The sequence below is a fragment of the Salvelinus fontinalis genome, chromosome 17, assembly GCF_029448725.1.
Source record: "Salvelinus fontinalis isolate EN_2023a chromosome 17, ASM2944872v1, whole genome shotgun sequence".
Classification (NCBI taxonomy): Eukaryota; Metazoa; Chordata; class Actinopteri; order Salmoniformes; family Salmonidae; genus Salvelinus; species Salvelinus fontinalis.
This window is the reverse complement of record NC_074681.1, coordinates 22495756-22618210: the sequence shown is the minus strand read 5'-3', so window position 1 is coordinate 22618210 and position 122455 is coordinate 22495756. Positions and strand designations below refer to the sequence as shown.

Below are 122455 nucleotides of genomic sequence, written 5' to 3'. Positions count from 1 at the left end.
TCCTGCAGGATAACCCCCACCACACACACACACTACCCTTTCCTAGGCAGGCATGTTTGGTTCAGCTCCAGCTGATTGAACTATGTGCTTTCCTCTCTGTGAGCTTTGGCACGTCTTGCAGATTCTTGGGCTCCTTGCACTGTCTCTGCAGTAATGCCATACAGCACGCAGCAGATCCCCCACACTCGCTCCAAGCCTGCCCATATCGTATCTTCAGACAATCAGACTCAGGCAGCATTCAGACTCATTGTTTGAATCAAGATTTGATTATGAAAATTGTACGCCAGAGAATGGCGTTGTTGGTGATTAATGATGATGATGGTACTGACTGATAGCAGTAGTCCTCAGTCAGCCTATAGCTGTCTCGAATACAGCAGTCGGCCTACATTCCTACTAAGAGTTACAGCTGCTAGTGGTCTCCTCTACAGTAGGAAATAAATAGAGGCAATTCTGCTGTAAAAATCACGGACTGAATCGTCCAAATCGTTTTAAAACGGTGGAAAATTCCCTTGGATTAGAATTTGAGCGGCTGTTGTTGTTGGCCGAGATTGCTTCTGACAACGGGGTATGTTAAACACGTGTACAGTAATATCCTGTGTGTGAAAAATCGCATTCTTCACACTCCGTCTTTATTGAGTGGCTGTGCTGCGGGACTACATTCCACCCCAAGCCGCCAATGCGTTCTCCATGTGCCCAGTGAACGCTCTCCTTCTGCGCTATGCGGACTATGCGCAGGTGCTTGATAGTCGGCGGATCCTTCAACAACAAAAAAAAACTGACCGGGGAAAGGAGAGGAAAATCAACACTCTTTCTTCAGCATATGAAACAAATATTTGGCATTCCACTGCGTGGTGCTCTGCTGTAGACTCAGACCTGACTGTAAACTGCCGGCGGGAGGCCACGTCTTGTTCCCAATTCATTTGACAGTTGAAACATTTTTAACGCAAAGCAATAGTCCACCTTTCTCTTTTCTGTTTGTTATTCTTTTGGAGACATTTTGGAAATTTAACCTACTGGTGAAATTCTTATCTGTTACCAACTAGAACATCGGGCCTAAATTATATAGAGATGTATGCCTAATTATGCAAGAATCTATCTCCCGCATCTATGCCAGAAACGTGCCCTTATTTTAACGTATATGTTACTTTCTAGGTCAAGGGCGAAATTGTGGGGTAGATATGTGGGGGGCAGAACAGTAGAGGGTGGTCCGTGGGTGTTCACACGTTTTTGGGGGGACATTTTAAAACGTATTTCCTGCAATACTACACAGTTTGACATTACTTAGTATGCCTCTCTTGAGGGATAGGGTATTAGGGGGTAACTAGTCCACACTAAGAACAATGTCTAATTGCTGACACAAAAAAGCAACGTTACCGGTGGAAGATTATGGGATAGGGTTTCACATATTTGTGTTAAAATCCATTTAATCAGTTTTATTTAGAAAATCATTAGTAAATAATATTTAAAAGCTAAGTCTAGGTGTCTTATTTTAATTATTTAAATACAATATGGGGGGGATGGTGTTGCACATGTCAGAATTAATATCCACACTATGAGGAGATTTGATTTAAAGTCCCTCTTTTTAACTCACCTGCACATTCATTTTATTTGTTCTTTCTGTGTTGTTCCTTTTACATAAAATACATTATGTACAATTACACTAAATAGGATTTGAATAATGCAAGATTTTAAATCCCAGGAGTATTTAAAATGACGTTCAAGAGTAAAAGGTTTTCATTAGTTGTTTTTAATTCATAAAAAAATGTATTTATTGGAATATAATTTTGTAATTGAATATAGGTAATAACTTGACTAATTAATTCAGTGTAACATTGATGTGGCAACTCTCTTATGCTCTGCTACTGCACAATTTGTACATAGGTCACAAATAAAGTTATCCCCAGTCAAATTGGAGCACAACTCATGAGCCCACCTCCTGCACTGCTCACACCTAATCCAGTCCCCAGCTGTGACTGAAAACAGGGGAAGAGATGCCAAATGAAAAGCTCGCTCTTAAAAACGTAGCTAGCTATCTATATCTATTCTGAAAGCTATCTATATCTATTCTAAAAGTATTTAGACCCCTTGACTTTTTCCACATTTTGTTACGTTACAGCCTTATTCTAAAATGTATCAAATAGTTTTCCCCCTTCATCAATCTACACACAATACCGAAAAATGACAAAACAAAAACAGGGTTTTAGACATTTTTGCAACTTTATGCCAAATAAAAAACTGAAATAAAACTTTGAAGTTTGTGGAAATGTGAAATTCATGTAGGAGAATATAACACATTAGAGAATGCAAGAGAAAGGCCAAAACGTAATATTCCAGGTTAGGCACAATTTAGATATTGGCCACTAGATGGCAGTAATGTATGTGCAAAGTTTTGGACTGATTCACTGAACCATTGCATTTCTGTTTAAATGTTTAATCAAGCCCAAATGTGCCTAATTGGTTTATTAATACATTTGCAAAAGTCTCTAAAAAACTGTTTTTGTTTTGTGATTTTGGGGTATTGTGTAAAGAATGCTTAAGGGGAAAAACGATTTAATCAATTTTATAATGAGGCTGTAATGTAGCAAAATGTCAAAAAAGTCAAGTGGTCTGAATACTTTCTGAATGCACTGTATATGACATCAAATTTATGTCAGATGATCTAGTAGTAAGGTTGCTAGCTAGCACTCCTAGCATCTTATGCTAACTATCTAGCTGGCTAGCATTTACTGCAAGGCGAAGTTGTTAGCTAGCAAGTTAGCATAAACTAGCGCTAACTGGGCTAGTCATTCTCTAAATAACTGGTAGAAACACATTCATAACCATAAAGGGGTAACTAGCCCCCAGGGGCCAGTTACCCCCTAGTAAGGGGGGGTAAGTTGCCCCCAACAAACTCATCCAACATATTACTATTCATCCAACATATTGATATTACATATCAACATTTTTCTCTCTTAACAAATGGATTATTTATCTTAAGGCTTTCTTTCTTGTATATTTAAAAAACAATTATAGATCTATTGTCATTGGAATATTTTTTACAACTTTTTCAGAATGTCCCCAAAATTTGATCAACTTACCACAAAATTGTTTCGTTGAAATATATCCAAAATTTGTGATGACACAGAGGACATTTTTTTGTTGAGCAAGAGCAGTGGCAGCCAGGGAATGTGTTGACAAAATAATTTGGTGACATCTTGTGGTCTTAATGTAAATTACAGGGGAGGGCCAGTTACCCCAGGGGGCTAGTTACCCCCTAGTACCCTATATGGAGGGGTGTTTTAAAAACACAAAGTGGAAGGATAAGTCACCATCATCAATTAATGTATTTCAAGGGACATATTAAGAAGACACAAAAGATACAGACTGAGTACTATTCTAATGATGCACATTAATATTTACATAGGATATCATCTACTAAGTTGATCATACATTGACTATCAGGTTTTGTAATTTTCATAGTTAACAGGTGGAAGACTTGGGGGGCTGAGCTAAAAGATATCTTCCAGTATATTTAGAGTCCTGATACTCAGTCTAACAAACAACTATCATTAAGACAATACTTAAAAGGTGACTTTTAGATATTGGCCACTAGCACAACTTGGGGTTCAGGGTGGTCTGAGTTAAACTAAGAACTGGCTGAATGACTGTTGGAGAGAGAGAGAGAGAGAGAGAGAGAGAGAGAGCGAGAGAGAGAGAGAGAGCGAGAGAGAGAGAGAGAGAGAGAGAGAGAGAGAGAGAGAGAGAGAGAGAGAGAGAGAGAGAGAGAGAGAGAGAGAGAGAGAGAGAGAGAGAAGAGTCTCCATTAGCCCAGTAAATTGCTCCAGGAGTAATATTTAACTTACTGGTACTGAAGCTTGAGGGTTGATGTAATTGGTTCCGGGCTGGGCTCCAAAGTTGGCTGACAACACGCTTAACTGCTGGGCAAGTGCTGGCTTTGCTCAGGCTGAGCAGGGCACTGAAATCATGGGCGATTCTATGATTTTTTTTTTCTAGTTTGCAAAGCCAAAGAAAGAAGTGTAGAAAGATTGAGTGGCATTGGATAGTGAAAGTGTCTGTAAACAAAACAATCTGCCAAGTCCTGGCTTTGTGAATATTTAAGCCATGAATAGTATTTGTACCATGTGGCATTAAAAGCGCTCTTCCTGTGACCTTGTCCTTGCTGTGTTCTGGGGAACATCTTCATCTTAGGCTGTACTGGACCCACCTCTCTGGATTGTGAAGTATCAAAAAGTATAAATACAATATGAAGATCAGTCCCTCTTATTTGAATATCAAAGTTATATATGGTGAAATGGTTTGAAACAAACCCACTGACTGTAGGTGCTATGAAAAACTACCATGTAGGCCTACTGACTTGTTCGAGCTATGTCACACATCCTCAGAACCTCAGAATCATGTCCTGAAAGGCAAGGTTGAAGAAAAACATTCAGGGTTGGGATGGTCCGTCCAGCTGTTGTTCGGCCGACACATTCTCGAGTCAAGACTAGGTTTGTGACTACACAATGTTCCATAGGCCTGCTACTATGTGGTGTGGATAGTATGAGAGGTTTAGTAGACTATGTGGGACAATAGATCAAATGGGCATGGTAAAAACATAAATGACTTTCCTTTATTAGTTTCATAAATAATAATGGAGCTGTATAGCTGTATCGTTTACATTATTTATTTTATCAAATAATAAAGAGCTTCTTACATTGCTCACATACAGTATTGTCACGACTACCGCCGAAGTTGGTCCCTCTCCTTGTTTGGGCGGCGTTCGAAGTCACCAACCTTCTAGCCATCGCTGATCCACTTTTCTTTGTCCATTGGTTTTGTCTTGTCTTCCATCACACCTGGTTACAATTGCATCAATTAAATGTTGTGTATTTAACCCTCTGTTCTCCTCCCATGTCCTTGTCCGTAATTGTTTCTTGTAGTGCTTGTGCACGGTATGCTGGTATTACCGGGTTTTGTTTGACCCATTTGTTTGTATTGTTCTGTTGATGGTGGTTTATGGATATTAACCTGTCTAGGATCAGCGTGGCGCTAGCGGCACTCCCCCCCCCCCCCCACTGAAAAACCAGTGCCGCGAAATTCAAAAAAAATATTTTTTTAAAATATTTAACTTTCACACATTAAAGTCCAATACAGCTAATGAAAGACACAGATCTTATGAATCCAGTCAACATTTCCGATTTTTAAAATGTTTTACAGGGAAGACACAATATGTAAAGATGTACATCTATTACCTAAAAACACATTAGCATAATCCACCATCTTTTATTTGTCCACCAACACCAGTAGCCATCACCAATTCGGCTAAACTAAGATATTTATAGCCCCTAACCAACAAAAAAACTCATTAGATGACAGTCTGATAACATATTTATGGTATGGGATAGGTTTTGTTAGAAAAAAGTGCATATTTCAGGTATATGGCATAGTTTACAATTGCACCCACCATCACAAATGGACTAGAATAATTACAATGAGCAACGTGTTTACCTAACTACTAATCATCAAACATTTCGTAAAAATACACAGCATACACGAATCGAAAGACACAGATCCTGTGAATACAGACAATATTTCAGATTTTCTAAGTGTCTTACAGCGAAAACACAATAAATCGTTATATTAGCTTAGCACATAGCAATTAGCAGCCCAGCATTGATTCTAGCCAAAGTGAGCGATAAAAGTCAACATCGCCAAAAGATATTAATTTTTTCACTAACCTTCTCAGAATTCTTCCGATGACACTCCTGTAACATCACATTACAACATGCATATACAGTTTGATCGAAAATGTTTATATTTAGCCACCAAAATCATGGTTAGACAATGTGAAATGTAGACAAGCTGGTAAAGAAAACGTCCTTGCGCCACTTAGACAGTGATCTACTCTTATACATAAATACTCATAAACGTGACTAAAAAATATAGGGTGGACAGGGATTGATAGACAATTTAATTCTTAATACAATTGCGTTATTACATTTTTTAATTTATCCTTACTTTTCAATACAGTTTGCGCCAAGCGAAGCTACGTCAAAAAACATGGCGTCCTAAGCCACTAAAATGTTTCGACAGAAACACGATTTATCATAATAAAAATGTCCTACCTTGAGCTGTTCTTCCATCAGTATCTTGGGCAAAGGATCCTTTCTTGGGAGAAATCGTCTTTTGGTGGAAAGCTGTCCTCTTGCCATGTGGAAATGTCAACTACGTTCGGGATGAACTGAAAAGCGTGCCCAACTTTTCACATCGTTGCAAAAATAAATGTCCCAAAATCGCACTAAACGGATATAAATTGCTATAAAACGCTTTAAATTAACTACTTTGTGATGTTTGTAACTCCTATAACGAGTGAAAAGATGACCGGAGAAATATAACAGGCTAAACTAACGCTTGGAACAGGAGAGGGTCGGTGTCTTCCACGCGCGTTACGCAGCAAGAAAAGACTTGCTAGCTAAAGGTTTTTTTCATTTGTAGGGCCTGTGAACGAGCAATCGAGCCCGTTGGAATCGTCATCACGTAAAGGCATCCAGGGGAAGACGTAAGAAGTGTCCGTATAGTCATAGCAACGACAGTGCCGTTTTAAATGACTTCAGAAAAGTGGCCAACGTTTCTCAAATCTGACTCCATGTCAGGGAAATTGCTGTAGAATGGGCTCTGTTCCACTTAGAGACAAAATTTCAACTCCTATAGAAACTATAGACTGTTTTCTATCCAATAATAATAATAATATGCATATTGTACGATCAAGGATTTTGTGGGAAGCCGTTTAAAAAATTAGCCACATTAGCATAAATAGTCTAAACAGCGCCCCCATCCCCAACAGGTTAAACAACACTGTTGTAAATCAGTTTTTGCTCTCCTGCGCCTGACTTCTCTGCCGCCAGTACGCACCTCACTACAGAATTACGGACCAAAACTATGGAGTCAGCAGGAGCAGGTACCCCGGGTATAGGGGTGGAGCCGCGTGTCCGGGAGCACGCAGCAATGCACCACCATCTTGGCACCGCCATGGACCCCGTTGTCCAGACAATGGACCGCTGGGAGAGACACGGAGTTCTTCCAGCGCCTCCACTAGCACAACCGGGGTCTCCCCTGAGCGCCCCTCTTCCTCCTGGTCCCAGTGGGATTCGTCTCTCCATGCCCCAGGAATACGACGGGAAGACTGCGAACTGCTAGAGGTTCCTTCTACAATTGGACCTATACCTGGCCACCGTCCATCCGGCTCCGTCGGGACGTGAGAGGGTGTCCACCCTCGTCTCGTGCCTCACCGGGAAAGCCCTGGAGTGGTCCAATGCTGTGTGGAGAGGGGGAGATGCGGCGTTGGACCAGTTTGAGGAGTTCACCCGCCGTTTCCGGGCAGTCTTCGACCACCCGACCGAGGGTAGAGCGGCGGGTGAATGCCTCTTCCGTCTGAGGCAGGAGACGAGGAGCGCCCAGGAGTTTGCCCTGGAGTTTAGGACCCTGGCTGCCGGCGCGGGATGGAACGACAGCACCCTGATCGACCATTACCGCTGCAGTCTGCGCGAGGACGTTCGTCGGGAGTTGGCCTGCAGAGACATTATTTTATTGATAGAGCATTAGCCCATAGTTTAGGGATCCCCATTGTTCCCGTGGCTGTGCCCTTCCCTGTTCACACCTTAGATAGTTGACCATTAGGTTCAGGGTTGATTAGGGAGGTCACCGCTCCTTTGGGCATGGTGACGCAGGGGGTCACGAGAGAATTAGTATCTTCTTTATGGACTCTCCTGCGTTTCCCGTGGTGCTCGGCCTACCCTGGTTAGCTTGTCATAACCCCACTGTTTCTTGGCCACAGAGGGCTCTCACGGGGTGGTCGCAAGAGTGCTCGGGTGGTGTTTAGAGGTTTCCATTGGTGCTACTATGGTGGAGAGTCCAGACCAGGTTTCCATCGCGCGCATTCCCCCTGAATATGCCGATTTGGCTCTCGCCTTCTCCAAAAAGAAGGCGACTCAATTACCACCCCATCGACGGGGCGATTGTGCAATAAATCTCCTGGTAGATGCTGCACTTCCCAGGAGTCACGTGTATCCCCTCTCACAGGCGGAGACGGAGGCTATGGAAACATTTGTCTCCGAATCCCTGCGTCAGGGGTACATTCGGTCCTCCACTTCACCCGCCTCCTCAAGTTTCTTTTTTGTGAAGAAGAAGGAGGGAGGTCTGCGCCCGTGTATTGACTATCGGGGTCTGAATCAGATCACTGTGAGGTGTAGTTACCTGCTACCGCTCATAGCCACAGCGATTGAGTCAATGCACGGAGCGCGCTTCTTCACCAAACTAGATCTCAGGAGTGCTTACAACCTGGTGCGTATCCGGGAGGGAGACGAGTGGAAGACGGCTTTCAGTACCACCTCAGGGCACTATGAGTACCTCGTCCTGCCGTACGGGTTGATGAATGCGCCATCAGTCTTCCAAGCCTTTGTAGACGTGATTTTCAGGGACTTGCACGGGCAAGGTGTAGTGGTGTATATTGATGACATCTTGATATACTCCGCTACACACGCCGAGCATGTGTCTCTGGTGCGCAGGGTGCTTGGTCGCCTGTTGTAGCATGACCTGTACGGCAAGGCTGAGACATGCCTGTTCTTCCAACAGTCCGTCTCCTTCCTAGGGTATCGCATTTCCACCTCAGAGGTGGAGATGGAGAGTGACCGCATTTCAGCCGTGCGTAATTGGCCGACTCCCACCACGGAAAAGGAGGTGCAGCGGTTCTTAGGGTTTGCCAACTACTACCGGAGGTTTATCCGGGGTTTTGGTCAGGTAGCGCTCCCATTACCTCACTGCTGAAGGGGGCCCCGGTGCGCTTGCAGTGGTCAGCTGAGGAGGACAGGGCTTTTAGTCACCTGAGCGCTCTGTTTACCTCGGCTCCCGTGCTGGCCCATCCAGATCCTTCTTTGGCGTTCATAGTGGAGGTGGACACGTCCGAGGCTGGGATAGGAGTAGTGCTCTCTCAGCGCTCGGGTACGCCACCAAAGCTCCGCCCCTGTTCCTTCTTCTCGAAGAAGCTCAGCCCGGCGGAGCGAAACTATGACGTGGGGGACTGGGAGTTGTTGGCTGTCGTCAAGGCCTTGAAGCGTGGAGACATTAGCTTGAGGGGGCTAGACACCCTGTTCTCATCTGGACTGAACACCGCAATCTGGAGTACATCCGGGCAGCGAGGAGACTGAACCCTCACCAGGTAAGGTGGGCCATGTTTTTCATATGTATCCGAAAGGTGGGCCATGTTTTTCACCCGTTTTGTGTTTACCGTATCCTACAGCCCAGGCTCCCAGAACGTTAAGGCAGACGCATTGTCCCGGCTGTATGACACAGAGGAGCGGCCAATGGATCCCACTCCCATACTCACCGACTCCTGCCTGTTGGCGCCGGTAGTGTGGGAGCTGGACAGAGCCAGCTCCCATCCAGTGTCCCGATGGGCGTCTGTACGTCCCATCTGCTGTTCGTGACCGGTTGATCTATTGGGCCCACACGTCACCCTCCTCTGGTCATCCTGGGATCGGTCGGACAGTGCACTGTTTGAGCGGGAGGTACTGGTGGCCTACCTTGGCTAAGGACGTGAGGGTTTATGTTTCCTCCTGCTCGTGTGCGCCCAGTGTAAGGCTCCTAGGCACCTGCCCAGAGGTAAGCTACACCCCTTACCCGTTCCACAGTGGCCTTGGTCGCACCTGTCGGTGCATTTTCTGACTGATCTTCCACTCTCACAGGGTAACACCGTGATCCTGGTCGTTATGGATCGTTTCTCTAAGTCCTGTCATCAACTCCCTCTGCCCGGTCTCCCTATGTCCTTACAGACTGCGGAGGCTTTGTTTACACACGTCTTCCGGCACTACGGTGTGCCTGAGGATATAGTGTCTGATCGGGGTCCCCAGTTCACGTCTAGGGTCTGGAAGGCGTTCATGGAACGTCTGGGGGTCTCGGTCAGCCTTACTCAGGGTTTCACCCCGAGAGTAATGGGCAGGTGGAGAGAGTGAACCAGGATGTCGGCAGGTTTTTGCAGTCCTATTGCCAGGACCGACCGGCGGAGTTCGTGCCCTGGGCTGAGATGACACAGAACTCACTTCGCCACTCCTCCACTAACCTCTCTCCCTTCCAGTGCGTACTGGGGTACCAGCCGGTTCTGGCGCCTTGGCATCAGAGTCAGACCGAGGTTCCTGCGGTGGACGACTGGTTCAGGCGCGAGGAGGATACATGGGAAGCTGTCCGTGTTCACCTTCAGCAGGCCGTGAGATGCCAAAAGGAGAACACAGATCGCCACCGCAGTGAGGACCCGGTGTTCGCACAGGGGGACCGGGTCTGGCTCTCGACCCAAAACCTGCCCCTCCGCCTGCCCTGCCGGAAGCTGGGTCCACGGTTTGTGGGGCCATTTAAAGTCCTGAGGAGAGTGAACAAGGTTTGTTATAGGTTACAGCTTCCACCTGATTACCGTATTAATCCCTCGTTCCATGTGTCTCTCCTCAGGCCGGTAGTGGCTGGCCCGCTCCAGGAGTCTGAGGTGCGGGAGGTTCCTCCGCCCCCTCTGGACATCGGGGGGGCCCCGGTGTACTCTGTTCGCTCCATACTGGATTCGAGGCGTCGGGCGAGGGGCCTTCAGTATCTCGTGGAGTGGGAGGGGTACGTTCCGGAGGAGAGGTGCTGGGTTCCGGTCAAGGACGTGTTGGACCCTTCAATGCTGCAGGAGTTCCACCGTCTTCGTCTGGATCACCCTGCGCCTCGCTCTCCCGGTCGTCCCTGAGGCCGGTGTTGACACGCTGTAGGAGCCGCGCGTCAAGGGGGGAGGGGGTACAGTCATGACTTCTGCCGAAGTTGGTCCCTCTCCTTGTTCGGGCGGCGTTCGGCGGTAGAAGTCACTGACCTTCTAGCCATCGCTGATCCACTTTTCACTTTCTATTGGTTTTGTCTGGTCTTCCATCACACCTGGTTACAATTCCATCAATTACATGTTGTGTATTTCACCCTCTGTTCTCCCACCATGTCCTTGTCCGTTATTGTTTCTTGTAGTGCTTGTGCACGGTATGCTGGTATTACCGGGTTTTGTTTGACCCATTTGTTTGTATTGTTCTGTTGACGGTGGTTTATGGATATTAAACGACACTGTTGTAAATCAGTTTTTGCTCTTCTGCGCCTGACTTCTCTGCCGCCAATACACACCTCACTACAAGTATTCACAAATAATCTATGTATTTCTGACCTAATCTTCTCAATAATGCTTGGAGTAATGTCAGGTGAAATTCAGTTCCTTGACCTGACACCTATTTGAATGCTTGCGATTTTGATATGGAATGGGGCCACAACAGACACACTCAGACTCACGCCTGCATGCATGCACGCCCACACACACACACAGACACACTTACACAAACACACATATACACACAAAGTCATTTTTCCTTGAAAAAAGTCAACCAAAGAAAGCTGACTCATTATCAAGTCAAGTAATCCTGTAGCAAACATTGGAATTTGCCATCTATTGGCCTGGTTTGGCCTAAGCACTCAATCAGGAGTAAGGAGATTGTAAGGGGGTTTTGTGAAGGGATCTTTCTCCACATTGATTGATGGAACCTAGTGCTGTGAAAACCAGTGCAAATGCGCACGCGCACACACACATACTGTACATGCACCTGCATGTGCGCACACACACTTTTCTGTGTAAAGTGTCCTACCTTTCCCTTTCCCCTAAGCCTCTTACACTGATGTTGATTTGGCCACTTTTTATTTCTCTTTCAGGCACGTGTTCCGTCAATTTCATGGACATAAGGTTTTCTATTCCTGTTAAAACTGGTACTCTGTCAAGTTCACAGAAAATACCCTGACTAAAATCAAGAGCCATCAGAATAATGTCAACGGTCTTCTTTCTTTTTTTAATCTGTAGAGAAGTCTGTAGAGAAGTCATACAACTGAAATTAAGTTAGTTATTGTGCTGGCATACCCAAAGAGAAAATCCACAACAATCGGTTTCAGAATTAGCCTTAGAATGATTTAGAAATAAATAAAGTTCGATCCGATGGATTGTTGCTTATTTGGATAGTTTATTTGATTACTTATTTGCACACCAAAACATATGTTTTATTTATTAATAAGCTACTTTTTTCATTGAAACTTCTAAGCAAGTTTTCTCAGAAAATATCAGCGAGGAAGTTAAGCGGCAGGCAATTAGCAGTACAAACAATAACAAAGCCCCTGTTTCGCCAAACAGCGGACGGAGATAGGGTTGGAGAAATATAACCACTCTCAAATTCATAGACAGATCTATGGATCCAAGGACTGACCATTAATGATATCAACATTATAGTTTTAACCGTGATTTGAGTCTATATAGTGCTTGTTAACATTTACTTTGTTTACAAACATTGGAATAAAAAAGCGTACATACTGATGGGGTTGAACTAAGCTCATGAGGCATTTAAAAGTTATATTATTGGGTACATATTAATGTATGTACAAACATGTATGTAGCATCTGCTGATTCCCCCTTTAAAGCAATCCCACACACAGGCAACTCATTTGAGGGGGTGTGACATTGCAGTGGATGGCTCTATATATTGAAGTGGCTTCATGTGAATTAGGTACGCATCAACTGCAGAGTTAAATTTAGGACAATACGCACCACGACCTACCCGAAATCATTACAATGGAGACCTGTTATCGCACACTTTGGATGACAGTTGTTCTGGCATTGATTACGCGGAGATCAGCCGCGGTAGGGCCGGTTATCCGGTGTGAACTTTGTGATGCTGGAGCCCGGCTCCTCTGCAAGCCGTTGCCCAAGGACTGCACCGAGAGAGTTCGCGAAACTGGCTGCGGGTGCTGCATGACTTGCGCGCTGGCATTTGGACAGCCGTGCGGGGTGTACACGGGGAGATGTGGCTCCGGGATGACATGCCAGCAGCAGCCCGGCGAGACGAAACCTCTCCAAGCTCTGCTGGAGGGACGAGGACAGTGTGCGATTGCGACCATTAAAAGATCCACCGCCGCTTTACCTGCCGTCAATGAGATACAAGGTAAATGCCAAGATGATGACGCAGTTTGGAAAGGTTTTTACGCATGGTTTACCAACTGATTATTATATTGTTATAATTATTATATTGTTATAATAATGTCGCCTGTAAAAATACAGATACCTTTGCTTGTCATCAAGCATCTGGATGCAAGGTAGCAAGTATAATTTATCACCTTGAGTTATCCGGTTAGATGAAGCCAGCCTGTGCGTAATATATCCAATATTGACACAATTGGATGGACACAATTATACTGTCTGTTTTTATTATGGTGAATTCCACAGCAAGAATGGTGTCTTTTGCGAATTTAATTATTGATAGAATGGTTTTAACTCATGATCTGGTTGATATAGGTGTTTGACCTTGTAATTTTGCTGTATTCCTCTCTATGATTCTTTCATCAATTTTCTAACTGGGACTATGTGATACAACTGGGAATGTGTGATACAACTAGGACTGTGTGATACAACTGGGACTGTGTCATACAACTGGGACTGTGTGATACAACTGGGACTGTGTGATACAACTGGAACTGTTTGATACAACTGGGACTGTGTGATACAACTGGGACTGTGTGATACAACTGGGACTATGTGATACAACTGGGACTGTGTGATACAACTGGGACTGTTTGATACAACTGGGACTGTGTGATACAACTGGGACTGTGTGATACAACTGGGACTGTGTAATACAACTGGGACTGTGTGATACAACTAGGACTGTGTGATACAACTGGGACTGTGTGATACAACTGGGACTGTGTGATACAACTAGGACTGTGTGATACAACTGGGACTGTGTGATACAACTAGGACTGTGTGATACAACTGGGACTGTGTGATACAACTGGGACTGTTTGATACAACTGGGACTGTGTGATACAACTGGGACTGTGTGATACAACTGGGACTGTTTGATACAACTGGGACTGTGTGATACAACTGGCACTGTGTGATACAACTGGGACTGTGTGATACAACTGGGACTGTGTGATACAACTGGGACTGTGTGATACAACTAGGACTGTGTGATACAACTGGGACTGTGTGATACAACTGGGACTGTGTGATACAACTGGGACTGTGTGATACAACTGGGACTGTGTGATACAACTAGGACTGTGTGATACAACTGGGACTGTGTGATACAACTGGGACTGTTTGATACAACTGGGACTGTGTGATACAACTGGGACTGTGTGATACAACTGGGACTGTTTGATACAACTGGGACTGTGTGATACAACTGGCACTGTGTGATACAACTGGGACTGTGTGATACAACTGGGACTGTGTGATACAACTGGGACTGTGTGATACAACTAGGACTGTGTGATACAACTGGGACTGTGTGATACAACTGGGACTGTGTGATACAACTGGGACTGTGTGATACAACTAGGACTGTGTGATACAACTGGGACTGTGTGATACAACTGGGACTGTGTGATACAACTAGGACTGTGTGATACAACTGGGACTGTGTGATACAACTGGGACTGTGTGATACAACTGGGACTGTGTGATACAACTGGGACTGTGTGATACAACTGGAACTGTGTGATACAACTGGGACTGTGTGATACAACTAGGACTGTGTGATACAACTGGGACTGTGTGATACAACTGGGACTGTGTGATACAAGGGTTTCATGAAGATTATTGATGGAATGAGTCTGGAATTATTTGACAGATGTCAATATTTATTTCAAACTATACTGTGGTTTACAATTGTAAATCAAAACCAATTTACATTTTGTAATTTTGTAATGTTAAATGTCATCTGATCTCTCTACCCGCCTCTCTTCATCAGTAATTAATGTGAAACTATTATTAACTTGGATGAACTTCAAGGGAATGACAAAAAAACACCTGAACCAGCACATATAGACCATTCACATGATTCACGTGATCCAAACATACACCCATTAGTATTATTATACTAAATATTATACTTATATTGTATAATACTTGAAATAATTATGTAATTTTGGGAATGAAAATAATTCCCCCAAAATAATTTTTGGCAGAGAATGTGGGTGGTACTCAGGAGGAGGAGCAAAACACCACCGCCCCAGTGATCCAAGCCCCCCAAGCGCTTTTCAGCACCAACAGACCTCCTGTAGGCCCCCCCAGACTCCCCCACCACCCCTCTCTCCTCCACCCTGTCAAGGCAGTGGTCATCCACAGGGAGCAGCTGAAGAGGGCCCGGAGCTACAAAATGGAGGAACTACCTGGAGCTCACAGCACAGACCAACAGAACTTCTCCCTGGAATCCAAGCAGGAGCCAGAGTATGTGAGTACCAGGTCCACTGTTTTCCTTTCTCTAGGAACAGTCATTCAGAAAATGTTCTCCCCTTCCTCCTTCTTCGCTCTGTGTTTTGGTGTTTTTCTCCTCCCTTCTCCTCCTCTCTCCCTCTTTCCTCCCCGTTTTCTCTGTTTTGGTGTTTTTCTCCTCCCTTCTCCTCCTCTCTCCCTCTTTCCTCCCCGTTTTCTCTGTGTTTTGGTGTTTTCTCCTCCCTTCTCCTCCTCTCTCCCTCTTTCCTCCCCGTTTTCTCTGTGTTTTGGTGTTTTTCTCCTCCCTTCTCCTCCTCTCTCCCTCTTTCCTCCCCGTTTTCTCTGTGTTTTGGTGTTTTTCTCCTCCCTTCTCCTCCTCTCTCCCTCTTTCCTCCCCGTTTTCTCTGTGTTTTGGTGTTTTTCTCCTCCCTTCTCCTCCTCTCTCCCTCTCTCCTCCCCGTTTTCTCTGTGTTTTGGTGTTTTTCTCCGTCCGTCTGCGGGTGACGAAATGTTCTGGGTATGGGTACTGACGGCTGGCGGTGGCGTGGCGGCGGGAGATTGGCATGGCGGTGATTGGGTACAGTAGCTCTGCCTCTGTGTGTAACCTGTTGTTTCGCAGAAAAGCGTCCGCATGCCTCCTGGGGGAACGGAGGGGAGCGGTGGCGGTCTGGAGGGAAGGGATTCTCAGAGCAAGTTGATGATGGATTGGCCCTTTGCGTGTGCCTGTTTGGACTCGCCCTCCTCCCTCCTCTTTCAATTTTTTATCCTGTCTTTGGCCCGGTGGCAGAGAAACGAGTGCAGCACAAGGAATTAATTCTGCCTTGATTTGCTTTGATCAGAGACTGGAGCTGGACTTGAGGATAAGGCCTGTCGGCTCCTTTCTAAGACCTCTTTGAATGGACCTTATCCCCTGGCCTATCCCTTTGTGTAAAGTGTTAGCTAGTTTCTAAGCAGCTTTCAGCAAAGTGTAAGGCCTCACAAGGTGAATTCATTTCCTATTAGTTGCCTCTCTTTCTTCTTATCCCTAGTACCAACATTGTTTGGGTACTACTGAAGGGTAGTGCGTAGTGCGTTAGGCTACAGATGGAGCTTGGTGTAGCCTAATGCTAATGATAGCATCCCTGTCTAAGTCAAATCAAATCAAATTGTATTAGTCACATACAACAGGTGTAGACCTTACAGTGAAATGCTTATTTACGAGCCCCTAACTAACAATGCAGTTTAAAAAAATACGGACAAGAATAAGAAATAAAAGTAACAAGTAAATAAAGAGCAGCAGTAAAATAACAATAGCGAGACTATATACAGGGGGGTACCGGTACAGAGTCAATATCTGGGGGCACCGGTTAGTTGAGGTAATATGTACATGCAGGTAGAGTTATTAAAGTGACGATGCATAGATGATAACAACAGGGGGGGGGGGGGCAATGCAGATAGTCTGGGTAGCCATTTGATTAGATGTTCAGGAGTCTTATGGCTTGGGGGTAGAAGCTGTTTAGAAGCCTCTTGGACCTAGACTTGGCGCTCCTGTACCGCTTGCTGTGTGGTAGCAGAGAGAACAGTCTATGACTAGGGTGGCTGGAGTCTTTGACAATTTTTAGGGACTTCCTCTGATACCGCCTGGTATAGAGGTCATGAATGGCAGGAAGCTTGGCCCAGTGATATACTGGGCCGTTCGCACTACCCTCTGTAGTGCCTTGCGGTCGGAGGCTGAGCAGTTGCCATACCAGGCAGTGATGCAACCAGTCAGGATGCTCTCGATGGTGCAGCTGTAGAACCTTTTGAGGATCTGAGGAACCATGCCAAATCTTTTCAGTCTCCTGAGGGGGAATAGGTTTTGTCGTGCCCTCTTCACGACTGTCTTGGTGTGCTTGGACCATGTTAGTTTGTTGGTGATGTGGAAACCAAGGAACTTGAAGCTCTCAACCTGCTCCACTGCAGCCCCGTCGACGAGAATGGGGGCATGCTCGGCCCTCTTTTTCCTGTAGTCCACAATCATCTCCTTTGTCTTAATCATGTTGAGGGAGAGGTTGTCCTGGCACCACACGGCCAGGTCTCTGACATCCTCCCTATAGGCTGTCTCGTCGTTGTCGGTGATCAGGCCTACCACTGTTAAGTCATCGGCAAACTTAAGGATGGTGTTGGAGTCTTGCCTGGCCGTGCAGTCATAAGTGAACAGGGTGTACAGGAGGGGACTGAGCATGCACCCCTGAGGGGCCCCTGTGTTGAGGATCAGCATGGCGGATGTGTTGTTACTGTACCTACCCTTATCACCTGGGGGCGGCCCGTCTGGAAGTCCAGGATTCAGTTGCAGAGGGAGGTGTTTAATCCCAGGGTCCTTAGCTTATTGATGAGCTTTGAGGACACTATGGTGTTGAACGCTGAGCTGTAGTCAATGAATAGCATTCTCACATAGATGTTCCTTGCATCATCTGTTGTGGCGGTATGCAAATTGGAGTGGGTCTAGGGTTTCTGGGATAATGGTGTTGATGTGAGCCATGACCTGCCTTTCAAAGCACTTCATGGCTACAGAAGAGAGTGTTACAGGTCGGTAGTCATTTAGGCAGGTTACCTTAGTGTTCTTGGGCACAGACTCGGACAGAGAAAGGTTGAAAACAAGTCCTGGTAATCTGTCTGGTCCTGCGGCCTTGCGAATGTTGAACTGTTTAATAATTAACCTGTCTAGGATCAGCGTGCCGCTAGCGGCACACCCCCCCCCCCCCCCCCCCACTGAAAAACCAGTGCCGCGAAATTCAAAGAAAATATTTTTTTTAAATATTTAACTTTCACACATTAAAGTCCAATACAGCTAATGAAAGACACAGATCTTGTGAATCCAGTCAACATGTCCGATTTTTAAAATGTTTTACAGGGAAGACACAATATGTAAAGATGTACATCTATTACCTAAAAACACATTAGCATAATCCACCATCTTTTATTTGTCCACCAACACCAGTAGCCATCACCAATTCGGCTAAACTAAGATATTTATAGCCCCTAACCAACAAAAAAACTCATCAGATGACAGTCTGATAACATATTTATGGTATGGGATAGGTTTTGTTAGAAAAAAGTGCATATTTCAGGTAGATGGCATAGGTTACAATTGCACCCACCGTCACAAATGGAATAGAAAAACTACTTAGAGCAACGTGTTTACCTACTTACTAATCATCAAACATTTCGTAAAAATACACAGCATACACGAATCGAAAGACACAGATCCTGTGAATACAGACAATATTTCAGATTTTCTAAGTGTCTTACAGCGAAAACACAATAAATCGTTATATTAGCATAGCACATAGCACATAGCAGCCCAGCATTGATTCTAGCCAAAGTGAGCGATAACGTCAACATCGCCAAAAATATATTAATTTTTTCACTAACCTTCTCAGAATTCTTCAGATGACACTCCTGTAACATCATATTACACAATCCATATAGAGTTTGATCGAAAACGTTTATATTTAGCCACCAAAATCATGGTTAGACAATGTGAAATGTAGCTCAGCTGGTCAGAAAATGTCCTTGCTCCACTTAGACAGTGATCTACTCTTATACATAAATACTCATAAACGTGACTAAAAAATATAGGGTGGACAGGGATTGATAGACAATTTAATTCTTAATACAATTGCGGAATTACATTTTTTAATTTATCCTTACTTTTCAATACAGTTTGCGCCAAGCGAAGCTACGTCAAAAAACATGGCGTCCTAAGCCACTAAAATGTTTCGACAGAAACACGATTTATCATAATAAAAATGTCCTACTATGAGCTGTTCTTCCATCAGTATCTTGGGCAAAGGATCCTTTCTTGGGAGTAATCGTCTTTTGGTGGAAAGCTGTCCTCTTGCCATGTGGAAATGCCAACTGCGTTCGGGATGAACTGAAAAGCGTGCCCAGTTATTCACATCGTTTCAAAAATAAATGTCCCAAAATCGCACTAAACGGATATAAATTGCTATAAAACGCTTTAAATTAACTACCTTATGATGTTTTTAACTCCTATAACGAGTGAAAAGATGACCGGAGAAATATAACAGGCTAAACTAACGCTTGGAACAGGAGCGGGTCGGTGTCTTCCACGCGCGTTACGCACCAAGAAAAGACTTGCTAGCTACAGGGTTTTTTCATTTGTAGTGCCTGTGAACGCGCAATCGACCCCATTGGAATCGTCATCACGTAAAGGCATCCAGGGGAAGACGTAAGAAGTGTCCGTATAGTCATAGCAATAACAGTGCCCTTTTAACTGACTTCAGAACAGTGGCCAACATTTCTGAAATCTGACTCCATGTCAGGGAAATTGCTGTAGAATGGGCTCTGTTCCACTTAGAGACAAAATTTCAACTCCTATAGAAACTATAGACTGTTTTCTATCCAATAATAATAATAATATGCATATTGTACGATCAAGGATTTTGTGGGAAGCCGTTTCAAAAATTACCCAATTTGCATAAATAGTCTCAACAGCGCCCCCATCCTCAACAGGTTAAAGGTCTTACTCACATCGGCTGCAGAGAACGGGATCACACAGTCTTCCAAACAGCTAGTGCTCTCATGCATGTTTCAGTGCATGAGAGCACCAGCATAGAAGTAGTTTAGCTCGTCTGGTAGGCTTGTGTCACTGGGCAGCTCTCGGCTATGCTTCCCTTTGTAGTCTGTAATGGTTTGCAAGCCCTGCCACATCCGACGAGCGTCAGAACTGGTGTAGTACGATTTGTTCTTAGTCCTGTATTGATGCTTTGCCTGTTTAATGGTTCGTCGGAGGGCATAGCGGGATTTCTTATAAGCTTCCGGGTTAGAGTCCCGCTCTTTGAAAGCGGCAGCTCTTGCCTTTAGCTCAGTGCGGATGTTGCCTGTAATCCATGGCTTCTGGTTGGGGTATGTACATACGGTCACTGTGGGGACGTCGTCATTGATGCACTTATTGAAGAAGCCAATGACTAATGTGGTGTACTCCTCAATGCCATCGGAGGAATCCCGGAACATATTCCAGTCTGTGCTAGCAAAACAGTCCTGTAGCTTAGCATCTGCTTCATCTGACCACTTTTTTATTGATCTAGTCACTGGTGCTTCCTGCTTTAATTTGTACTTGTAAGCAGGAATCAGGCGGATAGAATTATGGTCAGATTTGCCAAATGGAGGGCGAGGGAGAGCTTTGTATGCTTCTCTGTGTGTGGAGTAAAGGGAATCAAGAGTGTTTTTTCTCTTTGGTTGCACGTTTAACATGCTGATAGAAATTTGAATTAAGTTTCCCTGCATTAAAGTCCCTGGCTACTAGGAGCACCGCCTCTGGGTGAGCGTTTTCTTGTTTGCTTATGGCGGAAAACAGCTCATTCAATGCTGTCTTAGTGCCAACCTCAATCTGTGGTGGTATGTAAACAGCTACGAAGAATACAGATGAAAACTGTCTAGGTAGATAGTGTGGTCTACAGCTTATCATGAAATACTCTACTTCAGGCGAGCAATAGCTCGAGACTTAGATATTGTGCATCAGCTGTTATTTACAAAAATACAATCTGCCGCCCCTTGTCTTACCAGACGCTGCTGTTCTATCCTGCCGGTATAGCGTTTAACCAGCAGGCTGTATGCTGATAGTGTCGTCGTTCAGCCACGACTCTGTGAAGCATAAGATATTACAGTTTTGAATGTCTCGTTGGTAGTTTAATCTTCCGCGTAGGTCATCGATTTTATTCTCCAAAGATTGCACGTTTGATAGCAGAATGGAAGGAAGTGGGGGTTTATTCAATCGCCTACGAAATCTCCCTCTGGCCCCTTTTTCTTCATGCAAATCACGGGGATCTGGGCCTGTTCCCGAGAAAGCAGTATATCGTTCGCGTCGGGCTCGTCAGACTCGTTAAGGAAAAAAAGGATTCTGCCAGTCCATGGTGAGTAATCTCAGTCCTGATGTCCAGAAGTTATTTTCGGTCATAAGAGACGGTAGCAGCAACATTATGTACAAAATAAGTAAAAAATAAGTTACAAACAATGCAAATAAACTAACAAAATAACACAATCAGTTGAGGACACGTAAAACGTCAGCCTTCTTCTCCGGCGCCATTGTACCTAGAGATTGAATTACACTGTACCAAGTGAGCACACTTTTGTGGCTTCTGTTAGTTTTACTGTTCGAATTGGATAAACACATTATTTGAGCTGTAGGTAATAGACAGAGTGCTTTGGATTGGAAGAAGTAATATGGGTCATTATAGTCTGTGTGTGTTTAGGGTCCCTGTCTTAGAGAGATGGAGAGTGTCCTCAAAGGACTGAAGATCACAGACATCCTCAACCCCAGAGGCTTCCACATCCCAAACTGTGACAATAAGGGCTTCTACAAAAAAAAACAGGTAAGGAAATCCTACAAACACACCGTAGGGATAAAGATGCCATTTTATGAGTCAGTCCCCCACGCTCCTTGGCATTACCCGAATGTGTCAAAGCCATGCTTCCACCAAGGAATACAAGCCCAGATACCAGACCTACCTATTTGAACAGTGTTATAGAGGCCAGGAAAGTCACCCCCATTTGAACATTGTAACTACCATCATCTTCCCACTTACCCTTTCTTCATCAATGAAGATTGTAATGTCAGTGGCTCATCATGCATACTAGATTCATATCTGGAGCAGATCCATTCCTCCAGATCTGCTTCACTAGTTATTAGAGCCTCATCACTTCTCAGCCACACCATTTGGGGTTGGCTCTGTAGACATGGAACCACAGACCCCAGCAAGCACCCAGCGAGGCTCAAACGGCGGCCATTTAACGTGAACCCTCCCAGGGAGACAGACGTCAAGGTGGCCGCCGGCACCCGCTGCTCGCTCCCCATAATTGCCAGACTTTTGAAAAAGCAGTGCCGAAAATAGAATCTTCAGCCATTTCAAACATTTGCGTGGTCCTGGTCCGCCCACAATAGGTTTATAATAAATGAGTGTCCCTGACGTGTTCATATGGAGGCACTTAGTCCACCAGCGCCATCACGGCACCCACCAAAAACAAAGCAACATTTCTATTACATGCCACAGCACTGAGTCTCCTGCCTAATGGCCGTGCCTCTGTTTGACCTGCAATCATCTCATAACCAGCTATACCAAAACGCCAGGCTCATTGTCTTTGTTTATATAAAATGTACGTTTGTCTCTCCTCCGGGATGGCAGGCAGGGAGGGAATGGCACACATTAATGTCTGGGAGTTTACTTCAGCGGTTCCCATGAGTCTCAGACCCAACATGTCTTATTAACTATACATTTATACATAGTTTGGAGGATGAAGTAAAGCATTTGGAGTTAGATGGTGGAAATGGTAAAGCGATTATGCATGAGAGGTGCATTTAAAAGAGCTGTTAATGCAGCCTTTAAATGCATTTTTCCAGGTTTTGTCTTCTATTTATTACTTTTATTAGATTCCCAAGCTACCATTTAGTGGAGTCATTCTTTGACTCCAACGTTCCAACTTTTTAATTACTTTTTCCTGAAAATGTGACCTAACCTCTCAGCATGTGTACTTTAATAAAATTATACTACTTGATTGGTCATATAGATGAAATGATAATAAAACATAATTTGTTCGTAGAAGGGAAATAACATGCTAATGGGTGCCAATATTAGAGAGTTAAGATACAGTAGACACAATAGTCATATTTTGACTAGACAGTCCAATACATAAACTCTACTGTACCACATCGCTCTTACAGGGTTGAGCCTATCCTATGGTCTCTGGGGTCAGATACCTAGACACATGTAATATCAAGCAGAGAAAGGACTGACTTCCATTCTGATGAACTCTTTTAGAGAGCGACACCATTTGTTAGCCTTCCTTTGCCCTTCAAATTAATGCCTGCATGTTTTACTGGAGAGGACTCTGACCTTTAGTCAAATTGGCAGTAAAATAACAGCCCTTGGGTTGCTCCGGAGACTATGTAAGTCATTTGTAGTACCCATAATTTGGAGCTTTGGGGTATAATCAGCAACAGATGATTTGTACTGGCCACCAGCTCACTGAAAATAGATATTGGGTCTCAGTTGTTCACAAACGGGCCTAAGCAAATATTTGACCAGGTTTCTGTTTATCTTAAAGCTCTCTGTATGTGTGTGGAACTGGAGGTAGACCGTAAAAGCAGCTGAAAATACCACCAGCATGCGTCCCATGGCCAAGTCTCCTCAGGTCCTCAGCACAAAATGGACGTTAATGTCCTTAACCATTTCATGTCCCACTTCCTCAAGTCATTTTAGATGGCCATTGTGCTAGATGACTATTGGTAATTATGTACAGTACAAGCCTAAATCTTTTTATTGTACTTTCTCTCCATGTAAGTATCTCTCTCCCTCTCTCTGTAACTTTCTCTCTCTCTCCCTCTCTCAATATAACCCTCTCTCTGTAACTCTCCCTCTCTCTCTGTAACTTTCTCGCTGTAACTCTCTCTCTCTCTGTAACACGCACTCTCTGTAACTCTCTCCCTCTCTCTCTGTAACCCTATCTCCCTCTCTCTCTGTAACCCTCTCTCGCTGTAACTCTCTCTCTCCCCCTCGCTCTCTGTAACTCTCTCTGTGTCACTCTCCCTTACTCTCTGTAACTTTCTCTCTGTAAAACTCTCTCTGTAACTCTCTCTCTCTCTCTCTGTAACTCTCTCCCTCTCTCTCTGTAACTTTCTCTCTGTAACGCTCTCTCTCTCTCTCTGTAACTCTCTCGCTGTAACTATCTCCCTCTCTCTCTGTAACTCTCTCTCTGTGTCACTCTCCCTTACTCTCTGTAACTTTCTCTCTGTAAAACTCTCTCTGTAACTCTCTCTCTCTCTCTCTCTCTGTAACTCTCTCCCTCTCTTTGTAACTATCTCTCTGTAACTATCTTGCTGTAACTCTCTCCCTCTCTGTGTAGCTCTCTCTCTAACTCTCTCACTGTACCTCTCTCTCTCTGTAACTCTCTCTCTCTCTCTCTCTCTCTCTCTCTCTCTCTTTCTCTCTCTGTATCTCTCTCTCTCTCTCTCTCTCTCTCTGTAACTCTCTCTCTAACTCTTTCACTGTAACTCTCTCTCTCGCTGTAACTCTCTCTCTCACTCTCTCTCTCTCTCTCTCTCTGTAACTCTCTATCTCTCTGTAACTCTCTCTAACTCTCTCACTGTAACTCTCTCTCTCTGTAACTCTCTCTCTCTCTCTCTCTAACTCTCTCTCTCTCTGTAACTCTCTCTCTCTGTAACTCTCTCTCTGTAACTATCTTGCTGTAACTCTCTCCCTCTGTAACTCTTTCTCGCTCCTGCCCTCTCTCTATAACTATCTCTGTTTCTCTCTCTCCCTTTCTCTCTCTCCCTCACACACACACAGTGCCGTCCATCCAAGGGCAGAAAGCGAGGGTTTTGCTGGTGTGTCGACAAGTATGGGCAGCCATTGCCAAGTTTTAACGGGAAGGAGAGAGGAGACACCCAGTGCTACAACTCTGAGAGCCAATAAGACCTGAGCAGCAAGAAGGAACCAGAGCGAGAGAGAGAGAGAGAGAGAGAGGCGGAGAGAAAGAAAAGGGAGCCATGAACACACAGAAAAACTATGAGGATATCGGGATCCAAAAGGGTCCAAAATGGCTGGGCCTGGATGTGTTGGCTGGCATTGATGATACTTCGCCAACAGGACCGTGTGGAAGGCAGGGCAGGAGGAGTGGCTTGAGAAGAGGACTCATCCAATCACACTCCTTGTGTCCAACACACACCCTCCAATGCTATGTGTTGCTCCTATGCACTGTAAGCAGTGTGTGGATGGATTCTCCATAGACAGAGGCCAGTACTTCTAAGAAGGACAAATTAGATAATTAATTCCATTGCAGAGGGCTAGCCTTGATGATTACAGACTTGATGACGGAGACTCATATACAGTAATTCTGTATGTTTGATATGTTACTGTACGTGTGTGTGTGTGTGTGTGTGTGTGTGTGTGTGTGTGTGTGTGTGTGTGTGTGTGTGTGTGTGTGTGTGTGTGTGTGTGTGTGTGTGCGTGTGTGTGTGTGTGTGTGTGTGTGTGTGTGTAAAATACAAGTGTGTCTATCTGTGTAACCGCTGGTGTGTGACCACCCTGTGGCACAGTACAGTACAATGTCATAAAACGCCTTCCCACTTTGTGCCAGAGGATACATACATCACCTTTTAGTCCAACCTGTATCTCACTGCAGCATCACTGTCCTTTTCTCAGGACCTAAAGCTGGATATTGTTCTCATCTTCCCTATGAAACTTATATACATCTTCATGTAAGTACATTCCCTATACTTCCACCAGTGGAACATACAGTGCATTCGGAAAAATGTTCAGACCACTTGACTTTTTCCACATTTTGTTACGTTACAGTCTAATTCTAAAATTGATTAAATAGTTTTTTTCCCGTCATCAATCTACACACAATACCCCATAATGATAAAGCAAAAACAGGTTTTTGGACATTTTTGCTAATTTATTAAAAGTAAAAAACTGAAATATGACACTTACGTAAGTATTCAGACCCTTCAATCAGTACTTTGTTGAAGCACCTTTGGCAGCGATTACAGCCTCGAGTCTTCTTGGGTATGACGCTACAAGCTTGGCACACCTGTATTTGGAGAGTTTCTCCCATTCTTCTTTCCAGATCCTCTCGAGCTCTGTCAGGTTGGATGGGGAGTGTCGCTGCACAGCTATTTTCAGGTCTCTCCAGAGATGTTTAATCGGGTTCAAGTCCGGGCTCTGGGTGGGCCACTCAAGGACATTCAGTGACTTATCCCGAAGCCACTCCTGCGTTGTCTTGGCTGTTCTTAGGGTCATTGTCCTGTTGGAAGGTGAACCTTCGCCCCAGTCTGAGGTCCTGAACGCTCTGGAGCAGGTTCTCATCAAGGACCGCTCTGTACTTTGCTCCGTTTATCTTTCCCTCAATCCTGACTAGTCTCTCCCAGTCCCTGACGCTGACAAACATCCCCACAACATGATGCTGCCACCACCATTCTTCACCGTAGAGATGGTGCCAGTTTTCCTTCAGACGTGACACTTGGCACGTTTTTCTGTTTTCAGAGATTCCTTTTCACCATTTAGTTGTGCCTTGGTTAAAGGTCAATATTCTGTATGCTTGTATCAAAAAAAGTGTATTTTTAACAAATAAATGCAGTAAAGTTGACACCAGCTTCCATTGCTAAGTGATTTACTTTTGTAAGTGTGTTGTCTGAATATGCTTAAGATTTCTAAATGTCCATGATCCTTATTGATGATGCTGAGATTCTGAATACTTTTTGTTCACAATTATAACTTGATATCCCTCATAACTATTGTCACTAGAGGTTTTGTTGAGGCTTGCTGCAGAAGTAACCCTGCATGTTGCTAGCTCTGGAAATGTTTTAAATTCCCACCAGGGTTGTGTCCAAAATGGTACCCTGTTCCCTATGTAGTGCACTACTTTTGACCAGGTCTATAGTAGCGCACTACAGGGAATAGGGTACCATTCTAGACTTTACCCAGGAGTCTTTTCTCATAATTTGTTGAGAACGAAGTGTTCCCACAACCTCTGGGTTAAAACCAGGGGATATACAAGAACCTCTGTTAAACGTTTCCTCACAAATAAATACTTCATTTAATTAAGTTACTGGTGTCTTCATTCAACTCTCCAAACTTGCCGCGTCCTAATATGTCCTATGCTACAGAAACATGCTCTAAACACAAAGATTGAGGTTAACGTGTTTATTGAAAGCACAAAATTACAACAGAGTAACTAACATAGGCTATACATTATTTGTAACAAACCAAACAAAAAGTAATAGCAGCATATCTCATAACATATTTCTGACTTGCTGTCAGGAATAGTTTGACATATAATAAATACAGACATTTCATCAAACAAAAGAGAACTTCCTTTCAGACAAATAAAACAATGACCTCACATGAGGAGGGTGGTGTACGTGCCGAGAGTTGGGAGAAAGAACTGTCCCAAAAAACATCTGCTAAACCAGAAGACCTGCACAGACCAGTAGAGGTAGATGAAGACAGAAAAACTCCCCCAAAACCAAACAGGGGCTTGGATGAGCAGTGATATGTTTGTGCCTGGCCACCAGATGCATACTTGTGGAACTTTAAGTATTTCCCCGATACCCATTGAGGAAATGTCAATGAGAATACCTTCCGACACTGTCAACATGTTGAATGAATGAATGGCTGTGTTGTTTCATTTACTGTGCACGGGTCCACCTGGTTGAATGAATCTAAACCAGATTGTGAAGACCCTGAACTGGGTTTGGCAGAGCTGGAGACCTGTGGTCTTCAGAGATGGAGTTATTTAGTCAGAAACACAAATGCATACACTGTTGCCCTATTTACAATCAGAAAATAGGAAACAGAAATAATCTAAAAATGACAAATGGTTCATACTAGTAAGCACATACGCGTTTTGAATAAATAAGGTGTGATACGTCACATAAATAAATTAAGAGTAATTACATATTTTTTTTAAATGAAAATGTGTGCTTATTTGAATGAGGGTGTATTTGTATGTGTTTGTAAAAGAAAGTCAGTATATATGATGCGGATGTGTGTAGGTTTGAGGGCACCTATATCTGGGTTTAAGCGGAGTAAAAAATACTCTGTATATGTGTCAATACGTGTGCATGCATGTGCCTGTGAATGTGGGTCAGAGTGTCCATGATTTAGTGAGTGAGCTCCAGCTGGCACTCTAAGCCTCCTAGTAGATAATTGGACCCCAGAATCTTCTTCCCATTCCAGGAGAACACACACCAACACCTGGCAGGGGGTCCCACCAGAGACGACTCACACTAGAACACAACAGAAGAGGGGGCAATATATTAAATTACATGGATCAACTTCACTGCATTGATAAATGTTTTCCTGGTCAGATCACAAGAAAAATCCCTGGTCCTACTATCAACCACTAATGAGCTAATGCTATTGCTAAACAAACGTACAGCTCTGGTGGTATGCCTTACCTGCTTGGCCTTGTAGAAGCCATGTTTGTCACAGTTGGGTAGGTAGAAATTGGTGAACTTCTCTCCTAGTTCCTGCTGAGAGCTGGTTATCTTGTCCAGAGCTGCATGCAGCTCAATGTGGCAGGGACCCTGGGGATAAGACAAAGAGAACAGTCAACATCTGATACAAAACATACTGTATAATAAACACAGCAAGATGGACATAGAATACATTATGAAATCAAATCAAACTTTATTTGTCACATGCACCGAATACAACCTTACTGTGAAATGTTTACTTACAAGCCCTTAACCAACAATGCAGTTCAAGAAAGAGTTAAGAAAATATTTAACAAATAAACTAAAGTAAAAAACAATAAAAAGTAACACAATATGGTAACAATAACGAGGGTATATACAGGGGATACCTGTACCGAGTCAATGTGCGGGGGTACAGGTTAGTCGAGGTAATTTGTACATGTAGGTAGGGGTAAAGTGACTATGCATAGATAATAAACGGAGTTGCAGCACTGTAAAAACAAATGGGTGGGGGTCAATGTAAATAGTCCAGGTAGCTATTTTATTCATTGTTCAGTCTTATGGCTTGGGGGTAGAAGCTGTTAAGGAGCCTTTTGGTCCTATACTAAGTTGTTATATCTGACTAAGAACATTAAATTGTCATGTGGTAAAATGCAAAGCAAATATCATCTCAAGGGAATAACATTTTCTCACTGAGTCTGGGTGGTTTTTGTTAAAATGGCAACAGCTTCCTCTGGTGGCTAAGAGCTAAATTGGCTTGAACTCTAAATTAGGTTCTCTCCACTAAGCTACAGCTGAAGAAGAAGAAAGTAAGTCCGGGGCCGTATAAAGCACCTGATTTAGGATCAGCCCTTACGAAAAAAGATTGCAATCAGAGTGCAGTATAACTGCTGTATGCTGCAAATACTGTGTTCAATATACCAGTGTTTTTTTCACTACAGTAACAGTGCAGTCTAACTGCAGTACACTGCAGTTATTCTGCAATTACTGCGTGCAAAATACCACAGTCGACTGGAGTTGCTGCACTTTTACTGCTGTTTCAATACTCCAATCTTTTTTGTAAGGGAGTTTAGCCTTTTAGATCACAATGAATAAGATTACATGCAGAGGGGGAGTACTGATCAGAAGCTTGATACATATGTAAGTTGTGCCCACCTGTTCCACCATTACAGTATGAAGACCTACCGAACTTTGACAGTATGTCAGGTCAGGGGCGTGACTTTCACTGGGCGGGTTATGTCCACTCCCTCCCACACATTTTGAAATTGCATTTTTTATTTTATTTTTTATCATTGCAATGTGATACAAAAAGCGGCAACAGTGTGCTTTAGGACCATGCGGACGCCTCCGAGCAGTCGGGTAGGCTGTTTGGAGTGTTCAGCCTGCTGGATTTAGGACCTCGTGAACACCACAGAGCGGGCTGACAGGCTGTGTGAAGGCAAAGCTGCTGGAAGGCTGGCTGGACCAGCTTGAGAGATTTCAGAATAGTTCAGTGTGTATGTGTTGCGCTCTTTCACCGAGTTGTAAAAGCAAGCAGAGCAGAAACTGGCTACTATTTAGTTAAGGTAACTGCTGTTTAACTTAACAGATTTTTTTTACTAGTGTTAATTTGCAGTGCTGAGCTAGTATTGTAACTGACATGTAACAATAGCTAATGGTTTATCCCCTCTCGACTGAGGTGAATGAATAAGCTATGCTAGCTACCACAGCCAGGTCAGCTCTAGCCTCCAGTTCTGTCAGACAGCGACATGAGGTGGCTATTATTATTATGTAACAGCTGTTGTTTGTATGGAAATGTTTTGTGGCCTTTGTTTTGTCCCGTTTCAGAAGTAATTTAACTTGGATAGCTATCGCCATTTGATGTACCTTTAGAGAGAGTTGTCCAAAGAATGTCGAACGTTAGCTATTCTTCTTGCCTCAATCAAACCATCGGCCAAATGATTGAATATTGATTTTCTGACGTTTTTTTCAGTGCAATGTGACTTTTATTAGTCAGTATGGCAATGTAATGTTAGTTTCCCTAGCTAATTCCTTACTTTTCACACTGGCATAGTAATAAATGGCTCTAACGTTACATGCTTCACTGTCATGGTGCACAGTAGAGGTCTGCGCAGGAATGATTTCTTCATCCCACTTCCGCACCTGCTTGTTTTCTTGCTTTCAATATCAAATGCACAAAAATAACTTAAGAAATAGGTTAAATTACCAGAGATTCTCACATGGCCCTTATATTGTATTACTAGGCTATGTCAGCCAATTTGCTAAATGTAGTTTGAAGAGAGCAGAGTTGGGTGATCAATATTTAGGCCTATTTCTAGGCAATGTAGTAAACTATAGCCTAATCATAGGTCTATTTAGGAAGTAAATTTAACTGCCTCCGTGCCCATGCTTAGGCTACAGCCTACTCTATTTAATTGAGACTACACGTGCACCTGATTTCACAGGTGTGGCTACTGAACTGGAAGCAGCAAGAATGAGTGGCACTTGCTATATTTTGTATAGACCTATAGGACACAGCCTACCCTTTAGGGGACCATTTGCAGGCAGAGACAAATATGGGTAATCAATACTTATTGAAAATGAAAAGGTTCAACGCTAGCTCACGACTTAGCCTACGTGCGCGTTATGCCTTTCCCTTTTCAATAATGATGACATTTTTTGATTGTCCTTTCGACACACGTTGGTTGAATGCCCTCCTCTTCTTTCCATTATCATATATATTTACAGACACTGTAGTAAACTACAGTCTAATTATATTGAAGTAAATTTCATAGTCACTGCCATGGGATTCTCTGCCCATGTAGGCAGCCTACTCTATTTCAATGAGACCACACATACTAGGTGCACTTGAACTCTCACGCCCAACTAGGAGGGGTAGACTACTGAAGTTGAAGCAGAAAATTCTGTGTGAGTAATGCGAAAAATATGGGCTTTTAATACAATAGGTAGGCTAACACATGCAAAGCAGAAAGAGGACCGTTTCCAAATAATCTGAGAGACAACAACAAAAAAATCTGACCCCCGCTCCCGCCCACAGCATGAGAAATGCCGACAGCACTGCAATGATCTCAGTCAGGAACTGCAGGTCTCGCAGGAATCCCACGGGAATGCAGCCCGCTAGTGCAGTCAGTACACAACACTATGCTCATCATGTCTTAGCAGGATCAGATGGTGACATGGGTCCGAGCAGGGTCAGACAGCCAGGGAAAACCAGTCTACGGAGCTCAGGTGAATTTTGCAGTATGTTAACAATATCAGTGAATGATACAATGCTGCATCTTGAATTGATGGGTCGACCTACAGCATCTACAGGACAGCAGCTGAAGATTAAAGCTACAGTCTGGGATCTGGGAATAATGGTTATTTCAATGATTGAACCATTGATTCTATTCTTGGATAATATAATGTATAAATGTACACTAAGGTAATTATTTGTCATGCCTCATTTTAGGAGGATCAGATGGTGACAAGGGTCTCAGCAGGGTCAGGCAGCCAGGGAAGACCAGTCTGTGACAGAGGTGAGGTGAATTTTTGCACATACAACAATTAATTCTCCCTGTGTAGCAAACACTGGACAAACCAGATGCTATTTTAAGGCAGTCTGACAAACCTCCAAAGTCGATTTCCAAACTGTTTCAAGGGTTGATAGAGGCTTTACCTGATGACACAAAACATGTAAAACTAAAATGCGAGGAGGATCTGGTAGAAGCTATTGATGATGATGAATGGATACAGATGTGTTAGAATGCCCAGTCATGTTCATATCATCTCAGACATAAATGACTGCAGTTTAAGACCATCCATAGAATGTACTATATGCCAGTGAAACTGAGTTAGATGCACTCAGAAATGTCATTCCTCTCCTGGAGGTTTAAAACACACAAGGGGACATATTTGCATATTTTATGGGCTTGTGAAGGCTGCATGGCTGAATTCTGGTAAAAGAGTATGTTCTTTTGTCTCAGCATGGCTACAGATTCTCCCTTCTCACTGTTGATACCGGAGACTTATCTGCAAAACTGTGTATTCAAGTATTTATACTTACTAAGAAATTCATTCACATTAATAGGAAGGTTGGTTATCCTCCCACAATGTCAAGTTATGTATCACTAGATTTTATTTTTTACAAGATTAAGGGCATAATGGGCACCTTTCATAAGGACTGGATGCCTTATATGGAATACAGTACGACTAAAGGAGTCTGTATTGAAAAGATACCCACTCCAGGGGAGATACCTATTTAGGCAATCCCTAGCTGCTGGGCTGCTCAGTCCTAAACCTGGCGTCTGCCGTCCTGTGGGTTGTCACTTTGTCACTCCTACTACTACCAAAACCAATTAGGAATGTTTCACTAAGATCCTAAAGCTGAATGGGGTGTGATGGGTTGGGGCAATGCAGGGTGGTGGACCCCTAGGGACAGGACAGGGCAACCCAGCTATACTGTGTGCAAATAAAAAGAGCTCTACAGTACTATTAGTCCTATGAGATTAATTATATGGAGAATTTGCTGTTTCTGTGTGTTAATGTATATTTGAGGTGTATGTCGTTTTTTTTTTTTTTTGCTTAGATTTTGTTTCCAAACCTCCCTTTGGGAATTAAACAAAATTAAAGGTGTGACCTGAGAAGGAAATTGTGTTGGGAAAAGAGTTGAGTTATTGACTAGATTGGTCGGGGTGGCAGCTCAGGCTGGCTTGTTGGTCTGGCTGAAATTTCATATAGAGGATGTTTTAATAAAGAGAATCAACGTATTTTTTTCAAGAGTCATTCATTTGTTAGGCTATTGGTTAAAGGTGCAACACAATACTTATTATTGAATTACCTTTGATCAAGTTCTGTCTTATTAACCACAAACATATTTAATAAGGACTCTTATCTCTCTTACCTAGCTTGATGACTGTGGGCATGTTTGCTTACTTTTTGTTATATATTGGATTGTGTAAAATTGCAGGAAATTAGCTATAGATAGCCCCCAAAATCTGGGGGAGGACCCCCTGACTCCCCACCAGGTTATGTACCCCCCACTTCTAAAACCAAAGTGGCGGCCCTGCTTCAGATTGAATACTGTGCATACCTGTTCCACCAGTTTCTTGCGGATGGTGTTGACCTTGGCCTTGATGCTCTCCTGAGCCCCCTCATTTTTGGTGTCAAAGGGGGTGTTGAGTCCCAGGAAGTAGGTTAGGGAGTTGTGGTCTGGCACCCCTTCTACTTCCTCTGTGGATTAGAGAGAGAAATTAGTGGGTAAGTATACCATGTTTTACATAAGTTTAGATTCTATCTTTTTGATTATGTTGTCAAAAAAGGTTTAATTTGTAGATTGTCCAACATCTTTATAAGTAAGTAATAGCTGAAGGAAGGAATCAAAGCTGAGTCTACCTTGTCCCTGGTCCTCAGTGCAGATGGCCTGTCCTCTGGTGAGGGAGTGGAGGGGTCTGGGATCCCCAGCTCTTGGGCTGCATTTTAACCCCCGAGCACAGTGGGCCGTGTATACCCCACAGGAGGCCCCCTTCTCCAGGGCACATGCCAAGCAGCAGCCACAGCCCGGCTCCCTTAGAACCTGCTTACAGTCTGGGGAGATGGCCGGGCATTCATCCAGCTTCTCCTGGGTACAGGGGGCACAGCGAATAGGCTCCGGGCCCACCACAGGGGAAGACTGGGCCAGAGAGGTCAGGAGGGACAATGACATCGCTGCCAGCAGGGTCAACTTCTCATATAATCCGAGCATCTCAAATCTTCAGGTGTAGAAAGAAACTAAAATCTACAGTCAGGTGTAGATATGAATTTTCTTCAAGTGCAGTCTTTAATCTTCAAGTGTAGTTTTTGCTTAGTCCTCAAGTACTTATGACAAGCACAATATACTGTAGATAGGCATCTATAGGTTTCCTTCTTTCTTTCTGAAATGAATTCTCAGAACAAAGGAGTTGCAGTATTTATACAGAGCTCTGACCCTCAGGGAGGTTAATGTTTGAACCAGTGACTCCAGATATTAAACATTTTGGCTAGACAGCGCAGGAGCAGCATTAGCCGTATTGGGAGGGTTGACCTCTGGTACAGTGTGTAGATCTGAACTGGGGTTCACTGAAGCTGCAAGCCTGCCCTGTCGTCAATATTTACTCTGGGACGAGGAGTGATTGTACAAGGTGATGTTGGAAAACATTGCAAAATCAATGAGTTGTTTTTTTGGTTTTGACCCCTCGATCGTTCATACTGTACATACTGTATGATGTGGGGGACAAACTAACAATAGATTGATGTTAAGTTGTGCATTGAGATTCATCCTTTGGTACATGACTTACCTAAGGGTCAGAAGTTATAGGTCAGTCATGAACTGGATATGACTTGATTCAACTCTACTTTCAAAAACTATATGTGTTGTTCAGCCCATGTGGTGGACTAAGGGTCATCTGCAGGGTACATAAACATGATCATCCCATCACTTACATAACCATGCAACCATAACATGTTTGTCTGGAGAATGGCTTTTTTAATTGGTCACTTCCTGGTGTAGTATTAGTTAATCACACTTTATCTACGGTTAACACTGAACACCTCTACACCCCTCCCCCATACTTTGACACACACTGTCTCTCTGTGCCTCTATGATACCTTGTGTTTTTCATCGCATGGTGACTTTGTGCAATGACTGGACTATTTGTCAGTGTCTCGTTACACCAACTGAAACTACCTTGTCATATGTGGATAGTGAAAGGTTGTTGGGTCATTCCACGAAATGAGTTCCTTTTACATCCCTTTGATGTTTTAAGAAGAAACTGTGCACCAATATTGCATTTAAAAAGCATGTTATATTAAATGAAGTGCCCTTTAGTATAGACCACATGTAAAATTCAATGAATCAGACTTGCTAAAGTGCCAAAATTCTGTATTTTGGCATGTCCCTCTGTAACTTCTAACATGTTCACCCTGTTACCCATAGATTAACCTAAAGTATCAGACGTAAAAGAAAATGCCTGAGCGGAAATCCTACATTGTTTTCAGGGGAAAAGGAAGCTGGGTGGAATTAGCTGTATCCCTGAAAAAATGTATGCATCCGGTTTTTGGCAACTCCGCTAAGTCTACCCATAGACAGGCTAGAATTATTTTAACAATAAAACATTTTTCTGAAGCTTGCATTCAATTGCCGCTCACACAAGCTTCCATTCATAAGGGAATTTATGGCTGATTTAAGATGACATCATCAACCCTGTTACTTTATTTTGCACTTAATAGGCTCTTACTATCGGAATATTTTTACAGAGTTACACTACCCAAAAGGGACTCATTTTATGGAACGACCCTGTTATTTTCCCAGTCTGATGAAATGCTGGCCTTGGTAAACACAATTGGTACATTGGAGGTGTACCCTGGATAACGTCCAGATAACCTTTATTCGTGTTCATGAATCAGACACATGTATTTCTCTTGCATTGTATGCTTTAGTGACACACAGTATGTATCATCTTGCAATGATTTATTGGATGCCCTTTAGTCATGTTGCAAGCCTACTCAACAACCAGCTCATGTGTTGTAGCCTCCTCAATGTTGTGCATCAAATTCACCAGCCAATGTGGGAAAAAATCCTCCTACAGGGATATAGTGAAGAGAGTATCATGGACAAAATGATCAAAATGTGTGTTTGATCACTATAATTAAATGTACTTTTGATGTACAGTACCAGTCAAAAGTTTGGAAACACCGACTCATTCAACGTTTGTTCTTTATTTGTACTATTTTCTACATTGTAGAATAATAGTGAAGACATCAACACTGCAAAATAACACATATGGAATCATATAGTAACCAAACAAAGTGTTAAACAAATCAAAATAGCAAACCCTTTGCCTTGATGACAGCATTGCACACTCTTGGCATTCTCTCAACCAGCTTCAAAAGGATTGCTAAGCGCAAACCAGATGGGATGGCGTATCGCTGCAGAATGCTGTGGTAGCCATGCTGGTTAAGTGGGCCTTGAATTCTAAATAAATCACCCCCACACCATCACACCTCCTCCTCCATGCTTCACGGTGGGAACCACACATATACGGAGAGCATCCGTTCACCTACTCTGCGTCTCACAAAGACTTGGCGGTTGGAACCAAAAACCTAAAATTTGGAATCATCAGACCAAAGGACAGATTTCCACTGGTCTAATGTCCATTCCTCGTGTTTCTTGGCCCAAGCACGTCTCTTCTTATTATTGGTGTCCTTTAGTAGTGGTTTCTTTGCAGAAATTCAACCATGAAGGCCTGATTCACACAGTCCCCTCTGAACAGTTCATGTTAAGATGTGTCTGTTACTTGAACGCTGTTTAGCATTTATTTGGGCTGCAATTTCTGAGGCTGGTAACTAATGAACGTATCCTCTGCATCAGAGGTAACTCTGGGTCTTCCTTTCCTGTGGCTGTCCTATAGAGAGCCAGTTTCATCATAGCGCTTGATGGTTTTTGTGACTGCACTTGAAGAAACTTTCAATGTTCTTGAACTATTCCGGATTGACTGACCTTCTTGTCTTAAAGTAATGATGGACTGTCGTTTCTCTTTGCTTATTTGATCTGTTCTTGCCATAATATGGTATTTTACCAAATAGGGCTATCTTCTGTATACCACCCCTACCTTGTCACAACACAACTGATTGACTCAAATGCATTAACTTCTCTAGGATAGGGGGCAGCAAATTCACTATTCGATAAATAGTGTGCCCAATTTCAACTTCCTTCTACTCATCCACAGAATATAAGATATGCATATTATTAGTAGATGTGGATAGAAAACACTCTGAAGTTTCTAAAACTGTTTGAATCATGTCTGTAAGTATAACAGAACTTATGTAGCAGGCAAAACCCCGAGGACTAACCATACATTATTTTATTTTTTTAAGTCACTGTCTGTTCAATGAGTTTATTGGAATACTGGATTTCTAATCACCCTGTTTTCAGTTCCTACCGCTTCCACTGGATATCACCACTCTTTGGAAATAGGTTGAGGTTATTCCTTTGTGCAATGAAGAAGTAAGGCCACCTGGAAACAGTGTAACGTCATGTGTACTGTTTGAGAGTTGCGCAAGACTAGAAAAGTAGCGTTAGTTTGTTGATCTCCTGTATTGAAAACAGATAGACCCGTCTTCAATTTGATCGATTATTAACGTTTACAAATACCTTAAGTTGTATTACAAAGTAGTTTGAAATGTTTTGGCAAAGTTTGGAGGTGATTTTTGAGATATTTTGTAGTGACTTTGCGCAAATTGGAAGCTGTTTTTTTCTGGATCAACCACGCCAAATAAATGGACAATTTGGATATATATGGACGGAATTAATCGAACAAAAGATCCATTTGTGATGTTTATGGGACATATTGGAGTGCCAACAAAAGAATCTCGTCAAAGGTAAGGCATGATTTATATTTTATTTCTGCGTTTTGTGTCGTGCCTGCAGTGTTGAAATATGCTACACTCTCTTTGTTTACTGTTGTGCTATCATCAGATAATAGCATCTTACGCTTTCGCCGGAAAGCCTTTTTGAAATCTGACATGGAGGCTGGATTCACAACGAGTGTAGCTTTAATTTGGTATCTTACCTGTGTGATTTAATGAAAGTTTGATTTGATATAATTTTTTTTGAATTTGGCACTCTACATTTTCCCTGGCTATTGCCCAAGTGGGACGGTAGTGTCCCACATATCCTAGAGAAGTTAAGGAGGAAAGAAATTCCACAAATTAACTTTTAACAAGGCACACCTGTTAATTGAAATGCATTCCAGGTGACTACCTCATGAAGCTGGTTGAATGCCAATAGTGTGCAAAGCTGTTATCAAGGCAAAGGGTGGCTACTTTGAAGAATCTAAAATCTAAAGTATATATACTTATTTTGTTAAAACATGATTCCATATGTGTTATTCTACAATATAGAAAATAGTAAAGATAAAGAAACACCCTTGAATGACTAGGTGTGTCCAAAGCTGTCATCAAGGAAAAGGGTGGCTACTTTGAAGAATCTAAAATATCTTTTTTTTTTTTTTTTACTTTTTTGGGTTACTATATGACTCCATATGTGTTATTACATAGTTTTGATGTCTTTACTATTATTCTACAATGTAGAAAAGTTTTTTTTTTTAATTAAATAAAGGAAAACACTTGAATGAATAGGTGTGTCCAAACTTTTGACTGGTGATGTACATGTATTTTGTTTGTCCAGACCATCATGACTACAGGCTTATTATTGATACTCACTGCAGTTGGCACCTTTCTCCGTCCCCTAGCCCCTCTTTTCTTCTGTGGTGGTGGTAGCTCGTCCTCCGATCTCCTCTTCCGTGGTCGTTGTGGTGTTGGTAGCTCTTCATCTGACGATGACCAGGAGAGTCTCCTCCTTGTACGAGATGTTTGTTTCACTCTTCTGTTGATGGTTAGCTGGGGCTGAAATGTAAATCCTTGCATTAAACATCAACAAAAATATAAAGTTAGAAGATGAGTTGGGAGAACAGGCTACTTCCCACTGGGCACATACTGGTTAAATCAACATTGTTTCCACATCCTTTCAATGTAATTACGTTGAGCAGAAATGGAATAGGCGTTGAATTGACGTCTGTGCCCAAGTTGGTTACCTCTACTTCCAGATGAACTCCATCCTCTTCCCCATCAGCCTTTGCGCTATGTTTCCTAGGGAGTGTGAACCCTAGTGGGGTAATCTCCTCCCCAAAGTCACTTGTGGTCTGGGTGATATTTGGATATGGTACAGAGAGATTGTAGATCTCCACCTGTGCAGCACTACTCTGGTCCAGAGAACGGGACTGCCGGCTTGGCCTCCACACCTTTAGTGGAGACTCATCCTCTTCTTTCTCCTGATCATCCACCACCTCCTGCTCTTTTTTCTCTTCCTCATCCTTCTCCTCCTCTTCCTCTTCCTGGATAGGTTCTAGCTGCTGTATTGTTAGTTTTAGTAAATACAGTGGCTTGCAAAAGTATTCACCCCCTCCTATTTGTTGCCTTACAACCTGGAATTAAAATGGATTTTGGGGGGGGGGGGGGGGTTGTATAATTTGATTTACACAACATGCCTACAACTTTGAAGATGCAAAATATTTTTTATTTTGAAACAAACAAGAAATAAGACAATAAAACAGAAACTTGAGCGTGCATAACTATCCATCCCCCCCAAAGTCAATACTTTGTAGAGCAACCTTTTGCAGCAATTACAGCTGCAAGTCTCTTGGGGTATGTCTCTATCAGCTTGGCACATCTAGCCACTGGGATTTTTGCCCATTCTTCAAGGCAAACTGCTCCAGCTCCTTCAAGTTGGATGGGTTCCGCTGGTGTACAGCAATCTTTAAGTCATACCACACATTCTCAATTGGTTGGAGGTCTGGGCTTTGACTAGGCCATTCCAAGACATTTAAATGTTTCCCACTCAAGTGTTGTTTCCGCAGTATGCTTAGGGTAATTTTCCTGCTGGTAGGTGAACCTCCATCCCAGTCTCAAATCTCTGGTAGGCTGAAACAGGTTTCCCTCAATTTAGCACAATCCATCATTCCTTCAATTCTGAACAGTTTCCAGTCCCTGCCAATGAAAAACATCCACACAGCATGATGCTGCCACCACCATGCTTCACTGTGGGGATGGTATTCTCAGGGTGATGAGAGGTGTTGGGTTTGCGCCAGACATAGAGTTTTCCTTGATGGCCAAAAAGCTCAATTTTAGTCTCATCTGACCAGAGTACCTTCTTCCATTTAACATATGTTTGGGGAGTCTCCCACAAACACCAAACGTGTTTTCTTATTTTTTTCTTAAGCATTGTCTTTTTTCTGGCCACTCTTCCGTAAAGCCCAGCTTTGTGCAGTGTACAGCTTAAAGTGGTCCTATGAAAAGATACTACAATCTCCGCAGTGGAGCTTTGCAGCTCCTTCAGGGTTATCTTTGTTGCCTCTGATTAATGCCCTCCTTGCCTGGTCTGTGAGTTTTGGTGGGCAGCCCTCTCTTGGCAGGTTTGTTGTGGTGCCATATTCTTTCAATTTTTTTAATAATGCATTTAATGGTGCTCCGTGGGATGTTCAAAAATTTTTATATTTTTTTTATAACCCAACCCTGATCTGTACTTCTCCACAACTGTGTTCCTGACTTGTTTGGAGAGCTCCTTGGTCTTCATGGTGCCACTTGCTTAGTGGTGTTGCAGACTCTGGGGCCTTTCAGGTGTATATATACTGAGATCATTTGACACTTACATTTTTTATTTTTTTTATTTCACCTTTATTTAACCAGGTAGGCAAGTTGAGAACAAGTTCTCATTTACAATTGCGACCTGCCCAAGATAAAGCAAAGCAGTTCGACACATACAGCAACACAGAGTTACACATGGGGTAAAACAAACATAGTCAATAATACAGTAGAAAAATAAGTCGATATACAATGTGAGAAAATGAGATGAGATAAAGGAGGGAAAGGCAAAAAAAGGCCATGGTGGCGAAGTAAATACAATATAGCAAGTAAAACACTGGATTGGTAGATTTGCAGTGGAAGAATGTGCAAAGTAGAAATATAAATAATGGGGTGCAAAGGAGCAAAATAAATAAATAAATAAATACAGTAGGGGAAGGGGTAGTTGTTTGGGATAAATTATAGATGGGTTATGTACAGGTGCAGTAATCTGTGAGCTGCTCTGACAGCTGGTGCTTAAAGCTAGTGAGGGAGATAAGTGTTTCCAGTTTCAGAGATTTTTGTAGTTCGTTCCAGTCATTGGCAGCAGAGAACTGGAAGGAGAGGCGGCCAAAGGAGTAATTGGTTTTTGGGGTGACCAGAGAGATATACAGTATATCACAAAAATGAGTACACCCCTCACATTTTTGTAAATATTTGAGTATATCTTTTCATCTGACAACACTGAAGAAATGACACTTTGCTACAATGTAAAGTAGTGAGTGTACAGCTTGTATAACAGTGTAAATTTGCTGTCCCCTCAAAATAACTCAACACACAGCCATTAATGTCTAAACCGCTGGCAACAAAAGTGAGTACACCCCTAAGTGAAAATGTCCAAATTGGGCCCAATTAGCCATTTTCCCTCCCCGGTGTCATGTGACTCGTTAGTGTTACAAGGTCTCAGGAGTGAATGGGGAGCAGGTGTTAAATTTGGTGTCATCGCTCTCACACTCCCTCATACTGACTGGTCACTGGAAGTTCAACATGGCACCTCATGGCAAAGAACTCTCTGAGGATCTGAAAAAAATAATTGTTGCTCCACATAAAGATGGCCTGGGCTATAAGAAGATTGGCAAGACCCTGAAACTGAGCTGCAGCACGGTGGCCAAGACCATACAGCGGTTTAACTGGACAGGTTCCACTCAGAACAGGCCTCGCCATGGTCGACCAAAGAAGTTGAGTGCACGTGCTCGGCGTCATATCCAGAGGTTGTCTTTGGGAAATAGACGTATGAGTGCTGCCAGCATTGCTGCAGAGGTTGAAGGGGTGGGGGGTCAGCCTGTCAGTGCTCAGACCATACGCCGTACACTGCATCAAATTGGTCTGCATGGCTGTCGTCCCAGAAGGAAGCCTCTTCTAAAGATGATGCACAACAAAGCCCGCAAACAGTTTGCTGAAGACAGGCAGACCAAGGACATGGATTACTGGAACCATGTCCTGTGGTTTGATGAGACCAAGATAAACTTATTTGGTTCAGATGGTGTCAAGCGTGTGTGGCGGCAACCAGGTGAGGAGTACAAAGACAAGTGTGTCTTACCTACAGTCAAGCATGGTGGTGGGAGTGTCATGGTCTGGGGCTGAATGAGTGCTGCCGGCACTGGGGAGCTACAATTCATTGAGGGAACCATGAATGCCAACATGTACTGTGACATAATGAAGCAGAGCATGATCCCCTCCCTTCGGAGACTGGGCCGCAGGGCAGTATTCCAACATGATAACGACCACAAATACACCTCTGAGACGACCACTGCCTTGGTAATGAAGCGGAGGGTAAAGGTGATGGACTGGCCAAGCATGTCTCCAGACCTAAACCCTATTGAGCATCTGTGGGGCCTCCTCAAACGGAAGGTGGAGGAGTGCAAGGTCTCTAACATCCACCAGCTCCGTGATGTCGTCATTGAGGAGTGGAAGAGGACTCCAGTGGCAACCTGTGAAGCTCTGGTGAACTCCATGCCCAAGAGGGTTAAGGCAGTGCTGAAAAATGATGGTGGCCACACAAATATTGACACTTTGGGCCCAATTTGGACATTTTCACTTAGGGGTGTACTCACTTTTGTTGCCAGCGGTTTAGACATTAATGGCTGTGTGTTGAGTTATTTTGAGGGGACAGTAAATTTACACTGTTATACAAGCTGTACACTCACTACTTTACATTGTAGCAAAGTGTCATTTCTTCAGTGTTGTCACATGAAAAGATATACTCAAATATTTACAAAAATGTGAGGGGTGTACTCACTTTTGTGATATAATGTACCTGCTGGAGCGCATGCTACAGGTGGGTGCTGCTATGGTGACCAGCGAGCTGAGATAAGGGTGGGCTTTACCTACCAGGGTCTTGTAGATGACCTGGAGCCAGTGGGTTTGGCGACGAGTATGAAGCGAGGGCCAGCCAACGAGAGCGTACAGGTCGCAGTGGTGGGTAGTATATGAGGCTTTGGTGACAAAACGGATGGCACTGTGATAGACTGCATCCAATTGATTGAGTAGGGTATTGGAGACTATTTTGTAAATGACATCGGATCGGTAGGATGGTCAGTTTTACGAGGGTATGTTTGGCAGCATGAGTGAAGGAGGCTTTGTTGCGAAATAGGAAGCCAATTCTAGATTTATCTTTGGATTGGAGATGTTTGATGTGAATCTGGAAGGAGAGTTTACAGTCTAACCAGACACCTGGGTATTTGTAGTTGTCCACATATTCTAAGTCAGAACCGTCCAGAGTAGTGATGCTGGACGGGCGGGCAGGTGCAGGCAGCGATCGGTTGAAGAGCATGCATTTAGTTTTACTTGTATTTAAGAGCAGTTGGAGGCCACGGAAGGAGGATTGTATGGCATTGAAGCTCGTCTGGAATGTTGATAACACAGTGTCCAAAGAAGGGCCAGAAGTAGTCGGCCCAAGAATTGAACCCTGTGGTACCCCCATGGAGACTGCCAGAGGTCCGGACAACAGGCCCTCCGAACTCTATCAGAGAAGTACTGTAGTTGGTGAACCAGGCGAGGCAATCATTTGAGAAACCAAGGCTATTGAGTCTGCCGATGAGGATGTGGTGATTGACAGAGTCGAAAGCCTTGGCCAGGTCAATGAATACGGCTGCACAGTATTGTTTCTTATCGATGGCGGTTATGATATCGTTTAGGACCTTGAGCGTGGCTGAGGTGCACCCATGACCATCTCTGAAACCAGATTGCATAGTGGAGAAGGTGGGGTAGGATTCGAAATGGTCGGAAACCTGTTTGTTGACTTGGCTTTCAAAGACCTTAGAAAGGCAGGGTAGGATAGATATAGGTCTGAAGCAGTTTGGGTCAAGAGTGTCCCCCCCTTTGAAGAGGGGGATGACCGCAGCAGCTTTCCAATCTTTGGGAATCTCAGACGACACGAAAGAGAGGTTGAACAGGCTGGTGATAGGGATTGCAACAATTTTGGCAGATAATTTTAGAAAGAAAGGGTCGAGATTGCCTAGCCCGGCTGAATTCTAGGGGTCCAGATTTTGCAGCTCTTTCAGAACATCAGCTGACTGGATTAGGGAGAGGGAGAAGGAGAAAGGGGGAAGGCTTGAACGAGTTACTGTGGTGGGTGCAGTGCTGTTGACCGGGGTGGGTAGCCAGGTGGAAAGCATGGCCAGCCGTAGAAAAATGCTTATTGAAATTCTCAATTATAGTGGATTTATCGGTGATGAAAGAGTTTCCTATCCTCAGTGCAGTGGGCAGCTGGGAGGAAGTGCTTTTATTCTCCATGGACTTTACAGTGTACCAGAACATTTTTGAGTTTGTGTTGCAGGAAGCAAATTTCTGCTTGAAAAAGCTAGCTTTGGCTTTTCTAACTGCCTGTGTATATTGGCTTCTAACTTCCCTGAAAAGTTGCATATCACGGGGGCTGTTCGATGCTAATGCAGAAAGCCAAAGGATGTTTTTGTGTTGGTTAAGGGCAGTCAGGTCTGGAGAGAACCAAGGGCTATATCTGTTCCTGGTTCTACATTTCTTGAATGGGGCATGCTTATTTAAAATGGTGAGGAAGGCATTTACAAAAAATAACCAGGCATCCTCTACTGACGGGATGAGTTCAATATCCTTCCAGGATACCCGGGCCAGGTCGATTAGAAAGGCCTGCTCGCTGAAGTGTTTCATGGAGCGATTGACAGTGATGAGTGGAGGTCGTTTGACCGCTGACCCATTACGGATGCAGGCAATGAGGCAGTGATCGCTGAAATCTTGGTTGAAAACATCAGAGGTGTATTTAGAGGGCAAGTTGGTTAGGATGATACCTATGAGGGTGCCCGTGTTTATGGCTTTGGGGTGGTACCTGGTAGGTTCATTGATCATTTGTGTCAGATTGAGGGCATCAAGCTCAGATTGTAGGATGGCTGGGGTGCATGTCCCGGTTTAGGTCACCTAGCAGCATGAGCTCTGAAGATAGATGGGGGGCAATCAGTTCACATATGGTGTCCAGAGCACAGCTGGGGGCAGAGGGTCGTCTATAGCAGGCGGAAATGGTGAGAGACTTGTTTTTAGAGAGGTGGATTTTTAAAAGTAGATGTTCAAATTGTTTGGGTACAGACCTGGAGGGTAAGACAGAACTCTGCAGGCTATCTCTGCAGTAGATTGCCACACCGCCCCCTTTGGCCGTTCTATCTTGTCTGAAAATGTTGTAGTTAGGGATGGAGATTTCAGAGTTTTTAGTGGTCTTCCTAAGCCAGGATTCAGACACGGCTAGGACATCCAGGTTGGCAGAGTGTGCTAAAGCAGTGAATAAAACAAACTTAGGGAGGAGGCTTCTAATGTTAACATGCATGAAACCAAGGCTTTTACGGTTACAGAAGCAATCAAAAGAGAGCGCCTGGGGAATAGGAGTGGAGCTAGCCACTGCAGGGCCTGGATTCACCTCTACATCACCAGAGGAACAGAGGAGGAGTAGGATAAGGGTACGGCTAAAAGCTATGAGAATTGGTCGTCTAGGACGTCCGGAACAGAGAGTAAAAGCAGGTTTCTGGGGGCGATAAAATAGCTTCAAGGTATAATGTACAGACAAAGGTATGGTAGGATGTGAATACAGTGGAGGTAAAGCTAGGCATTGAGTGATGATGAGAGAGATATTGTCTCTCGAAACATCATTGAAACCAGGTGATGTCATCGCATGTGTGGGTGGTGGCACTGAAAGGTTGGATAAGGTTTAATGAGCAGAGCTAGAGGCTCTACAGTGTAATAAGCCAATAAACACTAACCAGAACAGCAATGGACAAGGCATATTGACATTAAGGAGAGGCATGCTTAGCCGAGTGATCATAAGGGTCCACCTGTGTGCAATCTAACTAATTATGTGACTTTTGATGGTAATTGGTTGCACCAGATCTTATTTAGGGGCTTCATAGCAAAGGGGGGCAAATACATATGCACGCACCACTTTTCCATTCTTTTTTTTTAAACAAGTCATTATTTTCATTTCACTTCATTAATTTGGACTATTTTGTGTATGTCTATTACATGAAATCCAAATTAAAATCCATTTAAATTACAGATTGTAATGCAACAAAATAAGAAAAACACCAAGGGGGATGAATACTTTTGCAAGGCACTGTATATCATGTGAATCTGATTGACTTTACAAGGCTAGATAGAATACAGTTGAAGTCAGAAGTTTACATACACTTAGGTTGGAGTCATTTAAACTTTTTTTTCTACCCCTCCACAAATGTCTTGTTAACAAACTATAGTTTGGCAAGTCGGATAGGACATCTACCTTGTGCATGATACAAGTAATTTCTCCAACTATTGTTTACAGACAGATTATTTCACTGTATCACAATTCCAGTGGGTCAGAAGTTTACATAAACTAAGTTGACTGTGCCGTTAAACAGCTTGGAAAATTCCAGAAAATGATGCCATGGCTTTAGAAGCTTCTGAGAGTCTAATTGACATAATTTGAGTCAATTGGAAGTGTACCTGAGGATGTATTTCAAGGCCAACCTTCAAACTCAGTGCCTCTTTGCTTGACATCATGGGAAAATCAAAAGAAATCAGTCAAGACCTCAGAAAAATAATTGTAGACTCCACAAGTCTGGTTCATCCTTGGGAGCAATTTCCAAATGCCTGAAGGTACCACGTTCATCTGAACAAACAATAGTACGCAAGTATAAAGACCATGGGACCATGCAGCCATCATACCGCTCAGGAAGGAGACGCGTTCTGTCTCCTAGAGATGAACGTACCTTGGTGTCAAAAGTGCAAATCAATCCCAGAACAACAGCAAAGGACCTTGTCAAGATGCTGCAGGAAACAGGTACAATAGTCTGTATATCCAAGGTAAAACGAGTCCTATATCGACATTACCTGAAAGGCCACTCAGCAAGGAAGAAGCCACTGCTCCAAAACCGCTATAAAAAAGCCAGACTACGGTTTGCAACTGCACATGGGGACAAATATCATACTTTTTGGAGAAATGTCCTCTGGTCTGATGAAACAAAAATAGAACTGTTTGGCCATAACAACCATCGTTATGTTCGGAGAAAAAAGGCGGAGGCTTGCAAGCCGAAGAACACCATCCCAACCGTGAAGCACGGGGTGGCAGCATCATGTTGTGGGGGTGCTTTGCTGCAGTTGGGACTGGTGCACTTTACAAAATAGATGGCTTCATGAGGCAGGAAAATTGTGTGGATATATTGTAACATCTAAAGACATCAGTCAGGAAGTTAAAGCTTGGAAGCAAATGGGTCTTCCATATGGACAACGATCCCAAGCATACTTCCAAAGTTGTGGCAAAATGGCTTAAGGACAACAAAGTCAAGGTATTGGAGTGGCCATCACAAAGCCCTGACCTCAATCACATAGAATATTTGTTGGCAGAACTGAAAAAGAGTGTGCGAGCAAGGATGCCTGCAAACCTGAGTCAGTTACACCAGCTCTGTCAGGAGGAATTGGCCAAAATTCATCCAACATATTGTAGGAAGCTTGTGGAAGGCTACCCGAATCGTTTGACCCAAGTTAAACAATTTAAAGGCAATGCTACCAAATACTAATTGAGTGTATGTAAACTTCTGGCCCACTGGGAATGTGATGAAAGAAATAAAAGCTGAAATTAATCATTCTCTCTACTATTATTCTGACAAATCTCAGATAATTTCAATAGCACACAGCAGCACCAACCATTTTAATTTGCATATTCAAACTCTAGTTTTTCCAGAGACATTTGGTTGGAGACAAAACATATACACATTTAAACTTACATATTGCCGTTGATTCTCCATAACATCAATTAGCTAAGGAATAGAGTAAGTAATTGTTGTTTTCCCTGAAGGTTAAATTCTCATTTGAAGTGAATATCAAGAACTGTTTATATGCAGTCTGGTTACACACCAGTTTGTAATTGTCTTGATTGTTCTTTAATTGAAGCCTGGGAGGTCAATTGACACATTTTGCAAATATGCAAGCATGGGAAAATAAAACTAGTACCCGACTTAGCTGACCCAGTGCCCTGCGATCAGAAAGCAAGTAATGATGACAACCTCTACCAGGAGTTAATCTCATCTGAAATGTTTTTATTTGTACAGTCGTGGGCAAAAGTTTTGAGAATGAATTTTCACAAGGCCTGCTGCCTCAGTTTGTATGATGGCAATTTGCATATACTCCAGAATGTTATGAAGATTGATCAGATGAATTGCAAAGTCCCTCTTTGCCATGCAAATGAACTGAATCTCCCAAAAACATTTCCACTGCATTTTAGCCCTGCCACAAAAGGACCAGCTGACATCTTGTCAGTGATTCTCTCGTTAACACAGGTGTGAGTGTTGACGAGGACAAGGCTGGAGATCACTCTGTAATGCTGATTGAGTTCGAATAACAGACTGGAAGCTTCAAAAGGAGGGTGGTGCTTGGAATCATTGTTCTTCCTCTGTCAATCATGGTTACCTGCAAGGAAACATGTGCCGTCATCATTGCTTTGCACAAAAAGTGCTTCACAGGCAAGAATATTGCTGCCAGTAAGATTGCACCAAAATGAACCATTTATCGGATCATCAAGAACTTCAAGGAGAGAGGTTAAATTGTTGTGAAGAAGGCTTCAAGGCGCCCAAGAAAGTCCAGCAAGTGCCAGGACCGTCTCCTAAAGTTGATTCAGCTGCGGGACCGGGGCACCACCAGTACAGAGCTTGCGCAGGAATGGCAGCAGGCAGGTGTGAGTGCATCTGCACGCACAGTAATGCGGAGACTTTTGGAGGATGGCCTGGTGTCAAGAAGGGCAGCAAAGAAGCCACTTCTCTCCAGGAAAAACATCATGGATTGACAAATTTTCGGGATATTCTGCATACTGATATTGGACTGCTAAGGACTGGGGTAAAGTAATTTAATCTGATGAATCCCCTTTCCGATTGTTTGGGGCATCCGGAAAAACGCTTGTCCGGAGAAGACAAGGTGAGCGCTACCATCAGTCCTGTGTCATGCCAACAGTAAAGCATCTTGAGACCATTCATGTGTGGGGTTGCTTCTCAGCCAGGGAGTGGGCTCACTCACAATTTTGCGTAAGAACACAGCCATGAATAAAGAATGGTACCAACACATCCTCCGAGAACAACTTCTCCCAACCATCCTGGAACAGTTTGGTGACAAACAATGCCTTTTCCAGCATGATGGAGCACCTTGCCATACGGCAAGAGTGATAACTAAGTGGCTCGGGGAACAAAACATCAATATTTTGGGTCCATGACCAGGAAACTCCCCAGACCTTTGAGAACTTGTGGTCCATCCTCAAGAGGCAGGTGGACAAAAAAAAAAAAAAAAAATTGTGACAAACTCCAAGCATTGATTATGAAAGAATGGGCTGCCATCAATCAGGATGTGGCCCAGAAGTTAATTGATAGCATGCCAGGGCGGATTGCAGACGTCTTGAAAAAGAAGGGTCTCTATTGCAATTGTCAATAAAATACTTTGACATTTATGAAATGCTTGTAATTATACTTCAGTATTACATAGTAACACCTGACAAGAATATCTAAAGACACTGAAGCAGCAAACTTTGTGGAAATTATTTTTTTTGTCATTCTCAAAACTTTTGGCCACGACTGTATATTAAAGACACAGTTGTTCCAATGTTGACTACTGTAGTATTGGTGATGTTGTAGAGAGGACTGATTGTGCAGTTTAACACTCTACATGGTTAACCTTACATCCCCTTTATTGCTTAATCATGACTTTAGAGATTGATTGATGGGACACACTACAAGGCCATTATAACACCATCAGCTGTTCAGTTTGATTTGCTCTTTTTTTGTGTCACACTGTGGGTTCATTTGAGTGCAGTGGTGGTACTCTTTTAACCTGATCCACCATCCTGATCACACGAGCTCACATTCTGTTTCGCTAGACGTATTAAGTAGTGTAGTGACGTCTTATGTGACAAGTTCATTATTTAACCTTTATTTAACTAGGCAAGTAAGTTGAGAACAAATTCTTATTTACAATGACGGCCAACCCCGGCCAAACCCTAACCCGGACAATGCTGGGCCAATTGTGCGCCGTCCTATGGGAGTCCCAATCACGGCCGGTTGTGATACAGCCTGGAATCGAACCAGGGTTTGTAGTGACACCTCTAGCACTGAGATGCAGTGCCTTAGACCGCTGCGCCACTCGGGAGCAAGTGAAGCAAAACAATAATGAGAGGGCTGCGGTCAAACAGTTTTACCAGGCAAGTCCTTGGCCTAAAATACAGAAAACCGTGCCTGACAGGTTATGGCAGTACAAACAGTGACACCAATCCTGATTTGGCAGAGACAGTGTTTGCCTAAATCAAAGACATATGAGATGACAAAAACATTCTCAGTCATAAAATGTGACTTGTTTCAGGAAACCAGGTGTATGTCGCACGTCACTACTTCACAGGGGAGGCAATGAACGTAAACATTTTTTTAAATCAAAATGTGTTTTTTGACACAAATGCCTTCAGGAATATGTGACCTTTCATGTGCCTTAACAACAAACTTGTATGGCATCTGTAAATACGAATACAATTCTTAAATTAGGAGCCACGGAAAAAGTCAGGAACCTTCCCGCTAGCCATGATTGGCTGAGATAATGGATGGGCTGGAAAAGCTAAGAGATCAGTTCAGATTCATCTGCCATGTTTTAGCATGCTTCTGTCTATAACACGAGCTGATCAGTATGTGTAGGTAATCCTTTCTAATGTGGCTTTTTTTAAAGATACAGTTGAAGTCGGAAGTTTACATACACTCAATTAGTATTTGGTAGCATTGCCTTTAAATTGTTTAACTTTGATCAAAGAAATTTGGGGGTAGTCTTCCACAATCATCCCACAATAAGTTGGGTGAATTCTAGCCCATTCCTCCTGACAGAACTGGTATAACTGAGTCAGGTTTGTAGGCCGCCTTGCTCACACACGCTTTTTCAGTTCTGCCAACAAATATTCTATAGGATTGAGGTCAGGGCTTTGTGATGGCCACTCCAATACCTTGACTTTGTTGTCCTTAAGCCATTTTGCCACAACTTTGGAAGTACGCTTGGGGTCATTGTCCATTTGGTAGACCCATTTACGACCAAGCTTTAACTTCCTGACTGATGTCTTGAGATGTTGCTTCAATATATCCACATAGATTTCCCTCCTCATGATGCCATCTATTTTGTGAAGTGCTCCAGTCCATCCTGCAGCAAAGCACCCCCACAACATGATGCTGCCACCCCCGTGCTTCACAGTTGGGATGGTGTTCTTCGGCTTGCAAGCCTCCGCCTTTTTCCTCCGAACATAACGATGGTCGTTATGGCCAAACAGTTCTAATTGTGTTTCATCAGACCAGGGGACATTTCTCCAAAAAGTATGATCTTTGTCCCCATGTGCAGTTGCAAACCGTAGTCTCGCTTTTTTATGGCGGTTTTGGAGCAGTGGCTTCTTCCTTGCTGAGTGGCCTTTCAGGTTATGTCGATATAGGACTTGTTTTAATGTATATATAGATACTTTTGTACCTGTTTCCTCAGGCATCTTCACAAGGTCCTTTGCTGTTGTTCTGGGATTGATTTGCACTTTTCGCACCAAAGTACATTCATCTCTAGGAGATAGAACGCGTCTCCTTCCTGAGCGGTATGATGGCTGTGTGGTCCCATGGTGTTTATACTTGTGTACTATTGTTTGTACAGATGAACGCGGAACCTTCAGGCGTTTGGAAATTGCTCCCAAGGATAAACCCGACTTGTGGAGGTCTGCAACTTTTTCCTGAGGTCTTGGCTGATTTCTTTTGATTTTCCCATGATGTCAAGCAAAGAGGCACTGAGTTTGAAGGTAGGCCTTGATGTACATCCACAGGTACACCTCCATTTGACTCAAATTATGTCAATTAGCCTCTCAGAAGCTTCTAAAGCCATGACATCATTTTCTGGAACGTTCCAAGCTGTTTAAAGGCACAGTCAACTTAGTGTGTGTAAACTTCTGACCCACTGGAATTGTGATACAGTGAATTGTAAGTGAAATAATCTATCTGTAAACAATTGTTGGAAAAATTACTTGTGCCATGCACAAAGTAGATGTCCTATCCAACTTGCCAAAACTATAGATTATTAACAAGAAATTTGTGGAGTGGTTGAAAAACGAGTTTTAATGACTCCAACCTAAGTGTATGTAAACCTCCGACTTCAACTGTATCATAAAGAACTGCAAACGTTTTGCTAATGCTTTCCATTTTCTGGAGGATGATTGTGCCATACTGACTCGTTCTGACTCTGAAAATGAATCAGACGATGAGGAAATCCAAGATTTTTTTATTTTTTATCATAACCTGTTGGGGATGGGGGCGCTGTTTAGACTATTTATGCTAATTTGGCTAATTTTTTAAACGGCTTCCCACAAAATCCTTGATCGTACAATATGCATATTATTATTATTATTGGATAGAAAACAGTCTATAGTTTCTATAGGAGTTGAAATTTTGTCTCTAAGTGGAACAGAGCCCATTCTACAGCAATTTCCCTGACATGGAGTCAGATTTGAGAAATGTTGGCCACTCTTCTGAAGTCAGTTAAAGGGGCACTGTCGTTGCTATGACTATACGGACACTTCTTACGTCTTCCCCTGGATGCCTTTACGTGATGACGATTCCAACGGGGTCGATTGCGCGTTCACAGGCCCTACAAATGAAAAAACCCTGAAGCTAGTCATTCTTTGGGAGCTGCGTCATGAGCCTAGAGGACACCGGCGCGCACCTGTTCCAAGCGTTAGTTTAGCCTGTTATATTTCTCCGGTCATCTTTTCACTCGTTATAGGAGTTAAAAACATCATAAGGTAGTTAATTTAAAGCGTTTTATAGCAATTTATATCCGTTTAGTGCGATTTTGGGACATTTATTTTTGCAACGATGTGAAAAGTTGGGCACGCTTTTCAGTTCATCCCGAACGCAGTTGACATTTCCACATGGCAAGAGGACAGCTTTCCACCAAAAGACGATTTCTCCCAAGAAAGGATCCTTTGCCCAAGACACTGATGGAAGAACAGCTCAAGGTAGGACATTTTTATTATGATAAATCGTGTTTCTGTCGAAACATTTTAGTGGCTTAGGACGCCATGTTTTTTGACGTAGCTTCGCTTGGCGCAAACTGTATTGAAAAGTAAGGATAAATTAAAAAATGTAATAACGCAATTGTATTAAGAATTAAATTGTCTATCAATCCCTGTCCACCCTGTATTTTTTAGTCACGTTTATGAGTATTTATGTATAAGAGTAGATCACTGTCTAAGTGGCGCAAGGACATTTTCTTTACCAGCTTGTCTACATTTCACATTGTCTAACCATGATTTTGGTGGCTAAATATAAACATTTTCGATCAAACTGTATATGCATGTTGTAATGTGATGTTACAGGAGTGTCATCGGAAGAATTCTGAGAAGGTTAGTGAAAAAATTAATATCTTTTGGCGATGTTGACTTTTATCGCTCACTTTGGCTAGAATCAATGCTGGGCTGCTAATTGCTATGTGCTAAGCTAATATAACGATTTATTGTGTTTTCGCTGTAAGACACTTAGAAAATCTGAAATATTGTCTGTATTCACAGGATCTGTGTCTTTCGATTCGTGTATGCTGTGTATTTTTACGAAATGTTTGATGATTAGTAGTTAGGTAAACACGTTGCTCATTGTAATTATTCTAGTCCATTTGTGATGGTGGGTGCAATTGTAAACTATGAAGTCTACCTGAAATATGCACTTTTTTCTAACAAAACCTATCCCATACCATAAATATGTTATCAGACTGTCATCTAATGAGTTTTTTTGTTGGTTAGGGGCTATAAATATCTTAGTTTAGCCGAATTGGTGATGGCTACTGGTGTTGGTGGACAAATAAAAGATGGTGGATTATGCTAATGTGTTTTTAGGTAATAGATGTACATCTTTACATATTGTGTCTTCCCTGTAAAACATTTTAAAAATCGGAAATGTTGACTGGATTCACAAGATCTGTGTCTTTCATTAGCTGTATTGGACTTTAATGTGTGAAAGTTAAATATTTTAAAAAAATATTTTTTTTGAATTTCGCGGCACTGGTTTTTCAGTGGGGGGGGGGGGGGGTGTGCCGCTAGCGCCACGCTGATCCTAGACAGGTTAAAAGATGTGTGCATGGGCCCTCAGATTCTCAAAAAGTTATACAACTGCACCATTGAGAGCATCTTGACTGGCTGCATCACCGCTTGGTATGGCAACTGCTTGGCATGACCACAAGGCGCTACAGAGGGTAGTGCGTATAGCCCAGTACATCACTGGGGCTGAGCTCCCTGCCATCCAGGACATATATACCAGGTGGTGTCAGAGGAAAGCCCTAATAATTGTCAAAGACTACAGCCACCTAAGTCATCGACTGTTCTCTCTGCTACCGCACGGCAAGCGGTGCCGATGTACCAATTCTGGAACAATCAGGATCTTGAACAGCTTCTACCCCCAAGCCAATAGATTGCTAAATGGGTAGCTCTGGGTAGCTATTTGGTTAAATATTTCACTATCTGTATTGACCCTTATTGCACTCTTTTGACTCATCACATACACTGTTGGCCACCGGACTATTACATGGACCCCCTTCCATTTGTTTTGTACACTGCTGCTACTCGCTGTTTATTATCTATGCATAGTAACTCCACCCCTACCTACATGTAGAAAATTACCTCAACAAACCTGTAACTCCGCACGCTGACTCGATACCGGTATTTTTTACTTTAGTTTATTTGGTAAATATTTTCTTAACTCTTCTTGAACTGCACTGTTGTTTAAGGGCTTGTAAGTAAGCATTTCACGGTAAGGTCTACAATTGTTGTATTCGGTGCATTTCACAAATAAAGTTTGATTTGATACTGCTTATTACCTTATTATCTATCCTGTTGCCTAGTCACTTTACCCCTACCAACAGTATATGTAGCTACATACCTTTTATTTATTTATTTCTTATTTCACCTTTATTTAACCAGGTAGGCAAGTTGAGAACAAGTTCTCATTTACAATTGCGACCTGGCCAAGATAAAGCAAAGCAGTTCGACACATACAACAACACAGTTACATATGGAGTAAAACAAACATACAGTCAATAATACAGTAGAAAAATAGGTCTATATACAATGTGAGCAAATAAGGTGAGATAAGGGAGGAAAAGGCAAAAAAAAGCCATGGTGGCGAAGTAAATACAATATAGCAAGTAAAACACTGGAATGGTAGATTTGCCGTGGAAGAATGTGCAAAGTAGAGATAGAAATAATGGGGTGCAAAGGAGCAAAATAAATAAATAAATACAGTAGGGGGAGAGGTAGTTGTTTGGGCTAAATTATAGATGGGCTATGTACAGGTGCAGTAATCTGTGAGCTGCTCTGACAGCTGGTGCTTAAAGCTAGTGAGGGAGATAAGTGTTTCCAGTTTCAGAGATTTTTGTAGTTCGTTCCAGTCATTGGCAGCAGAGAACTGGAAGGAGAGGCGGCCAAAGGAGGAATTAGTTTTGGGAGTGACCAGAGAGATATACCTGCTGGAGCGCGTGCTACAGGTGGATGCTGCTATGGTGACCAGCGAGCTCAGAGGGTGGGCTTTACCAAGCAGGGTCTTGTAGATGGCCTGGAGCCAGTGGCTTTGGCGACGAGTATGAAGCGAGGGCCAGCCAACGAGAGCGTACAGGTCGCAGTGGTGGGTAGTAAATGGGGCTTTGGTGACAAAACGGATGGCACTATGATAGACTGCATCCAATTTATTGAGTAGGGTATTGGAGGCTATTTTGTAAATGACATCGCCGAAGTCGAGGATCGGTAGGATGGTCAGTTTTACGAGGGTATGTTTGGCAGCATAAGTGAAGGATGCTTTGTTGCGAAATAGGAAGCCAATTCTAGATTTAACTTTGGTTTGGAGATGTTTGATGTGAGTCTGGAAGGAGAGTTTACAGTCTAACCAGACTTCTAGGTATTTGTAGTTGTCCACATATTCTACGTCAGAACCATCCAGAATAGTGATGTTGGACGTGCGGGCAGGTGTAGGCAGTGATCGGTTGAAGAGCATGCATTTAGTTTTACTTGTATTTAAGAGCAGTTGGAGGCCATGGAAGGAGAGTTGTATTGCATTTAAGCTCGTCTGGAGGGTTGTTAACACAGTGTCCAAAGAAGGGCCAGAAGTATACAGAATGGTGTCGTCTGCGTAGAGGTGGATCAGAGACTTACCAGCAGCAAGAGCGACATCATTGATGTATACATAGAAGAGAGTCGGTCCAAGAATTGAACCCTGTGGCACCCCCATAGAGACTGCCAGAGGCCCGGACAACAGGCCCTCCGATTTGACACACTGAACTCTATCAGAGAAGTAGTTGGTGAACCAGGCGAGGCAATCATTTGAGAACCCAAGGCTATCGAGTCTGCCTACCTCAATTACGTCATACTCCTGCACTTCAACTTGGTACTGGTACCTCGTGTACGTAGCCAAGATATCTTTACTCATTCTGTATTTATTCCTTGTGTTATTATTTTTCTACGCTTTTTTTTTTTTTTGCCTTCTTGGGAAAGGCCCGTAAGTAAGCATTTCACTGTTAGCCTACAGGACTAGTTACAGTCCAATATAACAGACTATTGAGCAATAAACCAGGAGAGGACATCTCATTTCGATATTTTTATGATTTACTGTAGATTAGTTGTTTTGATATGAGTAGCAATACAATTGAAATGCTCCTGATCACAGGAGCATTTAAATTTGTAGCTCATGAAGAGAATTGTGTTGACTGTGTCCTTGATCCCTTACTAGAACACCACAACAGACTGGTGAACCAGGAGTGTTGAGCAAGCCAGGCCAGCTCTGTATTGACTTATCTGTTACACTGAGTGAGCCCCTGAAAAACCACACATCAACACTGGGAAAACATTTAAAAACATTGGCCCACACTCAACATTTGGGAAAAAGTGACATTCCTAGGTTTATCTGTGGAAAGTAATACAGGCAAACTTAGTAAACTTGCCATTGTCAGTGACTTTGGGCAGCTGAAGCATAGCAGGGAAGTTGTTATTGTAAGAACCGTGTTGATTCAAAGGTTAAGGAATGGAGCTGGAAAAACACATTGAACATATATGCTTTGAGTCAATCACAGACACTGACAGGATGTGGGGCGATGTGCTTTGGACCAGTTATATTGTGAGGGCAATTTTGTAGGATAGTTGGTTTTTTTCTTTTAGTAGCTGATTCATAGACAGAATATACATTACATGACCAATAGTATGTGGCCACCTGCTCATCGAAAATCTCATTCCAAAATCATGGGCATTAATATGAAGTTGGTCCCCCATTTGCTGCTATAACAGCCTCCACTCTTATGGGAAGGCTTTCCACTAGATGTTGGAACATTGCTGGGACTAGCTTCCTTCAGCCACAAGAACATTAGTGAGGTCGGGCACTGATGTTGGGCGATTAGGCCTGGCTCGCAGTTGTCATTCCAATTCATCCCGAGGTGGTTCGATGGAGTTGAGGTCAAGGCTCTGTGCAGGCCAACCAAGTTCTTTGACACCGATTTCGATAAACCGTTTCTGTATGGACCTTCCTTTGTCATTGTCATGCTGAAAAAGGAAAGGACCTTCCCCAAACTGTTGCCGCAAAGTTGGAAGCAAAGAATAGTCTAGAACGTTACTATATGCTTTAGCGTTAAGATTTCCCTTCACTGGAACTAAGGGGCATTGCCCAAACCATGAAAAACAGCTCCAGACCATTAATCCTCCTCCACCAAACTTTACAGGCACTATGCAATTGGGCAGGGAGCATTCTCCTGGCATCTGCCAAACTCAGATTTGTCTGTCGGACTGCCAGATCATAGTGCTTAATGGTTTTTGCGACTGTACCTGAAGAAACTTAAAAGTTCTTGAAATGGTCCGCATTGACTGACCATCATTGCTCAAACGCATTAAGAAGGAAAGAAATTCCACAAATTAACTTTTAACAAGGCACACCTGTTAATTGAAATGCATTCCAGGTGACTACCTCATGAAGGTGGTTGAGAGAATGCCAAGAGGGTGCAAAGCTGTCATCAAGACAAAGGGTGGCTACTTTGAAGAATCTCAAATATAAAATATATATTTTATTTTTTATTTATCTGTTATTTTACTAGGTAAGTTGACTGAGAACACGTTCTCATTTACAGCAACAACCTGGGGAATAGTTACAGGGGAGAGGAGGGGGATGAAAGAGCCAATTGTAAACTTTTGATTTGTTTAACACTTTTTTGGTTACTACATGATTCCATATGTGTTATTTCATAGTTTTGATGTCTTCACAATTATTCTACAATGTAGAAAATAGTAAAAATAAAGAAATCTCCTTGATGAGTAGGTGTGTCCAAACTTTTGACTGATACTGTGTATATATATATATATATATATATATATATATATAATTTTTTTGTTGTTGCCTGTTTTACATGTTATTTTGGCATTAATACATATCAGTTTGCAAACAATGTAAAATAATAACAATCTTTGAGTTAATAAAGTTGCATACTAACATGGTCTCTTTTTCCTTTCTTGAGTAAGGCAACTCCAAAATGCAAGTGTTTCAGCCTAGCTCAGTGCTTTCTGTGGTGGTGGGATAGCCAGCGGAATATACGGAGCGTAGTGGTTGGTAATGTTCTCTAGTTGCAGTTTGGCTCAGTGTTCGGTCACTCATGGGGACACTACTTTAATGCAAAATCAAAGGGAAAAGCTTGAAAATTCAAGTGTTGCCATAGAGTCACATTAGAAGTGCCCATCCAAGAAGGCTCAAGGTCATTGGCCACAGATAAAATTACATCAAATCACGTTATATCTACTATAGCTTTGATTGGACTGATCATGTGTCACGCCCTGATCTGTTTCATGTGTCACGCCCTGACCTGTCCTTGTGCTTGTCTCCACCCACCTCCAGGTGTCGCCCATCTTCCCTATTATCCCCTGTATATTTATACCTGTGTTCTGCCTGTTTTTGCCAGTTCGTTCAAGCTTACCACCGTTTTTCCTGTCAGCTCCTATTGTTTCCCAGCCTCTCTTTACTAGTCCTCCTGGTTTTGACCATTGCCTGTCCTGACCCTGTACCCACCCGCCTGACCTCTCTGCCTGACCCTGAGCCTGCCTGCCGTCCTGTACCTTTGCTCCACCTCTGGATTACTGAACCTTGCCTGTCCCTGACCCTGAGTCGCCTGCCGTCCTTTACCTTTGCCCTACCCTGTATTTTCGACCCCTGCCTGCCTCGACCTGTCTTTCCCTGCCCCTTTTGCTACAATAAACAGTGTTACTTCAACAGTCTGCATCTGGGTCTTGCCTTGATCCCTGATATCATGTCAACATCATACTTTCAAAATATTAGCTAGCAAGCTAGAAAACCAGTCATCGTCATGAATCAAGTCGACAATCTACTGGCAAATCCTATTCAATCCTTGTCATAAGAAAATAAATTATAGATAAATTGTATCGGTGCTCATTGGCCATAAACATATTACAACAAGTTGGAAATCTCAAAATCAACCATGAATGGTTTGGAAGGATTTAGTGGTTGCAAAGCAATCACTAGCCTGCTATTCAGTGGAGTGGGTGTGTAGTCCAAGTCTGGGTTTAAGGGTCTCGTTTCCAAACTTAATTAAAAAGATAAACATTCAACACCATCGGACAGAAAAAGTTGAATAAATTGGCCATGCTGTCAATCAAGTATGAATTCTGCCCCATTCAAAACTGGAAACTAAGAACTGGGAAATTTCAGACTTCAGTGAGTTCAAGACAACTGGGAACTTTGAAAAATACGAGCTCCGACTGGGAAAATACATTTTGAACGGTCATCGAACACGGAATTCCAAGTCGGGAACTCGGGCCTCTTTCTCGAGCTCCGACCTAAAGATCACGGACATCATGATTCGACCTTCCGAGTTCCCAGTTGTTTTGAAAGCACCATAAATCCAGAGAATGCCAGACTTTGATGACAAAGTTTGATGACAAATTTGCTCACGAAGGACCGCCGCACCACCTTCCTGTTCAAGGTGAGTCCAAAAATGTATTGTATGCCGCTGCATAAATTATGTAATATGCCAGGGAGATATGTATACTGTAGCTAAGAAAGTAATACTAAGTGTATTTTGTGTAGTAAGTTGTTAGTAGCCCATGTGTCTCACCCTAATAATGTTCTCCCTTTTCCCCTCATAACTTAGCCTACTGTTCTGACCTGATGGTGCACATGTAGCCTATAGCCTGTTTTAGAGAAACGTAATCATTGAATATTGTAAGAGCTTTCATGGTCTGCTTATATGCCCCCTTTATTTATCCTAAGGTTCTGACTTGGTGTACAGGGAGAATACTGTAAGGACTTCCAATGTTTGTCTATGGAGATTGCATATATGTGTTCTCAATTTTATACACCTGTCAGCAACGGGTGTGGCTGAAATAGCCGAATCCACTCATTTGAAAGGGTGTCCACATACTTTTGTATATATAGTGTAAACTACATCCACTTGGACCATGGTGGTCCTGATTTGAAAGGTGATTTGAAGATTTCGTTGAGGGACAAACAACATGCCTATCAAGGGGTAACCTCATCAAGGACATGACTTGACATCTCGGAATGGCAGAATTGCTGAATCTTGGCCTAATTCCTACATCACACACTTGCACATGCATATCAACAAAGTAAATGTATTTTGTACATCAATAAAGTGTGTTTATTACAAAATCTGAGATAACCCAACTTTACACTGTACAAGATACAACGTTGTTTACAGCTGTAGTAGTCATTTATTTACAAAATTCTGCGTATCAAAGTGATGCGCTAAAAAGGCATTTTTCAATCACTGTAAGCGTTTATAGAAGTAAGGCAAAATACTTGAAACTTGATGTATTTACATTTTTGCAGATCAAGGGAAAGTCGTCATCTCTCTATCTAATGGTCATAGTCTACAGCATGGGAGTTGGAAACACTGTGATTCTACAGCTGCCACAGATGTTGCTAAGTCTGTACGTATTTGCAGAATATTGCTTTATTTGTGTGTGTGTGTGTGTGTGTGTGTGTGTGTGTGTGTGTGTGTGTGTGTGTGTGTGTGTGTGTGTGTGTGTGTGTGTGTGTGTGTGTGTGTGTGTGTGACACAACTCCATTGTGTCCTCCTCCCAGAGCGCTAAGAACCTTGGCGTGATCCTGGACAACACCCTGTCGTTCTCCACCAACATCAAGGCGGTGGCCCGTTCCTGTAGGTTCATGCTCTACAACATCCGCAGAGTACGACCCTGCCTCACACAGGAAGCGGCGCAGGTCCTAATCCAGGCACTTGTCATCTCCCGTCTGGATTACTGCAACTCGCTGCTGGCTGGGCTCCCTGCCTGTGCCATTAAACCCCTACAACTCATCCAGAACGCCGCAGCCCGTCTGGTGTTCAACCTTCCCAAGTTCTCTCACGTCACCCCGCTCCTCCGCTCTCTCCACTGGCTTCCAGTTGAAGCTCGCATCCGCTACAAGACCATGGTGCTTGCCTACGGAGCTGTGAGGGGAACGGCACCTCAGTACCTTCAGGCTCTGATCAGGCCCTACACCCAAACAAGGGCACTGCGTTCATCCACCTCTGGCCTGCTCGCCTCCCTACCACTGAGGAAGTACAGTTCCCGCTCAGCCCAGTCAAAACTGTTCGCTGCTCTGGCACCCCAATGGTGGAACAAACTCCCTCACGACGCCAGGACAGCGGAGTCAATCACCACCCTCCGGAGACACCTGAAACCCCACCTCTTCAAGGAATACCTAGGATAAAGCAATCCTTCTGCCCCCCCCCCCCCCCCCCCCCCCCCCTTAAAAGATCTGATGCACTATTGTAAAGTGGCTGTTCCACTGGATGTCATAAGGTGAATGCACCAATTTGTAAGTCGCTCTGGATAAGAGCGTCTGCTAAATGACTTAAATGTAAATGTAAATGTAATGTGTGTGTGTGTGTGTGTGTGTGTGTGTGTGTGTGTGTGTGTGTGTGTGTGTGTGTGTGTGTGTGTGTGTGTGTGTGTGTGTGTGTGTGTGTGTGTGTGTGTGTGTGTGTGTGTGTGTGTGTGTGTGTGTGTGTGTGTGTGTGTGTGCGAGCATACATACGTATGTGTTGGTGGTTGTGCGTAAGAGTGACTGTTCCAGGTTTGGCATTAACTAAAGTTCTATAGCGCACATCGGGGACTCAAGGATGAGGGCATCGCTCTGTGGGTCAAAGCCAACGCACCTTACCCAATGCCTATTTTACCGACCTCCCTGTCCCTTCAAAGCCTTGGCTACAGCCTGCTGCGTGTATAGCCGACACAGGACACACACCCCCACACATAATCTCTATCAGGGCAGAGCAATGGACGAATAACAAGCCTTGATCAATACACAACTCGACAAGTTTATGGATGCAAACAAAGCTACGTCTGACTGTGTGTGTGTTGTACCTGGTTCCCTACATTAGAAATGTAACACTACGTGACTTACCCTTATCTAAAACCAGACCATTCTGGTTCTAAACAGTCTTACTAAACAGCCATGATTATTTGTTTGGATCCATGAGACTTAAAATATGTCATATGCAGTAAACCATATATCTTGACTATTGAGTGTTTGACCCCCCTGACCATGACTTGCTGTAAAAAGCCAGAAACCTAGACGGTAGTAGTGCTCCTTTTGTGAAGGACGAAGTAATAAACAACAGGATGTTAGAGGAGCTCATTGCTTTGGTTTACACTCGACAGGAAACCAGACCAGTCCAGACCAGCACTAACAGGTCATGCACTACTAAAGACGTTGTGTCAAAAGCCTTTTGAGATGTTGACGACTCTTTGAATGTATAAAAATGGTATTTGTGCTATTTCATTTAAGATTTAAGGTCGAACACCCACATGCATACACACATATAAATACTTGTGTATGAATACACATTTGCATGCATACCGTATTTACAGTACACGAAAAATAGCCTATTACACCTTGAAGGATGGAATGAATCCTTGGCATAATCAGAGAAGAAGACATAAAAAGTTCCGTCTTTTTATGTGGATAATACTGGGCTGTGCTTTGTGCATGTCCCCCTGTTGGGAGTGTTCACACACAGAGGGATGACACACTATCACCTGGCTGCCACACTCACTCACACTCCTGGTCATGTCACCAGGAGCCTGATATTCCAATGCTGGAAGCCGGAATTCTTCAGCTGATTGTGTTTGGTTGCAAACAGTGGCAAGTCACTATTTATGTAACAACAAACTCAATCAAGTCTGCATGATTTTATCCGTGCGGCCATCCTAGGTGTGATTGTCCAGTTGTCCAGTCTGACCATCCTCAGAGACAGGTAACTCCTCGATGAGCATCCCTCCATTGTGCAGTGGGCTGTCCCAGTATCCCAGTGTACCATTTACCCACAGGAGACCTTGGTTCATTCTTTAGTGGAACCCCCAGTGACTCCTGACGGATGTGATAGCCCAGGACGGGGAGGTCTGGAACTCAAGTTTACAACAGTGCGGCACTTCTTCTCTCCACCTCCCTACACCGCCAATTCTTTCACCCGTTCCACCACCACTCCTCCCACATCTACATCTATCTCCTCTTCTTCATCCTCCTCTCCCAGAGTGGGCACGCAGGGTGAGGGCAAGCATGGCATGGGGTGGATGCTGACACTGACACTGGGGCTAGAGCTGCTGTTACCCGTGCCACCGAGGCTAACCATGCTGGCTCGAACTGTGAAGCTGGCGACAGAGTTGACACTGCCCAGTTTGGTGGGAACGCTGGCCTTGCCGCAGGAGTGGGCGCGGCGGTTCAGGCTGGCAGAGCGCACCACGGAGGAGGTGGTGGCGCAGCCCGCGCTGTGGACCTTGCCCTCCAGGAAATAGGTGAGCATCTCACCCTTACCCTTCACGCTGACCTTCCCCCGGCACACCAGGTCATAGTTATCCTCCAGGATACGGTACACATCCTCTGTTACCTGGGGGAGGAAAGGAGGGAGCGCGAGAGAAAGAGAGAGACAGGGAGGGAGAGAGAGATTAAACCACTGTCATAAAATGAGATTTACTCACCAACACCAATCTACTCCGGGCCAATCCTCAAGCCTCAAACATCACTCCTAATTTAATACGGTACCTGTATCTTGCCAGGGACTCCGGTGCTGTCCATGCGACTGGCCACATTCACTGTGTTCCCCCAGATATCATACTGAGGCCTCCTGGCCCCGATCACACCCGCCACCACCGGACCCACGTTGATACCCACTCTCAAGACAAAGTCGTTGTATGACTGGTAGTTGATTTCATCCAGCACATCAAACATCTCAATAGCATAGTCTGCAACTGTGCTCAGGTGATCATAGACAGATCTTTTGTCCTGTAGAAAGGAAGTCAAAATATATATACTGTATGTCATAATCACATTCATTCATTGTCCTTGTTATATTCATATTTTTATTTATTTATTAAACATGCGCAAGCACACACACACACACACACACACACACACACACACACACACACACACACACACACACACACACACACACACACACACACACACACACCTTTGTTCCGATGGTGGGGACTAGACCCACAGCTGCCATATAGGTGCTGCCTATGGTTTTGATCTTCTCAATGTCCTTATAGCATTCTTTATCCATGAGCTGAGGAAAAATAAACAAGATTCACAGCCATACACAGAAGAATAGAACACATTCTCCCAGTTAAGTTAACTGCAGCAACCGAAAGGGCCTCACCTCGTCAAAATCAGCGATGATTTCATTGAGTAGTCTCAGACACTCTACTCCCATGTTGTTCCCATCCAGCTCAATGTAGAAGTCATTGAAGTTGGGGATGGAAGCAAACAGCACTCCGACTTGGGCATAGGACTGGTAATACAGATCCTATAGGAGAACAGATAATCACCCTTAGGCCATACATACAGCGCATTCGTAAATGCACCGTACTTGACTTTTTTCAACATTTTGTTACGTTACAGCCCTATTATAAAATTGATTCAATAATTTTTCCTCCTCATCAATCTACACAAAATACCCCATAATGACAAAGCAAAAACAGGTTTTTAGAAATGTTTGCAAATCTATTACAAATAAAAAACTGAAATATTAGATTTACATATGTATTCAGACCCGTTACTCAGTACTTTGTTGAAGCACCTTTGGCAGCGATTACAGACATTCCGAGACTTGTCATGAAGACACTTTTGTGTTGTCTTGTCTGTGTGCTTAGGGTCGATGTCCTGTTGGAAGGTAAACCTTCATCCCAGTCTAAGTTCCTGAGCTCTCTGGAGCAGGTTTTATCAAAGATCTCTCTGTACTTTGCTCCTTTCATCTTTCGCTCAAGACTAGTCTCCCAATCCCTGCTGCTGAAGAACATCCACACATCATGATGCTGGCACCAACATGCTTCACCGTAGGGATGGTGCCAGGTTTCCTCCAGACGTGACGCTTGGCATTCAGGCCAAAAAGTTCAATCTTGGTTTCATCAGATCAGAGGATCTTGTTTCCCATGGTCTGAATACTTTAGGTGCCTTTTGGCAAACTCCAAGCGGGCTGTCATGTGTCTTTTACTGAGGAGTGACTGCCGTCTGGCCACTACTGTAAAGGCCTGATTTGTGGAGTGTTGCAGAGATGGATGTCCATCTGGAAGGTTCCCCATCTCCACAGAGGAACTCTGGAGCTCTGTCAGAGTGACCATCGGTTCTTGGTAAACCTCCCTCACTAAGGCCCTTCTCTCTCGATTGCTCAGTTTGGCCAGCCGGCCAGCTCTATGAGAGTCTTGGTGGTTCCAAACTTCTTCCATTTAATAATGATGGAGGCCACTGTGTTCTTGGGGACCTTCAATGCTGCAGACATTTTTGGGTACCGTTCACCAGATCTGTGCATCAACATAATTATCTCTCTGAGCTCTATGGACAATTCCTTGAACCTCATGGCTTAGTTTTAGCACTGACATGCAATGTCAACTGTGGGCCTTTCCAAATCATGTCCAATCAATTGAATTTACCACAGGTGGACTCCAATCTAGTTGTAGAAACATCTCAAGGATGATCAGTGGAAACAGGAGGCACCTGAACTCAATTTTGAGTCTCAAAGCAAAGGGTCTGAATACTTATGTAAATAAGGTATTTTTGTTTTTTATTTTTAATACATTTTCAAACATTTCTAAAAACCCGTTTTCGCTTTTTTATTTTGGTGTGTTGTGTGTAGATTGATGAGGAAAACAATGATTTAATGCATTTTAGAATAAGGCTGTAATGTAACAAAATGTGGATGAAGGGAAGGGGTCTGAATATTTTCCGAATTCACTGTATGACAAAGATATCAATAATCCTATTAGACTTTGAGGGGTTATATCCTTTATGAAACATCAATGCTGTCTGTCTGCCTGCCTCTGTCTGTCCGTCTATCCGCCTGTCCGTCCGTCCGTCCATAGGACTCACCATGTTTCTGGGGTTGGACAAGAGGAAGTGTTGAGCCACGTGAGCAGGAAGCAGGTTGAAAAGAATCCGCCTGTTGTCCAGCTTGACCTTCTCCATGCCATCCCTCTCCTCCTCTGCCTGACAACGCACACACGCACGCACGCACGCACCCACGCACAAACAAATGCCATATACTAATTTGAATAAAACTGGAACATTATATTCAACCCACAGTACAACTCAAGCCTGAAATTCGAAGTTCTTACCACAAGGTGTCAGTAAAAGCTCTAAATGTACAGGACTGAGGCGCTGTGTTAGCCTGACGTTATGGACAAGGAGCACTAGGTAGAACCAATAGCTATAAGTTCCAAACCATAGAATTAGAATTATAATATTATATAGCAATGTAATAGGATCTCTATGGTCCAAACCTAAAGCCAGCCTCTACTAGAGACCTATCGGTGTCCTATCCTAACCAACATTCCAATATCAGACACCACCACTCTGCCCGCAGCTTTAACAGCCAACAGCCTGGCACTGGCTGTTACACACAGTGACACACACAGAAACACACACCTGTGTGGCCCAAAGGAAGTCCAGTCGTAGTTTGAGGTCCAGTTGTCTGGAGTGGAGGGCCAGGGCACTGGTGAACAGCAGCAGGGATAGGATGGGCTCATAGCCCCGGATCTGGAGATTAGACCCCCCACTGTGGGACAAACCAATAGAGACATCAGCAACATATACAAAAGGACTGTACCACATTATTCATTAAAAGGGGAGTTTATTACATGGGAAGACACCCCTCCACCCCCACAGAGAAATAACGCTATGGACCCCATCACTGTTGGACAAACCAACAGAGAAGACAGCAATATAAGTAGGTACACATTAAGACTGTACCACATCATAAATTAATAGGGGAAGTCGGGAGATGTGGATAGACCAACTGATGCGTCCTCTTTTTCAGTGTGTTATGTTGACTGTGTTGACAGTCATTGATCTACATGTCATTTTAAATGCCGAGAGCAACCCTATGGAATATCAGTAGCCTGGTCAAACTGTGCACTGTGCCAGCTTCGCGCACTGACCAACGCGAGGAGGTAGGCGGCCTGTTTCTGATTTAGCAAATCTGAACGGCACCTTCCGCATTCAAATGCTAAAATGGCTTGTGTGGTATTAGGCTTTATTAGTTATGTGACAACCCATGTCAATTGATAGGTTATTGGAGACTAATGGAGACCCAACTCTCATGTGGCTATATCCCACCTGCTTAACGTGGCTTACAATTGATTTTATTTTGATTGTTCAGGTTCACCATCAGCAATCGTTTTGGTAGTTTTGCTTAAAGAAAATCTGATTATATGATAATCTTTATATGGAGAATGGAAAATTAATGTGTTTATGCAACAACAAATTGCATCGAATCGTTCTTGAATCTTTGGACACTGTGTTAACTCACCTCCAGACGAGCTTCAATGCCATACAACTCTCCTTCTGTGGCCTCCAACTGCTCTTAAACGCAAGTAAAACTAAATGCATGCTATTCAATCGATCACTGCCCACACCTGCTCGCCCGTCCAGCATCACTACTCTGGACGGCTCTGACTTAGAATACGTGGACAACAACAAATACCTAGGTGTCTGGTTAGACTGTAAACTCTCCTTCCAGACTCACATTAAGCATCTCCAATCCAAAATTAAATCTAGAATCGTCTTCCTATATCGCAACAAAGCCTCCTTTACTCATGCTGCCAAACATACCCTCGTAAAACTGACCATCCTACCGATCCTCGACTTTGGTGATGTCATCTATAAAATAGCCTCTAACACTCTACTCAACAAACTGGATGCAGTCTATCACAGTGCCATCCATTTTGTCACCAAAGCCCCAAACACTACCCACCATTGCGACCTGTACGCTCTCGTTGGTTGGCCCTCGCTTCATACTTGTCGCCAAACCCACTGGCTCCAGGTCATCTACAAGTCTCTGCTAGGTAAATCCCCGCCTTATCTCAGCTCACTGGTCACCATAGCAGCACCCACTCGTAGCACGCGCTCCAGCAGGTACATCTCACTGGTCACACCCAAAGCCAATTCCTCCTTTGGTCGTCTTTCCTTCCAGTTCTCTGCTGCCAATGACTGGAACGAACTGCAAAAATCTCTGAAGCTGGAGACTCATATCTCCCTCACTAGCTTTAAGCACCAGCTGTCAGAGCAGCTCACAGATCACTGCACCTGTACATAGCCCATCTGTAAACAGCCCATCTATCTACCTACCTCAATTACCTACCTCAATACTGTATTTATTTATTTATCTTGCTCCTTTGCACCCCAGTATCCCTACTTGCACATTCATCTTCTGCACATCTACCATTCCAGTTTTTATGTCACGATCGTCAACGGGACTGAGAGAGGACCAAGGCGCAGCGCGTGGAAAGTACATCTTTTATTTTAAAGAAGGAAAAAACAAAACAACAAACGACCGTGAAGCTATACAAACATCAGTGCTGACACAAAACACTTCGACATAGACAATTCCCCACAAACAGCTAAAGCCTATGGTTGCCTTAAATATGGCTCCCAATCAGAGACAACAATAACCAGCTGTCTCTAATTGAGACCCAATTCAGGCAACCATAGACTTTCCTAGATACCTACACTCAACCATAGACACAGCTAGACTACTATACTAAACATAAACCCAACTACTCTAATAAACCCCCTAAACCTTACAACCACCCTAGACACTACAAAAACACATACATTCCCCATGTCACACCCTGACCTAACTAAAATAATTAAGAAAACAAAGAATACTAAGGCCAGGGCGTGACAGTTTAATTGCTGTATTGTAATTACTTCGCCACCATGGCCTATTTATTGCCTTAATTCCCTTATCTTACCTCATTTGCACTCTCTGTATATAAACTTATTTTGTTCTACTGTATTATTGACTATGTTTTGTTTATTCCATGTGTGACTCTGTGTTGTTGTATGTGTCGAATTGCTATGCTTTATCTTGGCCAGGTCGCAGTTGCAAATGAGAACTTGTTCTCAACTAGCCTACCTGGTTAAATAAAGGTGAAATTAAAAAAAAATGTAAAATTAAAAATCAAACTGAATCGCACCGAATCATTTCAAACTAAAATGCATTGTTCCTGTATCGTATCGGAGCCCATGTATCTAGATACGTATCGAATCATCTTGAAAGGGAAAGATACACATCCCTAGTAAATGTGTGTATCCTCTCTTTCACCCGACAGTGTGTGTATGTTCTGTCTTCTCTCTTACCTTGCGGTGCGTCTGAATCCGCTGAGCTCCAGCACAGTGACATACAGCACCCCCAGGAGGAGCAACAGTGCCATCTTTGGCATCCAGGATACGCGCAGGAAGAGCGCCAGTGTCAGCGTGCCCACAACGCATGACAAGAACGCGTAGCGGGCACCGTCGCACGGCAGCTCCATCAAAGTATGGTTGAAGCTTTGTAGCGGGCCTGCTGTATCCATGTTGACGATGGAGCTGTTGGAGTGGTGGGCACTACCCCACAGCCACGGCATGCAGCCCACCTGGGAGAAAAACATAGGAGAGGAGAGGAGTGTAGAGGAGAGGAGTGTAGAGGAGAGGAGTGTAGAGGAGAGGAGAGGAGTGTAGAGGAGAGGAGTGTAGAGGAGTGGAGAGGAGTGTAGAGGAGAGGAGTGTAGAGGAGTGGAGAGGAGTGTAGAGGAGTGTAGAGGAGAGGAGTGTAGAGGATAGGAGAGGAGAAGACAGGAGAGGAGAGGAGAGGAGAGGAGTGTAGAGGAGAGGAGATGAGAGGAGAGGAGAGGAGTATAGAGGAGAGGAGAGGAGTGTAAAGGATAGGAGAGGAGTATAGAGGAGAGGAGAGGAGTGTAGAGGATAGGAGAGGAGTATAGAGGAGAGGAGTGTAGAGGAGTGTAGAGAAGAGGAGAGGAAAGAATAAAAGAGGAGAGAATAGAAGAGGAGAGGAGAGGAAATTAGTATAGAGGAGAGGAGAGGAGAGGATAGAATAGAATAGGAGAGGAGCGGAGAGGAGAGAATAGAAAATAAAATAAGAGAAGAGAAGGCAAATATGGCAAATGTTAATACCTCTCGAGCAGTAATTCAAAGGTTGGTTCTTTGCATATTTGATTGACATGACATTTACATTCATGTGTTCAAGAGTACTGCAATGAATATAATGAGTATAGGTGGTTTAGTGCCATGTTGTTAACCCTACTTACCACACAGGCCTGGGCTACAGCATAGATTAAGAGCACTATGAGAACACACAGAACGGTACGGATCTGAATGGTGAGGCACCCTGGAAAACACTGAGAGAGATAGAGAGAGAGAGAGAGACAGAGACAGAGACAGAGAGAGAAGAGAGAGAGAAGAGAGAGAGAGAGAGAGAGAGAGAGAGAGAGAGAGAGAGGATAGACACAGAGAGAGAAAGAGATTAAGGAGGAAAGGGGAGGGAGACTGGTAAGAATTTTAATTTGAAAAGACATTACATTTGTATAATATTAGCTGAGGGGTTTGGGAAAGTTGGAAAAAGTAAAACTGTCAACCTCAACGAAAGCTGAAATTAATAGACTTAGCATTGAGTTTGAAGGAAAACTGAGTGTGATTTGCAAAGTTTTCTGAAGGCCATTGACATCAATTTACATACACCAGATTCCCATTATAGACTACTTATGAAAAAATAATTGAATATTTGCCTATTTAAGCTGAAATGTTTTATATTTGATAAATTAAATTTACCAGCACTAACTTATCACAAATTACTTATAGCTTGAGCCAAGAGTTTCTCGTGGCCACTTGACCTACCCAAGGAAAACTACTTACAGCTAATGAGCCAGTCAAAAAAGTGAGTGAGTGAATAAGTAAAAGAACGACATGTTAAATCAGATGGTGACCAAGGCATCAAGCAGGCATTTACCTGTAATTTAGTGACATGCAGGTACATGATACAAACTACTAGGAAACAGATGCAGGTGACCAGTAGGACCAGAACCACTGTTCCCCTGGTGACAGAAGCAGGAGAGAGGAGGAATAGAGTGGAAGAAAGAGGGGAGAGAGAGAGGAGAAGAAGGGGGAGAGTTAGTGGACAGAGCCTGTGGAAGTCAACTGAAAAGGCAGCAGATCAAAAGAGAAGAGAAAAATATAGTGTGTTCTGTGGGGGGGGGGGTGGGGGGGTGAATGGCAAGCAACCCTAGTTGTTAGAGGGGTGGGAAGGGGTGGGGTTGGGGGACGGGAGGTTATGTGTGGAGGCTCACTTCTTTTTGTTTATTTTCCTTTAAATGTATTATTATTATTAGTTAACTCTGTAATATGATCATAATGATCAATACTTTGTATTATGTACCTTTTTAAAAGGTTTCTCTTCTTGAGTGGCAGCCCACAGGTGAATATGAACTGAATATAAAATTATATGAATTTCTATATTGTACCAGTAATACCCACACCCCACCCGCCCATAAAAAAGACTAAATAAATAAACATTTGGTCACAAAAATAAATAAATCATACAGTAAAATGAAAGCAGGAAAGAGAGAGCTGCAGAGAGATACAGAGAGAGATACAGAGAGAGATACAGAGAGAGACACAGAGAGAGCTGCAGAGAGATACAGAGAGAGATACAGAGAGAGATACAGAGAGAGACACAGAGAGAGCTGCAGAGAGATACAGAGAGAGACAGAGAGAGCTGCAGAGGGAGCTGCAGAGAGAGCTGCATTGAGAGATACAGAAAGAGATACAGAGAGAGCTGCAGAGAGCTACAGAGTGAGCTACAGAGAGAGATACAGAGAGCTACAGAGAGAGATACAGAGAGCTACAGAGAGAGCTACAGAGGGAGCTGCAGAGAGCTACAGAGAGAGCTACAGAGAGCGTGTGTTGCTGTCAGACATCATATAGTAAAATGAAAGAGAGAGATAGAGGGAGAAAGTGAAAGAGAGAGAGAGAGAGAGAGAGAGAGAGAGAGCCCGAGACTGAGAGAGAGAGAGAGAGAGAGAGAGAGAAAGAGAGAGAGAGCTACAGAATGAGTTGCTGTCGGATATCCTCTAATAACCTAATACATACTGTGGTAGGATGACACCTCTAATAACCTAATACATACTGTGGTAGGATGATATCCTCTAATAACCTAATACATACTGTGGTAGGATGATATCCTCTAATAATCTAATACATACTGTGGTAGGATGATATCCTCTAATAACCTAATACATACTGTGGTAGGATGACACCTCTAATAATCTAATACATACTGTGGTAGGATGATATCCTCTAATAACCTAATGCATACTGTGGTGGGATGATATCCTCTAATAACCTAATACATACTGTGGTAGGATGACACCTCTAATAATCTAATACATACTGTGGTAGGATGATATCCTCTAATAATCTAATACATACTGTGGTAGGATGACACCTCTAATAACCTAATACATACTGTGGTAGGATGATATCCTCTAATAACCTAATACATACTGTGGTAGGATGATATCCTCTAATAACCTAATACATACTGTGGTAGGATGATATCCTCTAATAATCTAATGCATACTGTGGTAGGATGATATCCTCTAATAATCTAATACATACTGTGGTAGGATGATATCCTCTAATAATCTAATGCATACTATGGTAGGATGATATCCTATAATAATCTAATACATACTGTGGTAGGATGATATCCTCTGATAATCTCATGCATACTGTGGTAGGATGATATCCTCTAATAATCTAATACATACTGTGGTAGGATGATATCCTCTAATAATCTAATACATACTGTGGTAGGATGATATCCTCTAATTACATTTACATTTAAGTCATTTAGCAGACGCATTTATCCAGAGCTAATGATCTAATACATACTGTGGTAGGATGATATCCTCTAATAATCTAATACATACTGTGGTAGGATGACACCTCTAATAATCTAATGCATACTGTGGTAGGATGATATCCTCTAATAATCTAATACATACTGTGGTAGGATGACACCTCTAATAATCTAATGCATACTGTGGTAGGATGATATCCTCTAATAATCTAATACATACTGTGGTAGGATGACACCTCTAATAATCTAATACATACTGTGGTAGGATATATCCTATAATCATCTAATACATACTGTGGTAGGATGATATCCTCTAATAATCTAATGCATACTCTGGTAGGATATATCCTATAATCATCTAATACATACTGTGGTAGGATGATATCCTCTAATAATCTAATACATACTGTGGTAGGATGATATCCTCTAATAATCTAATGCATACTGTGGTAGGATGACACCTCTAATAATCTAATACATACTGTGGGATGATGAGAAAGTAGACAAGGCCGAACAAGGTAGCTAGGATTAGAGAGAGGACTACAGCGCTGGAGAAGTACTCATCGTGTAGCTGGTGGTACTGTCAGAGAAACCAGAGAGAGGGATGTCTCAGATATATGCAAAACAATTAATAAAGCAGACATGGATGCAATGTCTATGAAAGAGTCCTATTCAAAAGTAATTTTATTCCTTATGTTTCAGAGTTTGCAGTTGTGTGTGTGTACATGTATGTTGTAAGTGCAGTACAGTAACTCACCCTCTGCTCGCGCTCAGAGCACTTGTACATGAGTGTAAGGAAGTTGAGGTCAGCTGTGTCCGACTCTGTCTGCCTCGCCTCGATCAGACGACCAATGTAGCGGTTGACCCGCGTGCCCGGGCTGGCCTGGGTCACGTTAGCTGACACCGAAGTCCGGTTCCGCAGTTTATCTGGAGCCGTCCGCAGGGCCCTCCGCTGTGGCACAGCATTGTGGGAAACGGAGTCCTGACTTAACTACGTTCAGAGGGTTTGATACCAGCTGTTCAAAACAATGGAGCTTGGAGGAAAAATACTACGGGGCTTTTACTGTCTATTGTTGAGGATCACTGCGGGGTAGAGAAAGTTTAAATCTAACTGCATGTAGGTAGGGTTGTGACGATACCAGTATCGCAATATCGCAATATTTGATTTTCCATGCCAAAAAAGAAAACACAAAGCAGAAGAAAGTCTTTGGACCTTAAAAACCTACTTTAAGTAAAATATTCTGTGCTATATATATATTTTTTTTAAGACTCTGGATGACAACATAATAATGTTTGTTTCAAACATTAGGGCATTTTTACTCAAGAAATTAAATCTCATGTTTTGTTTCCTTGCCACGATACTTATGAGTATCGCAATACTGGTATTGTGACAACCCTATTTCACACGTACTGTATATCACAAACCATTCAACAACAATATTGACATTGGAGTAAGAAGAGATTTGTTCTAACTGTATTCAAAAAGGGCAATGAAACTAAATCAATCATTGTTGTTGACTTGACATTTGTCAATAACTGACATCAACTTAATAAATGCTTATCTTCACACAACAAACAAAAAATCCATTATTCCCTCTCCAGTTAACATTCATTATTCCCTTTCCAGTTAACATTCATTGTTCCCTCTCCAGTTAACATTCATTGTTCCCTCTACAGTTCAGTTAACATTCATTGTTCCCTCTACAGTTCAGTTAACATTCATTGTTCCCTCTACAGTTAACATTCGGTATTCCCTCTACAGTTAACAGTCCTTATTCCCTCTACAGTTAACATTCAGTATTCCCTCTACAGTTAACATTCATTATTCCCTCTACAGTTAACATTCATTATTCCCTCTACAGTTAACATTCATTATTCCCTCTACAGTTAACATTCAGTATTCCCTCTACAGTTAGCATTCATTATTCCCTCTACAGTTAGCATTCATTATTCCCTCTACAGTTAACATTCATTATTCCCTCTACAGTTAACATTCATTATTCCCTCTAGTTAACATTCAGTATTCATTCTACAGTTAACATTCAGTATTCCTTCTACAGTTAACATTCATTGTTCCCTCTACAGTTAACATTCATTATTCCCTCTACAGTTAACATTCATTATTCCCTCTACAGTTAACATTCATTATTCATTCTACAGTTAACATTCAGTATTCCTTCTACAGTAAACATTCATTGTTCCCTCTACAGTTAACATTCATTATTCCCTCTACAGTTAATATTCAGTATTCCCTCTACAGTTAACATTCAATATTCCCTCTACAGTTAACATTCAGTATTCCTTCTACAGTTAACATTTAGTATTCCCTCTACAGTTAACATTCAGTATTCCTTCTACAGTTAACATTCATTATTGCCTCTACAGTTAACATTCATTATTCCCTCTACAGTTAACATTCAGTATTTCTTCTACAGTTAACATTCATTATTCCCTCTACAGTTAACATTCATAATTCCTTCTACAGTTAACATTCTGTATTCCCTCTACAGTTAACATTCAGTATTCCCTCTACAGTTAACATTCATTATTCCCTCTACAGTTAACAATCATTATTCCCTCTACCGTTAACATTCATAATTCCTTCTACAGTTAACATTCTGTATTCCCTCTACAGTTAACATTCAGTATTCCCTCTACAGTTAACATTCATTATTCCCTCTACAGTTAACAATCATTATTCCCTCTACAGTTAACATTCATTATTCCCTCTACAGTTAACATTCATTATTCCCTCTACAGTTAACATTCATTATTCCCTCTACAGTTAACATTCATTATTCCCTCGACAGCTAACATTAATTATCTGACCCAAATAAACACCCTTTTCTTAAGTGTCCATAGGAAGTAAATATCATTATTGTACAGTACGCTATGTGGGGCAGCAGCGCAGAAGCAGTGATTTAACACCAGAGAGAAGGAGGATACATCCCAGATGGCACCCTATTCCCTTCGTAGTGCACTATATAGGGAATAGTGTGCCATTTGTGACATAGCCTGAGTGAGTCTTCCTGGATGAAGGCAGAAAGCCATTGAGCTGTACAGACATCAGTATCACAGTGTGAGAGCCAGTGAGTAGGCAAGGAGAGGCTGGAGAGAGTGGCTTCATAATGGGGACAGGGGGGCCACAGAGTGAATGACGAATGTTGCGGAAGGTTAACACACACCCATTGACTTCATCCTCATCATCCTTCATCCTTTAACACCTCTCGCTTTTTGTTGGTTGTTTCGGAGGTGTATGTGCATTCATTATGCTAATGAGTATTTATATGTCTATGTTAAAAGCTTGTCTCTCACCCCTTTCCTCTACCGTCTTTCTCTCTCTCTTCAGTTTCTCCCTCTATCTCCCACTCTCTCTCTTCAGTTTCTCCCTCTATCTCCCACTCTCTCTCTTGCTTTGTCTCTCTCTCTCTCTATGTGTCTCTCTATCTTCCTCTCTATCTCCCACTGTAATATATTCCCCACAGAAAGTGAACTTCTGCATATGACCCAATCGTTTGGAGATGGTCTGGGGAGCATAGGACAGTCATCACATCACACACCCACGCCTGCTCTGAGCGCACTCATCCTTTCTCTCCTTCCTCCTCTCCCGTCACCCTCTATCTCTCTCTCTCTATTTCTCTCACAGAGTCTGTGTCATTTCCAACAACCTGGAGAGAGTGTGTGTGTGGCCTGAATCCTAATCTTTCATTCTGTGTCGAGTATATTTACACTTTGTCCTTTTCCTCTCCTGTGTATTGTCTTGTCTATGTCTACATGTTTTCATCCAGGGTTATCATGAAGGAAATGGAAACAGTTTCAAACTGTTAGAGATGATTGCATGAACTTTACATAGTCACAGCTCTATGACATATTACATAAGTGTAACCACATAGAGGTAGGTGAGTGTACCAAGTTTCATGCTTTTATCTGAAAGTGCAATATTCATTTGGTTCTTATCCTACACCTCCTTTTTCCACACACACCCACACAGACCTGAGCATCTGCATTTAAATACCCTGAGCATCTGCATTTCACTACCCTGAGCATCTGCATTTCAATACCCTGAGCATCTGCATTTAAATACCCTGAGCATCTGCATTTCAATACCCTGAGCATCTGCATTTAAATACCCTGAGCATCTGCATTTAAATACCCTGAGCCAGAGTTGAACTGTAGCCAGACCTCAGGATTTCTTCACAAGAATAGCAGGTCAAGTAAACACACTGACACTTAGCCAGATTACCACAGGATTTGAAAGTAAGCTGATGAAGGTCAACTAAGTCTAGGTGGCTGGGACTCCTCATCGAGGACACACACACTTGCACGCACAAACACACGCACGCTCACACACACTTGCACGCACGCACGCACACATGTGCACAGACGTACACACGTGCGCATACAACGCCTCTCCCTGTTTCTACATTCCCTAACACAACACACACACATGCATGTACACACACAAAAACACATTTCATGTATACACACACATACAACTTCTCTGTCTCTACACTCCCTTACATAACACACACACCCCCAAACACACACAAAGCCCTTACCTTGTCACCATCCTCACAGTTCATGGCGTTTGAGAAGGGTATCTCTGCCTTGAACATCTTCCTACAGTGCATGAGCTGCACCAGCAAGTAGCACACCGTCTTAAACTTCATCTTTTTGGCAGGTTTTATATCCGAGAGAATCAATCCTGGGAATATCTGTCAACAAACAAGCAGTGAGAGCAGATGTTAAGATACACACTATGATACAGGAGATACACTTCAGTAGATATGGTTTCAACCCAGATTACAGTACACAAACACACAACTGTGTCTCTTCTCTCTCTTCTCTTAGATGAAGTAGAGCTGTCGGTGTGTCTATTAAGAGGATTAACCAAAGCTGTGTCTTAAATGGCACCCTATTTCCTATTTAGTGCACTTGTTGAAAAGTGGTGGACTTCATTGAGAGTCATTTGGGCCACAACCTTAGTCAAGGGTCCCACCACTCACAGAGGAGGAGAGTAGAAGAAGACAGGGTGGTTGGACGGCCCTCTGAGACACTATGACACTGCTGTAAAGGTTCATGTAAGGATCCACATACATACACTTTTACATCATGTGAAACCTGGTGGATGACAGTGCACAATTGCTAAAGAAAAGTTGTGCACTCATCTCTCCTTCCTTGTAGATTTATTAGCCAACGTTTCGGCTGAAGAGCCTTGACCGTTTCATTTATCTTCCGCTAGTCAGCACTGAGCACCTCACCAGACTGTGTTCATTTCTTTACAGTGTACCATTAGAATAGCCAAGCAGCATATAATAAATACACAGGCGTCAGGCATCAGGAAGTCAGATCCTCTCTCCAGACCTAATAAAGTCTGCAAGACGAGGGTAGGGTAGGAGAAGGAGATAGCAGGAGAGGAGATAGATAGATCCCGACGAACAGTCTTGTGCTGACGTTGCTTACAGAGGCAGTTTGTAACTCCGTAGTGAGTGTTGTCACCGAGAACAGACAATCTTCACGTGCTTCAGCACTCTGCGGTCCCGTTCTGTGAGCTTGTGTGGCCTACCACTTCGCGGCTGAGCCGTTGTTGCTCCTAGATGTTTCCACTGCACAATAACAGCACTTACAGAACATCAGCAAGACTGTAAGGGAACCCATCTCATCTGAAAAACCCTACCAACGTGAGGGAGTGACAACTCAATGAAAACGTACCTAACACTTTCTAATATACACACGGCATATGGAACATGTAGGCCTACATTACTACAGCACTAAAGTACGGTCTTTCCAGACCTATTGAGATGAAAATGCAGGCTAATGAGAGGTTAAGTCTTTTTTAAATCTGGACTTAAAATTGATTATCTATCCTAACTTCTGGCAGTCTCACTGCATCTGTCCATGTACAGTATGCCAAGGTTATGTGCAGTTCATGTATGTATTTCCAAGTATATCCAATGTTATGTCGAGTACTGTATATCCAAGAAAATGTTCAAGTATGCCCAAGGTTATGTCCCATACTGTGTTTCCTAGTCCAACTAAGAATGCTAGTATAATCATTTAGTAATAATTTGGTAGTAATAATTTGGTGGGTGCTTATATTTTTCAAAATTCAAATCTTACTTCATGTTCCACAGATGTCATCACTGAACCTAAGTTAACTACTATAAGACCAAATGAGATCTGTGTCCTAAAATGTGTCTATTTTTACTTTTTTCATAATGTAAACACACATAAACACTCATCCCCACACACACATACAAACACCTCTAATCCTACACACACATACACACTCCCATGCAGAAGATCTCACATACTGTACACACACACACACACACACACACACACACACACGCACACACACACACACACACACACACACACACACACACACACACACACACACACACACACCCATACGTACGCAGACACAAACACACCTTCCGTCGGTGAGTTGGCACAATGAAGAAGGTCTCGATCTGGTGTTTGAGAAGGAAGGCATTTCTCTCATGACCGTTGCCTGGTTCAACCTCATAGTCTCCATTCAGGGAGTCCAGGGTCGCCTTGGTGATGTGGACCTTCCTGGTGGAGAAGGAGAAACACAAACAGAGTCAGCCTCATGTGGTGCTACCTACTGTCGTTGTGCTTTAGAGCAAGGCCCTTAACCCCTAATTGCTCCAGAGGCGCAGCTCACAGCCTGTGTTGTGTGTGAAGTTGTTGTGTGTGAAGTTGGGACAGTAGATTTTGGCATGGTGGTAACTGGTACTAACCCAGGCAGTCCCCCTGCCTCCATCACGTTGGCCAGTGTGACATCGTTGGACCATACGTCATACTGCCACTTCCTCAGTCCCAGGACCCCACACAGAACCCGGCCCGTGTGGAGACCCACACGCATGTTCAGATTCACCTCGGTGGCCTCCGCTACCGACCTGCAGGTGCATGAGGAGAGTCATTACAATATTAAAACATTGATACTGTGTGTATGTGTGTGTGATTGTGTGTGTGTGTATATGTGTATGCCTGCGTACGTGCGTGTGTACCTGCCTGCCAGCCAAGTGCCAAGTCCCTAAGTGTGCCTGCATGCATGTGTGTGTGAGTGTGTGCATACAAGTAGATGTTTGTGTGTACTATAGCATTCCTGTATACAAATAATTTATTGCCTTAGCAGGCAATGTCATAAATTCCACAAATGTTATTCTTCCATGATAAATGGTGCTGCTCCTCTTCACCTAATAATATAGAAAGGCCAGGCAGCTGAGTTCTAACCTCCCTCCCTCCCTCTCTCTCTGGAGGAAAAAGTGCACATGTTCTGGGGAGATAAGCCAGAAGGACAAAATGGTTGCTACTCCGGATACTAAACAATTTTTTACTTTTTTAAAATAATGTAAGAGTGCAGACAGAGGAAAATTCCACCCGTATGGAGGGAGCAGGGTGAGATTTAAGAGCAATCTTTAGACTCTAAAATAAACAGGGAAAAATGCTACACTGGTCACCAATAGGAATATAAATGAACATGCATATGAATCTAGCGTTAACATAAAAAGGCATGTGTTTTCATTGTGCATTGTAGCTCTATGTGTCTGTGTATAGTCCTATATGGTCTGTTTATGAATACTGACATCCTGTGTGGCCTTGTGCACATAGAGCCATATAAGACCAAGTCCATGGCCATGCATTTAACACGGGATGGGATAAAGCTTTTTGAAGTGTTGAGCTCTTTCTTCTTTCTCCAAATTGTGCAGGACATGCAAATGAGACAAACACTTTCACGCTTCATAAGGAAGCATCCAAATACATTTCCATTCCCGCGCCCTCAAATGAGATTCCACTCTCAACTCTATCTGCAGTCTTGGCATGTACTCATAGCAGCCATTGACAATCCCACTAAGGAATCCTTCAGCCTGGACTCACTTGAACCACTGTGGTTTAGATGAGAAGAATAGAATAGCAAAATATCCCCCGTCTTCAGCTGGGCCTTTATCCCTGGTCAAACCAAATTAATCAATATAATGGCTGAAAGCCATGCAGCAGGCTCATTCCACAGAGCCATAAAGAGCTATGTGATATGGTGTCCATCACAACTCAATGTGTCTGTACCTAGGGCTGTGGCAGTCACAAAATGTTGGTCTCATGGTAATTGACCGTTAATTATGTAAACACATTTAGCATCCCCCTGGCTTCCACACACAGCCTACAAGACACTGATGCAGACCTCTGGAACAGCTACATTTTTAAAGTCTAATAAACCCACGTAAGGTAGCCTACACCTTGACAATAACTCCATTATTTATTTTAGACAGGTCTAAGGAAGCATGATATGAAGAAAATGTACTCTATTTCAGAAGAACAGAATAGCATACTCTGAGTTGTCCTTGTGTTAGGTCCTGATCTGGCTATGCCAAATATCTGTGGGCTACACCAGTTCATGTAGCAGACAGGTGATGTGTTAACCATGGACGACCTATACAACCTGGGACATAACATCACATCAGCCTGGGACCTGGCCAAGAACAGGACGTCATGGAGAGACAAATGCCGCAGCGCTACGCTCCAAGGTGCTAGCAATGACTGAGTGAGTGTTTACCAGAAACCTATAGACTCACGTGATGGTGTCGATCATGTCCAGGCCCATCTCCACGCAGCAGTGAGCATGGTCAGTCTTGGGCTGGGTCAGACCTGACACACAGTAGTAACAGTCTCCCAAGATCTTTATACGCCTACAGTGGTTCTCCTGTCAATCAGAGACAGAGACGGAGTAGAGGGAGAGAGAGAGAGAGAGAGTGAGAGAGAGTAGAGAAAGAGTGCTATATAAAACATGCAGACAGGCATCGAGGCATTCAGTTACTGTTCGATTGAATGTTGTAATGGGCAAAACGAGTGACTTAAGCAACTTTGAGCGTAGTATGATTGTCAGTGCCAGGCGCGCCGGTTCCAGTATCTCAGAAACGGCCGGCCTCCTGGGCTTTTCACACATGACAGTGTCTAGCTTTTACCGAAAATTGTGCGTCAAACAAAAAACATCCAGGACATCCTTTGGACGAAAACAGCTCGTTGATGAGAGGTTGAAGGAGAATTGCAAGAATCATGTAAGCTAACAGGCGGGCCACAAACAGGCAAATAACGGAGAGGTACAACAGTGGTGTGCAGAACAACATCTCTGAACGCACAACTCGTCAATCCTTGTCACGGATGGGCTATTGCAGCAGACGACAACACCGGGTTCCACTACTATCAGCTACAAACAAGAAGCGGCTCCAGTGTGCAAGCGATCACCAACATTGGACAGTTGAGTAGTGGAAAAACATTGCCTGGTCTGACGAATCCCGGTTCCTGTTGCGTCATGCAGATGGCAAAGTCGGGATTTGGCGTAAGCAGCATGAGTCAATAGCCCCATCCTGCCTGGTGTCAACGGTACAGGCTGGTGGCAGTGGTGTAATGGTTGTTCAATTAAAACCAATTGAGCAACGTTTCCATGCACCAAAGAATTCCGGCTGTTCTGGAGGCAAAGGGGGGTCTAATCCGGTACTAGGTGGGTGTACCTAATAAACTGGCCAATGTGTATACACATAAGCTTTCTAATATTCAGAGCAGTATGCCAGACCTACGATGTTAGATTGCCTGGTGCCCTCTATCTCATATTCAACCCCTCCCTATCTAATATCCATTCCCCTAAGCCAGTGGTTCTCAATCCTGGTCCAGGGGACCCAAAGGGGTGCGCGTTTCATTTTTTCCCAAGCACTACACAGCTAATTCAAATGATCAACTCATCATCAGGCTTTGAGGATTTGAATCAGGTGTGTAGTGCTTGGGAAAAAACTAAAACGTGCACCCATTTGGGTCCCCAGGACCAGGGTTGAGAACCACTGCAAGCCATTCAGAGAACATACTGTATGTTAACATACTGTATGAAAATCTGTGCATCTGAATTGGGTCTTGTGCATCCATATACAATATGCACAATGTGCAAATACACTATGACCTATCCAGTCCCACTTTAAACAGAGTACAACTTATAAAGGCTTTATATAGCATACATAAAGGCTTCATAAGCACCACATATATGCTTCACAAATCATCTATAAGCATATGTCATACTCTATAAATGGTCTATAAACATACATATGTCATAATCTATAAATGGTCAATAAACATACATATGTCATAATCTATAAATGGTCTATAAACATACATATGTCATAATCTATAAATGGTCTATAAACATACATATGTCATAATCTATAAATGGTCTATAAACATACATATGTCATAATCTATAAATGGTCTATAAACATACATATGTCATAATCTATAAATGGTCTATAAACATACATATGTCATAATCTATAAATGGTCTATAAACATACATATGTCATAATCTATAAATGGTCTATAAACATACATATGTCATAATCTATAAATGGTCTATAAACATACATATGTCATAATCTATAAATGGTCAATAAACATACATATGTCATAATCTATAAATGGTCTATAAACATACATATGTCATAATCTATAAATGGTCTATAAACATACATATGTCATAATCTATAAATGGTCTATAAACATACATATGTCACATTTTGCAATTCATCCTACAGTTAGAATTGTTATGTCCTTATGCCTTTGATTTGATTTGTTAAGAACCTTGAAATGCATGTGTTGTATCAACGTGATATACAAATACAATTTGATTTCATGTCACGCTTTATGCACGATTTGTAGAGTATCCCATATGCTCATAGATGATTTGTGAAGCATTTATGTAGTGCTTATGAATCCTTTATGTATCCTATATAAAGCCTTTATGAGTTGTACTTAATTTAAAGGGGTACTGCACATTCGGTAGGCTACTGTGCGTGATGTACACACTAATGTGAACATACAGTATATTGCATCATGTTCTGCACAGCACACAATTCTTATATATTCTTAACTTTTTTTAGGTGTTTTTTTAAAAAACGGCATTGTTGGTTAAGGGCTTGTAAGGAAGCATTTCACTGTAAGGTGTAATGCCTGTTGTCTTCGGCGCATGTGACAAATAACATTTGATTTGATATAAAATGTAATTAAATGAAAACAGATAAAAACAGTCCCCACTCCAACAAGTTTCATCAATGTAGTATACCGTAGACTACTGTCTGTGAAGTACACACTAACGTGAACATACAGTTTATTGCAAAATGTACTCTACAGTGAAATTACAACTTAAATAAGGAAATGCTTCTAAGTGCAGAACCACAAGAGTCCCCACTACATCATATCATATGATCAGTGTTGTAGACGTTTGTTGGTGAGTCACACTGCCTGCCTGTCTGCCTGCCTGACTGTCTGCCTGCCTGCCTGCCTGCCTGCCTGCCTGGCTGCCTGGCATGATGTGAAGCTGTGCTCTGTTCTGGGATGAAAGGTGCGGTGGAAGTCTAACCCATCATTAAGGATCTGTGAGCGACAGACATCACTGGGAGCTAGCTGAACTAGGGGTGGGGGCTGGGCTGCTATGGGGCAATACAATATCCCAGCTCCCATTGTTTCTCCATGGAAGGGATGTGATCGTGGGCTGAGCAGAGCATGTGAACAAAAAAAAACTCAAAGCCTCAAAACTATGCAATGCATCTCTCAGTGTGCCACGGGAAGAAGAACGTGGAAATGGAAGCGCTATTTCTAACATGCAAGTCTATTTGTGTTGAATGAGGGACAGACAGACAGACAGACAGACAGACAGACAGACAGACAGACAGACAGACAGACAGACAGACAGACAGACAGAATTGAGAGAGCTTGTTATAAAATATGGTTTTACTTTCCATAATTGTACCTACAGGTTACACTCGCTTTGTTATCACTCAGTGGCACTGAGGCATATTTCTTTCAAGTCAGATATTGTCTTAAAAGATAAACATAAAAAAAAGGAAATTCTGTGTTTTGATATGAGCTTAACAGCAATAATGAATGATGAAAATAATGCGGAAAAACTCTGATTCGTCTAACGGACAAAATCATAATTCATCATAAATCAAATCACATTATATTTGTCACATGCGCCGAACACAACCGGCGTAGACTTTACCGTGAAATGCTTACTTGCGAGCGCTTTCCCAACAGTGCACTTAAAAAGTAAGTCAATTAGCAAATAAAAATAGAAAATAGTAGCATAATAGATAACAATAACGAGGCTATATACCAGGGGTACACAGTCAATGTGCAGGGGTACGAGGTAGTTGAGGTAATATGTGCATGTGTAGGTAAGGCTAAAAGTGACTAGGCAATCAGGATAGATAATAAACAGAGTAGCAGCAGCGTATGTGAAACGTGTATAAATGTGACTATGTGTGGCATCAATATGTACAGTATGTGTGTGTGTGTTTTGTGTGTATGAGCATAGGTAGTGTGTGTGTGTGTGTGTGTGTGTGTGTGTGTGTGTGTGTGTGTGTGTGTGTGTGTGTGTGTGTGTGTGTGTGTGTGTGTGTGTGTGTGTGTGTGTGTGTGTGTGTGTGTGTGTGTGTGTGTGTGTGTGTGTGTGTGTGTGTGTGTGTGTATGTGTATGTGTGTGTGTGTGTGTGTAAGTGTGTGAATGTGTATGTAGAGTCCAGTGAGTGTGCATAGAGTCAGTGCAAAAAAGGATCAATGCAAATAGTTTGGGTAGACATTTGATTAACCCTATCAGTCCCGAGATCCTAGCAAAAATCAGCTTTTCATTTATCTGACTTATATTTCGACTTACAATTAAGTGTTTTACCATTTTCTTTTCAGGACAACCAGTATAACAAAAAATAATTAGACGTAAACAGTTGCATTCATGAGTTTTATTGACAAATGTAAATTAAAAAAAGGTAAGTCATAGCAAAAACCTGATCAAAAGGAATTTATATGATCTCTGTAATTAGAGAAATGTTTTGCTCACTGGGAAATGAATATCCAACTAGTCAGCGTTAACTGTGTGGAGTTTGGAGTTTGTGACAACAAATATGTGAGCTTATTACAGAATTATAGACACTATGTCCTGGGATTTCCAATAATCTTCTATTTAGAAGAAGCCCTTTCCTTCTAACAACTGTTGTGAGTATCCTTCGGGATGCACCCTTGCCTGACAAACACCGCTCTAGCTCGGCCCCCGTTAATCACACATACTAATGGTTGGTATCTATGGATGCAGAAGAACTTGACAAATTGTGTGTTTGAGCTACAACAGAAGTCTGTAGCTCAAACACACAATGTTTAAAAGGGGTTAGAAGTACAAAATGCACCAGCAATACGGTGGGACTCATTGGGTTAACTGTTAAGGAGCTTTTGTTCCAAGACTTTGTGCTCCGGTACCGCTTGCCGTGCGGTAACAGAGTGAACAGTCCGTGGCTTGGGTGGCTGGGGTTTTTGACAGTTTTTCAGGCCTTCCTCTGACAACGTGTGTTCCTCATGTCCAGGTGGGAGAGGCCAGTGTGGAGTGCAATAGAGATAGCGTCATCTGTGGATCTGTTGGGGCGGTATGCGAGCTGCAATAGGCGATAGTCAGTTAGACAGGTTACTTTGGCGTTCTTGGGCACAGGGACTACAGTGGTCTCTTGACCACATAACCTGTTAAGGCAAAACTAGGTCTTAGCTATCTAATCATAACCAATGAGATGGGAGACATGTAGCCTCACTTCTGAGAAGACAGTAGTATTGATTAAAGAATCGAACAACAGAAAAAACAAACACAAAAACGTACACCATCAACCCTCCAAAGCCCCAAACTAATCTCAGTTTACTACCCAGACCCAACTAGGTAGAATGAACAGTGTAACCTAAATCAAATAGATACAAAAATAGTTTGGAACACATACTGAAACCTCAAGTGTAAGTGTATTGGGCTCTATTTGAGGCCTCTAGCTATTTCAATAGGTCTTTACAGCTGCGTGACTGCAGAACCAACAGAGGTTATACATTTTCATTAGAACTTCTGAGACTCCACTTCACTTCCTCTGTTCCATCGGGCCCCTACACACACATTTCAAATAGACAGCTTAGGCAATTACACTGTGCCAAAGGAGCAAGCCACAGAGTTAAGCCACCTGCTTTAAGAACGTACGTGCCAACTGCTCACTAACAGGTAAGTCTCCGTCTACATCCCAAATGGCACCCTATTCCCTACAAAGTGCATTACATAGGGAATAGGGTGCCATTTGGGACTTAGCCTTATAAAGAAAAGAAAAGAAGAGAGAATTAATTTTCTCTTAGTTTAACACTCAATAGTTGCTAGGCTACCCAGACTCCTTGCTTCAGCTAAACACTACGCCACACCCACTGACATTAGTTTCCTCTCCGCAATGAGTCTGGATCTGAGTACCTCCCCGAACCTTCAGCGAATGTGAACACATTCGGGGCTGTCTGATTGGTCCAGAAACAGATGGGTTGGGCCAGAGCCAGAACACATTTGTCGTTGGAAAGAGAGAGACCAGAGAGACCAGAGAGTGTTAAAGAGAACATCCTCCTACTGTACAACAAGAGCTACACCATATAAACAAAAGTATGTGGACACCCCTTCAAATAAGTGGATTTGGCTATTTCAGCCACACCGGTTGCTGACAGGTGTATAAAGCACACAAGCACACAGCCATGCAATCATAGACAAACACTGGCAGTAGAATGACCTTACTGAAGTGCTCAGCGACTTTCAACGTGGCACCGTTATAGCATGCCGCCTTTCCAACAGGTCATTTCATCAAGCTCACAGAAAGGCACTGCCGAGTGCTGAAGCGAGTAACGCGTAAAAATCGTCTCCTTGGTTGCAACACTCACCAGTGAGTTCCTAACTGCCTCTGGAAGCAATGTCAGCCCAATAACTTTTTGTCCGGAGCTTCATGAAATGGATTTCCATGGCCGAGCAGCCACACACAAGCCTAAGATCACCATGCACAATGACAAGCGTCGCCTGGAGTGGTGTAAACCTCACAGTCATAGGACTCTGGAGCAGTGGAAACATGTTCTCTGGATTGATGAATCACACTTCACCATCTGGCAGTCCAACGACTGAATCTGGGTTTGGCAAATGCCTGTAACGGCTTTCCTCCTCCTCTTCATCAGAAGAGGAGGAGCAGGGATCGAACCAAAATGCAGCTGAGTTTGTAGACATGATTTATTAAAGAAAAAACACGAAAACACGAACTTGACTAATAAACTAACAAAACAAATAAACGGTGTAGACAGATCTGAACGACGGACTCACATAACACACGAGAATGCACGAACAGGGAAATAAAGCCTACACATAAAAAAACACTGAACAAACAAACCGAAACCAGTCCCGTGTGGCGTAACGACATACACAAACACAGGAGACAATCACCCACAACGAACACTGTGAAAACACCTACCTAAATATGACTCTTAATTAGAGGAACGCCAAACACCTGCCTCTAATTAAGAGCCATACCAGGCAACCCATAAACCAACATAAAAACAGAAAACATAGAATGCCCACCCAAACTCACGTCCTGACCAACTAACACATAAAACAAACTAACAGAAATAGGTCAGGAACGTGACATAACCCCCCCCATAAGGTGCGAACTCCGGGCGCACCAGCACAAAGTCTATGGGAGGGTCTGGGTGGGCATCTGACCACGGTGGTGGCTCAGGCTCCGGGCGAGGTCCCCACCCCACCATAGTCAATCCCAGCTTCCATCTCCCCCTATGAATGTCCACCCTCATCTTACCCCCACAAAATCCTTTTGGTAACATCAACAACAGGGGCAGCACCGGGACAGAGGGATAGATCAAGACAGAGGGATAGCTCAAGACAGAGGGATAGATCAGGATAGAGAGGTAGCTCAGGATAGAGATGTAGATCAGGATAGAGGGGCAACTCCGGACTGAAAGGCAGCTCCGGACAGAGAGACAGCTCTGGACTGAGGGGCAGTTCTGGGTAAATAGCCGCTCCGGGCTAAGGGACAGCTCATGACTGGCTAACGGCTCTGGACGCTCATGGCTGGCTGACGGCTCTTGACGCTCATGGCTGGCTGACGGCTCCCGACGCTCATGGCTGGCTGACGGCTCTCGACGCTCATGGCTCGCTGACGGCTCTCGACGCTCATGGCTCGCTGACGGCTCTGGACGCTCAAGGCTGGCTGAAGGCTCTGGACGCTCATGGCTCACTGACGGCTCTGGCAGATCCTGTCTGGTTGGCGGCTCTGGCAGATCCTGTCTGGTTGGCGGCTCTGGCAGATCCTGTCTGGTTGGCGGCTCTGGCAGATCCTGTCTGGTTGGCGGCTCTGGCAGATCCTGTCTGTTTGGCGGCTCTGGCAGATCTTGAGTGATAACTGGCTCTGGCAGATCCTGAGTGATAACTGGCTCTAGCGGCTCCTGACTGACTATCGGCTCGGGACAGACGGGCGGCTCTAATGGCTCAGGACAGACGGATGGCTCAGACGGCGCTGGGGAGACGGATGGCTCAGACGGCGCTGGGGAGACGGATGGCTCAGACGGCGCTGGGGAGACGGATGGCTCAGACGGCGCTGGGGAGACGGATGGCTCAGATGGCGCTGGGGAGACGGATGGCTCAGATGGCGCTGCGGAGACGGATGGCTCAGACTGCACCTGTCTGGCGGAAGGCTCTGGCTGCTCCTGTCTGGCGGAAGGCTCTGTAGGCTCATGGCAGACGGGCAGCTTTGCAGGCTCATGGCAGACAGGCAGTTCATGCGCCGTTGGGCAGACGGCAGACTCTGGCCGGCTGAGACGCACTGTAGGCTTGGTGCGTGGTGCCGTAACTGGAGGCACCTGACTGAGGACACGCACTTCAAGCCTAGTGCGGGGAGCAGGGACAGGGCACACTGGACTCTCAAAGCGTGCTATATTCCTGGTGCGTGGTACCGGCACTGGTGGCACCGGGCTGAGTGCACGCACATCAGGACGTGTACGGGGAGAAACAACAGTGTGCACAGGACTTAGGAGACGCACATGTGGCTTAGTGCGCGGTGCCGGAACTGGAGGCACTAGGCTGGAGACACGCACTATAGGGAGAGTGCGTGGAGGAGGCACAGGGCTCTGAAAACGCACTGGAAGCCTGGTGCGTGGTGTAGGCACTGGTGGTACTGGCCTGGGGCGGGAAGGTAGTGCCGGAAATACCGGACCGTGAAGGCGTACTGGCTCCCTTGAGCACCGAGCCTGCCCAACCTTACCTGGTTGAATGCTCCCCGTCGCCCGACCAGTGCGGGGAGGTGGAATAACCCACACCGGGCTATGTAGGCGAACCGGGGACACCATGCGTAAGGCTGGTGCCATGTAAGCCGGCCCGAGGAGACGCACTGGAGACCAGACGCGTTGAGCCGGCCTCATGACACCTGGCTCAATGCCCAATCTAGCCCTACCAGTGCGGGGAGGTGGAATCACCCGCACTTGGCTATGCACTCGTACAGGAGACACCGTGCGCTCTACTGCGTAACACGGCGCCTGCCCGTACTCCCGCTCTCCACGGTAAGCCTGGGAAGTGGGCGCAGGTCTCCTACCTGCCCTTGGCCCACTACCTCTTAGCCCCCCCCCAAGAAATTTTTGGGGTCTCCTCTCGGGCTTCCAGCCACGTCTCCTTGCTGCCTCCTCATACCACCGCCTCTCTGCTCTCGCTGCCTCCAGCTCAGCTTTGGGACGGCGATATTCTCCCGGCTGTGCCCATGGACCTCTCCCGTCCAATATTTCCTCCCAAGTCCATGATTCCTGTGTATAATCCTGCTTGACTTCACGCCGCTTGGTTCTGGATTGGTGGGTGATTCTGTAACGGCTTTCCTCCTCCTCTTCATCAGAAGAGGAGGAGCAGGGATCGAACCAAAATGCAGCTGAGTTTGTAGACATGATTTATTAAAGAAAAAACACGAAAACACGAACTTGACTAATAAACTAACAAAACAAATAAACGGTGTAGACAGATCTGAACGACGGACTCACATAACACACGAGAACGCACGAACAGGGAAATAAAGCCTACACATAAAAAAACACTGAACAAACAAACCGAAACCAGTCCCGTGTGGCGTAACGACATACACAAACACAGGAGACAATCACCCACAACGAACACTGTGAAAACACCTACCTAAATATGACTCTTAATTAGAGGAACGCCAAACACCTGCCTCTAATTAAGAGCCATACCAGGCAACCCATAAACCAACATAAAAACAGAAAACATAGAATGCCCACCCAAACTCACGTCCTGACCAACTAACACATAAAACAAACTAACAGAAATAGGTCAGGAACGTGACAATGCCAGGAAAATGCTACCTTTCCCAATACATAGTGCCAACTGTAAGGTTTGGTGGAGGAGGAAAAATGGTCTGGGGCTGTTTTTCATGATTTGGCCAAGCCCCTTAGTTCCAGTGAAGGGACATTTTAACGCGACAGCATACAATGACATTCTAGACGATTCTGTGCTTCCAACTTTGTGGCAACAGTTTGGGGTAGGACCTTTCCTGTTTCATCATGACAATGCGCCCGTGCACAAAGTGAGGTCCATACAGAAATGGTTTGTCAAGATCGGTGTGAAAGAACTTGACTGGCCTGCACAGAGCCCTGACCACAACCCCATCGAATACCTTTGAGATGAATTGGAACGCCGACTGCGAGCATGCTCTAATCGCCCAACATCAGTGCCTGATCTCACTAATGCTCTTGTGGCTGGAAGCACATCCCCGCAGACCCCCATGACTTTGGAATGAGATGTTGGACGAGCAGGTGTCCACATACTTTTGGTCATGTAGCGTAGCTACTGCACTAATAGGCTAAGCCACCTACCAGGAAATATCCATAAACCTACATGACCTCAGCAGTTGGGAAGACAGATATAGCTAGATGCAAAATGAACATCCCATCCAAAAGAGAGGTGCAAACAATCTGCTACTAAAGATTCCTAAACTTACACCACTATGTGTACCCACATGGGAACACACCTAAACTCCATATTTTTAATATAAACCATCACAAACAATCACGTGAGCCACCAGGGGTAAAACCAGATTGAAACTAGGGTGAAACCAGGGTATAACATCCATGGTCTTAGGGCCAAGACAGTGAGGGTATAACAGGTGGTGGGATATATAGAGCCTGGCTATAGATAGGCTTTAGTGGGTAGATAGAGGCTGGAGCTGTGGACAGAAAAGCCCTGGTGCTTAGAAAGGCTCCTCCTCTCCTCTAGGTCCTCTCTCTGTGCTGTGCTGCTTCTCTTCTCCTGTCCCTGTGTTAGTTCATCTGATCTGCCTAGTGAGCTAGGGCTTAGGAGACTGATTCAAACCCAAGCCATGCAGGATTACTCTGGCCCTATCACGTGACCATACCACCCATGTGCAATCTATACAGCCATAATGTACAGAGAGGATAGAGAGAGAGCGAAATAGAGAGACAGACAGCGTGAGAGAGAGAGATAGAGACAGAGAGAGAGACAGACAGAGAGACAGAGAGAGAGAGAGAGAGAGAGAGAGAGAGAGAGAGAGAGAGAGAGAGAGAGAGAGAGAGAGAGAGAGAGAGAGAGAGAGAGAGAGAGAGAGAGAGAGAGAGAGAGAGAGAGAGAGAGAGAGAGAGAGAGAGAGAGAGAGAGAGATGGGGAGAAGAAGAGAAGGGGACGTCATTTGGTGTACAGACACACACTTTAGAACACACACATGTATATATACTCTTGTTGGTGTTAAGGGGTGAATGGGGCTAATATTTACATCCAGATCCTTACTGTTACATGTCCCCTCCCTCTTCAAGGTGACAGGGCGTAGTAGAGAATGTCATCAAGACAATGCGGCCTGGCCATGGCCCTAGCCCATCAATATTGTGTTATATTGATCTGTGTCATTGTGTCAATGACAACATACAGGTAACTGCCAAAATATTTAAAAAAGCCATAAATGTTCAACTGGGTTGAGATGCGGTGACACACACACACACACTTTAAACACTCTTTAAACGCACCACCTAATCTCACTCCGCCTTATCTTAGCTCCGCATTATCTCAGCTCACTGGTCACCATAGCAACACCCACCCGTAGCACACGCTCCAGCAGGTATATTTCACTGGTCATCCCCAAAGCGAACACCTCCTTTGGTCGCCTTTCCTTCCAGTTCTCTGCTGCCAATGACTGGAACGAATTGCAAAAATCACTGAAGTTGGAGACTTATATCTTATCTTAGCTCCGCCTTATCTCAGCTCACTGATCACCATAGCAACACCCACCCGTAGCACGCACTCCAGTAGGTATATTTCTGTTTTCTGTTTTCACCCTGGTTGCTCACGTGATTGTTTGTGATTGTTTATATTAATTTTAAGCGTCAGCTGTCAGAGCAGCTTACCGGTCGCTGCAGCTGTACACAGCCCATCTGTAAATAGCCCATCCAACCAACTATCTACCTCATCCCCATATATGTTTTTGTTTTTATGCTCTTTTGCACACCAGTATTTGTACTTGCACATCCTCATCTGCACATCTATCACTCCAGGGTTAATTGCTAAATTGTAATTACTTCGCCACTATGGCCTATTTATTGCCTTACCTCCTTACTTCATTTGCACACACTGTATACAGATTTTCTATTGTGTTATTGACTGTACATTTGTTTATGTGTAACTCTGTGTTGTTGTTTATGTGGCACTGCTTTTGCTTTATCTTGGCCAGGTCACAATTGTAAATGAGAACTTGTTGTCAACTGGCCTACCTGGTTAAATAAAGGTGAAATAAATAAAACATTTTAAAAAACTATTCTCTTTTCCGGCAACTCGTTCAAAGTCACTGAGATATTAATTTCTTAATTAACTCAGGAACCACACCTGTGTGTAAGCCCTGCATTCAATATACTTTGTACCCCTCATTTACTCAAGTGTTTCCTTTATTTTGTCAGTTACTTGTAGGTCAGTCCCTTCCCTAAGGACGCTATGTGACATGGGACTGCTGTGCTCAGCTGTGTCCAATGGCTTTTCTGACACTCCACTCATATACACAATGATGATAATGTGTGTGTGTGCATCCGTGCGCGTGTGTGTGTGTGTGTGTGTGTGTGTGTGTGTGTGTGTGTGTGTGTGTGTGTGTGTGTGTGTGTGTGTGTGTGTGTGTGTGTGTGTGTGTGTGTGTGTGTGTGTGTGTGTGTGTGTGTGTGTGTGTGTGTGTGTGTGTGTGCACGTGTGTGAACCAAAAACGATCTCTGATCCAAAAGGTCAGAAGGAGAAATATCAAAGCGTCCAACAAAACATGGAAGCCCACCAATAAGCAGAGGGAACAGCGGGAGAGGAACAGCATGGGGAAGAAAGGCGCTGTTCAGGGAATCAAGCTGCTGTGAGCCGGTCTAAGAGCTCAGATGCAAAGAGGCGTTAAGAGAAGGGAGGAAGAGAGAGGAAGAGATAAACGGAGAGATGAGAGAAAGAGAGAGATGAGAGAGGGGGGAATAAAAAGCTCTGTGAAACTACAATGGAAACTGAGGAAAACACACACATGCTCACATACGCACGCACACACAAGCATGCGCACACACACACACACACACACACAAGCCAGAACCATTCAAATGAATTAAATAATATTGCTGTATAAATCAGCACTGAGTGTGTCTCTTTCTGCACAGAGACTGTTGTTTCAGGATCTAGCTTGACGGAGAAAAACTAAACAGAGAGAAACAGTGTTTAAACAGTGCTGAGCAGGAGAGGGATGGAGGAAAAAGTGGAATGTGTTTCATCATCTTATGCTAATTTTGTTTTTCCTATACCACGAGACCTGATCACAAAAAAAATGAAGTCCAACTTATTGCCTATGATAGGACCTGGAGTTCTTCCTAATCAGGTCACATGATTAAGAAAAAACAAAAGGCCCAATGGGTTACAAATGTGTTATGAAGTCATCATTTAGGTTAGGTGCCCTTCAAATAAAGGAGTACCCCATAGTTTAAGACAGAATGGGTTAACCAAATTAAGAGCAATGGTATTTTTAAAACTTTTATTTTGACACAATCACAAAGCAACATCAGTTTACCCTAAGGCGCAGGGTGGGCAGTGAAGGAGAAGCTGTGACAGAAGCCAACGTGATTCAGTCTGTTAACAGCACAGGTTACAAAGAGACTGAGACCGCAAGGGTAGTGGGATCAAGCACAGCGCAGGCTAAATGTTTTACAAGCCTGATAACAATAAGTTATTACTCATTTGCAATGTGCATGTCTTAGAGAGAGAGAGGGGAGGAGGGGGAGATAGAATGTGGGTGGGAAAGAAAAAAGTGTGAGAAGTTAGGGAGAAGGAGAGGAGAGCACAAGGGAGGGGGGAGGGGAGAGGACTAAAAGAAAGACAGACGAGCGGTAGGAGAGAAAGAGATGAGAAGAAAGGAGGAGTTGCTTAAGGCAGAACATTTGGAGAGAACGCTGCGTTCCTGGCCCACTACCACGGCGGATAGCCAACAAGTCCAACGGTTGGACAGGTGGTGTAGGGATGGTGTGGGGATGGGCAGGACTGGCGCGCTGAGACGCTGCCTGGTGGACATGTGGAATCGCCCGCTCATCGTCTGGAATAGGGAGAGACAGCGTGTGTGTGTGAGTGTGTATGTGTGTGTGCTGTGGCAAGGCAGGATGAGTCACTTGCACAGCCACTTATTGCCAGCCTGGATCACAGTGACTGGGGGTATGGGTCAGGACACAAAGTGGAACCTCTGGTGAGGGAGTTTAGGTCGCGGGGACAACTGTCAGTGTGACACAGCCACTGGGGAGATGGAAGTGTGAAAATGTGATAGCTGCAACGCAATACACAATAGCTTATGAGAAATAGCTTAAAGCTCGATTTGAAATGTGGTCGCACATGTCGGCATCTACTATATACTGTACATAATCTCTCTCTGTCTCTCTCTCTCCCCCCTCTCTCTCTCCGACCCTCTCTCTCTCTCTCATTTACTCTGACTTGTGAGGCATTAGTGTATAGGTTGTAGGACTGTCTTTACCATGCATGTATTTATTTACAATGTACTGTACCTACAGGCTGGCCATGACCTCTTCTGAATAACTGTTAAGACATACAGTACTGTAAACCAAGAGCATTGAAGGCATTGTATTATATCAAATCAAATATGGAATAATGACAAAATTACCAATGTCACAATGACTTCTAGGAATTCCCTTTTGCTGTCTTGACTGCCCTTCATCACCTTTAGAAAAACTACAGTTGTCTTGTCCGATTCTGTTTTTAATGCATGTAAACAAACAGACTTTTATTCTATAAAAGCAAAAAAGGTTTGGTTGTAATCCAGTGGATTAAGGGATTGCACCGGCATGTGCACAGTGTAAGTAATGGGGGCCAGATTACAGAGAGATGTGTGGAAATGATCTGCTGGGTGTGTGTGAAGGGGTGGAGGTCTGAACCCTCTAACTCTAACACAACAAATACATGTGTCAGCCCAATATCAAGGTCTGGAATTCCCTGTAGAAGAGAGGGGATGAGGCTACTACAGTAACGATGCCTGTTGTGAGAGCTGCATCTTAGAATTTATTCCACATTTGCATTTTACCTGATTGTAAGAATATCAATGATAATCTAAAAATCTAAATAGGCCAAAACAAGGTGAAGTACTAAAGTGTAAAGGCTTTTTTTTGTTGCATGGACTTTCAAGGCACCAACATAGCAAGAGAGTTGCTAAGAATGGAATACTGTATATTGACAGATGGACCATGCAAATATATTTCTTTTGACACTGGATGGAAAGATTGGGACAGATATAACTTGTATTAGTCCACTTTCCCCTCCTCTTGACTCAGTTCATTCAGACTATCACAGAGGAGTCATAGGAGCTTTAGTCAGGGGTAAATCTGGGATGGATTAAGAGTCCTGTCATCTCTTTCTCAGATGAGAGCACGTATAATCATATTAAAAATCATATGGGGCCCTGATGTTCCTGATGACATCCTACTAAGCTGTAATGATAGCTGCGAGAGCCAGTCGACTGTATCCTACATCCTTAAATGAAGACAGACACGATCCATATGGCTATGGGTCAAAACCTGACCAAAGCCTACACAGACGAGGCAGCAAAATGACAGTCCCCTGGTCTGAGACAAACTGAAAACATTAGAAAATTGTAGGTTGAAGGCATTGTCTTACTTCAGATAGCGCATCAATTCCGCCTGCATTGATCAGTCTCATATCTTGCAAAGGGTAATGATATAGATTGAAAATAGTTTGGACACAACATGCTGTCATAAATGTTGAAAATATGACCTAGGTGACAGTGTCTGCTGAACCCCATTTCTGCCTCAAAACAGTCCATCTAAAACAATACATCTCTATAATGTTTACGTTTTTTGGTTTAGGTTGAAGATACCCAGGTTAGTACAAGTTATGATTTCATGCGCTGTAGCTAACTAGCATATTTGGTTCAACTACTGTATTTAGAATTCTTCCTCATTTATGCAAAACCTTATGGGATATTAGAATCCTCTTGTCTTAACCTTTGTTATTTTCAACCTAGTTTTTGGAGAGATCTTAGTCACACCAAATCTTAGTCACACCATTTTTTATCTATCAAAGGAGTTTTGTGCTTCAACAAGCAGTATTTTCTGAAGATTGACAATGTTCATGAAAGCTAGCTTAAATTTGTCCAACATTAGCTTGCTAGCTGAGCCAGTCACACTTCATATAAAACGAATGGCATGCTGCTAACCAACGAGCTACCTTGTGCTGCACACACAATGCCGAATGCTTCCACCAAAAGCTAGCTAGCTAGCCACTTTAGTAGCTAACATTATTATGCGTTTTCATCTGTTTTCATGAAGCAGCTGCCTGTTCTGCTGTGAGTCTTCGTAGTAGCCTCCTGAATCAGCTGCTGCTGCGTTTAGCTGACCCAATGTTACAACATAGCGATCGCGGCAAAACATGCTGATCTAGGAATTTATTTCTGATAACATTTCCTCTTACTTTTGGGGCAGCATGTCTACAACTTGAGGGTAATTAAAGAAACCAAGCAAGCTGTTAAGCTTTCAGTAAGGTAGAGCTATCTGGAAAAACTGTAAGCTAGCTACAAGTTCTGTGATAAGTAATGAATAAACCTTCAACATCTTCCTCACTGATAAAGCAGCAATTACTGAAATCCATGTGTCAAATTCCAAATTACCACAGTACATGACTTGGTGTTAGCACTTCAACAATAGGCACTAGGGTATCATGTAGATAAAGATGGAACACGTGACTGTATAGCAACTGAACAACACCTTGACCATGCCAGCATGTCTAGGACCCATTCTATGGAACAGAGTGAGAATGATAGTAAGTTCCATAAGTGTCCAGCAGTAGACAGCCAGAGAGAGGGAGGACAGGAAAACTGTAGACTCACTGTGGCCAGCTCATCAAACTTCCCAAAGAGCTCGTTGAGTAGTTTGACCAGTTCCTGGGCTGTACACTGGGACGCCAGACTGGTGAACCCCACGATATCAGCAAACAGGATACTGGGAGAGAGAAGGAGAAATAGTTACATACAATTTTTTTTTATTTAACATTCATTTAACTAGGCAAGTCATTTAAGAACAAATTCTTATTTGCAACGACGGCCTACCGGGAAACAGTGGGTTAACTGCTTTGTTCAGGAGCAGAACAACAGATTTTTACCTTGTCAGCTCGGGGATTCGATCCAGCAACCTTTCAGGTACTGGCCCAACACTCTAACCACTAGGCTACCTACCAACCCATGCTAAGTCAGACTGTCTCATTGGACTTGTTAAATTACATTTAGAAAGCAACGTGGAAGTGAGCATTGTCTCTATTCATAATGTGTTTTCCTCCAATCAATCAAACGTTGTGATTAACGAACCGTGACAGCCAATGAGATGATCCCTGTTCTGTTCCACTGACTGACTGGCAGTGAAGTCAAGCAGATGAACTCAGAATAGAAACATGGATAATTCTTCCCTAGATCATTCTCATATGAATCAAAGCAGAGCCATGCCCTGTTAGGAGCTAGACAGAAATATAAATACATCTTAACCCTTAGACAAACTAACTAGAAGAGTAGATATTATAAGCAGACACAGCTCATATAGGGCCCAAAGTTTGTCTTGACTGGGGAAAACTCTGGCCCCAAGTTACATGATGTAACAGGTCCTTAAGGGGACCTAACAACATGAATATGTATCTGTTCAGACCTGAGAAGCTTAGTTATCTTGTATGGAATTGTCCTAACTGCTGGGGGAGCAGGGGAGGTGTGGTAAGGGGATCATTCATCTTCATCTACATATGATGATTGACCATACTGCTTTGCATGTCTGTGTTTAAGGCTCTCGTGGTCAAAGCGTACTGCTGTCTTTCTTTGGGATGGACTTTTCTCAGTGTGACAGAGAGCGCACACACACACATACACACACACAGCGTGTCCCTCCGGCGTGACGATCTGTGAGCTGCTAAATGCCAGTTTGTCATATCCCAGATGTCAACGTAATGAACTGCAATGGATTCAATTTACTGTGATTGTTTTAATTGGAAGCCATCTACGAGCAGCAAACATTTGGAGAGAGAACTTGAAATATTGTGCTCATGGTGAAACATGAGCTGTGGTTAAACAGCCATTTTAATGCAGCTCCAGTCCTATCCCACAGCCCCAAACCTAAATAGCACCAACCCCCAGCTCCCATCAAGCAGAATGTTTCCCCAAAACCCACCCCAGACACAAAATGAATTGCCTCTTAAGGACATGAACGTTTTCTGAATCAAACAAATCATCCTATAAGGGCCATTTATGTGAGTCGATGTTATTAGCCTAATGTTATATATTGCCCTCCCCCAGTGCCCCATCACCAGGCCAGGCAGCTATAGTTGACCTTCCCATAGTTGACCTTCCATCATGTCCCCCACCCAGATCTCATCTCATCACATTCCAGGGATCATCCCTTCTCTCTCCCTATTATAGTAATGTGTGGCAAGGTTAGGAGCTGCTGTGACAGCAAAAACTAACACATTTCTGTTTTATCAAGTGTATAATGGATCAATAAAGATTGTATTTTATTGTAATGTCACCAAGTCCCTCTGAAGCAGCCAGGTGCTAGCTAGAACTAGACCCACACAGTGACCCAGAGGGGGTCAAGCCTAGAGGTCCCGCAGGGGTGGAGTGTGTGTGTGTGTGTGTGTGTGTGTGTGTGTGTGTGTGTGTGTGTGTGTGTGTGTGTGTGTGTGTGTGTGTGTGTGTAGTTGTTGACATCAAGGCTCTTGTAAAGAGCAGGACAGAAACATTCTGCTTGATGAGGTGGTGTGTGTGGGGTGCAGCGTCTAATCAATACCACCTTGAGCAGAGGGTCCCTGGCTGGATAATGCTGTTAAATCAGGTGGCATGTGGTGCCATGACACACACACACACACACACACAAACACACACACACACACACACACACACACACACACACACACACATGACACATCATCAACAGGCATAAAGCCCCCAGAGGGCCCTGCTCTAAGAACACTAGACCTGTCAGGTGTGACAAGAATGTGTCAGGTGGGATTCAGGAGACGATTGTGACGCAACCTGTTTGTCTGTCTGCCTGTCTGAGATTACGCAACAATAGCAGATTGTCAGCAGGATTGGGCATGTTGCAGTAGTGGTGCATGGGTAAAATCAATGGGAAAGATAATCCAGGAAAAAAGCCATATTACAACCTGTGTTCTGATAATTGCATTGTTTTCTTTATAACTCATTAGTTCATACACCAACTTGACAACATGGTGACAACAGTCACACAGTGGCAGAATAAAGTCAATATCACATTTTTTATTTGTTATTATGTATTGTTTATTTCTCCTTTTGTTTATTTGTATTGTTTATTATTTTTATTTTATTTGTACCTTTTTTTAGTTTATGATTTAATTTTACATCAGTTTATTTAGTAAATACTTTTTAAATACTTATGTTTGTTAAAACTGCATTGTTGGTTAAGGGCTTGTAAGTAAGCATTTCACTGTAAGGTGAACACCTGTTGTATTCGGCGCAAGTAACAAATAAAATTTGATTTGATGTGTTTCCTCGCAAAACCAGAGAGAAAAATATGTCCGGTGAAGTCCACAAAACAAATATTGGATGTAGCAAACAGTTACATGACCTACAGCATGGTAAAGCAAGTCAATGTGTTAGACAATTTTAAACTGCTAAACAACTATGTATTTAGTACCACTGAGAGTTACCGCAAGTCGCAAAGAATCCAGGAGCTGCCTCCACTATTACAGCACTATTTCAACTTCCATATTTCAACATCATCAAATCACCTATGCTTAGTGTAATACAGTGACAACTTAAATATACCAAAAACGATTTAGTGTAATTAACGTAAGCTAAATATCATATGGCTGTCCATGGTGCTGATTTCTGTGTGTAGACCTGTGTGTGTATACACACATGTGCGCAAGTAGAAAAAACATGTTTACTCCCCCAACTTGTAGAGGAATGCTATGCCAACCTCTCTTTCATGTTGCCAAAACGGTCTATGACTCCTGTCACAGAGTAGTGCATGCGTTCAGTATTTGTTGTCCTAGACTACCTTGCTAACATACTTGCTTGCTTAACTTCCTCTCATGGGCAATGGTGAGACAGCTAGTTAACGTTAGCCTATACTACATCTAACTTAGTTAGGTACATATTGATAAAACTATTGTTTTGGCCTTACTGCTATTAGCCCATACAAACGCATTAAATAACAGATGCACTACACGGAAAAACAGATAGTTCCAAAAAAGGAAGTTTGTTCTGAAGTATCTGTCCTATATCTGAGAGATATAAGAAAGATCAGGAAACATTTGTTGTTGTTTTTACATGTGTTTAACCCCTTATTTTTGGCACTGAAAAGTCTCCAAGAAGGCCACTTGTATTGCTTCTTTGATCAGAACAGCAGTTTTCAGCTGTGTTAACATAATTGCAAAAGGGTTTTCTAATGATCAATTAGCCTTTTAAAATTATAAACTTGGATTAGCTAACACAACGTCCCATTGGAACAGCGGAATGATGGTTGCTGATAATGGGCCTCTATACACCTATGTAGATATTCCATAAAAAAATCAGCCGTTTCCAGCTACAATAGTCATTTACAACATTAACAATGTCTACACTGTATTTCTGATCAATTTGATGTTATTTTGATGGACAAAAAATTTGCTTTTCTTTCAAAAACAAGGACATTTCTAAGAGACCCCAAACTTTTGAACGGTAGTGTATACTTCCATAATATTTTTCAATTGGTAGCAGGAGACCTTCAGACGAGTCTTGTGAGGCCTGTGGGCATGCTAAAGCAGGCCAAACCGTTCTAATGCTACAGGCGATTCTGTGAGAAGACTGGTTTTCAGGATGTCTCATGGTGTGACAAACACCACTCTAGCTCTGTCACCTTTCACTGCAGATGCGGAAGTGCGACATCGGCGAATGCAGTGGAATGCATTCGCAGATTGTATTGTATTTTTGTATTATGCTAACTAGATATCCTTGCGGGCCCTGACATCAACTTTAGAGGGTTAATACTACGGGCTTGTCATACTAAATGTCATTCTCTCGTTGGCCAGACAGGATCAGATATATGGACTACAGATACTGAAACAGAGGGGCGCGGTTTCGCTTACTGAGATTCCTTCTCTGGCTGAAACATTCAGCTACTTGCGAATTGAAGAAACATTATGAAAGAGACAGATGGTTGATTTGTAGGCTGCAAGGATAAAGCAAGCCTCTTTTGGTAGGATGAGGCAGATGGAATTCTTTGCTGACTGGATAATGCTACTGAGATATTTTTTTGCTGTTATCACATTGTTAGTTCGCAAACAAGCAAACAGGTCTGATGCATTGCTTTCCTAATTTTCTTTGCATTTCTACTTTCCTCTCTTTCGTTCCCAGTATAATTCTGCACACACCAGTGCATATCCTCTCCCTTATTTTCTCCCTCTCCTCAGTGCAACAGAAACAGACACACACAGATTAATGTGCTGTAAATTGAGAGATGAATAAATACAATCTCATTTGAAAGCATCTATTAAATTAGACTACACTGTATTACATTATCTAGTTTACAAAGCCATATCCATATCAAGAAGACTTACACTATGGCTAGCATTTCATGTGTGGTTATGTTCTGTAACATATTATGGTTTTACTTAGTAAAGGGCAACTCTTCCACTTTTCAACCTCATATTCATTATCTCCAGCACCAAACAAATGTCTACATTTGTGGAAATGGCACATTTCTAAGTTTTATAGAAACAATACTGTAATTAACGGTAGGAAAATACCCTCCCTCTTGCTAGAAACACATTGCAGGTTTAGAAAATTGTTGTTTTTCTTACTTTTAATCCTACCCTGTGATGGCACAGAGAAGCATTTTTTAGGACCTTTCGTTTTATGTTTTTACCACAGATCACGCACCATTTTCACATTATGTAGACACTGGTGCTGGAGATAATTCATATTTGAGGTTGAAAAGTGGCGGAGTTGCCTATAGTTTTGGTAACGCTTCATATTTTAATTGTATTATTTTTAAGATAATTAGTCCTGTATAATATTTAAGTGTTTAGTAACTTCCGACACAATGCCCACACCAGCACCATATCATAATAGTCCAAGCTACCTTAACCCTCACACTCCCGACTGGGGCCATTTTGACCTCAGAGGCATATTTTTTATCATAGCCCAAAGGTGTTATCCATACCAGCAGAGGGTGCAGGGGGGGCTGTATCAGTGATCTTGTCCAGGTAGACAGATCATCTACAGAGATTGTCCAGATAGACAGATCATCTACAGAGATTGTCCAGATAGACAGATCATCAGCAGAGATTGTCCAGATAGACAGATCATCAGCAGAGATTGTCCAGATAGACAGATCATCTACAGAGATTGTCCAGGTAGACAGATCATCTACAGAGATTGTCCAGGTAGACAGATCATCTACAGAGATTGTCCAGATAGACAGATCATCTACAGAGATTGTCCAGAGAGACAGATCATCTACAGAGATTGTCCAGAGAGACAGATCATCAGCAGAGATTGTCCAGGTAGACAGATCATCTACAGAGATTGTCCAGGTAGACAGATCATCAGCAGAGATTGTCCAGATAGACAGATCATCTACAGAGATTGTCCAGATAGACAGATCATCTACAGAGATTGTCCAGATAGACAGATCATCAGCAGAGATTGTCCAGATAGACAGATCATCTACAGAGATTGTCCAGGTAGACAGATCATCTACAGAGATTGTCCAGGTAGACAGATCATCTACAGAGATTGTCCAGGTAGACAGATCATCAGCAGAGATTGTCCAGATAGATAGATCATCAGCAGAGATTGTCCAGGTAGACAGATCATCAGCAGAGATTGTCCAGATAGACAGATCATCAGCAGAGATTGTCCAGGTAGACAGATCATCAGCAGAGATTGTCCAGGTAGACAGATCATCAGCAGAGATTGTCCAGGTAGAAAGATCATCTACAGAGATTGTCCAGAGAGACAGATCATCTGCAGAGATTGTCCAGGTAGACAGATCATCTAGAGATTGTCCAGGTAGACAGATCATCAGCAGAGGTATTGCTCCCTGTGCACTCACCTAAGATTGTACTTTTCTATCCCACGTATTGTATGACTTTGTACAAAACCAAAATTACCTTTTGTGCATATACAAATCTGTTAATGGTATACAAGGTCTGCCAATGGTATAAATACTTGATAGAACTGCAATACAGAACTAAGATACACTCTGAATCTACACAGAGAGTTGTACTGGTGTGTATTCTCTGAAAAGTAGTTATTCTAGGGCAAATCTCAAAAAGCATTTATTTGAATCCCGGTTTCTCTGGAGACAATATTAACTTATACATAGAGGAGGACCTGTATCAGTGATCTTGACCTGATAGACAAATCCCCTGTAGAGATGGAGCACCTTATGCACTCGTCTATTGTTATAACTAGTTCGAACTAGGTTAAAATGACCTTACATATATGCTAGGCTGCAGTCAAAACAGCTCATCAAATTCTGTCAGTGGTATGAATATTTGGTAGAACTGTAATATAGAAACCAGTTACCCTCTAAATGTACACACAGTGCTGTTTTGGTGTATATTCTTTGAAAAATAGTTGTTCTACGGGAAATGTTATGTAAATACCAGAATTCCTATAACATCATCCAATATTCAATATGTGCAACTTGTTTCACTAGCAGCAATGCTAATGCTGGTTGTGGTGTAAGTAAATAATTAAAACTCTAAGGATCAATGGATGAATCACTTTTTGTCAATAGAATTAACTATATTTTAAATGTTGGTGTACTGCCCCTTAAAATGGCAGTCAATTTTGTCAAAAAATGTATTTTTCAGCTAGTAATTACTATCTTGTCTCATCGCTACAACTCCCGTACGGGCTCGGGAGAGACGAAGGTCGAAAGCCATGTGACCTCCGAAGCACAACCCAACCAAGCCGCACTGCTTCTTAACACAGCGCGCCTCCAACCCGGAAGCCAGCAGCACGAATGTGTCAGAGGAAACACCGTGCACCTGGCCCCCTTGGTTAGCGCGCACTGCGCCCGGCCCGCCACAGGAGTCGCTGGAGCGCGATGAGACAAGGATATCCCTACCGGCCAAACCCTCCCTAACCCGGACGATGCTAGGCATATTGTGCGTCGCCCAACGGACCTCCCGGTCGCGGCCGGCTACGACAGAGCCTGGGCGCGAACCCAGAGACTCTGGTGGCGCAGCTAGCGCTGCGATGCAGTGCCCTATACCACTGCGCCACCCGGGAGGCCAAAATATGTATTTAGATTTTTTTTTTTAAATGATACTACAATTAAATTATGGTAACTCGTCTTTTTAGTACTTATGTGGATAGTAAGCGGCACAGTATTTAAGGGAAATCTTTACATTTCTGTTTAACAGAATATATTAATTAATTGTAATTTAGCAATAATAACAGTCTGTTTAGATATATTTTCATCAGATAACATTATTTACATGTCTAATGATGTTTTTATAATCATTCAGTTTATATTTTGCTATGATTGTTGTTTTTTCCAAAAGTTTCTACTTGGGGGTCAAAATGACCCCCGTTGGTAATCTATGTACAGTATGTAAAATATGTTGGTAGTATGAGGGTTACTGATCTGATTTATTTAAAATCAAATAACGCCCACAGTTGTGGAAGATAATAATAAAGTATTGACTAAACTGCTGTAATATTGTTTACTTTGCAGTTACTGCCCACCTAAATCCTATCATCCACCCCCTGCAATATGCTTGGATCTCTTATAATGGATCGTCAGTGGGCACTAACTGCATGTGAATAAGGCCTACAGTAAAGCCCTTTGGTGCAGTGAGAGGCGTAGTGCAATCAGAAGCACTCCATTGAGATGTGTCCATGCTTAACCACCACACACACACTGTTTTATGCAATACAGTTTAGTCTCCACTGCAGAGGCTTAATGTCGAGGCTAAGCAAACTTCCCACCGCACACCTTAATGCCCCAACGCCCACCTCAATGCCCCAACGCCCCTCTGACAACATAAAGGAAGAGAGAGGGAGGAGAGAGAGAGATGGAGAGAGGGGGCTCGGGGAGAGAGATGAAGAGAGGGGGGAGAGGGGCGGGGGGAGAGGGAAATGGAAAGAGGGGGCAGAGGGCAAGAGAGAGATGGAGAGAGGGGCGGGGGGACAGTGAGATGGATAGACGTTGTGGGGGGAGAGTGAGATGGAGAGAGGATGAGGGGAGAGAGAGATGGAGAGAGGGGCGGGGGGACAGTGAGCTGGATCAACGGGGCGGGGGGGTAGTGAGATGGAGAGAGGGTCGGGGGGATAGTGAGATGGAAAGAGGGGGGAGGGAGAGAGTGGGCGGGTAGAGAGAGAGAGAGATGGAGAGAGAGGACGGGGAAGGTGTAAACAAATTACTTAGACATCAAAGCTGGTTAATCATATGAAAGCAGATCCGCCCACAAACCTCTAATTGATCACTGGCTGTTTGTTTACTGGACAGGGAGGGAGGGAGGGAATACAGAGGGATGAGGGAGGGAGGGAAAGAGAGAGAGGGAGGAACGGACTCCAAAAAAGCCCTCTGGAAGTGGAAGAGATACTGAAGTCCATGAAGAAGCACTCAGTGAACCCACTAAATAAATCGCTGGTCCCCCTCCAGCGAAACGACAGTGTATCGGCCGGTAACATTCTGTGCAAGCTAATGCCATTTGGCAAAAACTGACACCCACCACTGACTGAGACACAATTCCTCTCTGTCTGCTCACAAGAAGCTCTGCTCAATGCCAACATAACCATTACAATAGCAAACCCTCTAGCAAACCCAACAGCATCCCAACTCATACATGTGTCTATAAATCCACTGGTAATGGTATAGTGGATTGCTAGTGGTATGAGGTTCTTTTAACTGGAGCTTAAAGCTCTAATCTAGAGGAGACAGCGTGAGCAGGTAATATGATGCTCTTATAACTGGAGCTTAAAGCTCTATTGTAGAGGACACGGAACGTGAGAATTTGAGCTCAGCCAGTAGAGGGCTTGGTTTGGCAGCCAAGGCAGGATATTACTTATTAAGAGCCGGAGGAGTCTACTGCTCACTGAGCGTTGCTTAATCCACCTTTCACTGGAACCTAGAGGAACTATGACTCCCCAGGCCATTTTCTTCCCCAGGGACCCAATAAGATGTGACGCTCCCAGAAGTTGTCATGTTCACCCATGGGCCATGGCATAGTGCCCTCGGTCCGGCCAAAACATGGCGGCATCCTGACCTTGGCGTGAGGTGAGGTTGGAGGAGAGGTTCACTACAACTCACGTCGTTAGTTTATTATTGTGAAAAACTCTTTAGATTTTTGCCCACGGAACCAAAACTTGCCGGTTCTAATCCTGTGAGGGACAGTGTAGCCTTAAGCAAGGCACTGAATGGATGATAGAACTACTCTATTTAGAAACGCAATATAATATTATGCAAGTGACCTTGAGTTGGATAGGGGGTATATTTCACAGTGATAAAAAAACACAGCAAGGAACGAATATTACAATCAATCGCCATTCTGCAGTAACGATGGATTTGGATGCAGGGTCTTTCTGGGACAAAGCACTCTGCCGTAATGTTAGATTGTGTTACTCTCTCTCCATCTCTGAGTTTAGCTACATCCACAGCGCATGTTTGGTTTCCCTTTGTGGAAATATTATAACACAACCAGACAGTATTTATGCTTCTGCTTTTAGCTGAAAATGACTAAGAGGAGAAAATGTCTCAGTCTGTTAATTCATGGCTAAATGAGTCAAAGAGGGTGTAGGCAATATGTGTGGGGAGTTTTGAGTTGTTTTAAATGAACCAATGCCAAGTTTATCACCCTGACGCTGGGTTGGGAGTTCGGAGATTGGGTGGGTGTCCTACCTGACGTTGTCATGGCGTTGGATGTAGATCTTGTGGAAGATCCTTTCAGGAGGCTTCAGGAAATCTTCTTTCATCTCCATTGCCACGTTCCTTGGCAACAAACTCATCAGAAGGCGCTCCTGTGTGTGTGGGTGAGAACGAGAGAGAGAGAGAGAAAGAAAGAAAGAAAGCAAAAGACAGAGTGACGAGAAGGAATGAGAGTTATACTGTATCAGACTTGAGAATAGGAGAGGAGAGAGTGTTGGTGCTGGTGCAGATAAGAAAAGTGAGAGACAAAAAGGTGGTGTATCAAACAGAATTGAAAAAGTGTGTGAATGAGTCACCAAGTGTGATAAAAAAAGAAAAATGGGGGGAAGAAAGGAGCCATGCATAAATGAGACATCATACACGTGATTTTAACCTTATGCCTTCTGTTAATGTGTGTGTGTGTGTGTGTGTGTGCGTGTGTTTGTACCTGTTTCTCATTCTCGTCCTCCATGCGTAGCCTCTCCTCGATGCAGTTGCGTGCCTGTAGGAAAGCCTTCCTTTGGGCTCGCTCAGTCAGGATGCGCACAAACAATCCAGACAGGTTCACACTGGTAAACAGCACTGTGTTGGCCACCAGCTACAAGCACAAACAACACAACATTATACCACTTAGCACATGCTTTTATCCAAAGTGACATAGGATCCCTGCAGAAATTGAACGTATGACCTTAAAGTTGCTAGTGCCACGCTCTCACCAACTGAACTACACAGGACTATGTTCTCAAGGCAAGACTGTCTTAAATAGCAAATACATGTATTGACTGTCTGATAATTGTGCAAAGTACATACAGTATGGTGATAGTGAAACTATACTTTGACAGGTAGCTAGCTAACATGGCTATGCCCCCATACGATGACAATTCCCCCATCCGCAGGGCATGAGTGGTCATTGAACGCTTTGATGAGCATGAAAACTATTTAAATAATATGCCACGGCAGTCTCAGTCACCAGATCTCAACCCAATTGAACATTTATGGGAGATTCTGGGGCGGTGCCTGAGACAGCGTTTTCCACCACCATCAACAAAACACCAAATTATGGATTTTCTCATGGAAGAATGGTGTCACATTCCTCCCATAGAGTTCCAGACACTTGTAGAATCTCTGCCAAGGAGCATTGAAGCTGTTCTGGTGGCTCTGCCGGCTCGTGGTGGTCCAATGTCCTATTAAGACGCTTTATGTTGGTGGTTCCTTCATTTTGATAGTTACCTGCGTTATATCTTTAAAGGGGAAATCTGTGATTGCTACATCCAGTTTTGGACTTTTAAATTCACATATACTGTATATCCATAGATTTTTAAAGAACATAACTTAAACATTTTTTGTTCAATTGTCTTATCCCATCAGAACCCCAAATATAAGCTTGTTTTACCTCTTTTGTTTGAAAACAATGTAATTGAAAACAAGCACTGTATAGCCTCAAAACATGACTAAAACTATCATGGATGGTCAGTCCATGTATCCATAGCTCTGTCAATGAATTGTAGAGTAGTACAATTCCCCAGTCCCATCCCTTAGTGGTGGGTTGTCCGCTTTGTTATTGTTTGAACTGCAGATGGCCCCTTTAACGCATGGGCCAGGTGAAGCTGAGGTATCAGAAACCATCTGGCCTAAACACATAGCACACTGACAGACTGATGCACTGTATAGATATAGGAAGAGATAACAGCTGTACTGTACATTCACAAACATTATTTTGAAGTCAAAAATAACGTATTTGCTTTGTCTTGTGTCATTACACATTTGGAAACAATCAATCAATCAGTGTGTGTGTGTGTGTGTGTGTGTGTGTGTGTGTGTGTGTGTGTGTGTGTGTGTGTGTGTGTGTGTGTGTGTGTGTGTGTGTGTGTGTGTGTGTGTGTGTGTGTGTGTGTGTGAGCTGTGCTTCCAGCCGAGCATAGGACATGTAGGAGAGAGCAACAGAACAACAGAGTCTGGAACAGTGAGTGTTTTCCATGTGGCTGGGCATGACTGGTCCTGGCACAGTGTGACCTTTACAACAACAAAACAAGGCCTGCACACAGAAGCACACATACACAAATACACACACACACACACACACACACACACACACACACACACACACACACACACACACACACACACACACACACACACACACACAAGTTCATTAAAACTCTGTATAACCTCAGCCAGCCTTCCTCACCAGGAGCAATACTCAACATGGACTAATTGATTCCACAGACCCTGATTGGGGATTGGTCACTGGTGTTTACAAAGTCTACTGTAATATAGGTCATTGTCAGAGTGTGATGACTGGTGTCGAGAACAAGCATTTAAAAAACACAATACAGGCAACAGCAGCCAATGGGATGATTAGTTACACAGTACTGTACTGTAGGGTTTGTGATTGTATTTGATGAGGGCAAGCTTGATACTGTCAACCTGACTACCAACTTTTATAAACGGGGATCTGACCTGACCCCCAAGGCACAAGAAATCCATGGTCTCACAAGACTGCCATACAGACGACAACCCTCGAATATCCGCCAGTGTGTTGGTGGACTCTTATAACAGAAGTCAGCAAAATAAAAACTGCAGTGACTAATCAGGAGAGGGAAAAGAAAGAGTCTAGCCCAAGTCCTTCTCTCTCTGACTGAGGCGAGGCTTGGCTATTGTTGGCTTGTTTACACCACACATAGACACACTGAGATTCTGAAGAGAAGGTGGTCTACAGGTCCTGTACGGTTACACCGCTGAGCTCATCTTCAGGATTAAGGGATTAGCTTTCCCTCCCCAGGCTGCACTCTGCTTCTGCTAGCACTGTCCATCACACACTGTCTTCCTGGTCCACATACAGTATAGGCTACAGGCGTTAGATATTATAGGCCACATGCTAAAAACCAAAAAACACACATAACCTTAACCTGTAAGGAGAAGAACTAGAGCTGATTTGATAGAGCTCAATCTATCCAGAGAGAGAGAGTGTGTGAGAGAGAGAGAGAGAGAGAGAGAGAGAGAGAGAGAGAGAGAGAAAGAGAAAGAGAAAGAGAAAGAGAAAGAGAAAGAGAAAGAGAGAGAGAGAGAGAGAGAGAGAGAGAGAGAGAGAGAGAGAGAGAGAGAGAGAGAGAGAGAGAGAGAGAGAGAGAAAGAGAGAGAGAGAGAACGTGTTGAGATTGTCAAGACATTTTAGGTATTTCTGTCCTGAAATAACTTATCTAGCTTTGCAATGCCCTTTATTTAACTGTCTGGTTGTCTGGTATCTGGTTCAGATTCTCAACCTTGGCCTACTTTGGTTCTGCATCAAGGATGTTTTACCCTCATCCTCTGAGGCCTAAGTGGACCAGATATTCCCTATGAAACAGAGGCATATGTGAACCCTGTCTGAACACTGTCTGTCTCCTCTCTCTGTGGTCCTGTTTGTTTTGTTTCACTCTGTGTTGGCGGTGTAGGATGATATGAGGTTGGGTCATATTATTAGACATACACTCTCATAATAGCTTGATTTTCTATCAGACATGGCAGCTGATCACTTGATCTCAAAGGTGAGATTCTAGTAAATCTCGGATGTGCTTCAGAACAAGTATAATAAGTGATGAGGCTTTCCATTTTCAGATAATGTGCTCTGTGTTTTCATAATTGACATAATTGACAGGCAGTTGCAATATATAAATGGGGAATGGTACATTTGAACGGGAGTGTGTTTTCATAGATGATCCCTGTTCCCACGTCTTGTGTGATATTGAAATTCATACCATAGACCCAAGTCATATCAGTCACACAGGCTATTTTGAAGTCAATGGTGTGAGACAGACACACCTCTATAGGCTCTAGCGGATACTGCTCGTTCGCCTGCCGCTACCACTAGCAGGCTTGAAACTGAGCATGCATGTCGCACATGGCTAGTCGAACGCCAAACGCTTCATTGAGACAATGTTGAAACATCAATCCATGTGAGTCAGTGGCACATTTTTATTTGTGCCGATGGAAAGTGGTTTTGACATTGATTGATTGATTTTTTATCAATCATTAGAATTCTTGATATCAATAATTCATTTTTTTTATTGATGATTATATTATATATATCAATAATTATATGATAATGACATTCATGAGAGCGGGATTGCATTTGCATGTTCCTACATACTGTTGCTAGTGAAAGTCTACACACCCCTTGCACAGTCTTCACATTTTGTTGCCTTAAAATTACATCTAAAATTAGATTACTACATTTGATCATTTTCCTATAGATCTACACATATTACTCCTCTTTTTAAAAATTGTAAGAACATTTTGGAAAATTATCCAAATTCATGATAAAATATGTTTTCAATGTATTGATTGAGTATGTCTTCACAGCCCATTAGTTAATACTTGGTGGAGCACCTTTGGCAGCCATTACAGCTGTGATTAATTTTGAATAAGATTCTACTAACCTTGCACAACTCTTAGGGCATCATATCCATTATTTTTGTCAAAATGACTCAACCTCAGTAAATTTGGTTGGGATTCATTGACAGACTACTAGACCATTCAGTAACACTCAACACCTCTTGGAAAGCCAATGTGTTGATCTTTGGCATTAGAATTTGTGTAACTGTTCTGCTGAAAAATAAAACTATGGCAAGGTTAGTTTTTCAGCAGACTATTGCAGGTTTTCCTCTAACTTTTTATCTGTCAAATGTATTTTGATGCTAACATACTCTCCAGCCCCTGCCGGAAACAAGCATACCCATAACATGATGCTGCCACCACAATATTAGTCTTATTCAAGATGATTCACCAAGGATGTTTCCACCAAGTATTAACTATGGCACACCATTTTTTATTTAATTTAATAAAATCTATCGATGCAAAGCATTAAAAAGAGGAGTGCTTTTCTTTTTACTGATTTGCCTCATGATTTGTCAACTCGTGCACAATTTCTCTGTCCTTCACATCAGAGTGCTGCTGCAGGCTCTGTGCGTGTCTTGACCAATCAGATTCACAGAAAGGTCACACGTGCCGGGCAGGTCGCACGTGCCGGGCACAACAAACCAAGCTGGAGGCTCGCTCTCCACTTTCCGCCGGCATTTATTTAGCAAGCGTGATAACACATGATGAATGCCTACAGGTCAGGCTACAGTCTCTATGTCTGCCCTGCTGTTAAGCAGTTTTATTGACAGGGGTACAAACTAATGTTATTATCTGTTTAGCCGGCATATAGGCACCCTGTAACGCCTCCTCGATGGAGTCAGATGGAACTCGATGGAGTCAGATGGAACTCTGTGTTCAGTGCGTGAGTGGAGTCCCATATGACATTTCTGATGATGGTCTCATCAAAACATGTCCTGGAGAGAGGAGGGAAGTGTCATGCCTATGATCTTCCTTTCTGTCTTGGTCAGTTTCAAAATGTGGGCTTTGAGCTGCACTGTCAGGTTACCAAATCATGTAACAATGCCGTAGAGTAGGATTGACTCAATGTGGATCTATAAAAGAGGAGCATGATCTTCTGGTTGACTCAATAGACCCTGTGTTGACAAGTGCAAGTGCTGTTGGCCGCGTGAGCACACTCTCCACACGGATGCGCCAGCACAGCCCACTGTCAATGTGGACTCCCAGGTACTATGAGTTCACCTTCTCAATGTGCTCTCTGTTTACCACTATGGGGCTGTGGTCCCCAATGGACTTAGGGTCAAGGATCATCTCCTCTGTTTTTTTTCACATTCAGTTGTAGGTGATGTTCATCAGACCAGCTGACGAATCCTTCAATCTCTGCCCTGTAGCCAGTGGTGTCAAAGCCTTTGTTTAAGAGCCCGAGGACAGCAGTGTCGTCCAAGAACTCAACTATGTAGTTGTTGGGATGCCTGCAGGTGTAGTCCCCTATACAGCATGAAGCGTATAGGAGAACTTCGTGGAAGCACCATTGGCAGCCATTACAAGTGTGAATGATTTTGAATGAGACGAATATGCTTGTTACCGGCAGGGGCTGGGGAGTACTGTATGTTAGGATCAAAATGAATTTGAAAGGAGCAAAGGACAAGTAAAACATTAAGAGGAAAACCTGCCATAGTCTTCTGAAAACCTACCCTGCCATAGTTTTATTTTCAGTGAAACAATTAAACTAATTCTAATTCGAAAGACACAGCAGAACGGCTTTCCAAGAGGTGCTGAGTGTTCCTGAATGGTCTAGTAGTCTCAGTCCTGATCTAAATCTGCTTAAAAATCAGTGACAAGAATTGAATATTGTTGTCTGGCAATGATTCCCAAACAAATTTACTGCTCTTGAGTAATTTTGACAAAAACAATGGTTATGTTGCCCTTGGAGTTGTGCAAGGCTAGTAGAATCTTATTCCAAATGATTCCCAGCTGTAATGGCGGCCAAAAGTTATTCCACCAAGTATTAACCCTGGGGTGTGAAGACATACTCAATCAATACATGCAATCAACACATTTTAATTTCTTACTTTTTTTATTATTTTGAAAAAAGATTCTACATTTTTAAAAAGAGCAGTACGTTGTGTAGATCTATAGGAAAATAATAAAATGTAATCCATTTTTTGATTAATTTTTATAGCAGCAAAATGTGAAGACTGCAAGGGGTGTGTAGACTTTCACAAGCGACTGAATGTAGGAGCATGCAAATGGAATTCAGCCCCTATGAAGGTCATTAATATATGATTATTGATATAAACAAATTAATTAATTATATAAAAATTGATTAATTATTAATATAAAAATTATATAAATATATGTTAAAACGGCTTTCCATATAATGTGATATATTTTAACATTACTATTTTTTTAACACACAAACAAGCGTTAATTAATAAAATATGTAATCAGTCATCTCTCAAATGAAGGGGGTGATGACGCAATCTTTGCAAGAGCGAGGGAATCTGATTTCATTGGTCCTCAACTCGTGGCTGTTATTTCATTCATGGTAAGTGAAGATAGCCGTGAGTTGACCTGCCCCGGAGCAGGTTAGTTTTGAAGGACTCTTTGCCATAGAAATGTACCTGTTAAAAGGTGACACACTTTCGTATGGCCAGTTATCCCGAATTGAACTCAGAGTTGACCAAAGTTACCTCGTTAACTCCTCAAACCTACTTCGTGAGATAACCACTACAGACAGGAGAGCAGAGGGGTATCAAAATCCGCTGCACGTCATTGAAGTCCGAGTTTAGATTGAGCTACTGAGCACCTCTTCGTTCATCATCTCGCACAGCCTTGCACTTTCTACAAGCTACTGTAGAGCCTTGCACTTTCTACAAGCTACTGTAGAGCCTTGCACTTTCTACAAGCTACTGTAGAGCCTTACACTTTAAACAAGCTACTGTAGAGCCTTGCACTTTAAACAAGCTACTGTAGAGCCTTGCACTTTAAACAAGCTACTGTAGAGCCTTGCACTTTCTACAAGCTACTGTAGAGCCTTGCACTTTCTACAAGCTACTGTAGAGCCTTGCACTTTCTACTAGCTACTGTAGAGCCTTGCACTTTCTACAAGCTACTGTAGAGCCTTGCACTTTCTACAAGCTACTGTAGAGCCTTGCACTTTCTACAAGCTACTGTAGAGCCTTGCACTTTCTACAAGCTACTGTAGAGCCTTGTACTTTCTACAAGCTACTGTAGAGCCTTGCCCTTTCTACAAGCTACTGTAGAGCCTTGCACTTTCTACAAGCTACTGTAGAGCCTTGCACTTTCTACAAGCTACTGTAGAGCCTTGCACTTTCTACAAGCTACTGTAGAGCCTTGCCCTTTCCACAAGCTACTGTAGAGCCTTGCACTTTCTACAAGCTACTGTAGAGCCTTGCACTTTCTACAAGCTACTGTAGAGCCTTGCACTTTCTACAAGCTACTGTAGAGCCTTGCACTTTCTACAAGCTACTGTAGAGCCTTGCACTTTCTACAAGCTACTGTAGAGCCTTGCACTTTCTACAAGCTACTGTAGAGCCTTGCACTTTCTACAAGCTACTGTAGAGCCTTGCCCTTTCGACAAGCTACTGTAGAGCCTTGCCCTTTCTACAAGCTACTGTAGAGCCTTGCCCTTTCTACAAGCTACTGTAGAGCCTTGCACTTTCTACAAGCTACTGTAGCCTTGCACTTTCTACAAGCTACTGTAGAGCCTTGCACTTTCTACAAGCTACTGTAGAGCCTTGCACTTTCTACAAGCTACTGTAGAGCCTTGCACTTTCTACAAGCTACTGTAGAGCCTTGCACTTTCTACAAGCTACTGTAGAGCCTTGCACTTTCTACAAGCTACTGTAGAGCCTTGCACTTTCTACAAGCTACTGTAGAGCCTTGCACTTTCTTCCGGCTACTGTAAGCCTACATCCAGCACACGCTCGTTATAAAAAAAAATGCATGGCTTGAGTTCACAGTTCTACATGAATCTAAAACATTACATATAGAAACCTAAAACATATTTAATTTAAGAATTGAACATTGTAGGTCCACAAGCGAGACATTGTAGTACGGTGTGGCTCACTTGGTAGAGCATGGCAACGCCAGGGTTGTGGGTTCGATTCCCACAGGGGACCAGTATGAAAATGTATGCCCTCACTACTGTAAATCGCTCTAGATAAGAGCGTCTGCTAAATGACTGAAATGTAAACGTATGAAAAGCTGCCGGTCGCTGTCCAGTGTGACGGTGCTGAACTTCATATTGACATAGGCCTACTCATTGCTTCCTCTCGCCGATGTTATCCCTTATCGGTTCTTCATAAAAGCCGTTACCCATGCCTTGAACAGCCTAGTGGTTAACTATGTATACACACATACAAATTAGTATGCACCCACTTACCGTTCTCCATAATTTCTGCGTCTTGACTGTCACCGAGGTCGCTGTCACAATTATATGAGAGATGGCAATCATTATTCCAAACAGTACTGCTAACAGAGTCCGCACGGGCAGGAGCGAGTAGGCGACGAATGTAACCAGCATGAGCTGCCACATGCCCTGCTCTGGGTTGGTCGGGGGCTCCAGCCCGACGGCTCCGAGAGAGAAGGGACAGCAGAGGAACGAGAAGGTGAAGGCGAAGAGCAAGGTCAGGTTGACGATCTGCTGGAGCTGGGTCACCTGTAGGTATTTGACGTTGGTGACAATGAAGAGGGATACGAAGACGATACAGTGGACAGGATGGGACCCCTTGGAGATGGTCAGATTGGGCCCGGAAAGCAACTCCACCACGGCCAGCGTCGATGCCATGATGATGAGCACCGCCAGGGCTTTGAGAGTGGACGTCTGCTCCAGCTTTAGGTTGTAGTTCTGGAACAGAGACTCCAGCTCCTTACAGTCGAACTCGTCCTCGCATGCAATGGTAGTCAGAGGGACGCCGGGTGGACAGTGGCTTTTCTTCCGCCGGGTTTTGACTTTCTGAAACGGAATTTCCTCCATGTCAGGGCCATTCATAAACGAGACACTGGACCACACAGCGCGCCACAGACCGACGCCGGGAAAATCAAGCACCCAGCCGGCTAGAGGGGAGAGCGTCCCGGATCCCTATTGCTGGAAACTGGCGCACGCCACGCAGTATCCACAGGTTGAAATCTGTTGTTCGTGGAGATCAGTCCCCAAGGAAACGTGCAAGCATTTTCTCCCCTTGAGGAAGACTCTAAAAAAGTAGGCTCTCGGCGGCTTTTGTTTCACTCCGGCGAGGAATACAGTGTGGAAACAGACTCGAGCACACGACGGTCGAGTTCTGAATCTAACAGCTTTTCGCTAGGCTTAGATTGGATCACGCCTGCGCATTATGAAGTGGAGATAAGACACGTATTAGTAACTCAACAGATCTCCAACACAAAACAGAGATTTGAGAGGTAGCTGGCACTACAGTCCCCACACAGAGCAAATAACAATCTTACTCGGGGCTTAGTGAGCTATACTGTAGCCTATTTACTGTAGGTTTAAGTCAGAAGAAGTATGTCTATTATATCTTAGAACAATTAATTTGCACAAACTAAAGTAGACTACTGGGTTTTATGTATACAAATGAAAACAGATATGGCACTTCGGGGCCTGTGCACAGAACACAATTAATGTCTGTGTATAACATGTATCAGCTAACAGGCATATGAATAACATAATTGCTGTATAACTGTTATATATTGCACTATAAAATGATATCTATTTTGATCCATTAATAGACTTTGTGCATTCCCCAATTAGAGAAACAGTAGCACATTCACATATCTGTGAGCAGATGTAAAAATAGCAATGCACAAGGGAGGAGGCCACCTGTGTATTTTTCTATAGACAGTTATATCACCTCTGCCAGGTGAAGAGAGCTGTTTGGAAGATATCAGGAATCATCACAGTACTCATGGATGTGTGAATCCTTGTGCGTATTGCGTGTGTGTGTATGTGTTTGTGTGTGTGTTCTGTGTGTGTGTCTGCGTGCGTGCGTGCGTTTGTTTATGTGCATGTATGCGTATCTCTAGGCCTGTGTGCTTGTTTGAAAGAACGAAGGAGGGAGAGAGGGAGAGCATTTTCTTTCATGTCTAAGTCATCTTTTTAAAGTTTAAAGTGACGTTGTCATGTGTAGGGGAGCAGCTTGTGAGATCTGGAGAGGCAGAATGAACACAAAAAAAACAAAAGCATGAGAGAAGGATAAATCCTAAATATCGCTTTGTCATTCTCCGTCTTCGTCGCTCTCCTGTCTTGAACAAAAAAAGACCCAGTATTGCAGAGCTCACTTTAGACCGAACCCACAGTTCCCCTCTTCTGTCTCTGGTAAACTACAATGTCTTCCTATCTTTAGGTCCTAATCATTGAATACACAGAAAATCCATAAGATACAATGTGATTCCACATGAATAACTCCTATATTGGACACATCTGTGAACATACAGTACCTGTCAAAAGTTTTGACACACCTGCTCATTCAAGGTTTTTTCTACATTGTAGAATAATAGTGAAGACATCAAAACTATGAAATAACACATATGGAATCATGTAGTAACCAAAAAAGTGTCAATTTGGTTGAGATCGGGTGATTGTGGAGGCCAGGTCAACTGATACAGCACTGCATCACTCTCCTTCTTGGTCAAATAGCCCTTACACAGCCTGGAGGTGTGTTGGTTCATTGCCCTGTTGAAAAATAAATGATAGTCCCACTTTGCGCAAACTAGATGGGATGTAGTATCGCTGCAGAATGCTGTGGTAGCCATGCTGGTTAAGTGTGTCTTGAATTCTAAATAAATCACTGGCAGTGTCACCAGCAAAGCACCCCCACACCATCACACCTCCTCCTCCATGCATCACAGTGGGAACCACACATGCAGCGATCATCCGTTCACCTACTCTGCTTCTCACAAAGACATGGCGGTTGGAACCAAAAATCTCAAATTTGGACTCATCAGACCAAAGGACAGATTTCCACCGGTCTAATGTCCATTGCTCGTGTTTCTTGGCCCAAGCAAGTCTCTTCTTCTTATTGGTGTCCTTTAGTAGTGGTTTCTTTGCAGCAATTCGACCATGAAGGCCTGATTTACGCAGTCTTCTCTGAACAGCTGATGTTGAGACCTGCCTGTTACTTGAACCCTGTGGCGGTCCTCATGAGAGCCAGTTTCATCATAGCACTTGATGGTTTTTGCAACTTCACTTGAAGAATTTTCCGCATTGACTGACCTTCATTGCTTAAAGTAATGATGGACTGTCGTTTCTCTTTGCTTATTTTAGCTGTTCTTGTCATAATATGGACTTGGTCTTTTACCAAATAGGGCTATCGTCTGTATACCACCCCTACCTTGTCAAAACACAACTGATTTGCTCAAGCGCATTAAGAAGGAAAGAAATTCCACAAATTAACCTTTAACAAGGCACAGCTGTTAATTGAAATACATTCTAGCTGACTTCCTCACAAATTTGGTTGAGAGAATGCCAAGAGTGTGCAAAGCAGTCATCAAGGCAAAGAGTGACTACTTTGAAGAATCTAAAATATTAAATATATTCTCATTTTTTAAACACTTTTTTGGTTACTACATGATTCCATATGTGTTATTTCATAGTTTTGATGTCTTCACTATTATTTTACAATGTAGAAAATAGTAAAAATAAAGAAAAACCCTTGAGTGAGTCGGTGTGTCCAAACTTTTGTCTGGTACTGTATATATTATTTATGTCTTAGTGAGGGTGTGAATACAGTATAATTATGATTACAATATCCGGTTACTGCATTGAGCTAGCTGAGTGAAGAGAATAATTTCCTTCAAGCAGCCCCCTCTTCATATTGCACTCTTGTATGTGTGTATTGTATTTCATGGTCAAAAGCAATGAAACACGAAAGCTCATGTTGTACACAGGGTATTACACAGGAGATCTAGATACTATCAGTCTGAATCAGACACAGCAAGGGAATTAAGAAACACGTGTCTCATCTTTAACATTCTTTGGGGCTTCATGGTGTTGTAGCCATTCTCTGTCTCCCTTTCCATCTCATTCCTTCTCTCTTTCTCTTTCTCTCTCTCCCTCTTTCTCTCCCTCTCCTCTCACTCACCCTCTCCTTCTCTCCCTGACTGTCACTCTCCCCCCACCTCTCTCCTCATCTCTTCCTATCCAGCTGCTTGGCATTCAGAAGGTAGCTCCTCCTCAGTCATTACCAGGAGAAGATTAGTCATCCATCAGAGGCAAAATGACGGCCACACACTCACACACACGCCATGACCCATCTGTGCCAGGGAGAGGTTGGCGTGTGATAGCTGAAAGATGGCCTACCTATGTAAAGCAGAACACTCAACTATTTCACCCAGACAGACACTCTCTTTAGTTGTCTGCATCGTTGGCTTCCAATGATGTAACTCGATCTGAATAAGTGATTATGCCATAACATGCAAACAGAGCGACGATGCACAGGATGTTGATGTTGTGGTGGAAGGAAGAAAAGAGACATGAAAATTTGAGAAAAGTTGATAGCTGATACTGTACGTATATCCAGGTTAGGGTTTGTGTAACATTGGAATTTCAATTCAGTTCCTTAACTGACTGTACTGAAATGGCATTGACCCCAACCCTGGTATACAGTAAATCACAACCGTTATTCAAACAATCACACACCATATGATGACTTATTTCTGGTTCACATCTAGGGATCACCAACTCCTCAGCATGACAATGAGAGGCCAAGGATGTGCCCCAAAATCCCTATAGTACGCTACTTTTGACCATAGATATGGTCAACAGTGGTGCACTACATAGAGAATAGGGTGTCATTTGGGACAGAGCTAGAGTGTGCATCTGTCAACTGCACAGACCTCAGACAGCCTCTGGGCTCCTTCCCCAAAGGGCCTGGGCTTGGCACCGCTTTTCATCAGTGACATTTCAACACCTAGCTGGCCTAAAGGAGCACAAAGATGTGGGACTCAGGATGTAGACCACACATTATTATGAGCCTGACATTCTGTCTTACATGTCTTGACCATATTGCTGCTCGGTAGTAGCTACTGTACATCCTCATGTAAGAGTTTCATTATTACTGACACTGGTATACATATCTGGTATACACATGATGAATACTGCATCAATGGCCCATGGATTTTCAATGCCACAACCTCAATAAATAAAAACATACTCTGAACTTCAATCCCCATGCGTTCTATAGATGGATGTAAAAATGGATGATGACGAAGAGAACAAACAGATGGCAGTGAAAATAAACTAAGAGTGTTGTGGTGCGTTAACAGACGATTTACCTGGCTGTTTCTGGTATCAGTTTAGCAGTTGAGATTGGCCCCTGGTTAGAGAAATACATGAGGAACTCCTTAGAAATGTTTATTTTTAGAACAACCTGTTGTCTGAGCTGCCTGTCACACTCTAAAAACATCCCCCACTCTAGGGTAGGCTCTCACACACACACACACACACACACACACACACACACACACACACACACACACACACACACACACACACACACACACACACACACACACACACACACACACACACACACACACACACACACACACACACACACACACACACGTGCTGCTGCTCATAGTAATCTCCTCCATTTCCCCTCTCTAGCCGTTCTATGAAC

At 43.2% G+C, this 122455-nt stretch overlaps 3 protein-coding genes across 4 annotated transcripts; 1 reads left to right on the top strand and 2 right to left on the bottom strand.

The window, feature by feature from the left end:
• The first annotated feature begins 12534 nt into the window (after positions 1-12534).
• Positions 12535-26831, top strand: LOC129813988 (insulin-like growth factor-binding protein 3). Its single transcript, XM_055866683.1, has 4 exons — positions 12535-13013; positions 15043-15308; positions 21526-21645; positions 24616-26831. Exons 1-4 carry the CDS (start codon positions 12644-12646, stop codon positions 24739-24741), a joined length of 882 nt encoding a protein of 293 aa, XP_055722658.1. The 5' UTR covers positions 12535-12643; the 3' UTR covers positions 24742-26831.
• Positions 26832-26958: 127 nt separating this feature from the next.
• LOC129813987 (insulin-like growth factor-binding protein 1) lies at positions 26959-34152 on the bottom strand. Its single transcript, XM_055866682.1, has 4 exons — positions 33621-34152; positions 33319-33458; positions 28230-28358; positions 26959-28058 (listed from the first exon to the last, which is right to left on the bottom strand). The coding sequence occupies exons 1-4, from the start codon at positions 33967-33969 to the stop codon at positions 27933-27935; spliced, it is 744 nt and encodes a 247-aa protein (XP_055722657.1). The 5' UTR covers positions 33970-34152; the 3' UTR covers positions 26959-27932.
• A 27537-nt stretch (positions 34153-61689) lies between these two features.
• Positions 61690-118226, bottom strand: LOC129813986 (adenylate cyclase type 1-like). 2 transcript variants are annotated; one of them, XM_055866680.1, is made up of 19 exons: positions 117223-118226; positions 108907-109056; positions 108453-108571; positions 98429-98540; positions 81734-81861; positions 79901-80059; positions 79571-79712; positions 77693-77848; positions 73891-74124; positions 73616-73713; positions 71223-71307; positions 70525-70614; positions 69578-69852; positions 66863-66992; positions 66308-66424; positions 64602-64748; positions 64410-64508; positions 63980-64219; positions 61690-63824 (listed from the first exon to the last, which is right to left on the bottom strand). In XM_055866680.1, exons 1-19 carry the CDS (start codon positions 117829-117831, stop codon positions 63387-63389), a joined length of 3528 nt encoding a protein of 1175 aa, XP_055722655.1. In that variant the 5' UTR covers positions 117832-118226; the 3' UTR covers positions 61690-63386. The 2 variants fall into 2 exon arrangements, with proteins under 2 accessions (XP_055722655.1, XP_055722654.1); XM_055866679.1 differs by having other exon boundaries at positions 73891-74085; positions 117223-118224.
• Positions 118227-122455: the final 4229 nt, after the last annotated feature.

What these genes read in the sequence shown, in the direction of transcription:
- LOC129813988 (XM_055866683.1), top strand. Translation starts at nt 12,644, where the DNA reads ATGGAGACCTGTTATCGCACACTTTGGATGACAGTTGTTCTGGCATTG. An exon ending in TGCCGTCAATGAGATACAAG is followed by an intron (nt 13,014 to 15,042) that starts GTAAATGCCAAG and finishes AATTTTTGGCAG; the next exon opens with AGAATGTGGGTGGTACTCAG. An exon ending in CCAAGCAGGAGCCAGAGTAT is followed by an intron (nt 15,309 to 21,525) that starts GTGAGTACCAGG and finishes GTGTGTGTTTAG; the next exon opens with GGTCCCTGTCTTAGAGAGAT.
- LOC129813986 (XM_055866680.1), bottom strand. Translation starts at nt 117,831, where the DNA reads ATGAATGGCCCTGACATGGAGGAAATTCCGTTTCAGAAAGTCAAAACC. An exon ending in GCTCTGAGCGCGAGCAGAGG is followed by an intron (nt 73,714 to 73,890) that starts GTGAGTTACTGT and finishes TTTCTCTGACAG; the next exon opens with TACCACCAGCTACACGATGA. An exon ending in TGTCCAACCCCAGAAACATG is followed by an intron (nt 64,749 to 66,307) that starts GTGAGTCCTATG and finishes GTTCTCCTATAG; the next exon opens with GATCTGTATTACCAGTCCTA.
- LOC129813987 (XM_055866682.1), bottom strand. Translation starts at nt 33,969, where the DNA reads ATGCTCGGATTATATGAGAAGTTGACCCTGCTGGCAGCGATGTCATTG. An exon ending in CACTGAGGACCAGGGACAAG is followed by an intron (nt 33,459 to 33,620) that starts GTAGACTCAGCT and finishes TCTAATCCACAG; the next exon opens with AGGAAGTAGAAGGGGTGCCA. An exon ending in GCAAGAAACTGGTGGAACAG is followed by an intron (nt 28,359 to 33,318) that starts GTATGCACAGTA and finishes TCTTATCCCCAG; the next exon opens with GGTCCCTGCCACATTGAGCT.